Source organism: Corvus cornix, chromosome 4 (genome assembly GCF_000738735.6).
Source record: "Corvus cornix cornix isolate S_Up_H32 chromosome 4, ASM73873v5, whole genome shotgun sequence".
NCBI lineage: Eukaryota > Metazoa > Chordata > Aves > Passeriformes > Corvidae > Corvus > Corvus cornix.
This window is the reverse complement of record NC_046334.1, coordinates 17,031,468-17,175,646: the sequence shown is the minus strand read 5'-3', so window position 1 is coordinate 17,175,646 and position 144,179 is coordinate 17,031,468. Positions and strand designations below refer to the sequence as shown.

At 39.7% G+C, this 144,179-nt stretch overlaps 2 long non-coding RNA genes across 3 annotated transcripts; one reads left to right on the top strand and one right to left on the bottom strand.

Moving 5' to 3' along the window:
• The first annotated feature begins 31,547 nt into the window (after window positions 1-31,547).
• On the top strand, window positions 31,548-129,697 carry LOC109146268. The gene is made up of 2 exons (XR_002048186.1): window positions 31,548-31,765; window positions 129,556-129,697. It is a non-coding gene; the product is annotated as an uncharacterized LOC109146268 (long non-coding RNA).
• On the bottom strand, window positions 95,844-142,922 carry LOC109146267. Of its 2 annotated transcripts, none has more exons than XR_002048184.3 (4): window positions 141,190-142,922; window positions 140,989-141,085; window positions 134,251-134,429; window positions 95,844-102,197 (listed from the first exon to the last, which is right to left on the bottom strand). It is a non-coding gene; the product is annotated as an uncharacterized LOC109146267 (long non-coding RNA). The 2 variants fall into 2 exon arrangements; XR_002048185.3 differs by lacking the exon at window positions 95,844-102,197 and adding an exon at window positions 120,344-123,505.
• Between the last annotated feature and the right edge of the window lie 1,257 nt (window positions 142,923-144,179).

The window sequence follows — 144,179 nt, the reverse complement described above, 5'->3', positions numbered from 1 at the left end:
AAGACATGCAGTGACATGTTTTTCAACTCACTGACTTACAGTAGATTAAAACAGTGAATTGTGTGAATAAGGCTGCTAGTTGATAATTTAAATTTAAATGTAATATATTTAATGTGCAGTTTTCTACTGAAGTTTAGAAATTTTCTGTTTGGTTACCCAAGCAAATTTAACTATGCTACACTACTGCTATCAAAAATGTGGCCAATGTTCATATTTCCAGTGTCAAATGAGGCTCAGTGTAAGCTGCAGTTTTCTTCTCTTGAACGTTTTTTTTTTAAACTTAAAAGCAAATTTGTTTTGCTTTTGGCCTATTTAGAGTTTGTTTTTCACTATTTCAAAGCCCCTCGGAAAAGCACATCCATTTGCATGGGTGTAAATATAATTTTGCATTTTCCAATATCTGTGTATTTGTCCCATATCTGGGATAATATACTCTGTAATTTGTCTGCTAAGCTATGATGAGGACAGTCCTTCAGTCCTTCAGTCCTTCAAGTCCTGGGTGTCCAAAGGGGAGCTGTGAGAGATATGACACCCTCAGTGTTGCTGGAGACTTGTGAGACAAAATGGCCACAAGAAGATACAGGAGTGTTCACTAATGCCATAAAACCTAATCACAAGGAGGAGAAAATTATTAAGCAATTATAATGCCCTATGCAGTTGGGATTGAAGTGTGCAGGATGTCTTGTTACTCTGTCCTTGTCCCTCTCTTCTTCAAGCCGTAGGGAAGGATGAAATGGGATGTCAAAGAACTTAATTTTATAGAGGGGTGCACTCCTGCATACCTCCAGCTCAAGCTCTAAAGAGATTAAAAGAGACAGAAAAACAGGTAAATCAAACCTCTTAAGAGAAACTCTGTGTGTTTGTTGAGTGACCAGCCTATAAAACTTGTTGACATGTGATACCTCAGCAAGAAGAGGCTGAGATTATTACAGAGGATGGCAAACCCCACCCCCCAAAAAAAACCAACCCAAACAAACAAACAAACAAACAAAAAAAACACACACAAAAAAAACCCCCACAACCCAAAAAACCAAACCTCCAAAAAGCCTTGGACAAACCCAAAGCTCAGGATTTGAAACATACTTGAAAGCTTTCTGCCTGAGGGAATGAATCTGTGCCTAATTAATGAGGAAAATTTTCCTAGGTACAAATTATCCTTTAACACTTTTGCTCTGCATTTTCATCTATTGACATCATTTGCATCCTATTCTGGATGCCCTATGGGCATATGGGACAAGTAAACAGTCTAATCTAAAATGGTAGATTACAGTATTATTTTGCTAAAATCCTTTCCTTTGTCAGTTTCCTAAATAATCTGTATGTTTACTGCGCCTTGGTGCATCCAGGATGGCAATTTTCACGCAGAGGTTTCTGTATATTCCTGTCTCATGGAGGCCTGTACAGCCTCAGTGTTCTCAGGGTTATATAAAAATAGCAGCCTCATTCAGAGGTGGGGTATACATTTCAGGAGGTCACTTTTTGAAGACAGACAATGAATGTTGAATGAGGAATAAACAAATACTTGAGCAAAGCTGCACGCTGAGGACTTCACAAAAATACGGACAGTAAAAACCCCTAAGGTATTTATAGACAATTTAGGCAGGAACGCTTTTCTGGTTTGCATTCAAGTTCAACAGCAGCATTCCATAAATAGGCTATACACACAAAAGAAAAGCATAGCTGAAGCCTAAAGATAGAAAGCTGTTCTTTCAGAGTTGCAGATTTATCATTAGCTCAGTTACAGGAAACCTTATTTGGGTGACTTGCAGTGGCAGAGAGGGGACAAAGGCAAACTCCTTGATGTTCAGTGTCTTCAGAGCACTCATATAGGTAACACACTTTAATTCTCTACTTTCTGCCTTGTTTCTTGGATTTTTAAAAGCTAGATGCTGTTAAAGATAAAATTACTTACTTTGCTAGGAAATACCATAAAAACAAGTGCTCCACATTAAGACACAAATCACACAAGTTCAACAGGACACATCCTTCTTTCAGTTCTAGCAGCATTCATGTGGCATACAAGAGTTAATTAAATTAACTTCATCTTTGCAAAGAAGAGAACATGCATTGGCCCAGATACCCATAGCACCTCTGTGGAGTAATGTCAGTGGTCCCATCAAGCCAGGTTGCAATAATAATTGTATTGTGGTGGGTTGACCTTTGCTGGCTGCCAGGTGCCTACCAAGCTGCTCTATCACTCAGCCTCCTCAGTTAGACAGAGGGGACAAAATATGACAAAAATCTTGTGGGTTGAGTTAAAGATAGTGAGATCACTTGGCAATTACTGTCATGGGCACAACAGATTCTGGCAAAATTAGTATCTCCAAGCTCACTGATGGACTCTGCTTTGGCCAGCATTGGGGCCTTCTTGGAAGTAGGTGGAATTTTCTGACATGGGGACAGCTCCTGGTATCTTCTTACAGAAACCACCTCTGCAGCTCCCTTGCTATCAAAATCTTGCCATGTAAACCTAATAAATACATGAAAATCCAGCAGATCCCAGTGGAAAAAAATCTCCAACTTGCATCAGAAATATTCTGGATTTCTTATGCTACCTGGCTAAATGGCTAGTATGTTTAGTGGGGAGGGTAGGGGGACCCCAGGCATCGAGTTGTGCATTTTCCAGAAGATGTCTTGGACACAGGCTGTGTAAGTGTCAGGCAGGCCCTGAACAGCAGCAAATTGAAGTGTCTGATGGGTCTGGTGCTGGAGGTGGTTCTCTGGTATGTGAAAGACTTGGAGTTAAGTCCTTAAGCTTCCACAAGCAGCCCAGTGGGACTTTAGGCAAGCCTTAGTTGTCCCTCTGGAACATAGGATGCATAATGCTTCTCTGCTTGATGCTGGTGCACTGAGAATTGTTGCATTAAATGTCAGGCACGCGACACTAAGGTAAAAGGAAACCTAAATATAGAAGACTGAAAATACTGAAGGTAAGAAAGAGTTTCCCTGTGTTATATCTCCTCATGAATGCAAGACTTAGAGCAAGATTTGATCTAAGATCTATTCTAGAAAATAGTACATAGCAATGAGGCTGATTTGCGTTGCAGAGATGACGCAGCAGATGGTGACATGAGACAAAAAGGTGTTATCATCTCAGTGATTTTTCTTCAGATTCAAACACTTCTAAAAAAGCTTTATCTATGCATATAACAGAGAGTTAGGAAAAAATACAAAAGAATGGAGAATACTGCATAACAAATGCATTTAACCAAATGATACCCAATAGTGAACACAGCCCAGGATAAACATATGCATGTTTTATTAAAGTAGATTGCCAGCTGAAAAGTAGCCTTTGTTAATAAGATATTGTCAAAAGGCCAATAAAATGTCTCCCGCCTGGGAATCCTGAGTGTGAACACTGAAACCAGTGCACCTTCATACATAAATCAGTGCCGAAAAACACTTATTAAATCTGAGACGTGTGGAAAAGTGGGAGTCAAAGTGCCTAAACTTTACTCCCTGATATTCCTCATAGCACCTAGGTCAATTTCTCTCCATCATACTCTATAGAGGTGTAAAACAGCTGCAGTGCATGTCTCTCACAAGAAAGGCTGAGATTTCAAGTCAAATAGCCATGGACTTTGTGGGGAAAGGCACTTTGTTCGTATGAGAATAAATCTTTCAGAGCCCTCCTAATTAAGGCTTCTGACTTTTTTTCCTGGGAAGCTGAAGGCGAAAGCTTGCCTTTCTTTGAATCAGTAGAAGTTTTGCCATGAATTTTAGTGAGACCAGGATTGTGGCTTCCATGTACCTGCGTTATTACTCTTCACTGCTCATTCAGATAACACTGAGCACAAACCTTGGTATCATAAACTTCAGAAATGGAAATCAAATTAAAAAAGCCAACAGATACTGTAATCCAATTATTTAGATCAGCCACTGGCCCTCAGATGGGACACAGTACCTCAGGGGAAAACCAGATGCAACAATCAGCAGCTGCCCCCGAGCTGCCCTTACTTAGGTGGGCTGGAAGAAGGCTGAGCTGCAAACATCCTGACTGTAACCCACAGCTGCCTCCAATCCCAATGCTCCCCCTTCTGCTGCAGTCTTGATCTAATTAAACTGTCATCACACCGTTAAAGTAATGCTTCCTGGGCATTTTGTGGAGCTTGGATGAACTGGAAAAGGGGAAAATGAAGGATTCATTGAGTCCGTGACACAAGGAATCAACACAAGGCGTGTTGGTATCTAATCCCCCTATAAAGTTGAAATAGATTTAGAATGAGATAAGGGAGGGAGGGGAAAAAAAAGGAATGTTTTTCATGATGAGTTAATTGCCTGACCTGTTTTCATAGGGGGTCACGGTCAAGCTTGAAATCATGGTTTTGAATGTTTTTGTGCTTAACAAGGAAGAATTGTATCAGCTCACTGAGAGAGGAGCTGTGAGCTGTGGTCCCAGCAGTGCCACAGGGGCTGTTTACCTTGTGGGGCACCAGGACTGAGAGGTTTTCCCAGGGAGAGATGAGTGTACAGAGGAGCCATGGCAGCGCTTGCTTCCCAGGCTCTCCTCTACCTCTGCCACTACAAAAGATATGCACATGTATCCCTAAGACAGCTTGCTCTCATGACTCCAGAAGGAATCCATAATAAAACTGAGATTTTACATCTTCTCCCCTTGACTGCATTGCTTTCCCCCCCAATATCTGTAATTTCCTCATTTTTTTCTGGCCTTGTGCAAAGAATTTGTGTGCAAACACCTCAGAGTCAGCCAAAACCTAAACGACACAATTTGCTTTTTTCCTACCCCAGTGGCTTCTTTTACATTTTTGGGGTTTTTGTTTGTTTTTTAGTTTGTTTTGTGTGTGTGTGTGGGTGGTGTTTTTTTGGATGTTGTTATTTGGTTTGGGTTTTTTTTAGGATTTCAAGGATTCAAGCTGTTACCAGTGCTTAGTATGTAGGTTCCAGGAGCCAGTTCTCAGCACTAAGTAACTCCACATATTTTATTTTCAATTGTGGTCTCCAGTTCATTCTGGCACATGTATTTGTACTATGTGTTAATACTGTAGGAAGGACCCAGCAGTCGCATGGCAATAAAACAAGGCTTGAAACTGCATTTCCACAAAGCTCTTTTCAGGATCCCGAGGGTTTTCTAATTGTGCAGGTAGCAAATATCTGCCATTACACTCCATGCAACAGTGCTTATTTCTGCTAAAGGCCCAACATCTCCTGAAGGAAGCGGGGAGCCTGATGGTGCTTAATTAGGCCTCTAGCTTGTGTTTCGCATTTAGGAAAACTCCCTGTTGCAAAACTGGCTTTCATCTGCTGCATCTGTGGTACCAGACACAACTGGAACCTCATGTCAGCAAACCATGTGCAGCACAGGAGAAATGTCCAGCTCCTATGAATGATAAGGATAGGGCTCCACTGTGCATGTAATGTGATGTGCCCTGAAAAATACCTTGTGCATATACCATGGATGAAGAGAAATTTCTGAAGGATCATCACACATCTTCAGACCCTGGGTTGAGCTAATGTTGCTCTGATTACTATCATGATATTGGGGTTTTTTGACATCTCAGAGTGTTACTAATAACTGTTCAGTTTCTAGGTGGTAGCTCCATGGAGGTTTTAAACATGTAAAACACCATAGCTGAAGGAGTCAAGGATGCTCACACAAGTGTCTCACCCAATATCACATTTGCAATAACTCAGGCTTGAAAGGGCTGCAAATAAAAGCACCAGGAGAGAAGGAAAATGGAAAAGCAGACCCACCCCCATTCATGGGAACAAAGGTATTTTCTGCCAGATACTTTTTAAGAGCTGAAGCGATCCCGTGCTGATCAAACAGAATCCATCTCTGGGGAATTCTAAATGCACACGTGTATTCGCTTTCAGCCTCAGCGCGATGGTGGCGGCCGAGCCGGCACAATAAGCTACCCGTTGTTAGCCACCACTCAATCATCAGAGCCACCTGAGGTGCCTGTGTGGAGCCTTTTAGTTCTCACTCCTGCGATGTCTTGTTACTTAAAAGAAAGCCACTGAAGGGAATATGACTGCCAGAAGAATACTTCTATTCCAATTACCACAGGAAAAAAAGAAAAACATCATTGTATTAAGAAAACCAGGAATTAAAACCCTAATAATATGAAGAACTAGCTGGAACACATCCAACAAAACATTTCTCTGTCATAAGATAAGGCTTAGCTAAAATCAGAATACATTTTGGAAACGTGTCAATCCTGATAACATTTCTCTCAGAGGCTGGTTAACTCTCTGGTAATTGTTGGAATTGAAATAGCATGGATTTGTTTCTATGCTCTGTTCCTATTGATTTTGAAAGTTGATTCAGCCTGTGTAACTCGTTTATAAGCACGCCTCTTATATGAAATGCTCCTGGGTTATTGTTGTTGGACACAAATACAAACATAGCCTAGCTTCCCTATATGCTCTTCCTTTAATTATTCTGGTCCACTGCTTTGCACCTTGTGTACATATTTAGGCTAAAATAAAACAAATTAGTAACAAATAGATCCCTCTGAAATTATAGAGGAGCAAGTCAGAGCAGAGCCTGTTCCCTGGAAACTAATCCAAAGATACCTTAACGTAATGGTAAATTTTAAACTTTTGTTCTATATTTTTTATGTGTGTGATTTTTAATTGCACCTTTTCTCTTTTTTTTGTCACTCATAGAAAAAGGGGCTATTTTAAAACCTTTTAAAAAATATTCCTTCCTTGCTGCTTCAAATAATTGAAAGTCTAAACTTTTGGCATGAATGTTCTTTACGGTTTTTTGTTTTTTTTAAATTAAAGCCATGAAAATGATGCAGAGGCAAAAAATACTTGGCTCGTTCAATGTCTTTGAACAAGATGTGCTATAGTTTTTCAGTTCACTGTGACATACACATTTTAGGGAGAAGTATGGCCTTTATTTAGCCAAAAGTCTCAAAAAAAAGAAAGAAAGAAAAAAAAGTCATGTTGAAGTCAGACATTTACCTAAATACAGAAGCACTAATGGTTTAGGTATTACTGTAACAGGAGGGGATTTGTGTTGATGTGGCAGATTGCTCTACAGGAAAATCTGATCCTATCTTTAATGTTCCTATTTAGTAAACGCATGAAGTAATATTCTGAATATGTATCTAATGGCTTTTATAACCTTTAACAAGCTAATTAAAAAATAAGCACTGCACGGAATTAGACAATCATAACTAAGCTGGTGAAAGGCAGGTATGCACTAATTGTAGCCAGAAAACTGATGTGCTGTTTTCCAACGCTGAGATTCTCCCTTCTGTTGCACTTTGCACTTGTCTATTTTAGCTTGAGCGGTGCCAGCTATCAGCGCCAATCCCACCTCGAGTGAGGAAACCCAACCTCCAAGCAGAAAAGCTTTCGGTTCCCAGCCCCACTGGGGCTTTGGTACACCACATCCCTGGGCCAATTCACAAGACTAAATAGAAGAGAGAGGAAATGGTCCTTAGCAGCAGAATTAAGCGTGTTCTAGCTGCTCATGAAGCCTTGCACACTGCTTGCTCTTGAGGGAAAATTGGACGATGTCCATGAGAATCACCCCCAAATTTGTCAAAGGGTAATTATTACTAAATCCCATTTATATTAATGCTTATATTAATAATTATATATTATTAATTGCTACATACTAATTGCCTGATAATTAATCGAAATAATAGAGTTGAATTGTTATATATTATTTAAATTAATATTATATAGGATTTAAAGAAGCAAGTATTGAGGAAATATTTTCAAACCCTGGACACCAGCAGCTGATGCTCTGACTGGCTGGCTTCATTGGCAGGACCTGGCTATCCAAAGGCCCTTTTCCTCCTGGGCATTGCTTGTGCATGGCTCAGTGGCACACTAACCCACACTAACCCACTGGTGGGACTGGTGAGAGGCACGTAAGGAATGCCCGTACTGGGGAAGCCTTTCTGCGAGCCTGTGCAAGTGTGGTGTCCACAGTGCTCCCTTTGCTCCCTCTACTGGGCAATGCTTTTGAGCGTCTGGAAATCATCACGGTGTCCAAACTTGGCCTCACTGCCCGGACTAAAAGCACCCATTAAAACACCTTCCTTTAAATTCAAAGGAAAGTTTGCCGAAACGTTTCTGGTAAGGAGAGAGAAACTTGCCTGCTACCAGCAGGCACACAGGCAAAGGAAACTGTTCTCAAGTTCTCAACTAGCAGGACAGGGAGAGCCTTCAGGAACAGCTACTGCTCAGATTCTGTTTCCACAGCTCTGGGGGTAGCTTCGAGTATTTCTGCTATCTTCATTAGCAGAAGTATGCAAAAGGCAGCCTAGTCTTTCTTTGCAGGGGATGTAATAGAGTTTAAGCAGAAAAACTACCTGGAAAACTCAGAAAAAAAGGATGGACAGGGGACATGGAGAAGAGTCCCTCTCTTCCCTGTCAAATCCTTCCCAAGCTGTAGCTGACAACAGGACTCGGAAATTTGCTTTTGAAAAGCACAGCTGTAACCTGCCTGGTAACATTAGGGACAAGGGTGACGTGATAAAGGAGATCTACCTTAAGAGGGAATGCAAGCGTAAGATGGTAGGTAGGGAGCCACTTAAATTCTTCCTAGGTTGTTATGATATAAACAGTGCTACTTAGAATAAAAATAATGCTTTAAATTGTCTCATAATGTGGTGTATAATTAATGTTTTCAGCATCCCTGGTAGGCAGGAAGCTGTTACCAGTACAGGTCTACAGATGAGAAAGCTGAGGCAGGAATATTAAGAAGTTGGTGCTGTGATTTGTGATTTCAGACATCCTCATCTGCTGCAACCTTCCAATAAAACCAGGTGATGGCTCATTGTGTCTCTATTTATGAGGGCTACGGTGTTTTCCAGAGTGCTAAGACCACATAGTAGTGAGTGCCCTTTGTCCAGCAGTTTAGGACATGACATTATTGCAAAGACTCACTGCCCTTTAAAACAAGACAGCTAAGAGGTAGCACTAAACCAGTGCCAACAGTTTTAAGTGGAAATCAAAGTCTTGCAGCCTCCCTGTAACCCATGTCCCTGCTCAAGCCTTGCAGCCCATCTGTTCCATCAACCACACGTTAATGGGAGATGTACTGTGCCTGGGAAAACCAGGACACATTAAGGACAAGTTGACATCTTCAATTCAGAATTTCCTCTCTGATATTTAAGATGTCTTTGGTGCCCTGGTAATCTTGAAGTTAGACAGGGACTATCACAAATACTTTGCTCATTTTCCTATCCAATCAAACCAGAAATATTGCAGTGTTCCACTTTGGGTCTGTAAGCTGTGGTGTGTAAACTGAGTGATTTTTGAGTCAAAAGCTTATCCTCACAAACAGTTTCTGTGGGACAGCAGACCAGAAAACTCACAGTAAAGTGTGTATTCAAGCCTCATTTTCAGAGGAAGGGACACAGAAGAACCATGGGCTCACTGGGGGCAACTGGGACTTCCTTAAGACACAGTTCTGGCCTTCCAGCTGTGCCCCTTCACATCCACCCTGCTCTCTTTATAAAGTCAGAGTCAGTCCCAGATCCTATTTTAATAATTATAGACAGAAGATACACAGAGGCTATTATTATCTCTACTACAACCACAATGGAGACTCTAATGATGCAATCAAAACCACTGCCTGAAGTGAAATGGACACACTGAAGAGAAGAACCAGTGTAGGGGAAGGAGGGTGGGTAGAAACAGGAACAGCAAAAAGAATGCTGTGAGCCTCAACAGCAAAATTAGAGTAGCACTTAGGTGGGAGGTGCTGAGGTGGCTGGTATGTGCATTCTCCTGGAGCCTCCCACCCAGGCACATTCCCCATCCCACTGTGGGACACAGCTACTGCCCCTCCCAGAGCCACCATCAAATTTAGCATCATCACCTCATGGCTGTGTCCAGTCTGTCTGGTGGGGTTTGCAGTCTTGCTGCAGGCATTTTGCAGGACAAGATCTGCTTCAAAAGCAGGACCCAGTCCTAAGCTCTCCCAGAAAGGGGGGAGGAGGCAGGTGCCCACTCTCCCTCATGACTTGAAAATGCTGCTCCTTGAGACCTCAGGGACACAGGGAAGGTTCCTCTAAAAGCCTCTCCCTGGAACTGATCGTGATATAGAACTGCACTCCTTCATCGCTCTTCTCCCATTTAACTGAACTTCTCTAATCTCGCCACACAAGGGAAAAAAAAAGGTAATCTCTTTAATCATTGTGATGGTTGTGGCACAGTGTGATTATAAGGCAGGATATGGATGTCACAGATATTGTAGGAGACCTACATATATCTTGTGAATAAGATGACACCAATAAAATTTATAAGCATGAAAATCCTGTCTCTGAAAGCCTCACTCTCACCTTCCAATAATTCAGTGGAACTCCAGGCTGTGTGTGTAGTAGCGATTATGGAGTAAAGGCTTTGTACCACAGGAGAGGATGAAGAAAGAAGCTGTACAGACAGTTGAAAGTGCCTGGACAATCTCCTTGAGAGATCCAGTTTGTGATTTACTTGATTTACAAGAAAGTGGAGACAGCCCACAGTAGTGATTTACAAGATTTTTAGAAGAGTGATAAAGCTATGGTATTCTGGACTATTGAACACAGCAGCAGTTTTTGTCCCAGACAGAGGATTACAAGCAGGTTTTAATGAGTTGTTTAAACATTTCAGTATTTTATTCTTTCTATGCACATAATTAAATGAGGAAATAAAAGACAAATATGAAATGATCTTTTAAAAAAAGAAACAATATGAAAGGGCAAGTAAATTATAGAGAAAGAAATTATATAGCAAAAAATAATATCTAGAACAAAGCGATTCCCATACAACAGATAAATTATCTGATGTATTTCATCTCTTTGTACTAGCAGACTATCTGTGAGTAGATCATGACTTCTTCAGAGCTAATAACACTTAGAGCTCACTAATGAATTACTGATCAATTTCTAAGCTTCGTAACTTGACCTCTTTTTTCTTTTTCTCTTTTTTTTTTTCTCTGTGCATGGAACGTATTTGCTCTTTCAACTGTAACCCAAGAGAGCCCCAAAACTCACTGCAACACGGTTTCCTGCATCCTGTGAGCATCAGCTGCAATGTCTGTGGGCATGAAGTTGCCAAAGCCTGGTCTAATGCTTCTGCATCTGAGAGCATTCTGGCTTTGGCACCCAAGAAAACAAGTTGTAACTTGGGCTTTTCATACATCCAGGTTGTTTCTAGTGGCTCCCTCCTGTGCCGTGGCTGTGGTGACTGAAGTGTCAGCTCATCCTGAAATCACCTTCATTTAGGTATTTCCAGTGAGACCAATTACCTCCTTCCACAGACCCTCTAGAAAATTAAAAGCTTGAAATATTCTGCCATGTGTCAGATTTGCTTAAGAGGGGTCAAAAAGGTCCAGAAATTTTGGAGAGAAAGAACACAGATGAACTGCATGACCACCTAGCCTTTCTTTCTACAGGAAAGTATAGTCATAAAAAAATTATCAAATTATCAAATTATCATTATCATTAACCACTTGCAAAGGAATACTTAAAAGGAAGCAGCTGAAACGCAGGCATTGCACGAAAATGTTCTGTTCTATCTGGCATGATAATCAAATAATATTTCCCATAACTTCAGTGGAAGTGAGGTGGCAAGGCTGGCTGAATGGGTCCCTTGGTACAGAAAAAGATGCAATTACAGCATGCAGTAACTGGAAGAGATGAAAACCAAATATTTTCCTCACCCCAATATTAACTTGAGTACAAAAAGCTGTGGTGTATTTCTTTTCTCTAGATGTAATGATTTAAGAAACTACTGCAAAACATTGTCAAAAAGACATTTTTTTCCCCCAGCAGATCCACTACAATATTGTAGAACTCTTATTTGGTGCTTTTCTACAAAGCCATGTGGATTTGTTTTCAGTGATTTATCTCTGTTACCTAAGAAGACAATGCTTTAGCTCCCACTATCATAACAGTCTTGAACTGTCTTTTTGCCTAATTGGCCGCTGATCTTATAATCACTCTTGCTGCCAATCGTGCTCTGCTCCATTGATTTCAATGCAGCTTTGCTTGGGTACAGAAGTATGGGTTAATAGCCCCAGCTGCAGGATTAGAGTTTATATGGCTCTCAAATGGAGGCAGTTGAAAAAGACCAATTATTTTTCATAGGAATTTTTTTCATCTTAAAAAAATGCCAGTGAAAACAGCCTTCTTTGTTACCAATGAAAAATGAAACTGAAAACAGAAAAGACTGACCAAAGCAGTAAAAAAGTGCATTTTCCCCTGTCTTGTTTTTCTGCAAGATTTGTTTCCAAAAAACAGGAAAACAAAAATGATGCCTTTCCAGTGAAAGCCCATTTCACACAGAAAGTCTTGTTTTGAGTGAAAAGTTGCCAGTTAGCTTCTCTAAATAAGGCCACAGGACAGCTGTAGGGCACAAAGGATCTGGACCATAGTTACATTCAGCAGTGCAAACAGTAATCCCTTTAGCTCTGCACTTACTAAACCACACTGCAGTGCCACAACTATGGAAAGCCCTTGAGGAAAGCAATAGGTCCTAAAATACCTCTCTCATGTCATGTGGGTCTTTTTTTGGCAGCCTCTCATCAAGACCTGCCCAGGCCCTTTCTTGCTTGGGTTGCAGGTTTGGGAGAGATCATAGTCAATACTTGCTGCAATTTGATTGGAAGACTATCAGGCTCAAAGTAATTCTTGCAGTGACACTCACAAACCTTTGAGATCAAAGGTGCTGACTGAAGTTGGTTTTCACATCGAGATTACAACATTATTTGATTTCATAGCAGTGTAGTCCCCAGAGAAGACATGAGTTGATTATGCAGTAATTCCAGGAGTGCCTCAAATCTCCCAGGGAGAGATGAATTCCATAAAACCAATTTTAAAGAAAGGACAATTGACCCTAGTGGCATTTTTTTTGTTGGTGGTGTGTTGTTTTTTTTTTTTTTAGGGAAACTGCAAGTCCTATTAAGATACTGTGCAAATAATTGAGCCTGACAGCCCGTGGCTTCAACAAGCTCTCTGCTGGGGGTGGAGGGAGATCTAGAAGCCAGCTGAGGGCAAGACTGTGGATCACAGACCCCACAGTCTCATTTGAAAGGTACACTGCTAAAACAGAGGCAGCTTATGACACTCCAGGGAGCACCCTGCAGCATTTTGCTGCTAGTCTACAGATAAGTTCATGCCTCTTCATACAGTGTGGGATAGAGGTGCAAGTTTATGAATGGGGACAGCAAAGAGTGGGACTTGGAGGTGTTCAATAACTACATTACAGCTTAGAAAGCTATGTACAAACAATGTTAGGTCAAGTTAAAGACCAGCAGAAGATACAGTCTAGCAATGATGGCTTTCATGCTAAGAACAGCTGTATGGCAAAAATTACTGATACATACTTCTTACTGTAAGATTTTCCTTACCAGAGGAATGAAAATAACATTTCCCCAACCTATTGTTGTGCCATCCTGTGGGCACAACTTTCTCTACAGAAAAAGGTGGGTAAGACAGAAAGAACATCTAGCCCACACTAGAACTTGTTTGTGAGTCTACAGATCTCCTCTTGGGCAGGCAGTCATGGAACAATTCTTCCCATTAGCAGAGGCATTGCTGTTTAAAAATCTTTATTCTAGATTATATTTCTAAATTGCATTCAGAAATCATGTTTTAAGAGCAAGTATGTAATAAATTTCTGCATTATTTCTGAAATTTCTTCAATCATATATTGTTTTCAGAACATGAAGAAGGATAGACATCTGGCCTGGGGGAGTAAAATGGCACAAACAACTTCTTGAAGTCGAAAAAGGCACGGTAAGTGCCTTTTTAAGGCATCTAAGGAGGAAAAAGTACCAAATGCATTGGTCATTATTATTAAGGATTAAGTGTTGTGTAACTATTCACAGTAATTGATGTTAAAAAAAAGAAAGAATAAATATTAACTCTTTCGTAGATGCTGGGTCTAAAATTAAGCCATCAGCAGAGACTGTGCATGGCAGAAACCCAGGTCAATTGGGCTGTGTGTGCAAAGAAATGGCCAAATTTCCCATTCCAGCTCATAAACAGGAAAGAGATCTGTTTTCTTGAAGGATGGCCACCAAAATGCATTTTTTCCCAAGCAACATATGATATGAGAGACCTAACATCTGAATATGAGAAAAGAAGCTAATTGAATGCTCCTCAGCACATCCACATATCCAGCATCTCAGGCTTTTGTAGAAATAATTGCAAGATGCAAATTTGTAAATCACACAAATTACACATTATACTATCTTTAAATTCCTTTTGAGACAAAAATGCTTTGAAATAAAGGAAGTGAAGCCTCTGAAGGAGTATAAAAAGCATCAGGTGCTTTTGCACTTCAGTGTGCTAAAAACTTATCAAGTCTTCTTTTCAAAGAACAAGATCCCTTTGAGAACCTGGTCAATGAGCTATTAAAACCAAAAGGAGTTTGAGAAGCCCAGTGACCAAGGTGTCATCACACTCAGGTACAGGCAGCCAATATTCAGTTGGACATCTTCATTGTACCATCCAAATCTGCAGAATTAACTATGGACATAAAGGCTGGAAAAGAACTCCTTTTTTTTTTTTTTTTTTTTTTTTTTTTTTTTTTTTTTTTTTGTCCCAAAGACAAAATCCAAAACAGATTTGAACTTTTTCTTTGGTAGCAGTTGCCAAAATGTGTTGCCAGCAGGACAATCATATATGTGAGACCCAAGGCAGGAGAAGATAGCAGACAGACATTTCTTTGGAAAACAAGACAGTAATGAAACAACAGAAGAAGTAGAAAGACATAGAAAGACTTTTCTTACTTTATACTGCTGGGAAGTCTGTCTTTTGCACATAGCTTTGGAAAATTTAACAATTCCCTAATTAGAATATACTTAAACTGGGTAAACCTACAGACATGTGAAATCACCACAAAGGATACTGTCCCCACCATGTCATTAAAGGAAAGACGTGGTCTCCAACAAAAATCTTGGCTAAAGCAGCACTGGCTACACAAAAGTTTGGAGAAAGCACTAAGTAATGAGTCTAGGAGTATAGAGCTGAAACATAGTTGCATTTATAGCAGTCTCACAAACGGCTCTTTTCAGAGCCAAAAGGGATTTTTTTGTCCATTTTATTTGTTTTTAAAAACAATTGAGCCCTCTACTGTTATTACCCAGCATGTGGCATGTGAAAGAATCATTAAATAGAGTATTTAAAAATAAGCATTTTGAACAATACATGTACTTTATTATGCTAAGAGTGGCATTCTGTCATTGTGTTGATTTTAAGCCGGCAATGGGCAGCACCAAAACACTCAGGATATGTCTTCAGAAGCAACTTGACCAAAAAGAATATAGGTTTCTGGTGGTCATTTTGCTTCACAGCCTACTATTACTTACATTTCCTGTGTTCAGTCAGTCTTTAGATGAGCTGCCTGTTTACTCTCTAGACACCAAGGCTTGCCTTCCTCCTCAAAATAATTCAGAACTGTGGACAAATTATTTTCTTGGTTCATTTTTTTTGTAGTGCTGCAGAAATCTATTCGGGTCAACATTAAGAAATTAAGATTTCCTTTCAGAAAAAAAGGATAAAATTTGACCTTGTCTGTCTTACTAAATTGTGCTCTGGTATCCCACTTCTTCCTAACCTTGTTTCTCCCTGGCTGCTCACCTTCATGTGACTTTTCCTCTGAGATGGTATTGTGGACCCAAAGCTCTGGATAGTTCACTACCTCAGAAATTTCTGCAGCCAAGTTTTGAGAAAGGCTGGTTTGGTGACATATATAGTGGAATGAAAATCACATATTACTGATGAGGATCTTTTTTTTTACCTGGTGGCACCAGGAGATGTTTGCAGAGACTGACAGTGTCTGAATACTTATCTTTTACTGCAGGTATCGCCTTGAAAAGTCTTGATTTTTTGTCAGCTTTTATTAAGCATGGCTTGTCTCTCTTACATGAGACTTTGTGACAGGTTTTCTGTCTTCCCAGAATTCTTGTTGTAGGTGTTCTCAAAAACTGGTGGCTCTGATCATCTCTTCCTTTATTCTTACTGGTAACATGGATGAAAACATCTCTCTTTTATTTTGTAAGGCACTAAGGAAAACACTCATATTCTGCTTAATAATTACAGGTGGAAACATCTTAAAATATCCTACAGGGAAGAAATCTCAGTCCCTTGCTACCCACATGTTTTCTTGCTACGCTCCCATATTACTCTTTTCTCCTGTCCAGGGAAGAGCAATGGTCAGGACAAGATGCCCAATCAGCTTGTTTATAACAGTGCCCACTAAGTTAAACTCACCAAAGAAATTTCCCAGAAAAGTGCAAACAAAACGGAGAGATGACCTACACCTGGGATCATGATAGCAATGGTCACAGTCCAATAGTTTACTGTACTAAACATTTTCATATTTGCCCTTCCCTTCAATAAAACTTTAGGAATGAGCATGAGAAGAAGAAACAATAAAAGTTTAGCAGATGTTATCTTAGTTTAGCATCAAAGAAGCTGTATAACTCTGTTGAGCCTCTGTGACCATCTCAGCAAGAAGTTAGTACTCTAAGGGGCATTTTCTCTGAAAGCTTAGGGAAAGGCAGAGTTGTGTTGTGTCTTCAGTAATGCCTTCCTGAACAGCAGCTTTTCCCAGCCCCACAACACCAGAGCACAGTGGATTGAACAAACGTGCCCCTCTTGGCATACTGGACCCCATGCCTTCACTCTGGTTTCCCCAGACATCATGAAGAATGCTTTCTTGGGTGACCTCTTGGCTGCCTGCAAGGTGGCCAGGGTGTGCATGAGCTACAGATGTCCTGTGCTCAACCACCCAGGAGGGTGAGACTTGCTGGAGCTGCACAGACAGTGAGCAAGAGCATTGCTCCAGCAGCTGGTCAGCTTCAGCTGGCACCCTTGTTTCTCTCCATTTTTGGGAGACACTTTCCCTGCTTTACTGGGAAGTACTGGGAAGATGGTAAGCAGCCCACCCTCCAAGTGTTCAAAGAGCTGCCAGAACTGGTCCCCAGTGGTGCCTTAGAGATGTGAGTTGAGCAAGGGTGCAAGACCAAGAAACCCAGCCCTTCTCTCCTGCATTTCCACTTTAGGTTTTGCACAGCTTAAGGATCAGGCATCAATCCCCCTGCATTGCTTTACAGACTGCACTGGAGCTCAGGTACAGACCCAGGATCTAGCCCTGGCTTTTCCATTACTCTATCAGCTGATTCAGAATATTGACTTTAGTAGGTGAAGAACAGATTGATACACATCTGTCTCCTCACAACAAATCAAAAGAGCAAAGTGGTTTTGCACCCTGCAAAAACACAGGCTTCTCCTGCTGAAGCCAATGCACAGAAAACATTGCATCAAATACATTAAGGAGGCTGACAAAAAACATTTTATACAGATGAAAGGTGGGTCTAGCACTCTGTCTTTGATTTTTACTCAAAGCATGAAACTGAAAAAATCACATTTTCCTTTGAGCTTACACCTTAATATTTCCTGCCTTTAAAAAATGAATGGAATTAATAAACATTGCAATATGGGGAATTCAGATTTTGATGCTTTTCTCTGCAAGAAATATAGGTGTGACAAAGCACAAATGATAGGCACAAGTTAAATCTTGGAGAGGTGATAGCAGCCTACATCCTGCTCCTGACAACTGGGGTGTAGGAAGGAACTGCTTCCTTATGCAAGTCGCACTTTTCAGGGACTTTCAGCCCGGACTGTGGTTGCTTGCTGGGAATAGACTTTCCAGCATTTTGCACCACTTCTTAGTGGACATGGACTGATGACCTTCAGGACATGATGCAAAATGCAGTTTCTATTTCCTCAGGCTACTAGAGATCAAGAAAGATAGAGTGATGACTGTTGTTGGATGCGATTAGACATCTCCTGTTTATCTTTCTGGCTACTTTTTTTCTGATTATGAAGAGAGCAGCAAAATTGTTAATTTAAATGTACATCTGGAGCAGCTACAGGGCAGGGGCTTTCCCCAGTGGTGCTTCAATACAGGTAAAGCTATAAAAAATATCAGGACTGTGATATAACACACAAAAATAAAAACCATATGATGTCTGATCATTCAATGCAGACTTTCAACTTTACCTACAGACACCTTTGTTTGCATATTTAAGTTGACATTCCAGAAATTAAATGAGTGAGAAGGCTGATAATTGACTTTAACTCTCTTCCTCTGTGAGCTGCCTAGAGTGGCCTGGTAGCCAAATTGCTTGTAAGCTTGTGTAGTTGTGAGCTCTCCCAGTAGGTTGCAAGACTTTAATTTAATCTCAGTCCTGTCCAGATAACTAATGGGAAGTGATCAACCAGTTAAAGATGTTTAATCATATGGAATACCATGAAGTTATTTACAGCTATGTGGCACTGAGCTTCCTACCCTGGAATTTAACTCTCCAAACACGTTCATTGTCCAGATCACTCGACTGCAGCGGATGGGTAAAACTGCCCAGTGCCCACCAATGATTCTGAAAACAACCTAGTCAAAGCCATCTGCTTTTGATCATTTTGGTTAGGGCTGGGTTACTTAAATCCTCTTTGCTACATTGCCTAGTTTCAGAATTACGAGAGGCAAAATATACGAGTGGTGGCATTTACTCCATAATAAAGAACATTCTGCTCTAACCCTCAAAACAGCTCCAGGGGTGCAAGCAATGGTGCATGCACATATAAATACATTATATGCAACTACTGTGCAAGTCACCCATGGCAGCCTGCCTCTTCCTCTTTCCACTCTCCCCATTTTTGTAGATATTTTAGCTACTGATCATTACCTTGAGACTTGGCTTCTGAAACAGAAACACCTTCCCTCTAATATTGCTGTTCCAGTCCCCATCCAGCGTGAAACAATGCAGATACAGCAGTTCCTTAAAATATTACCCCCTACCTCCAGAAGAGGTGGATAGAAGGTTTCTTTTGTTCAGAGAGGCACTACTAATATTTCCTTGTATCACACAGACAAGCCCTACACCAAATCTGCACAATGGTGGACACAATTTTAAATCATCTCCCTGTTTTTATACGTGCTGTCAGTCAGTTGTTCAGCAGCACAGAGATTTGCACCAGGCTCAGAGATGTTAGGTCTCCCCAGTATAATTGTGGTGACTTGGCAGCCTCTTCTACTTTCTCCAAATCAATTCTTCAGAAAACACATGGATGACTCAATGAGAGCACCAAACCACATCCTGAGACTATTTCACCTGGTAATTAGCAAGCACCTCTGCGAGGAATGATGGAAATACTTGTTTTCAAGAGCAAGGGATAAACCTCCACACTGGTTAGTGAATAAAAAGGAAGTTGACACATAAGATGCTATTAGGAAAAGGTGAAGGTAAGCTCTTTCTTTGGAGGGTTGAGCTAGGAGCAAGCTTGAGATTTGAACAAAAAGTGATGTGGGAAAAGAGAAAGTAATCTACAGAGAAGATTATTTTAGTTTTAGTATTTTAAATTCCTTCCATGCATGAAAAAAGGTGGAGACTTCTTCCCAAGGGGAAAAAGGCTACACCCAGGAACAGTCAATGAGGAACAACAGAAAAATGCCTAAGGAATTACCAGTGTAAATGTATAAAAGTCCAAGTCATAAGGAAAAAACAAACTTTTCCATGTGAGATCCTTATGGATTTTAAAATACAAGATTGCAGAAAACATTTTGTTGCAACTTAGGGAGTCTTATCTTTATCTTCAAATGCCCTCCTTCCCCATCCACAAATTTCACAAAGTACATGCCTGCAGTTTTTGCTAAACCCTTTTAAAATGTACAGCATAGCCTCTTTGAAGTCCCACAGAAAAATTCCAAATGTTGTACAGCAGCTGAATGCAGAGCTTCCATTTAACTCTGCATTGTGGACTCCTCATCCCCCATGGGAAGTTTAATATATGGTTTCAATTCCAAACCAGCATCACTTTAGGGACATCTTCTGCCTTTATTAATGCAGCCCAAGAGATAATACTGCTATTTATTGAAAGCAGCTTTAATAAAAAAATAGAATATTTTCAATAAAAAACTAAACAATTAATTGGACACTTTTGAGAACAGGTATATTGCACCCTCATCGTTGGTCATGGGAACCCCTAGATTTTAAAACTGATAAATAGGGTGTCCTTGTATTCTTTAACCATCCTCCAGGGAAAGCAGTTTGTAAAGTGTAAAATTGCTCAGGCACAAATATTTATCACAGATTCAATAAGATTTTATGTGCCTTGTAACTACAATATTACATGTTTTATGCTCCTTCAATCTTTGCTTTAGACTACATCCAGTCTCTTCAGTATAGACAATTTCACAACCAGTGGAGATCTGTAAACAATATTTTGTTACAGCCCCATGAATACTAGCTGCCATTATTTCCCCTGTAGCTTCAGTGAATCTTTAGTCTTCCTGAACACACATTGTTCATGTTCAAAAAATGCCTGGTACAGAAGGCATAATTATCTTAATTTTATGGGATTTGTCAGGTTTACACAGTTTTCAGTCCATTAAAGGTTAGCCGCCATTATAATTTTAAGTACCTGTCTAATTTGTATCATTCAGTAGGTGCTGCTTTGTAGAACAGAACATCTTGTCCTTCCTTAAAAATATAGCTCAGTGTCACAAAACCAAGGCACACATAAAGATAGGCTCCATCCTGCCCCTTTGATATAAAGGCAGTTAATGGAGGTATTAAATGTTGCAGCTTTTGGTGCACAGCTGATTTACTCCATGCAAATCAGTGCAAATCACTCGTTGTCTGGAAAGCATGGCTTGAGTACTACTGCAGCTGTTGGAGTTAGGATTCACAGAGCCAGGCTCCAGTGCTGGCTGGGGTGCAGGAGTTTTACATTCCCCATGCAGAGGCTGTGGCTATCTGAACAGAGCCGTGTGGCACTAAGCAACCACTACTGGACCGCTCCTCTTTCTCTGCTGGGTCAGCATGAAGAAGGAGCTGGAGATGAGAATTAATTTGATTGCAGAATGAAACCAGTGCAGTCAGGGCAGGGGGGTAGGGGAATGAAGCAAATGCTGAAGCAGCCCTGCTTCTGGCTGTCCAGCACGGGCTAACACCGACACATTCACCCCCCCAACAGGGAAACCGCTCCATCGCTTCCAGCACGGGTGGTAGGGAAATGGTTGTGTGTGTTGCTGCATGATAGAAGGCTGATGCTTGACATTGCCCAATTGCCATTTTCTCCCATGCTTTTCCTTAGAGTTTTATGCCTTTGTCAAGGCTGTATTTCTGCTTTTGAATCCTTCAACCTGCCATCTCTTTCTCTCATCTTACATATCATTTAGCTCATGGACTTTATCACATCTTAATGGTAATTAGTGAAATCAGGCAAGGTCACACAGCTGCACTGCTCCACATGGAGCCTTGGATCAGCCAGCTGAAACCCAGACTGAGGGCTGGAGAGGCTGCTTGTTTTACTCATGCAAACTCAGTCAACATCATCTGTGCTCTGGCAATAGCTGTGTTAGCTTCCGGCTTCTGCTCCCTTCCCCACTCCCATGGCTCCTGTGCTCCTTCAGCAGCAAGTTAGACAGAACTCTCCCCCTCTCTGGTTAGGAACAGAAGTATTTTCAGTTCAAACGACCTTTGTTTTATAACAAGGCTATAGCAAGTAGCATTTGCTTAGGTGGAGGTATCTTAACTGCCTCTGACAGGCTGTGCTGAGCAGATCATAAATAGGCCTGCCACAGCCTGTAGGCAAAGGCACCATCTCTCTCTGACAAAGAGACAGGGCACAAACCAAGCCAAGGCTGAGGCAGGTGAGGTATTACCCTGCTGTTGATGGAAGCAAAGCACGAGCAGGGCCTCGACTGGTGTACACAGCTTGCTACAGAGCTGCAGAGCATCCCTGCTCTGGTAGTGCACACAGCAGCTTCAGGGTCCTGCTCCCAGCCCCATTGCAAGAGATTTTTCCTTAATGTGTGTTTGACTTTCTGAGGAGCAAGTATGGCTTTTGAACAGCGGTCAGCATGTCTGGGTAGCAGGGTGCCCTGACACAGCAATCTGCAACTTACTTAAACATCCTGCAGAGACATTCTGCATTATTATTTAAAAAGATGGCATATTCAGGGTATTTCTAAAATAATTTGGAGACATTAATTCCCTTGCAGAGCATCCATTAACTGCAGGCTATTATAGTAAATAAGTGGCATAATTATCGGACTAATTGTCCAAAAAGCTAAAACAGTCATTTTAATGAATGTTTCTGCTGCTGTCTTAGCCATCACACTCTGTGTGGAAGCCCAGCAGCACCACAGCTCCCTGGAAGAGGAGACCCCCACAGTTCCTTTTGCTTTGGGCTTTTTCCCCAGGCCCACCCTCTCAGCACACCTTTCCCCATGTCTGTTCTATGCGCTTCAACAGCGTTTGTCGACCGTCAGTAACTCAGCAGCAGCATCAGCTGCAGCAAGTGCATCTTTTCCTGTGGCCTTCTGCTTCCCACATGTCGCAGTCTGTTCTCCCTGGCTCTGTCTTCCTCAGCAGAGGGAAGAGGCAGGCATTTCAAGCCAAGGAAAACTCATGGTATGGCTGTCGTGTAATCTGAGATGGGTAGAAAGAACAAGCAATATTTCTCACCCTATTTTTATGGCCATAGTCACCAAGCACTTCAGTTGCTATTTTGGTGTATGTTACTCAAAGAACATGTATTGAATGACTCAGGGGATAATGGTTTTTTATTGTAGAGTGATTCAGCACTACGACAAACAAAGCACTTCCATCTTCTGTGGTATTTGATTATTGGCTTCTTCCACATGTGCCCAACCGGGCCATATTAATTTGCAAAGGAGATGAGAGATGGTAAGACTTTCAAATTTACAGGGAGTTGGACAACTCAGTGAGAGGAGAAAGGAACAGAGGGGAAAAACAAAATGTAGAAGTGTCCTGCTGAAAGGCTTGGCAACCTGCCATAGCCACAGGAAAGTAGGGGAGATGAGGAAGAGGAACAGGCTTTAAATTGGAAGGGTCACAAAGCTGCAGATATCCTGGACTTTTCATAACATGCTGTCACTTGGTAAAGACGACTGGTGCTCCTAAGGTTCTTAGACAAATGTTGTTTGAGGAGAAAGTGAGTGAGAGGTTAGACTGGATAACATCGAGAGGTCCCTTCCACTCAGCACTTCTGAGGTTTAAAAAGCTGGATCACAAAGGACCAAAGACCTTTAGTCATACATAGGTATGTGAGTGAAGGATGAGCACAGAAGTGGCACAGGATGGAGAACAAACAAGAAATCGGTGGGTAGTTTTTCCGAGCAAAAAACTAAAAAGTAAAAACAGAGCAGCCGTGGAAACTTTTTGCAACTTTCCTCTTTCCTCCTGTTTTCAGAGGCAAGTCTAGAGGCAACCTTTTATGTTATCTGTTTAAAGATAGCAAAATACTCTTGAATTGTCAGCAGATGAGCAATTGTGGAGGTACTCAGCTTCCTGTCTGTTTTTAGGTGGCAAGGATTGCTCACCTTCCTCTCCCCTACTAAAATTAGTCATGGAGCTCCTGGTGACTTCACTGAAAAGTAGTCTCAGCTTTCAAACACTTGAAAGTCTCCATCCTTCAGTATCCTGGTAAACTTAAGAAGGTATAAGGAGGCCAAAAAATTGTAGAAAGGAACTTTTTGAATTTAGAAAGTGTGAGGTGTGTTTTAAAGAAAATATAACCCAAATAAAGATTATTTCTTTCCTGTTGGGAAAAAAAAAAATCTTGAAACTCCCTCTGTCCATCCATTGCTTTTTCTTCCTGTCTTAAAAGCAGCATCCCCTACCATCCACACACACACAGAATGAGCACTTTATATGAATATTGACTTAGGATCCGTAGGATAAATCCACATGAAAACAGCAGTCTTCTGTTGGATAGGTTCTGTAGGAAATGATGGTATTTTCCAAACCCTTTAGTGAGACAGGAAGAAAACGCCAAAAGACTGCCCCAGCAGCCTTTGTCTATGCCATCTAGTCCATCTATGCCAGCTACAGACTCCACAGTTGACAGGTCAGGGACATTTTATCTCATTGATGCTTCTAGTGGGGCAAAAGCAAATGGGATTTGAAAAGCAGATGAGATTACTGATCCATCAAATTCAATTTCCTGCAAATCCTAGGAGCTGAGCCTTGATAGCTCCCATGTATGACGCCTTCTTCAGACCTGAAGTAGGCTAGACACAGCCTACACACACTGACTGGCGTGACAGCAAATGGAGATCATATTATGGCAGTGGTTTTGAAGGGAAGGAAAAATGCAGTGCTGATTTCCATTTCTCTTCATCTCTGATGTTCCAGAACATATACATTCACATAGCCAAGTCTTCTAGTGTATCACTGGGCAGAAAACCAAGACTGAGAGGTTTTGCAAAGCCTGTTTTCACCATTATATTCCTCCCTCAACACAGACATGAAGATGGCCAAATTGAAACTGAAGACTTCAGAGGTATTCCCAGGTCTAAAGAGTCAAATATATGTATTAAAACAAAACCCCATCATGAGCATTATTCAGATGGGCCTCCTCAAAGAAAAAAAAAAAACCTTCAAATCATATTAACCATTAAAATAATTTGTTTCTGTTACTCAGAGAGAAGGAATATATTTATACATTTTCTACTGAAAAAAAAAGCTTGCTAAAATGCAGTATAAAACTCTAGGTAACCCTTTGACTGTTGTCGCTGGTGGTATCTACAGCTTGGTATAGAAATCTTCACTCTGTGCTCTCTCAACTAAGGTTTCTTAACATTTCCCAATATAATAACTGGATTTCCTTTAGAACTTGTTCTCCTGTATGGGATTGGGTTCTGTTTATATTTTTGAAAAAAACATATTTTCAATGACAGAAAGTGTTTCAGTGGTGTCTCAGCAGCAACAGAGGCACTGAACTAGTGGGCAAGATCCCTGCCTGCCCTGCTTGTATTTTTAGCAGGTTAGATTTGGTCTGACAGCACATAATGTTGCTGTTCCCAGCTCCTTGGCTGATTGCTTGACCTGGTTTCTAACCCAACTAACCTTCCTGTGTCTCCCTCAAGCTGAACAGCAAGGGCAGTATGCTCTGTGCCATCTATGCACACTGTGTGATCCATTTTGTCAGGCTAATAAATAAATATTTAGTGCAGACATTTAACAAGGGACTGCTCGTATTTTTTCCATATTGACCAGTCTCAAGACTACTTACTCAGAGATGTTACGAATACCACATCCATAATTTTTGTGCCATTTGGGATAAGCTGTCTGCTGTCACTTTTGCTAGAGGCTTGTGATACTGGTAGATTACACTGGTGATTCATCAAGTGGTATTTAGCTGCATTTGCCAGCCATTTTGCATTGAATTTTTCATCAACTTTGTTCTTCAGAGGCAGGGACTTAAATCAATGTTCTTCCTGGACTGGACACCTGAGCATCTTTGCACAAGTACAACTTATAATCCTAAGCAACCTCCTTTCTCTGCATGATGGGAGCACAAGGAACTCCAATATTTTCCCCAAACGTTGGAGTATTTTTAGGCTTGTTTTTGTATTTTTTTCTCCTTCTTCCCTTCCCTCATTTTACTGGAAGCCAGGAAAGGCTGGGGATGGAAACTGAAGCCGAGAGGACAAATAGCAGTGAGTTGGGGTAGATGAGAGGAGCAACTAGCAAGGCAGAGGATTACTGTATCTTTCATAGATAAGGGAAATAGAAGCAGCATCAAAACTGTTAAGCTGCACATTATTCATTTTTATATGCTGCTAGTAGTTACACTGAGCCCTTCTCATCACCTTCCATATTTTTTAATACCTTCTGGTAATGTGTTATCCTGATCACTCCCTTAAACTCTGCAGACCAGAAAAAGCAATATTCAGAATATGAAACCATTGCACAGTTTTCAATAGACATTGATAAAAATAAGGTGTTTACAAAAAAAAAATAAAAAAGACATTGTGATGTTCCTGACATTTCCTCCAAGGCAAGCAGAATTCCTTCAACAGGAGGAGGAATTTCCATTTCACATACTCCCTGAGCCTGCAAGAACTTCACCACAACATTAGATATTGTAAGCTCAGGTCTCTCAGCCTAAACAAAAAAATGGCAATATTGAATAGACCCGTCAAAAAGCATAGCTCTCAGGGAAACATCCAGTGTCTCAGATAATAAATCACAGGAAAAAATATTAAAAATAAATAAGGACAATATTGCACCTTTACTCTTCCACTTCCTTGCTATCCCAAGAAAACCAGGAGGAAGTTATCCCTCATGCAGGTCTGAAAACTAACTTGAGGCAGCAATGGCACCCATAGTTTAATCAGCTATGTACTCCATGGAGCATTGCAGAAGTGGATGCCACAAACTCCAAGGTTTTTCTGAGATGATTCACTGCTGCATTACTGCATTTTTATCCTGTGTATCCAACTGATTTCAGCATAAAACTGGAATACTTCAAGGATGACTCAGATCCACTACTTTAGTTTTAGGGGAGATGGCATGGAGACATCTAGGAACAGCAGAAATTCACATTTAAAACGCCTCCTGTCCTTGGAGCAAAACACTGATTAAAAAACAAAGCTCCTTCTGAAGAGTTCTAATCAGAGAGCAGAGTTTAATGGCTAAAAAACCATACCTTTAGAAAGCAGATTAAATGCAGCCTTTAGAAGGAAGTGTGCCATCTCCTCCAGACACTATGGTGGGGCACAAACACAGCAAGATGACGTCAGGAACCTGACATTTTAAGTGTCGAAATAGGGGTGGTTTTGAAGCTGAAGTTGGCATTAAGAGGCTCTGGAGTTTCAGCATTTTATGATCTCCAAGAAGTTGCTGAAAGGGGATTTGAGAACATGTGTTTCACTTCACTATTGCCCTTCATTACATTGCATTCATTCATTCCACTAGTCATTTTCAGAAGTACCAAGAGAAAGATACTTTCTGTTTTGTGCGTAGAAAATAATTCTTCCCTGAGAACAGCTCAGAAAAACCCATTTTTTACCCCTGCCCTTCTCTAGTGCTCTGTGTACACTAGTTCACAGGGCAGCAGAGCAACTTCTCTTAATTCCTGCCATCTCGTGAACCCGAAGAACTAATGATCTCTCTTATCTTGTATTGTAAGAATTGTTTTGAACAGAATTAAGCCAGAGTAACTGAAGGTCTTATATTTGTTAGAGGGTTTTGCCCTGTGTGGAATGAGCTATTGCAGACTGCCTGAAACAAACATTAATGTATAAACCCTAAAAACACAGGCATCAAACTGCATGAAAGCACAGGCAGCAAGAAACTGCTTTGAAGCTCCAGCAGCTTGAGAGCAGAAAAAAAATGTTTTTGAAGTGACATTCCTGTTCCCTGGTGTGCCTTGCAGAGGAGAGGCATTGAAGAATTCTTGGCATTAGCACCACCCGTGTGGTCTTATTGAGATGAGGAGTTTTATCCTGATTTGGGGAAGGAAGAATTAGAATAGAGCTGCACCCAGCAGGAGTAGGTGCCTTCCAGTCTTGGTGGAAAAGTCAGCATAGATGTTCCAGCAGAAGCATGACCTGCCTGTTTCAATGAACACCATTTTTCCATGTTTGGCAAAAATATATCACCTTGTCAACAGGAGATAAAAAGGGGAAGAGGAGGAAGGAACTACAGCAGGCGTCATGCCATGAGCTGACTCATGTTATCTTCATAAAATGGATTATCTGGATCATGTGGCTGAGTCCTGACATAGCAAACACACAATGAGCTCTGCTGGGAAGCCACACGCCTCTGCAAGAACGTGGTGAGATTAAGCAGGATGGTTATGCCCATGGAATCACTTGGTACTTGTTGCAAAACCAGTTCTCCTGACTATTCCCAGCCAGTTTCTCCCTGAGGAAAAAGCACTTAAGGAACACATTTTATGCATCAGAGCCATAACAAAGTTGCAAAGGATGCAGGATACCCTCCGTAAAAATCCTGGACAGTTTGTCAAAAGCCTGAATTGGGAGCCAGCCTCTATTTCTTGAAGAAGGACAAATCAGCCTTTTGCTCCCACAGTTACCAAAGTAACACAATCAGAACCCTAGAGCTGAAATGAACCCTCATTTGTCAGTGACCTAAGAGACCAGATATTATAAACAACTCAAATCCCACAGATAATTGTTTCTCTAACAGCAAGCAACAAGTGATGAGAAACTGATAATAAATGCACACATTTTCACTTCTACTTGGAAAATAGCTCAGCAGAGGAAGATCAACACCAACTGCCTATGTGAAACATGTGCTCTGAGCATGGCAGAAATCCAGGGGGGTGGAGGATGGCTGGAAAAAGAATAAATGGCACAGAAAGTCCTCTCCATCACAGTATCTCCTTATCAGACCTGCTGGGATAACTCAGGGCTCTGTCTGACTTGCTGTAGGGGCTTCATGGCAGACTTCTCTGAGCTGACAGCTTAGTCTATGCATAGGCTGCACTGAAGGAAATCAATTACAGGGCTGATGATTATTGGCAAGAACAAATATGAGCTAACGTCTTATCTACGTGGGCTGCTGATTCATTACTAGCTCATACACCAAATATTTTGGCCCAGGGAAAAGGTTGATAGAAACATCTTAATAGAACTGAGTGGGATTTTGCTGTATGCAGTGCCCTCCATGCTGGACATGGTCATTCAGAAAGGATAACACATCCCGTAATTAGGATTTAATATACAATGTGTACTCAGCTCTAGGACGTTCAGATCAGACAGAGCAAACACAGGACACTGCACACCTGCTCTTTAAAGTAATTGATGCCTTTTTGCTGTAACTCAGTATACGTGGCTCTGTCCTCTGGTGATTGACCAGCCTGAGACTCTCCCTTCAGAGGTAAACAGCCTGAGGGCTTGGTAAAGGTCTTATGGTCCCAAGATGTGGTCCAACACAAGGCAAAAGATGTTTCAGCCAGCTACCAAGATAACCAGCATAAAATAGAGGTTGCTTTAGGGTACCAAAAATCAAACTTTAGTCTTTAATTATCCATCAGCACCATTCCTTGCCCTCTTTTCCTGTAGCTCTGAAACAAATGCTATTTAACTTCATTAATACTGGAATGATAAACATTTACTGCATTTATACCTACCTCCACTGCAAACAAAGGAAAAAAGCTTTCTTGTCAGATCAGTTGCAGGGTCTGTTGTCCCTGTTGCAACTCATAAATTTTAAAAGGGGCAGTTCTCATCTCAGAAAGCCCCACAGTTAACAAAAAAGAAAAAGAAAAAACTCCAGTACTCTGAAGATGCAATTAAAAATGCAGCAACACAATTGCATGTAGTTAATGCTCCAAAGTGTACACTGCTTGGATTTTGACCTTTTTAAACTCCATTAAGCTATGTAAACACAGTATCAAGGAATGTGCGCAGCTCACAAGCAGTTTGTAGCACGGGTTGGATGCCATACTGCCAGTGAGCTGACACTGATGAAGCCTCTATTGATCTGCACAGAACAGACCCACCGTGGAAATTGTGTTATGGCCCCCCTCCCCCTTTATTGTAATATCACTTTGAATTCATCCTGTGGGTCAGCCACACAACAGTGCAAAACCTCTTTCCAAATAGCTAACTTAGAAACTGAATTAACACATTTCTATTAAGGCTTGGCTTGTTCCCACAGCCAAGAGAAGGACAAAGGAACAAAGGGATGCTTATGTACATCTCCCATGACATCGCAGCTTTTCCATGTTTGAATTATCTGCCTTCTGCTCTACTGTAGCAGCTCTTTATTTTGTTTCTTCACATAAGCATTTATCTGATGCATTAGGAAGAATGAATAGTTTGGCAATCAAAGGACCAGATGCAGAAGAGGTTTTATGAAGCAGCTGAATTATTTCCTACAGATAAATCACCTGGGCCATGACCTTTTCTACCCCTATTCACCCACCTAACTTCTATTGAAAATGCTCACTGTTCCCAAATATTTACCAGATAATTGATGGCAAGGAAATAAACCAACACTTCTCCCAGATTACTGTCCTACTCCTGATGCAACACAACAGTCTCAGAGTGATCAATTTATGTGTGTGGATTTTTAAAAGGGGAGCAAAAAATTCTTTTCAAACTTAGCTATACAAAAACACTATCAGGAAGCCAAAGGTCCCAGGCTACATAGATTTCTTCACTCATCATAGGCTACAATTGGTTTATTCCCAGGTCTTTTTGGTAGTTTTTGAAGTTTCAGCATCCTTCCTGGGACAATAAACAAGTGAGTAATCTAAGCATCAAATATAAAAAATTGGATTTCCGGACTGATAGTTCTGTGGCAAAATTGGACCCACAGGACTAAAAAGTGAATCTTTAATTAAGGAAAAAGCAAAACAAAACAAAACCAAACCAACCCTCTCTGAAAGTCTCCTCACAAACGTAGTGAGGTCAACAAGTTTTTTTAACAAAAAATTTTGAGCAACTTATTTTGCTTTAGGCAACATGCTTTGATGAAGCCTGAGGGGATATGAATCATATTTAGGCTGTAGAAATGCACTTAGTGTGCAATGGATGCACAATTGGACAAACTAAAGCTCCAAGAAGAATACGCTTGCACACAGAGTGAACCCAGCCTTTTTTCAACCCTTACCTGAGAATCCAGAACCAAGAACTGTGGGAGCTGAACTGCTTTCTGTGGCCCTCAGAGCTGGCAGTGTAGGTGAAACATAAATGGTGCTGAATAGACACTTAGATGTCATCAGACCCTATCTGGCTAGGAGGGAATTGGTAAGGACATACACACTTTCATCCAGGTCTATATATGTGATTTTGGCTAATCTCTTCAGGGTAGCAAACACAGTATGCAGCCTTTGCACTCATAACAGACCCGAGAGTCTCCCAGCACAACACATCACCACACCCTCTTTCTCTCTCTGACAGGTAGGAAAACATTGGCAGTATCATTCTAGCAGGGATCTCTATTGGTGCAGTAAGGGAGTGGAAGAAATAAAAGACAAATACACACAGAAAGCAGTGGCCAAAACTAGGTGGCATCAAAACTTGAGCATGTCAGGAATAGCACAACCTGCCTGCAGTGAACACAGCTGGGAGGACATGTGAGTGGAAGGAGAGGGAAGCATTTCCAGTTTGGATGTGCTCCCAGGATTTTGAGTCATGATACATGCAGCCTGCCAAAAGTGGTCCTGCAAAGGCTAAAGAAGAGGAAGGTGAATCATTTTAGACATTTTCTCACATTATTTAGGTTCACATCTGAATTTGGTTCAAGTTCTTGTGCCTGGAAGGTAGAAGCCACACTGCTGCTGCTGTTGCTATAAAAATCACAGAGCCCACCCAAAGTCCATCCAAACCTAGTTCAGTCATGTGGGGGCATTTACACAAGGCTTTGCTTTCCAACACTGCCAAAATACGGCCCAAGCTACACCAGAGAGGCAAGAGCTGAGAAATGCTTTATACAGCCATTTCTCACCTACACCACTCAACTCCATTAAATCATTTCCACCAGTATTACCTTCCCCTGCTAGGGGCTTTGCAGAGCTCTTTGCTGACTACAAAAGCCAATGTAGTCTTAGGTGCATCTTTAACATGTTTCACAGATACCCTAACCAACAGAAGCGCTTCATCCAGCCCATACAAATCTCCCACAGCAAAGAGCTACCAGCTCTTTCTCACCTTCCCACTCAGACTGAGATGCAGCACATTCCTTTACTACTGCAGAGCAGATACCACCTAAATTTTCTAGGCATCCTTCTTCCAGTTGCATAATCCTGTAGAGCTCACACCAGAAGCTGTCCTTGATTTAAGGACTATGTTTCTTCATCCTGCTAAAACCACTGCTTCACCTCTGGTAATGTTCCTGCTTCACCTCCCTAGGAATCTTTTTGGGCAAGATTCTTCACTGATGCAAACCAGCGGAGCCACATTGATTTCAACAGGACTCTGCAGGTTTTGTCAGCTGAAGACATATTTCCTCTGGCTACACATTGCTCAGTGGCTTGCCTCTCTTCTACTGGTAAGTTACAAAGCACTGTTTGCAATTATGCATTTCTATCACAATGTGCAGATAGGAAATTAGTCTTCTAAGGCTTTCCCTTAGTCCCCCCGCACTCCCCGCTCAGTCCTTGAGAAGGCCATTTGAGCATGCAATATTAATCATCTGCTTTGCAATAATCTTGGAAAAATGTAATATATTCTGGCAAATCACAGGGCCTCCAGAGGAACTGCCTGTCTCTGAACAAGCAGCTCTCATCCATTATCAGGCAGCGACGAACGCAGCTCCCCACTTGTTTGCCCCATCAGCATGCAAACAGCGACTCAGTTCAATTGTGAGAAATGGGAGGAAATGATCTGTATTAATAAATGGTGAGAGCATGAGATCGCCCCATTTCAGAAAATAAGATCAAAACCACTGAACTCCCTTCGTTGTCGCATTTGATTCCTTCCCCTTGCTATAAATGCAGCACTGGGAGTAATTAGGCTTCTGAAAGAAGTTTCATAATGAAGTCACATCACTCAAAACAATTGAGACAAGCATTTTGTGCACATTGTCATCTGCCTTCACTAGTGTTTAAAGGTCAAAGAAACATTTCATTAGGAAAAAAATAGAGAAGGTAAAAAAGAGGTAAACTGCTGTGCGCTCCCCGGGTATGTCTGAGAACAGTGAGTGCAAAGAAAAAAGTCTCAAGCAAATGAACATGCAGAATCCCATCTATCCAGATGGCAAGTGCTGTGGAAATGACTTACCATACTCCAATGATGTCTGGAAGCCTTAGTCAGAGAGTAGAGTCTTCATGTGCTATAGGGCAGCAAGGAGAGGGGCTGCTCTGGTCCCAGACTGCTTAAGGTCTGATCACACCTGTGGACAATAAAAAGAGAGGTCAAAGAAATCTTCAGGTGTAGTAACCAGATGAGGATTAGCAAGAAATGAACCCAGCTAGTCCCTAATGTAAGCCACTGTTACTGAAATGAAAAAGCTCCTCAACTAGGAAAAAAGTGACCAAAATGTAAACTTCAATTGTACAAAAAATACTCTTAAAATTCTTCCTAGTTTTCTGCTCCTCCCTCTCATTACATTTCCTGCTAGGAGGAGTGGCAAAAATGCTATCATGTGAAGCTTATTCTCACCAGATTTTGTTTATTTGGTGACTGGTTTTAGCATGGATAAAAGAGCCAGTGGTGGAATCAAGTTTTAGAACAATTCCTTGTCTGCTTTTATCAGCATACTTTAAAGAATGTAATTAGACTTCAGCAATAATACCCTCTTAATTATAGCTACAAGCCCCCTCAGATGGAGAGGAAAGCACATTCATCTTTCCCATTCCTGAAGTGCACTAAGTGATGGGAAAAAAGTGAATTTATGGAGCTCTTACAAATAGTTGTCAGATGCACTCCTACTTACTTTTATTCAGCTGACTTTTTTTCTCTGGATAAATCTGGGAGAAATTTACTCCCAGGAGGAGCAAAGTTACTTTTTCTCTCAGACAGTCAGCCTGGATGTTTGATCAGGTATATCACTTTATCACTTGGTATTAATGAGCCAAGAGGAGGGGGAAACCAGGCTGGTAGGACATGGCTGAGGGAGACTAATTTCAAGGGTGCAGCAGCTGGACAAGCATCAATAAAAACATAGAGGTCTTTATCACTTTCTCTTAGGGAGCAAGGTGCTTTCAAGTCAGGAAACAGAAAATGACCATAACTTGGAAGAAACGTGTTTTGGAGTGGATGTGATTCTGCTCACTAGTGCCAGGTAGTTCCAGAGCAGTTAAAACACTATCACCTGCAGTCATTTAAATTTACCATTGCATTATGCTCAGATACCTTCTTGTGCTGTTTGCAAAGGGCCTGCTGGCTGCGCAGCCTGACCAGTCCAGATGTACCATTTTAAGAGTCACCTCTGACAAGGACGTTGCTATCATCTCAGCCTGCATCTCCAAATGGGAGGGGAGAGGTTGGGAGTAAGTCATAGCTGTGAGGACTCATCTCCATTGTAGAAAACAGTACACTTTTTCCTCAGCAGAGAATAGCAGTTTTTAAAATCAGAACACTTCACAGAAGGATGTCAATTTCAGGGATGTTTTGGGGTTTTTTGACAGGAAAATGTTTAAATGAACCGTTTTTATTTTCTTGTTTGGTTTTGAAAATGCATGAATGTTTCATTTCAATAATGTGAATGTGTTTTGTTTCTACTTTTCCAGTTCTGTTTGTTTCAGCTTGCATGGCTTAATAAAATATGCATGATAATATTGAATTTACACACCTCCTTCATTACATGTACACAGCATATAATTTTGATAATAAATTATATAGTTCAGCTATTATCAAAATGAAATATTTTTATATTACTGAATGAGATGTTTCCATACTACTTGGGGGGACAGAGTAGAACCCATCTAGATGAATAATTTCTGAAAGTTCAGAATTCATTTTTCCCAGCATTTTTGTTTTGTGCTTTCTTTCACTAGCAACCTATGGAAGCCACTTTTTCTGCCAGTGGAAGGTGGACTGTCTCTCTCAGGCCAGTTTGAACCCAATAGAATGTACCACTGCCTGGATTTTTCCCATCCCATCCCACTGATTCCTAGGACTCCCTCAGCAGAGGTTATGGCTTCTCCTCCTCAGTGGGGAAATACAATCTCTGAGATGCCAGCTGAAATTTAGGGTACAGGAGCACAAATACAGCAAAGGGGTTGCACAGGGATCCGTCCTATATGTTGCTGCTCCTCCTGCTGTGTCCCTGCAAATCAGAGCTGCTCTGACTGGGGTACCTATTAAGTGGATTTGTAACATGGGATAACTTCCAGTTCGGGGGCATTAATTATTCAACATTAATAAAATGAAGACACATACATTCATCAGATGACTGTTCAGTACAAAAAGTGATGAAACACAATTTATCTCCCCCCTCGTAAGATGAAATCAGAAAAATATTTAAGATAATAGCATAAAATTTCACAGCTATATCAGCAGAAATGTACACAGAAAGGGAAGAGGCATACAGCTCCTGGTGGTTTGAATAAATTATCTTAAATTTGCTAAGGGCAAATTTAAGGCTCGTAGCCCTTGCTTTGGAAAAGATGCTTACTTTTACTGTTTTCAGTCTTCTTCACTAACTACTGCAAAAATAAAAGACCATTTCTCAGTAATATCCTGGCTTTTTCTTTATGAGTGCATTTTGATTATGCACAATATTCTCTTGTAAAATTACATTTCCTAATCAATAAGAACTACTAAAATAATTTCAAAGTATCATTTAAATCCAGCCCTAATTTGATTTCACCCAGCATCTGCTTAAGCATGCCACTTAGCATGCGATTTCATTCCAAAAATTGGATCTGTCAAAATAGCATTCTGGAGCACTATGTTTATTGTATCTTAGTAATCCTGCGTCACAGGTGCTCCCTTTACAAGTGAAAGGATTCCTTTCCCTCAGCTGCTTCCCTTGATAGCAGTCTGGTCCCAGTGAATAATTTGTTTGTTCCTTTTCACACATCAGCGTGAGTAATGAATTTCCAACAAGTCTCACAGACTGCTTCTAATTGCCTTGTGGATGCAATCACTGGCATGTTCTAGGATGCTGCTTTCCTCCACATAAGATCAGGAATACCCTGTGCTTTCCTCCACAGTCCTACTTTTAACTTACTTGATCTGACTTTCAGAGTTGGAAAGGGAGACTATTGCCATCCACATCTCACGAGGGATGGGACCATCTGGTCCCATGGTTAAAGTATGGCCTTCAGGAAGTTAATGTCATTGCCAGCAAATCTCCACTGAGGTACCAGCCACAAGTTTAACAAATCTGCTGGTGATGTGTGATTCCTGGTGTCTCAGTTGACAGGACAGGACCAGGAACCTCCACAGTCAAAATCAGAAGTGCCTCGGCTGTTTTGCAGTGTGCTCAATCAGTAACACATACACCAGAAGCCAGTGCCTCCACGGCACTCTCCCACTGCTTTGTTCATGCTCTGGAGCTAATGGGAGAAGCAAAACTTATGTCAAGGTCTGAAATAAACCTTTGGTTTTAAATGATTTTGCACCAAGGACAGATAACCTGAGCCAGCATCTCTTTCCTTGGTGTTTCAGGGGAAGCTAATGATTCTGAGCACCTCAATTTTTGGACATCAGACTTGATGCCATCCTCAAAGGGGGTGGAAAAGAGAAAGATCAGAGCACACATCTCCAAACATTAGACCTCTTTGAGGCATTTTGTTTTGTGTTTCAACAACCACTTCTCACTTCCAAAAGACTCAGCTATGTTTTTTGACGAAGTCATTTTTCAGTGTAGCACTGCATTAAAAAAGCAAAAGAAAAATATGAACATCTAGGATGTTCAGAAATCTTTTATCTAATAATAAACCAAGGATTAGTTTTCTTGTCATTCAGCTAAATGTTTTGAATTGCAAAAGTTTCTAGCTGAGTTTGTTTTCATGTAGCTTTAAAAGCACAACCCAGACACTTCTTTAGAATGCACAGGTGAGCAACTGACATTTTCTAACCTGATTGAACTTATTCTGGAAGACATTTTATACTGTAATTAATTATAGCATGGGTCGAAACCAGAGAGACTCTAGAGAACCATCACTCCTCTAAATTCTCCACTATGCAAATGTAGTTTTTTACATTTCACTTTTTTTTTGTTTGTTTGTTTTGATTGCTTGTTTGGTTCGGTTTGGTTACTTTCTTACTGCATTAAGCAACTTGGAAAAATGGCTGAGTGCAAAAAAACTTTTAAAATTCTTTCCAAATCTACAGAAAACCCTGTGCAGCTGAGGTGCACAGTTGTGTATGTAACAGTAATCCCATTAAAGAGGATTAGGAGTTAAAAAGCCCTCTCTTACTCTCCCATGTAGGTGCAGTATCAGCGTGGGTGCTCCTCATTTGTTTATGTGCAAAGTAAAACAGGTTAGCTTTTTTTAGCTTTGCTGCTGTAATACCTCTTCCTGAGGTGTCCTGTTTACAAAATGGATCCTTACATGACCTGGCTTTCAGTGTTGTAATTCTTGACCCTGCTTCCCATCACCTGCTGCATCAGCTTGCTCTGGGCATTCAACAGCACTCACATCCAAAAGCCACCTCCACAACTTTAGGGATGTGTTATTGCTGCCAGTCTTTGACAGAGGGGGTAAAAATCCACTAACCACAAACTCACACTCGTCAGGAATTCTGCACCATCCCAGGGCTATATTCCTTGACTCATCATGGCATAACCCTTCTTCTCTTGGCAACCTGGTTGAGTGCCTAACTGTCCTCTGATCTGTACCTTTTTTTCTTGAAAAGCCTGCAGAGGTTGGATACAATTTTCCCCTGTTTTGGTCAGTCTTTTTTTGATCCCTTTGGTCTCCTGGGCTGCTTCTTAAGCATTTGATTCACAGTCTTCAGTGTCATGGTGAAAATACAATTAATTTTTAATCCCTCAATGCTCTTCTGCCCTGACCAGATATCTTTTTTAAAGTCTACCTTTGCACAGCTGAAAAATATGAGCTTTGGGCAGAATTGGTCAGTCTGACCTACATGCAAAAAGGTGAGCCTAGAAGAATCTGAGTAGCACCTTTCTTCATGGGAAAATTTACTATCAAAAAATCCCCAAAGGCTGTGCAAATAAGCTCATTTCACACATGTTCTCTGAGAGGGAAAAAACTCCTCATAATTGTAAATTTTATCATTTAATTTTTTTTCAAAGCCAAATGTCAGTTTTCATTCTGAAAAGCATTTCTTTCTACATTCTATGATACTCTCTTTTTTTTTAATAATATTGGTGACGCAAACAAAATTTCCACTATTTTGTTATTTTCTTTCTTTTTTGTCCATTTTCCTGAACTCAGACAAGCCTTTTCAGCATTTTCTCTTATGGAGTATTTTCAAATAGTCAGCTTTAGGTCTTAAAAACTAAAAAAAGAAGAATGTCAAAACTCTCAGAATCCTGTCCTCCTCAGAGCACTAGAGCAGCACATCACAGTAGATGATTATTTGGTCTCTCTTGCCTTTAAAAGATATTAGTCTATTAATTATAGGTCAGCTCATCATTTCTCCTTTAGACTTTAGCTCCAGATTAATTTACCTTCCTTTTTTCTTGTTATTTAGGTCATCCCTCTAAAATGGACTGAAGCTACATCTACTTACTTTCCTCTTAATTATGTCTGTGACAGCACTCCATCCACTTTGAGTGTTAGTTGTTTTTCAGAAGAAATCAGGGGCTACCCCATATTTTTCTTGTTGGACATTTATTTCAGGCAGATTTCAGGCTAGCCATTCTTTGCATTGTTGCCTGTACCTTGTAACATTATCATCATTATCCTGGCAGACAGCTGTTTGTTGTCTTTACTCATATCTAGGAGGTTAGGGTAGGTAGGATGGAAAAGTATCACAAGACAGTCATTTTAGGTGTCTCTCCTATAGCAGTCATCCGAATTTTATCAAAATATCTGTCAAAAGGGTATTCATCTTTTCTTTGTCTCCTTTGCCCAGTGTCTTATGTACACTTTAAATCATGAACAGCCTCTGTTTGCATTCACAAGAACCAGATCTCAGTCCTGTACCAAAGCCAGCTGCAAGAGAGATCATATCACACCCATAAGCATAGTGTTACTGTTGATAGCTCCTCACAGATTATAGTGCTCTCAATAAACTGTGGGCAAGAAAAAAATATCCATTCAAGATCTGAAAACTTTTCATTGCACTGGCTGGTTGCATTGCAAGTCTGCAGCTCTCATCTGTCAGATACTGCAAGCTTGTCATACCACGGCAAAGTATTGGTCATGAGCACTTTAAAACATTTGTGCAAACCAGCTGGCTTACATATGGGAAGTTATGCTATTATTCAGCAGCACTGCAATTTTACAGTGCCTGGGAGGACAGCAGTGTGCTTAAACATTCCTGGTTGAACTGGTAGAGTTTCACATCACTTAACTGTTGGTATAATCTTTACATAGCTTCACATAATCTGTTAGAACTAAATTACGCCATGTCTTCCTGCTCATATTATTTTACTTCTAGTAATATGTCATTCCCATTCATTTAGAATCTCTAGAGTCTGCAGCTGAGAGCTCTAATTAGGTGTGTCTACAACTCTGGAAAATAGGTCTTCCATCTTATTTTCATGTTTGGATTCAATTTACTTTGTTGAAACAATTGCTTTGCTCTGGGATCTATCAATGTTTTCTCTTTCAGGGTAAGAGTGGAACTTGGATCAGTCACAAAAAGTAAATGACTGTGAGCATCTTGCATGAAACCTACAGTTTGCTTGGTGATTCTCATGTTTGTCCAATGCACATGAACTCACACAGAGCAATGCCATCATATATCTTTTATGGGCCTATTTTTAGACATGGTTTTGTTCAGGATTTGAAGTATCTTGCACAGAAATTTAAAAGCTCCTGCAGCACACACTCTGTAATTTCAAGGCCACCTAGGATTTCTTTTTTGTCTGTCTTTTTGGCACAATGCACACATATGCTGAGATATCATCCTGCCTGTGATAGTATAAATATCTGGTAACATTAAGAATTCTGCTGGTTTTTTTTCTGTAAAAACAATACAGTGCTTTTTGCAGACACTAGATACATTTCCTTCTCCTTTCCCTGCCCTGTCCTCGTCATAGCTGGACAGGTGAAGACAGAGGTGAGCCTGAGGCAGCTCAGGGTTTAGAGCTCAAAAAACCATCCCCAGGGGTGCCAAACATGGCAGGCTGATGCTTCCCTGCACCCCAAAGTAACTTTAAATGTGGCAACCAGGTTCTTTTTTTTTTTTTTTTTTTTTTTTTTTTTTTTGCTGTACAGTGTCAGGGAGAGCTGTTTGTTATGGATGTTTCCAAATGAAGGATGACTCCTGCCAGGCCTTTGACAGAGGCAAAAAAAGCCTCATTTCCTGGCTAACCAGGAAAGACAGAAGTTCTGAATACATTTATTGTTAAAACATGCTGTTACTTGGGTTTTGAGCTCATTTGTGCATGAGCTGTCATTTAGTTTTGTAACTGTGCAGTGACTACGGAACTGACCTAAGAATGGGTCATCATTGAAGGTGATACAATATGAAAACAAATAGTAATAACACCCACTACTGCTTTGGACTGCATCTTTAGTCTCTGAGTGCCCCAGAATTACACTCTTAGCCAAATGGAGATAATGCTTGCACGTCTATGGAGAGTTCTTGGAAACCTGTGAAAGTCTGTTTCCATTGCAGCTTGCTTGGTCAGGAAGTGTCTGAAAGCCTGGTGTAAGTTGTGAAAATAACCTCCAAATATACTGATTCTCCATCCCTTTCTGAGTCCTAGCACTGCCAGGTGTTGTCACATGCTGGAAAGCAGATGAGATCAGGTCCTTTGTCTTTCTGGCCTTCCCTGTTACAAGAAAAGGACACAGCACTGGAAATATAAATATACTTAATCAGGGTTGTTGGGTGCCCAGAGCGTCATTAGGAACAGCAAAATCTCAACACCCTGAAGTGGTCACACACAGAGGATTCAGCACCTACAACAACCTCCTTCCCAGAGCACCTCCCATGGGAAGCATCCTTCCCTTCCTATTTCCCTACACAGACGTCATCTGCAGCTTGGACACTGAGAACCAGTCATCTGCAAAAAACTGCCTTGGACACTTCAAACTGGGCCCAAAAATGGAAGCATCACTTTTTTTGTCACCTTCAGTTGATACAAAATAGGTGCATGCATTGGGAAACTGGCTGCTAAACTCTGATGTGAGAAGCTGTACTGAGCACCTGTTTTCCTTAAGTAGTACATCTTGACAAATTACATAATCAAGAGCATAGTGATCCAGAATGAATCTCACAAAGATTAAGTCATGTTCTGGTACATCCAGCATGGAAATGGGAAAAAAAGAAAGTCTTTTTAGCACAAAGACTACGGCAAGCTAAAGTCCTGGACACTTGGCAATCTCAGTAATCCACAAGGAGAATTCAGATAATGACAGAGTACATGCCTGAATCCTGCAGTTTGGGGTCTTGAGGCCTCATGTTGGGCATTCCTGGTATTTTCTGCTTTTAAAGAGGATGAGGATTCTCACCTCCTACTGCTTTAATATGAGTTGACTGCAGGCCTGCACTTAGCAGATCCGGAGAGAAAACAGCAGGGCCTTCTGAGATTTCTGGTCCTGCAGCAACCTCTAAATCATCACAGTGCTCCCCAAACTTGCTTAACCAGATTTTTCAATCATTGCAGGAGTCTAAGTGGAGCACTTTATGTGCATTTTATTAAGCAGTGAATAAAAGAAGAATATGGCTCACTCAGTATATACCTCAGAAGGTGTGAATGCTCAGCCTGCCTGCCAGCTAGCTGCTTGTGCATGCAGGAGAGCAGCTTATATTCACTCTGAATGCTTTTGTTAGATAATAAAAAAAAAAACCATTGCCACATGTATGCAAAATGCTGTTCTCAAAGACTCCTCTCTTGGCCAAATCTGAGGTCATTTTTACCAGGCCCCCCACAGGGCTTTTTCAGGGACGCCTGCCTCCCTTGCCAAGCTGGTTCTGCTGGCACCCATCTCTTGCAAACTTCCTATATAACCTCTTACAAACTGAAGATTAGTCTAAACACCAGGAGAAGTGCATTCTTTCCCCCTCTAACACAGCATGTATTTACGTTTGCAGTATGAATTATATTTGCTCTATGTTTGCTCTAGCTCTGCAGAAAAGTTCCAGTTCAGGGGGAAATTACAAAAGTGCTAATAGGAAATGTATCATTCAAACACACTGGTCATCTTCACTCTGGGTGCCAGTAGCATTTAAACTGTGATAAATATAGTTGCACCTTTCCCTATCCATTGGATAAAATTGCTAAGGCAAGTGATCCAGTTGATTTGCAGTGATGAATACATCTTTCAAGCATGTTTCCCTGTCCTGAATCCCAAGGACAGTACAAAACCATACTGCTACTGCTGCATACCTTAATATAGGTATATATATAACAGCTTAATTCCTACCCTCCATGGGCCTAGGACACTGGAATGCAGATATCCATCCACTGTCCTAAACTTGGGCCATGTGCCACGGCTTGCCTTCAGCTGGGCACCACAGTTCTTCTGCTCCAGGGAGCCAGCCAGATTCCATGACAGAGTACTTCACCTCACTGACTTCATGTTAAAGATGACACATAGTCAGGTAAGCACTCACATGCTTTCTTTGTCCAGGTTTTAGATGAGCTGTTTCCATGGAAATAGGTTGTTTCTATTATGAAATAGGTCTGTTTACTGATGCCTGTATTCTGCTGGAAACCCTTGTTTCAACTTCAGTTTTTGCTGGGAATGGCTGCAGTACACATCTTGAGGGGGGTCCTTGTCCTTATATTTTACTTTTCCCCCTAATTTTATATACAAAAACTTTTGGAAGATCAACCACTGATCATCAGAAACGACTTGCAATGCATGTATGGGTTTAATGAAAAATAGCACACAGCATTACAGACACATGCTGCTGATTTTAACAGTAGCACATACGTGCTCAGCAAAACAGGTTAAACATTTTTAATGTTTAAAATTCTTCAATTTATATGTTTATTTTAAGAGTTCTCTTCAGGGAAAATCCTTTTTAAGAAAAAAGTAGCAAGTTAATTGGAAAAAAAGCATTTTCTCAGAAATAATTCAGGAATGTCTTAACATCCTTTCAAAAAGCTAACCACTTCTCTTAAAAAAAAAAAAAGAAAATAAAGAAAAAGGGAAGGATTTGCTTTTTCTTTCTTATTTCCCCCAAGGGGAACAATAGCAATCTTTAGCAAGTTACTGTAAGAGAGGGGGAAGAAATTCCATTGAAAAGTATGGCAAGAAACAAGGTATTTTCAACCACATCTCTTCACTAGTAATGTAACGTGTCACAGGACTGTAGCAGCAGGCCTGTTGCTACACAGAGACAGGACCAGTTACAGAAAGTATATAAAAGAGAAGAAAAAGATACCAAAGAAAAGTGTATTGCTTCTTCCTTACTTTTTTTTGCTATCTGTCTTACAACTTCATGCAACATCTTGATAGTGGTGAAATAATAATAATAATAATAATAATAATAATAATAGTAACAACAACAACAACACATTTTTCTACTCTAATCTGGGGAATCTCTTAGAGGAAACTAGTGAGCTGGGTCTAATGATGCCTTTGGGAAGAAGACTGGTATTGTTGTCGTTTTGCACATGATGAAAATGGTAGATGAAGTGTTTAAATGATGGAATGGGAAAAATCAGTTTCCCTCTTCACTGAGGAGGTTTGGCATCAAGTATGTCAACCAAGGTAGTTTTTTAACACATGAGGGGCTGCATTTGGGGAAGAAATATGATGTCATTGCAGGACAGCCCCCACAGCTCTCTCTGGACCAGTAAAGTTAACAAATTAAGTAAATTCACGATTTTGGCAGCACAGAGGCACAGATATGAAACAGATCCCAAGATAAACACAGTGCTACAACCACAGGTATCCAAAACTGCAGCTCCTTGACAGGGGAGATGGCATGCAGGTTTTGTCACGAAACAAAGGGATTTGGGGATCTAAGTGCTTCTATTCAAATAAATGTATTTGTTCCTCTGGAACAGAGGTGGTGTGATGATACATTGTGGCAAAAAAAGTACATTGCAATTACATTGTGATGCTCCCATCATAGTCATTAAGCACTCAGATTAGATTCACTGTCTCTCTCAATTGCATCAATTAGAGCTCTACATTCAATTTTCTGGGGTAATTTTGTCAGTGTGGCATGTTGAAATGGTGCTTTTACCTTCCATATGCTAATTTGCTTACTTGTATTTGTACTGCCCCCTTTTATTAGCTATAGTCACCCTCATTACTATTGTCCAGACCTTGTCCATGTTATATTCATTTGCCTCCTTCCACTGTGCAATGAGCAAGCCCTTGATATTTGATGCAGCTGAAAAAATCAAGCACAATTCATGATTTCTCTTTAATCTGTACTTCCTGGCCTCGTCTTCTCTTTCACTTTGTGGAGATTTCTTCAGCCACATCTGAGCATCACCAGAATAAAAGTGGAAATGTTTTGTTGAAAGCAGCTTTTGAATACATGCTGTGAATTTATCAGCTCTTCTGTGCCAAACCTCTTGAGGTAAAACTGATCCTGCATGTGCAGGATAAACATTCCCTGTTGGCATGGTAAGTTAGCAAGTCTGCTGAGTTATCCTGGGTTATTATCTTCCCTAGCACTGGAGGTGGAGATCTGAGGTAGACACATGGCACCACATCATTAGCCTTCACAAATTTGCCATTGGTCTGTGAAATATTCTGTTAATAAAACACAAAAAGCAAAAGGCAAAACTCCCCAGAAAATCTACCTGGATAACTGTGTTTGGAGAACAGAGGATGTGAAGTTTTGCATTTTTCTGTGGCAAGCAGACAAGCAGTTTTCTACATTTATAAATCAAAACAGCAATATTTGTAGCATCTGCTTGACTGTTTTAGCCATCATTATAACAAATGACCATTCAATCAATACTAAAGAGCAAGAATTTTCAGCTTGGCTGCAGAACCTCTTTCTACCCCACAGATTAAAATGGTTTGCTTTTCAATGACTCCTTTGTACTAAGGATTTGAGCTTTGCTAGGGAAGCTGTTGTGGGGTGTGGGGCTGCTGCAGAGCAGATGCTGGGAAGCTGAGCCCCAGCTCTGCTTTTAATTACATGGGGACAGACTCTAGAGGTTACACAGCTCCTCCTGTCTTGGGTTGCTGCAGCTTGGCAGCATCCAGCAGCTGCATACAGGACCTGTCCTTGCCACTGCTGAAATGAAGCCACCCATCCAAAGACGTGAGACATCTCTTTATGGAAACTTGAGTCCAGTGCAGGTATGAAAATGGAGCACAGACGCTCCCTGTGCTTAACCCAGCTGGCTACTGGATCCAAAAGGAAAGGGGGACACGTTCTGAGACATGCGGCCTTTTAAAATGCTGCCATTTGCAGAATTTTGTCTGTCCTTGCTGCATTTTCTGTTTGTGCTCTGATGAACTTCAAGCCTGTTGAAGACAGAAAAGAATGTAGCAAACTGGCTTTGTTATAGGTGGCACCGGTTTCCCTGTGGGAAGCTGTCTGCAGATCATTACTTGAAGTTCATGTTATGTACCTGAACTACAACTCGTACTTCCAACCCTTAGTGAAAACGCACTGCCTTCTTTCTAAAATGTGTTTCTATTTAATTCATTCATTAATATTCCCAACCACTTTTAAAGTTAGAATATAAAAGGAAAATATGAAAAGATTCTTCAACACTTCTTTGTTTTTTTTCATTGTGATATTCAGATCTAGTCAACAATAAAAGATTAAAGGTGTGAATGCTGTGAAAGAACAACTTTGTGAAGCTGGCTGACAGGACTTGGAAAGCAAGAGCCCTTTTTTACCTTTCTCTGCTCTCTGATTTATCTTCAGCATTGATGTGTCAAAGTTGTCCAAGTCACCCTTTTTTTTTTTAGGGCAGACTGAGAGAAGGCTGTGTGCATTTTATTCTCTCTCTTAGGGTAAAACCAAAGACCTGCTGTAGTTAAGGACCATTTGCACTTTGTTGCCATGAATTAATGCTATCAGCATGAGATAATCCTGCTCCTGGATGTCAGTGAAGAGAAGTAGGGGAGATCAGCCACTGATCTGGTTCTTTCCATCCATGGGCCTGTCCAACTTGTGAAGTAGATAAACAGGGATATCCTGAACTGGGAGACCTGCTTAGCCTTTGCAGATGCTGGGTCAGGTTCTTGCCAGCCCCCAACATCCCATTTGCCAGTATTCTTTTAGCTTTCCTACATGGTGGCCCAGGACAAAGCAGAGTTTGAGTCTGATGCTTGAGATGACTTACTGTGGGCTTCTCAGCAATCTGAGCAAACCGAAAATGGACCATGTAAAATGTTGCTCTTAGCAGATATTATTTGCAGCTGGTCTGACAAGATGAATCTAAAGTATAAATCAAACTTTGGAGCACAAATCTCGTTAGTTGCCATGTTAGTAAATCAGCTCACCTAAATAATCTTGAGCTTTTGACAATGATGCAGCCTTCTGGATTGAAAATTCAGCTCCTGCTTGTGCAGTGAACTTGATCTGCTGACATTTCAAAGGATTGAGATCCTATTTCTGATGGTTCAGTTTATTCTCAACTATAAACTATTTCGAGCAGCACTGAGCTGAATACAAACAGTTGATGTGCAGGTCTGTCTGCTCTAAGTAGAGTAGGTTAGGGAAACTGCGTAATCTGTACATGTTTTCCAGAAGAAAACAAGAAGCAAACACGGGAATGTGGGGAGACAAATAACACAGCACATATAAAGAATGTTCCAGGGAACCGCTTTTTGTTTGTTTTAACTTTTCCATTTGGAAGGGAAATATGATGTTTTCAATCCATACCTCCAAGCTTATTCCCAGAATGAAAAGCCTGTGTTAGAGAGATGTGATTTCTGCTTTTCAGTGAAGGTCTGGTATTGTTTGACAATAAATTGTGTTCTATACAGCTTCAATTATTAACCCACTAGATCTGACAGCCCTTAATTATCCGAGACATGATCTACTAAAATCTACATCTGGAAATCATGTCAATTTTTGCTTTTGGCTTTGGAAAGTCTGACTTAATGTTAAACACATACTCTTAAATGCAAAGCTTTGGGAGAAATTGGTACAGCTGAATACGCTTCTGCAGATTAAATGTTAAAATAAATTGCACAGGCCTTTTATTTAATAGTTACAATGTTTCACCACATTTCCATGCGCTGTATTCTCTCCATGTATCTATTGGTTGATTTTGCATCTCCCATAGATCTGATGCTTGTTCTTATGGGATCCTGTCAGCACAGCTGTAATGGGGAAATACTCTCCAGGAATCAGAGCCTAGCTGTTTTGTCACTTCTTACTAGGCAGAACTGCAGTTTCTGATAGTTTTGCATCTTTTCCAAAGCTTGTCAAGATGCTTACACTTTGAGTAGCTGGGGGGGGAGGAAAAAAAGGCTTTCTGTTACTGTACTTTATGCATATAGACAGGGATATTGCAAAACTAGTACCCATTTGGTCCTCGGCAAATCTAAGGTACTAGCTGAGCCAACAGTTAATAGATTTTCTCATCAGTACATTTATCTCAAAGGTGGGTGCAAAAGAGGAGGGTGCCAGACTCTTTCCAATGGTGCCCAGTGACAGAGCAAGGAGTAATGGTCATAAACTAAAACACAAGTTCCACCTCAACATGAGGAAGAATTGCTTTACATTGAGGGTAGCAGAGCACTGGAAGAGCTGCCCAGGGAGCTCATGGAGTCTCCCTCTCTGGAGACATTTAAAATCCACCTGGATGTATTCCTGTGTCACTTGCTCTAGGCTACACTCCTCTTGGCAAGGGAATTGGAGTAGATGATCTCCAGAGTTCCCTTCCAAACCTAATGATTCTGTGATTCTGTGATTTGAGGGCTACTGGTAAATAAATAAATAAATAAACTCTCAGAAAAGCAAGATGAGTAGTGTGCATAGCATATGGAATAAAGTTTTCCAGTCCATGTGCATTCTGAGTATTTTTTTCCGTGATAAGATGCTAAAATACTTTCCTGGAATATTCACCAATGGCATGGTTGGCAAAACTGGCAACTGCAGAATGCGCCTTCAGATAGAGGGGTTTTTACCCCATACTTTAACTGGTAAAGAACTCCAATAATTTCAGAAAGTATAACTTTCCTCACCTTAATTAGACTAACATTTTTAACAGCTTCTCAGTTGGTGTTGATGATTATAATAATGATAACCATGATGATGATAATAATAGTAATAATAATAATAACAACAAAAGCAACAATAATGATAATAATTTGTTGCTTTGTTATGAACACACAGCTACTTGCCATGCTGATTAGACCATTTACTGATAAGGAGAAGTTCAAACCCAAGTGGCAATAGTATCTGACAGTGCTGATACTACTGCAGTGTGGAGAACAGCTATCATATAAATGAAAACCATCAAAGCCTAGCTTTGGTGCTCTGTCCAGCCTGTTGAAACCCAATGAGCTTTACTGCTGAAGTCCTTGAAGTACTGTCTAGAAAACAGTGCAGAGGAGGGAAAGGACGAGGCTCTGCATGTGATATAGTTACAACAGACCACTTTTGTCTTGTTCACCACATTCTTACTGAAACTCCTAAAAGCCTGTAAATATTTAAACAGGAGCAGAAGTGTTTAGGACACAAAAACTATTCTTCTCAGGGACCTACTTATGGCAACAAGGTGTTTCTGAAGGTAAATCTATACAGTCTGTTCCTTCATTATGAAGAGGTTGAATGATATTTTGGGAGTGATAGGAACATCAGTACTGAAGGAGTGAACATTCACAGTGTCTTTCTAGCTCCACAACAAATCTGCTATGAAACAATGATTTGTTTCACTCCAGCATTCCTTAAAGTTTGCAGGGAAAGTTCCTCACCTTGCCCCAATTCCTGGGTAACGGTACTGTTTTGGTGGGATGTAGCTCTACACCACCCTGTTTCTGACCATTCTGTAGTCCATCAGAGCAGACATTGCACAGCTTACTGCTCCATGTATCTGCCAAAATGCTTTTTTCCTTCTTTTGGGTTTATACATCTGGTTTTACACATCACATAAACCCACCAAGGTTAGAGAAGTCGCACAGCACAACAGAACCAAGCCACAAGGTTTTGTGCAGCAAATTAAAGCAACTTGTTTGAAAAGTGTCAGTTGCTATCTTTGGTGGCTGAAAAAAAGCAGAGCATGTATGTTATTTGCAATGTTCAAATTCTATTTTGCATTAATTCATGCAGGCAGTTTTGCTAGTAGCAAACAAAAAAGACAGAAGTCAGTCCTAGTGAAAATGTGATTTAACTAAAAGGCAAATGTATCTTTTGAAAAAAATTTAAGGATTGTGTCTATCCTTATTTTCTGTCAGGGCATGCCGGGTACATATTTTCAAATTTGTCCTCAGAGATGCATTTTAAGTGAAATATGTGATATTAATATAAATCCATGTGTTGACAGGAACTAAATTTTAAGGTAAAATCTCACATATTGTAGCGTAAGTGCAAAAAAATGCCGTCAGTGTGTCAGAGACAATATCTGACATAAGATCCAATATGCAAAGCACATTTCTTTTGTAGCACTCTAGCACAAGTTTGATGGTATTCATGTTCCCCCACAAAAAGACAGACCAGGACTCTGTCATATTTCATAGCAGTTAATGCATTTTAGTGAGGCCTCAAGATTAAAAATATTCATATGTCTCCAATTAACAGTGACAGTGTTATGTTCTATTGTTTCATATGCTTGTTTATGAAGGACATGATTTCAAGTAAGATTTGACACTTCCACAGACTTTCTTGCCCTCTTCTGTATCTTGGAAAACTGCTGGTATTGAATCTGTAGCATGGCTTTTGTTTTCATAGCAACAATTTGATATCATCATTGTGGATTTGTGACTTCCCTGCAGTCTCCAGCTGAAAGGAGGGTTGGTTGTTAAAGACCAGTTTTCTGAAACAACAGTAGCCAAACCATTGAGGGAAAAAAACCTGAACTTCATTTGGACACAAAGCCTCTATTCTTCTGAAGCTTTTTGCAATGAGATATAATTATTATTTACTTATTAAAGAAACAAAATAGTTAATTTGTGTCTCATTAATAAAGCGATAGCAAAATCAGCTGATGATTTCACTGGAAAACACCTGTGAACCTTTTTGTAAAGGGTATTTTCATGGTTCCTCCCTTGTTAACATCTTAAAACAGAGGAGGTCTGATTAATTTCTCTCTAGTCCCTAGCTAGCATCAATGAAAATATTGAAAATGTCTTATTTTGTCAAGTCCTGAATCTGGAGTTTTTTTGACTGATCTAATTCCTTTCTGACCTTCCTCACTTGCTAGTTATTTTCTTCCTCCCCTGTTTACATGCAGCAAAATTATTTCTGCTTCCTCCCATCTCCCTGGTGAGCATAGATGTAAGGAAGTCGTTGAGATTCCTGGTTCTGTATGCTTGCCCTGTGTTTCAAAGCCTACAGTGTTCGCTGAGCAAGATTACTGCTTTATAGGACTGCAGAACCTTTTATTTGTCTTCACAGCTTGTATAGACCTGGTTTCATTTTCACTGGTGGTTTTCTAAGGCTGTACCCTGTATTCCCTGACTGACACAAGGTTAGTGTTTCATCTACAAGGTTATTGTCTTCATACCCACTTCTCTACCCATCCCTGCATTTCCCTGATCATCTGTGTTTGTTGTTTACTACTGATAGTAAAAGCTTTTCCTTAATGTGTTTTGCTGTGCTGGACACTTGAAAAGCTGTTTCTGAGGGCTCAGCTCTCCTTTCCTGTGTCTTATTCTTCTTTTCTCTAGCAGCTGGTTTTTACCAGTACAAACTTTTTTGCTTTTCTGCCAGATTTTAATGGTTGAACTGGACACTGGCTTTCCATTTTGGATTCTCCTGCTCTTTGTTTCTGTCAAGCACAGACTGACATGTGAAATCCTCTTGGAGTTATGTAAGTGTTCAGTTCCACCGGTGCCTGATCTGTAAAATATGATTCCGACTCCTTATTGCTCTTAGCTGTGTATCCATATTGAATTAAGTGGTTTCTGCAGACAAAAATGAACAAAATATGGTGACGATTAAATAGAGAAGGCAGAGTGCTGTTTCCTGTCCTCCTGCCAGCTCTTTCCTCCCAGCCAATGGCACTTCATGCTCAAAAGTGCCAGAGGCATTGCGAAGTCCAGCAAAGATCCTGGGGTTAATCACCACAGTGAGTGGACAGGATTTTCCTTGTGTGTATTGATATAGTTCAGCTTGAACCATATGAGATGATCTACAGGGTGCCCTGGCTATTGCACACACACCCTGAGGAAAGCCATGGCATGGCTGGGACTATATACAGCATAGATAAGGAATGCTTATACCATCTAATACCAAATACTGTGGAGAGGGGATTGACAGGAAAACACTTTTTTATTAAGTGCATCTGCAAAGGTAGAAAGAAGGAAAGCTATCCTGTGCTTAGGGTAGGATACTGGGCTCAGCCTTTTCCTTCAAAAGATGGACATACAGTTCATCATTGCTGTAACAGTATAGAGGTTAGGGCTGTCAATATATACACAGCAGAGAGTGGAGAAGGAGAGCTGTCCCTTTGGAAACTTCCCTAATCACTTGGCAAGAGGCTGTTTGTGCTGGAGTAGCTGTGCTGCTGAAAATGTCCATCTAGCAGAAGGGAATTAAAGTCCCAGGGACTGGTAGCAGCAGGAGAGGAAGCAGCAGAGCACTAAGGTGGCAAAGGTGCAAGTATTGTCTTTCCTCACGGAACTAATTCTAAGTTTTATATGAAAGAGTTTCTGGAACAAACCCAGGACACTGTTTCCAAAAACTAATTCTTAACAGCAAAGCTGTAAAGGTTTTCTTCTGCTTTCAGCTTTGCACCTTTCCTCCTGCACTGTTTAGGCAGGCTAAGCATAGCTGCCTAGGAACCCAAATTCTTCCCAGGCTGGATGGCGAAAGCCATCGGAAAACATGACCCACCTTTGCATCTACTGGATTTCATTCTTCATGTTCGCATATAAAGAAAGCAACAGCTTGTGATCAGCTTGGAGGTGAAAGGACTCTTTTTTGCAGATTGTCCCTTTTTTTCCCCCCAGAAAATAAGGCAATATTTCTAATGTCTTTTCCTGTAAAAACAAGAAAAAATCAGCCATAATAACTTGTAACTTGGGAGTACAGCAAATGTCCACATCCAGCTCAGTCCTTATGTGATGGCTCATTTCCACAGCTTTGCCAAGTACCCACTTTTCACTGGAAAGAGTGTTTAAAAGGGTGACTCCAACCTGCAGCTGTAGGTATAAGCAGCCATATACTAACTCTGTGTGAATAATCTGACCTAGCAACTAGAATGCTTTTTAAATTAGATGGACTCAATGTTCTGCTTCTGGGCAGTTCATTTTTGATTTACTCTGAATCCACAAATTGATCTGTGAACAGCCATTGCTTTCACAGAGGGATTTGATTTGTGGAATTATGGGCTAGATTCATCATACTGATGACAGATAGATTTTCATACTTTGGATTTTATTAATGGCGTGTTCTTTGCTTGTTAACATTCAAAGGAGATCAATCACAAGGTACTCAGGTGCTATTGAGTTTCTGTGGAAAAAGGACACCATATGTTGAGGCATGAGTAGAGGTCAGTGTGTATCAGACTCAGAGAAATACAATACCTTACTACCAGGAAATAATTGGAAATGGGTCCAAATTTCAGCCAATTCAAGAACATCACTGTTCTCTTGGAAAAATCTATGTGGACTGAAATGCATTACTCTCAATTCTTCTTTGTTCACAATGCCTTGATTATCTCCCACCCCCATCTAAGAGAAAAATGGTAAAATTTGTGCAAATATACCTTTACCAAGCACTCCCGGTGACCAGTCCTGTGCTCAGGTTACTAACCCTCAATGCTTTTCTCCAGTTATGGACTTACACAAGTGAGCTCTCCAGTCTTAAAAGCCTAGTACCCTACTTATTCTCTGGAAAAATCAGCTGCCACTTCTTTGAACATGCATCATTTAACTCATTGAACCTGTGCCACAGTAATCAGTACTATATGGGGAAATTGTATTACCTTTCAGTAAACTTTCTATACAGCCCATGGTGTGCATTTTCTTTTCTGTATTTCTGGAATTCAATACTGTGGTTTAAAAAGTTACTTTCTTTATTAAAATAGGTGATTGAATGAACTGTATGGAGCTCTGTCCAGCTACAGATGAGCACTAAACACTGAAGCTCTGCAGAAGTGTTTAGTGTAAGAACCCTGAAATAACTACCTAGTATTTTTCAATACTGTTCACTTTGGGTGCACTCCCTATTTTACAAGAAGCCAAAGCTTTCTTCACTGACCCAGCCAGTCCTTTCCTTGGGAGCTTGTGATGAGGTGAAACGTTTACTTTGCTGTTTGCAAACTCTTCAGAGCATGGAGCCAGTTTATTAACTTCAACCTCCAGCCAATTCACAAGAGCACAGAAGTCACAGGACACTGGGAGGTTGCCTTAACAAATGCAGGAGGCTGATTAATACATTGTCCTGGCTTTAATGTTAGCAAGTTTCTTAGCAACAGAACTGCTTCAGATGATCACATCCCTCCTTTGGGAAGACTGGAGTATTTTGTTGTCCAAGGGACACTTAAAATAGATTATGGTTTGTTTTGGGGTTTTTTGTGTGTGGCTGGGGGGGGGGGGGGGTGAGAAACAAGAGAGCAAAAAATAAGTTGTCAAAGACTGATCTAGTTCCTCTGCACTGTGTTCTTTTAACTGTCATTGATTTTCCTTTTGGCCTTTTTGAGAAACAGAGCTATCATTTTTTCCCATCAGACCTTTTGCTCCTATTGAGACTGATGTCTTTTCCTTGGTCATTGATTCCCATTGAGCCAACAGCTTTTGTCACATTACTTGGGAAGTGCATGCATAATTTTGAAGGGAAAGCTGGAAGCAAAGAATAGCCTGGCACACAGAGAAAGTGGAAATACATATTATTATTACATATTAAGACATATTATTGTTTTGTGCTTGATCAGAAGCAAAGGAACAGATTTTATTCCTCACAAGTTTTTCTGTACCTCAAAATTTATACTGAAATAAATGTTGTTGAACATTATATTTGTATACAGAGACTAGAACTACCTTAGCAAGTGCTGTGAAAAAAAAGGTGGAATCTTTGTTTTCAAAGACATTAGGCTGTCAATTTGAAAGCATTAGTTATGGAAAATAGAAGTGCATTGGGCCCTGTTTGAGAGTCACCTTTCCTGGAATCAGGAAAAAGCCTTGAGCTGCTTGAGCAAGGACCCTGAAAAGCTGGCTTGATGGGATTTAGCTGTGCAGACACATGCAGATGAATGTTTGACTTTGTAAGCCTGACCATCAATCAGTTGAATACCCAGGCAAATAGAAATTAAAAATATTATCAAGTTTAGACATATTGTGTTTTGGAAGGTTTCTTTCCCATTTTGGAAAGCGCAAGTCAGGCTTTTCTAGTGGTTAATTCCTGATCGTTTTACAAAGGCTGTGAAACAACATGTAGAACATAAAATACAGTTACAATTATTTTGTAAAGGCATGATTGCAAACAGCAGGACAGTGTTTTCCAAACTCTCCAGTGCAGAGGCAGCTCTGCTCCTTTCCAAAAATCTGGTGTAAGAATTCTATTTTCCTCAGCAGGATAAGACCAGACCCTTGCTGGCTGTTTTTAAAATCTTAGCCTCGGAGTCTCTATTTCCTTTTCTCTACAGGAAAGAAAACATAAAGATGCAACAAGAAGCCAGTCACGCTTTCCACAGAAAACACAATTTTTCATGGATATATGGTAACTGTAAAGAATGCACCTTCCAGGAGTCGGGGTTAAACTTAAGAGTGCTGCAACATTTCAGGCTCAGTGAACTTCCTTGAACTACCATTTATTAGGTGGCACCCATAATTTCTCCAACCTTTTTTTCTGCTAAACAATGCCTTTACTATTCATATTTCTCCTTAGAGAGGTACATTTTCATTAAAGTATGAACCTGATTTAACATATGGTTTCAACAGAAGGTGCTGTATTATTCTTATCTACTACTATGGACACAAAATAAATTTACACTAGCAAAGACTTCCTTTGATTGGAGCCGTGTGACTGCAGCCTCAGGAGTGCATCAGGTGGCAGTGAAAATGCAGATCATCATTATTCAATTTGAGGCCATCTCCCAAGCTCATATCAGCCTCTGAAATCCATGGTTCTGTGGGTGTATTGCAGGATATGGGATGTGCTGCACACGTATCTTACCCCATAGGTTCTCTCATTTGGCTTTTGGCCAAATGATACTGTAAGTGGAAAACACTCAATTAGATGAAGATACATCTCAATGAACTGCCTGCTGCACATCACTACTTGGAAAAATTGTATGCTAAACACTTGTTAAAAAATGCAGCTTCACATATGGCAACTCAAAAGACAGTCTTTTTGCTCTGTAATGAGGAAGGGCTGGGTTCTTTACAGGCACTTGTTTTCTCAAGGATTAGCCACACTGCAAAGGACACATGTAAACAATCTGAGGAGGGGATGAACCCTCTGCAGTTTCCCAGGTTAGCCCTTGCCCTCCCTATTGGTGCAGATCAGGAAAAGTGCTCACCAGGATGTGGCAGACACATTCTTTGCTCCAAGCCCCAAGAGGTGTAAAGGAGGGGGAGAGTCTCATGATGCTCCCAACCCCTTCAAAGTTCCTGAGTACTTGCTGGAATCTGCAGAGGTGGATTACATCACCCACCTCTCTGTAAATAGCAGTGCCTCTGTCAGTGTAGTCTGCAAGCACAGTGGGGTAAACAAATGTTGTATCTTTTTATCAAGTATCCTCTTAGTTCAAATTACGTCAGCTTGTGATTCATACAAAAGCAGACAGAAGAGAGAAATCCAGTAATAGAAATCCATCTCTCCTCCTCTGCTAAGGCACAGTGACCTTTATGAATATCATGCTTTACTACCTTTATTATGTGGGAGAAAGCTGCAGTCTTCTTTCATATCTTATTTTGAAAATTCTTAAAGAAGGGGAAGATTAAGGATAAGCAGCAACCTCTAGAATTTACAGATCACAGGTCAGCTGTCTTCTTCCTCCTCAACAGAGATCTTGAGGACTATTGTTTTCATTTCTTGAATAGATTTGCATTCTTATTTGTTCTCTTCATTTCACGGGATTCATTCTCCCACTGCTATCTTGGACCTTCTGCACAAAGCTTCTTGTTCAGGAGCTCCCTTGCCTGTTTTTGATCTCAATGACCCCTACCTGGAGGGAAGGACAGGGCTGATTCTCCTACAAGTAAGAGGAGGAAGAAGAGTGAGGAAGAGGAATGACACTGAAGTTTTCAAGCAAGACTACCAATAGCTCTTTCAGTGTTTTTGACACTGCTCATTGCTAGCAGTAGTTGAGTCACAGCAGAGCCTGTGCCAGGTCTGCCAGGGCGGCATACTGCTGATTTGTAATATCCAAAAATCTCTTTGTCCTTCATGTCCTTCATCTTTAAATGCTATTCCCCCATCCATGTTTTCTCAGAAAAAAAATAGACTTTGTGGGTATTTGAGTTGTTTCTTCCTTCAGCAGATTGAGTGGTTCGTATGTTTGTTAGGGTAACTGGTAAAGGCCATCAGTTCTCCTCCCTAAAAGGAGGTATTAGAGTGGAGACATTAAACAAGAGAGTTACAGTGGTGGTCTCGCTGAGCTCCTTTAAATGCTTTAGGTGGTTGCTTTCATACTCTTGTGAGCACATTTTAATTCCAGATTCTACCACTAGACCAAAAAAGTCTTGCTTGAAACCTGAAGGAATCTTGGATTTATTCTTAGGACCTGCGACTAAGACACAGGCTCCTTTTATTTTCAGTGTTTGTCGGGTTTGCTTGATAAGGTTTTTTGTAGTGGTGGGGCACGGCTACAGGGATAGATTCTCTGGGAAGCTGCCAACAGCTTTCCCCCAAGTCCAACAGATCTCCTTATCCTGACCCATGAGCCTTTTTAAAATTTTCTCTTCTCCCATCTGTCTGAAGAGGGAGGGTGAAAGAGCAGCTTTGGTGGGCACCTGGCATCCAGCCAGGATCACACCACCACGCAGCTCTAAAAGTGACAAGTCGAGATTAAATTTCTTTGTTCAACTTTACATAGCCTCAGCATCTCAACTCTTGATTTTGTGCCTTGGTCTGACTGCCCAGATACACATGAGTCTTCATGCCAACCCATTTCATCTGGGGACAGAAGAATCCTCAGCAGCAATGGATTAACAATGCCCTTATCTTGTACTGTTACAACTGACAGCAAAGCTTCCCTTTAGCGTTGCCAAACTTCTGCAGACTTGAGCAGAAAATGCAGGCACACTTGGGAATACTTAGGTATAATATTAAGTGTCTGAATTGTAGATTATTCAAATAATTAACTCAACCAGCTACTTGGTGATCTACCTTGAATGATTAAATCTCTGGAGATGCATGCAGAATCAGATTTAAAATGACAGGTATGCCTAATTACAATAATTGCCAGCAGAGCATTTTATTACAGACTTTTGTGGACTATTAAATGACTTGTTTAAGTGATAAACTAGTTAATCAGCAGAAGAAGCCTTTGGTGATGTTGTGTAAATGACACTAGACTGGAAATGTTTTATGGTTTGAAGCCTGTGGCTTTGCATTGGGACTTTCTGAGGCTATTGATGAAATTTACTCTATATAGTGTCAAAAGAAATTGAAAGCAAGAGGGCAGAAAGGGGTTCTCTGTGCATTCGTGGGCCATTGGTTGCAGTGATATTCAGAGTTTCTGATTCGTAGTTTCTCTGAACATCTGCACAAGTAAATTTTTGCTTATAATGTTGTTTTCCAAACAAGATGCATAAAAGAACAAGCCTGCTGTGACCATGTGGCTGCTGAGACTCAAGAGACTTCTTGTGCGGTCAAGTAGAGAAGTTGTGGTCGATTTGGGGCTTAGGACTTTCCAGAATCACTTACAATTGTGGTAGAACCTCTGAGGACGTTCTGCAAAGTGCCTTGCTGAACCATCTTTCCATGATCTGGGTGTCCAGCTCCAATAGATGCTCCTGGAAATCTGAGTCATGTCAGACAACGAAAGCATTTAAATTAATGTGTGCCAGCAGATAAGTAACACAACATAAGTATCAATTCATTACAGAATAAACCAGTATGCTAATGGTAGGAGAAAGAGATGCATTTGCATCAGGAACATAAATACTTTCCATGGCCTTTCTTCCTCTACAGCATGTTGATCCTGCACAGATTTTCTCATTAAACCACATATTAGGAGAGTTGTATGAAAGACCTGAAAGACCTGGGAAGAGATACTAGGGTTTTTATTGTCTAGGACATCTCCCCTTTATCCATACGCAGTTTATTTAGTAGGATTTAATAAGCTCAGTACATTTTAGTTCTCGGATTTAAATAATAGAAATAAATATACCCTGGAATGCAACAGAGGTTTTAAGGGATTTCACACTGTTAACCTTGCAATCCTTGATTATTATAATGTGGATAATAAATTGGCTAATTTTGTCTACAATATGGTTTGTCAACATCCGCAAAAGTAATACCTTTAAAATTAGAATATTCCAATTAATGTACTCTTCATTGCTTTTCATTCTCTTTTTCTTTTTACAGAGCCTTAAAATGTATTTATTTAGGGACATTTTAATTATTTCATCAAGCTCAAAACATCCCCATCTGATTTTCTCCTGTTTGGAAGGAAAAAAAAGGTGTTTCCTACATCAGAGCTACAATGAGAGGTCAAAGAGAATTCTCCTACATAGCAAAATCAATGGCATGCAGAACTAGCTTGAAATGAGATAAATAATCTAGATTTTGAAGGTCAACAGCATGCCTGTGGGAAAGAAGAATGTGTGCAAAAAGTACCGTTCAAGGCATTTCCGTGTATGTATGTTCTGGAAGGTCTGGTCATGGATGTTATCCTCCAGCGAATTCCCAGAACAGGGAGCAGTGATGAGTTGTGACTGCCCAGATGACTCTAATTAATAACTCAGTTGTGACTACAGAAGCAATTCCAATAGGTGGGCAGAGAGTGACAAATGTAGCCTTACAAGAACACGGCCCTTGCAGCCAGACATGAGCTGTGATGTGAGCTGGGAGGAAGCCGGGGGAGGAAAGGGACAGAGAGGAAGTCAGTGAGAGGAATGTCTCCAGCCTGCCTGTGTGAGAGAATATTACTGAGTAAAATCCCCTAAAAAAGCCCTGGTGGTAAGCTTGGCTGTGGGGATTGATTAGCCTTTTTTTAGCTCTGTCAAAGGAATTGCTGTGTTTTAATCCTGCCTGGAAACATCTTAAAATTACTAACGTTAGCATTAGCATATTTGACTTTCATATGTGACTTGATAGGCTTTGAAACTCTGCTGTGTCCTGGTTGCAACATGAAGACTGTGGAAATGAATGAAAAAAGTGAACAGAGAGTGAAAAAAATGTGGTGGTGGTGGTGGTGATGAAATAAAAACGAAAATACAAATTTTCTCTGTTTCTGAATTTTGAGTTCTTTTACTCAGAGTTTGAATTAAGATGCAGGAGATCGGGAATTCTTGTTCGGACTTAGTTGTTTATTATATCTTATCAGTAATACAGCTGCACAGAGTGTGCCTCCAAGGTTACAGGGTGGAAAATGGCCATGAGTTCTAACTTCCAAGGCTTTTTAAAGTCTAAATTAACCAATTATGAAATAACAAATAATATGTTTTTACTTACAACCCAACTACTAATTTTCATGTCCCGCAGTACAGGACTTTTGACCCAATAGCAGAAATACTAGATTTGTGAAGAAGAAGGTGAAAGGAGAAAGGAAGAAGAAGATCCACACCCAAAATCCTCCATATTGTAACCTATTATTACCTATATCCCCTAAACCTAATTTTCTACATATCTACATATCCCACCCAGTGATATAAGTTTTAATTACACAGCAACAACCTCAGTGTTATCACACAATATAGGAAGCTCTTCCCAAGGTTTCGGGTCAAATACTGTGTGCATCTGAGGATCACTGCTTGTCAGCACTGAAAGGCTGAAATTCTCAGAACCCAGGGTTCCAACAAGAAAGCGTTGGTTTGGGCAGATAGAAAACAAACTTTTATTAAACCAAAAATCCAACAGGAAAGAGAGGAGTGTACTCATAACATGTTGGCAAGTTTTAAAGTAAATGAGTTCTCCTAGGGCTTCAGATTGTTGATTTCTTCCCATTTTGAATTATGAACAGCACTCCCAAGTAAAAAGTGGAAAACTCTACTTTAGAAAACATTGAAGTGCTTTGATGTTACAGCCTACAATTTTTTCCTCAAAACATTTTGTCAACTTCAGCCCAAAAATTCATGAAATCACATTTTTGAGCTTATTATCTTCTGAAAAGAATTGCCCAGCTGTATTTTCAGACTTTGGTGATGAAGAATACATCTACATCCTTCAAGTCTCAATGCATGTTTGCTGAATTGATATCTAAAACATTATTAATGCACTGCAGTTACAGCAAGTTTCAGGCATCCACCAGCCTGTTGTGTTCCAGAAAGCACTTCTGGTTATAACAGTTTTTAGGGATAGCAATTCTCAAAGAGACCCATCCTGAATCGGTTTTCCTCTATCTCTGAGTTTCATTACCTCTAGATTTTCCAGTGGAGATGTGGGTCACTGTTACATGAATTTAGTTTACTGAAAACCAGCTTATTTTAAATTGCCTTCTGCAAGGGTGACAAACAGGCCACAGATTTCCCCATGGCTGAAGTACAGAGGACCACTGAGCTAAGCAGAACAAGTCTGTGCTCCACTTTGACCAGCTGGGCTAAGTTGCAACTATATTTAAGCGCAACATGTAGGAACTATTGGGATGGAAACATCACCTGTAGCATAAGAAGAGAAGACCAATATTTGCATTTCCAGCTTTCCTATGCCTGGTGAGTGTGACCATGCAATTGCAAGCTATACACACTGTTGAGGTAGCGGCAGACACACAGCCACTTTGATGGACAAGATTATTGAAGCCTGACCCCTCTCCTGAAGATGGCTGGAGCAGATTTAGATAGAAACACTGCAGAGAATCCCACCTACTGTGTTCCATCATTGAAACAAGAGCACAGTATCTCTATTTTGCACAACTTCCTAGGAATCTGAGAAATGAAGTGGATGCCAACACACTGTACTTCTGAACAGTTGCTTTGCTGTGACTTTTTAAAAAAACCCACCGAAGTGCTCTTTGCTTTGCCTCCACCTTTGTGCTCTAAGATAACATCAGAGCCTGCTAATTTCTTCAAAACCTGTTCATATCCTTTCATTACCCTCAAAAATGTCTTTATTGGCAAATTGTTAGAATGCATGGAATTATATACACTTGATTTCTGCTAATACTCTATACCTGTATTTTATCTGCCAATTACAGCAAATAGAAAATCTAGACAAGCATGAATGCAATAAGATAATGTCTTTTAGCAGTAACTAATTAAACCATAAAACAAAACATGTTCTGTTTAAGGGACAGTGTTCATGGCACTTGAACACATCAAGAAATAAACTGTGTTTGTGGTTGATTAAATGTCAGAGTGAATCTGAAACATCTGATAATTGCAAAAATAATTTCCTGCAAGTATACTAATAGGATGAAAAGATACAGTTTCACATTTTGTGAGGTACAGATAAGAACACCCTGGACTTACGAGAAGAGGGAAGGGTTTGCTCCATAGGTCTGTTGGTCAGCTGTGTAGATGAGGACAAGCATCAGCTAAGCAAGGGGTGTTATATGCACCCATGACAGCATTCTTCTGTTCCTGTACTGTGCCAGTGCTTTCACAGGGCAAAAGCCGTACTGATTTCAGCGTGGATGGCTTTGGTTTTGAGAAATGAGAGATTATATTAAATACTCCTGTCAGTTACTGAAGCAAGGGCATGAAGCACATTGTGGCAAGTGTATGGACAGGTCAAGCTAATAGCTCTCTGCCTCTTAAATTTCTTCTCATGATTATAGTCTGATAAATGAAGCTTTGAGCCTTTGCCTGTCTCAGTCTCAAGTGCTGCTGAGAAGGTTCACAACAGAAAGCTGAATTTTAATCCCAACATAAAAAGGAAAAGTCCTTATTGCATGACATTAGTTTACAAAGGCTTGTAGGATGTGCATTCTTAAGTATAATTATTGTCAAAGATTGTGTGTGGAAAGGAGACGTTTCATTTACTCGTCTTTTGCAGAACTATAAACAGCGCAGTGATTTATTATAAACTTGCTGTCCTTCCTTGAGTCACAGATCTCAAATGTCCGTGTATAAATATTAATGGCAGCAATCTGTTTGGTGTAACGTGTAAGCTGTTTGATTATACAGGCCCATATCTTCTGGGCCCAACCTCATTTGCTCACGCTTGAGATTCTGCACCCTGTTGCTTTGCCGATACGTGTCAGGCTCCTTTTAGAGGGAATGTTGTGCACTCTGGGGCTCACAATTGGCTCTCATCCTTCTCCTGTCATCATGCAACTCTATAAAGTGTCTTGAAATGAGAGAAATCTGGCTAACAACATCTCAATGCCAGATAATTATCAGACGGTAACTACCCACGCTGATTACCACTCAAATTAGAGAGGGAGTTTCAAGACGAATTTGTGTGTTTATGTGGGGGTTGAGCTTGTGGCTCATCTCTGCCCAGACTCTTCAGCAGTAGGAAGTGCAGGTATTATATTTCCTTTAGCAGGAATGCTAACTGAGAATTCCTAGTTAGAGCATGGAAAAAGAAAATGGGCTTCAGTCCAAACTGTTTTAAGAGGAAGGGAAAAAAACCCAACGTATTTCCTAACTTGGCTTTGGTTCATGTTTGACATCGAGCTATTGCTGCTGGAGGCTCTGTACTGAAAGTTGTTGCATTCATGCAATTTGTACTGTCTCCGTTCTGTTGCCTCTTGGCCAAGTGCTGGTTCATTTCTGGGCTTGTAGCAGTTCCGTATACATTACTGGAGGGAAGGTCAGGTCACAGAACCCAGCCCGGTGCTTTTTGCTCACTTGATGGGTAAATGCTCTGACTGCACACTGGAGTAAAGAAATGGGAGATACAGTCAGAGAGTCAGGTAGGAAAAAACCCAGCCAAGTCACCATTTAGACCTTTAAGGATTTCCAGCTGCTCAGTGCTTTACTTTATAGAAGAAACATCAAAGAGCATTGACTATCTCTGTAGTCGAACTCCTCACAAGTATGAATGACTATATTTTTAAGTTACCCTTCTGGTATAGGGCACAAATTTTTAACAGAGACTTCTACTGATGTTTTACCAAGCTGCTGCATCTATCAAGGGCAATCAGAATATTACCGGCAAAGGTGTTAATTCTACACCTCAGATTTTTAACTAGATGAACCTGTATTCAAGCTGGATTCTTCCAATCAAAGCAACAAGGGGATCTGTGGACAGATGCAGAAGATAAGTGCCACCACTGTACATTGGCTCTTTTACAAGGGAGTTATTTCAGTTTCTACTATTACAAGAGCATCCATGCCTCATTCCAAAACACACCTGCAGTAGACGTATCCATTTTCAGACCTCAGTGGTGTGGGTCCCAAGGTCGTTGGAAACTTCACTGTTTTTATATCAGCAAACAAAGGAATTAATCCTCATTGGCTACACAATTCTCTTATTCTATTATTTAAATGATTCCCTCATTTTTAATGTCAATTAGTCCTGTGCTCATTCTCTCTTTTCTTTTGGGTCGGTGGGTTTCCTGTGTTGAGTCGATGAGTTGTGTTCTCCCCCTGCTGGAATTAGCTGATTTCAGCACAGTTGCTGAGTTGTTTTTCCTTGAGGATCCTTTGTATCCGTTATTAGCGTTCCCCCAGCTTTGTTACCTCGACCTAGGTCCGAGATAACACTCAAAACAATAGCACCACCTTTATCTTATCTCAAGCTCCCATCAGGTGGCCTAACTTACAGTCCCAGTTCCAGGAATCCATGGAGGCATATTTGGGTGGGGGGAAAGGAGGGGGAGCAGGCAAGGCAGCTTTGGTGGTCGAAGATGCTCACCACATCTGTCCCATAACTCAGGGTGATGTTTGTTTGACACACTTTGCCACGGTGGGAAGTTACGATCTTAAGCGTGTTTGAGACAGGCAATTGTGATCTCCTTACTCTGGAGAGAGTGGAAAAAAGCACAAAAAACTAGTTTTGTGGTGGATCAAGATGACTGTCTAAATTATCACAATATTAATGATCACTTCAGTTGGAAAGATGAGACTGGGGATACAATAGGCCCAATTTGCCTCAGTGTAGTTGAAACAGGGATGTAGAACATGTTAATGTTCTAGAGATTTCTGGAGCAATGTAAAAGAAATCCAGCTGACACTGTGCAATTAAATACCATGCTGGCAAAACTGAATCAGGACTGTTTTTACTACCTTTACTTGTGGGTATCTGCATGTTAAGATGCTTAAAACCATCACATCTCATTTCAAGATGTATGATGGTCATGATAGAGGTCAGATTTCTCAGCTGACTTTAGATGACATTCCCATCTCTGCTACTTATAAGCTTACAACATTTCCCCTTACACAGCAGTCAAAAACTTGGAGTATGTTTATGAATTTAGGATTTTTAAATTTATTTTTTTAGGAACTTCTTCTGGCATAACTTAGTTTATGGCCCTATTAGCTTGGGTTGCTAAAGTGTTACACAAAACAAGAGTAACATTCAGACAGATTTCTGAGGTACAGAGCCATAAATTTTGACAGCATTTTATTCGATGAAAGTAAATAGTGTCATTTTCCTCTTTATGAACTCCATTTGACATACACTCTGATCTTTAAAAATTTATTGCATTTGAGAATGGAGAAGATGGGCTGCTCAAATTCTCCATGACCAATAATTTATCAAATCTGTCTCCCATTTTTTCTACACATACAAAAGCCTGTTCTGCTAATGTCCTCCAGTGTTTAAAGCTAATGGGCTATATTTGGGGTATTCTATTATCTAAGATACGTGATAAATATTAAGCATTAAAGATGTCTACTTAAAGGGCAACAGGATTTATTATTAATCAAAAGAATAATTCAGCTTTCCCTCTGCTATGTCAATCCTTGTCTATTTAAAAGTGTTGCCAGTGTTGCAGTTCTCTCATCACATTGTTAGTGGAGTTTCAGATGTTTCTGCTCCTGAGGGGTTTTAGAGAGTTTCAGCAGTTCTACCTACAGCTCCCTGGCAAAGAGGCAGATGCTTCCTCTGGTCAGGGCTCAATGCTCCATGTTGATAACACAATAATGCTAACCTAGAACACAGCCCCATCTGCAGTTCCTGCTGTCCCATCTGCTAATTTCCTCTTCTTGACATGACGATATTGTGCAGATTCCTCTGTCCCCATCACAAGCAGAGGCAGCCCTAATTCCATTAATTCACTTCCCCCTGATGGGCAGAACATGAGGCTCATTAGAAAGGTGGGTCTTTCTTGCAAATGATACCAAAAAGCTTTCAGGAGTAAGAATGATGTGGTCCATATAAATGTGACTGCTGGGAAACACTACTGGAGGCAGTGAAAGATTTCCAGCTGGAAAGACTTAGTGCCTGTTGTTTCTGGAAAGCAAATTGAAAATAGGACTGTTCCACACAATGCGCTTCTCCCTAAGCATCCAGGTAGAGGATACAAGACCTGATGAACATTTTGCAGAGGCAACACCTTTGTGAAGAAACACTGCTTTGTGTTGATGGTATTTTGAAAATAAACAGCAGTGTTAGATGAGGAGGAGAGCTATGAAAGTCAGATTTCTAGTTGGTACTTCATTATTTTTTTCTGAAATATAACTGTGCTCTGTGCTCCCAGCTGACTTTTCTCCCTTGGGGGAGAACACCCTCACACTGCAACATGCCCCCGCCCCTGCCACCAGCCAAGCTTAGGCTACAATTCTCAAATTGGAGGAAAACAGATTTGTCTCTTCAACACTGGTCTGTTCACAGATCAGCATTCAAAGAGATATTGTCCTATCATCCACCTTCAACACTCAACTCAGGGAGATGCCTACTTCTTTGACACCTGAAATTCTCACTGGAGTAGGCTTAGATATTCTGATCTAGATGAAGCCACTCATGTCATACAGGGATTTTAATCCTCATTGCTACGCATGGTTTGAAGTCTATTTACATCTGTATTGCTAAACTAAAATAACATGAGGAAGGGTAGAAAGCTAGAGGAAGAAAACAATGAGAGAATCTTAAATATAGCCTCAAGTCTGATGGAAAGACCTCATTGTGGAGATAAAACACTTTTGTTGTCTGGCTGTATATTTTAGGAGGGAATAATGTCTTAATTCTGGGCCTGTAAACATTTGCCTTTGAGATGTTTGGAAGCCTTGGTCTCTGCCACAACATAATTATACTGCACAGAATAATTATTTTACAGTCAATTAAGTACACTAAATGTGCATATTTAGGAAACCTGATTTAAACGTCATCTGCACCATGCTGCATCTCTACCATACCACAGTTCTTCCATCTGAACCAGAGACCAATTACTTTGCTAATTAAGCTCAGGGGTTCAGCCAACTTCTGAAGGAGTGCTTGAAACTTTTGTTTTGTCATGGAAATTATGCCAGCCACCATAACAGGAGTTGGCTCTTGGTTTCTGCTGATTCCATAAAGCCAAGAGGAAATTCTTCTGTAAAGTTCTCTTTTGTTAGCACTACAGCTCAAGCTGGATGCCTCCAAATAGGGACCCTGAACCCTAAAGTTTTCTTATGCAAAGAATTACATTTTTCAATCGTGCAATCTAGTCAATAAACCCCAACATTTTTGTAGCAGACCAAATTCATGGCAGGCACAGGTATTCAGTTTTTGATAATGACTGAATGATAGTTTATGAAAGCTCTTATTAAGAAAAATAACATATTAATTCAGAAGTCATCCAGTGTTATGGGAATTTCTCCAAATGTTATTATAATGTTAGAAGGATGATTAATATTATGGCACACATAAAGATCTTTCATCTTTTCTGGGACACAAGTTCTTTTCAGTCTCTAACTGATGTGCATGTGAAGAGGAGAAAGATGTCAGTGCAGGAAGGAAAGCAGGTTTTACCACTTTCCCTCCAAGCATTTTGACTGCACTACTTACATAGAGAATATCTGATTTGGTATTAGACTAAGAAAGGGATGCAACTGACTTCAAACCAAAGCAGAACAAGAACAAACCAAAAGAGTGAAATAATATTAGTACTATGACTAATACTACTACTAGCAAAAAAAAAAATAAATTAAGCTGGATCCTTTAAATAAATGTCAGACATTACTTGAACCAAGTCCCAAACCATCTTGTCACACAGAGATCTAGTTTTCCGGAACTTCCTCCAAAGATATTTAATTAAAAAAAATATCATCTAATGAAACGCCTTCCCTCCCCCGCTTCACCTTATATGCTTAATATTTACTAGGTTTTTTACCCTTATCACTTACAGTAGGCAAACACAGAAGTGAACAATACAATACAAAAGGTCATCAAACACTCAGGGCTGTTATATTTAGCAAGGCAGATGCTCTCTTAGTAGCACTTTTCTCCAGTTAACGTTGAAAATAGAGCTGTATTATGGGGAAGGAGTAGGAAAAATTGTAATATTCCAAGTCTTCTACCCTGTTCTGCGATCAGTCCCAGTAAATCTCTCTCTGAAAATCTCTGTCACATTAGATGTTTGTGAAAATACAGGTATCACTTTGTCAGGCATGTCAACAACAGATGACAAGGATGATCTTTTTTGCTTTCTCTGGGATGCTCTCAGCTTGCATAACCAAAGATGGGTAACTTTTAGAGTGTCTGGAATGTTCCCTCACTTGTTAGCTCCTCAAACAAAACATCCTTTTCTTCATTCAAGTAACAAATGGATTTAAGACATTTTTGTGAAGCAACCAGGGCTGTCCCTGTTTTTCATCAGGAGCTTAGCAGCGCAGTAGAATGAGTATTCAGTGTGATGAATTGGGTGTGGGGTGAAGGAAAAAGATGAATGAGCACAGACACTGTCAAGGCTTCTCTGGTAGAAAATGTTAACGATGTGCTTGGAGTTTCCTGATAAGTCTGTCAGATGGCCCATTACTGGAAAAAATCTTCCCTTCTGACACCGTGCTGATGTGATTTTGGAGGTAGAAATGGGAAGTAGTGGCACTTAGGAAATACAAATTGCAGGTGGTTTTGCTGTCCGGGGTTCAGATAAAGCATTGAAACAAAAGTTTCTCTGCTTTCACTCTCAGAAATGCAGTCACTGTACCTAGGCATGAACAAGGTGGATGGGATTGTGCAGTGATTCAGACTGATTTGCAGGAGTACAAAATCAACGAGTTGTGTTCCTGCCTGTACAAACAGAGCTTTATCAAGCTACTGTATGAGGGAAATAAGATCAGGAGCCAACTCATTGGACTTGCTGAAAACATTTCATAATTACTTGCAAATTTTTAAATATAAGTTAAATATGAAGAGAAACTTTAAATCCAGTTGCTCAGAGCAAACATCTCCCAAAGCTGAGCAAAAAAATAGGAAAAAGGGGCCAACACCATTTTCTGATTTAGGTGCAAAATTATTTCTACATTATTTTAATTTTAGGCAAAAGATTAGCAATATCTGTCACAGATTGCTGAGGACCCTCCATTAACTCCAGAGGCCAAAGCACTTTTGCTTTGAGTGGATATGCTATTTCTGCTCTGTAACATTAATTCTCTACTCAAAAGCAATAAAATTCCTCTAGTTAACCTTGAAATAAAACCAGATTGATTATTTCTGACATGTGGTATTGAAATCAGCACCCTGCTGTGGAAGAGGTGTTGAAGAAGGGCCTTTATCTTAAATGAAATATTGTTTCCCTTGTGTAAGGAAGAGATTAAAATCCAACAAATGCAAACTCTGGCAATCTGATAATCAAGAAAAAGAGATAGTGGGGGCTTGACCTTTCAGCCAAGCACAACATCTTTTCTAGCAGTTGTATTTGTTGAAATGCTGCCAATTACTAAAGACTAGCCATTGCTTTCATCCAGCTGCCTTCCTGCCATCATTCAGCAGAGGCAGTGTAAATACTGGCTGGAGAGGGAGGAGCTGAAGTGAAGATGGATGATCGCTCTAACCCCCAGTCCACACTAGAGGAGTCTTGTTCCTGGTGCAGAGGAGCCCTTTTGCCTTTGCATGAATGCAGCCCAGCTCCAGTTCTGGGGTGGACCCAGTTTCCAGGCAGGAGTCACTGACATTACAGTATGAAAACAGGCGTTGTCCATTCAGATAAAGGGACACAGCATTCCCATTCCAGCTCAAGAGCAAGTAATAGCAGAAGGAAACCCCAGACACCTGCCTGTGTAAGTGTAGGAGCAGCTCTGGAGGGCTTTCAAAGTTGTTCTGGGTGCATATGAACATCTTTGCAAATGTGACTAAATAATATTCCTTATAAAAGACTTTGTCCTGGGAAAGGAGACAGAATAGTCTACAGGTGAGCTGTTCAAAGGGCATTTTTAAAGCGTAAGGCCTTCATGTCAGTGTACATTTTGTAGAGTCACTGCATCTTTTCCAACTGCTAGGCCACGATCCAAACTGCATTAAAATTATACTTTTTCTCAAGGGTTTTGAAAGAAACTCTGTCAAAGAAAGACTTTGCATGTAAACGTCCCAATTCCAAGTATGAACAGTTGATATTCACCCAGAAGCTCACTGGATAGAACTTTTCAAAGGAAGTGCACTACAGAAAATCAAAACTGAAATAAGACTTGGAGAGTATTTGGCAATTACAGTTTCACACAGACACAAAACATGCAAAAGATTGAGGAGTTTTCAGGATCAAGAAAAGGGAGCTGATAAATGCTAGAAACACAAGTATCTGTGGGTTTTATTCTGCTCCCCAGTAAGTATGATTTTTAACAAGACAATTATACACTGTGGTTTTTTTTCCCTACAGGACACCAGACTCCTCCTCCAAACCACAGGAGGGATAATGTCTGTGGATGGATCAGGCTTGTGGAGTGAAGGAGACTGTTTGTGGGTTTGCCTTCTTCAATTTGATTAAAACCTCGCCAAAAAAATTCTGGCATCTCTGTACTTTTTAAAAATTGCTCCACCAGATGGTTATTATTCAGCTTGTGGGGGAGGCACTGGGGGAGTTGTTTAGGAATCCAGAACTTTTATGTGCACATGTCACCAAATTAATAAGGACTGTTTCTCTCAAAGAAGAGCTTGATTGGTACAATGTGCGGGCTGGAAATAGCAGTGCAGCGCCTGTGTCTGCCGTAGTTACCTTGTTTTGGCCGTGTTCCACCCGGAATGTGGGATGTGCCACACAGGCATCTGGTAAGAGGCGAGCATGTAGGACAGAGAAACTGCACTGAGGATGTAGGACATAAAAACTACACCAGTGATTCAGCTAGCCCAGGACACCTGTAGGTGTTGATTAGGGACTCTTGCAGGGATCCCTGAGATTCCCACACTTCTTGACAATCCCCTGCCACCACTCACCTTGCTACTGCATAAAAGTGAACATGGAGATATTTCCAAATTTGCTTTGACAAGAAGAGAGCTCAAACGCACTTCTGGATTAGAACGTCCAACTCTTCTACTGGAGCTCCATGAGGAACATGAAAGTGGAAGTGTGTTATCCTGAAGATGGGAGATACAGCCAGGAACTAGCTTCTCTAAGTTTAGATTTTCATAACAAGCCTCTCTTCTGAGAAATTCCCCAGCATCAGATTTTGTATTTTTTTTTTTCTTTTATAGCACACTCAAACTTCCATTTTAGCATCTTTCTTACTTAGAATTTTTCTTTTTTAAATTGGAGGAGGAGAGGGAGAAGAAGTTAAAGGTTAGAATTTTCATACTAAGGTTTGAAAAGAATGAACATCTCTGAGCATAGGGAAGACTTTGCAGGTATTCTCTTGCTCTGAGACTGTTGTTTAGGTGGGGTTTCTAGTGAATGAGTTTCTAATGAGCCAGACTAGTTTCTTTTAGAGGTTCAAATATTGTGTGTTCTGTACGTAGCCTCTAATAAAGGAAATGTGCTTAGCTAAAATAGAAAGAAAAATTAATCAAGACATAAAAGCATTCTAATACAAGTGCTCAATGACATCTTGGAATATGCAGACTATAATTTTTAATGGCTGCAGAGTCATGAGTGCAGAGTTGTTTCCTCATATTTCTGTGACAAAGACATGGAATAATTCTGTACCTCTACACACAAAAACAGTGACCAAGGATTCATATCGATATACTCCTATGTGCTTACACCTTTATTCAGTTCCTCAGGTAGTTACACCAGAGCCCTGTTTTAGCTTGGCTCAGTGAACAGGAGCCAGCAGGTGTTGAGTTTCACAGATTTGTTTCCAGCCAGGCTTTGTCCGCCTCGGAGTCACGCACTGTCTTTTTTCTGGGTCCAATTCTGAGCCACTGAAGCCAGGAGTTGTATCTTAACCTTAATAGGGGCTCAGGCACAATCTATAGGATGTTGTATCAGAAAGAGATCTGGGTACTCCAGTAGCACTAACAATTATTATTAAAGACAATTGATTTGGACTATATTCTGTAAAGAAGCTGGTTCCAGTTGTGGGTGCTGAGTGCTTCTGCTATGTGCATCTTCAGTTTAAGTTTGCACGATAAATTTGACTAAATGTGTGTGTATGTGGGGTCTTTCAAAGTGCTCATCACTGTCATTAGTCTGCTGGCCATGATGTCTATTCAGACAGCTGATACAAGCCAATGCTAAATGCTTTTGAAAATCTCAGCCTAACAACCCATTTATTTGAACGAATCCATTTCCTTGGAAAATGGAAAGCTAAACAGGAATTTTAAGGGCATAATGCTACTGTCATCATAAATCTTGCACAGTCACCCAACATCTTTCAACCTAAAGAGTATAAATATGCTCATGCTATACATGAAGTTCTTGGATATCCTGACTAACAAGTGAATGCATCAGTGAATTCTGCTTGGCAGAAATGTGTTGGCATCTCTGACATACATCAGTTGCTGAGTTACTGGACAGTTTCTGCAGCTGAGCCTTTGAGCAAGAACATCAAGACAAATCCCCATTCTTAGCTAGTATCTCATGAGAAGTTTGATGTCCATGCAAAGAAGCTACAACGTCACTTTTTGAACTCTTTTTGATCTGGCAGGTCCTAAATCACTGTTTACCTATTTTTGCAGAATAAAGGCATAAACTGACTCTGCCAGGATAGGTAGGGCAGGTAGTTATGGATTTTAGGGACTGGTGAGCATTCATCCCCATACGTCATAGAGCACACATTTTCCTCTCGAACAGTGGTAGAAAAGTGAGATTTTATATGCATGGAAGGATAGAGAACTGTAATCATTATGCCCTCATAAACTTTTATTCTATAGCAGAAGACAAATGACCAATGTAGACAGGAATGAAACCACACACTAAGAGGAAGAACAACAGTAGCACTGACCCTGTAAAAACATGTGATTCTTCCATATTATATGCCACAGACATTGCCCTATATCTGTTTTACAGTGCATTGCGTAGGCTCCTGAACTCAAGCAGTACCTGGGAAAAAAGGGCTGCCAAAGCAATAGTTATCCACCAGAGGAAAGGGAGAGAAGGTTGCCAGTGGACAGCTGCAGGTGTTTGTCTAAAACTGGAGGAGGAGCAGGAGGAAAAATCAGGAAAGGAGAGAGATTCATAGATGCGACCAACCAGAGTAGAGAGGCAAGCAAAAAGCTACCTAAAATGTGGAAAAGGGAAATACATTTGGTGAGTGGAAAATAGCTGCCAGCTGCAGACTATCAGAGTGAGTTTTAAATATTGCTGAGAGTACATTGCTTAGAAGTTAACTGAATCTTCTGGGCATAAAATTTCATTTAGTGTGTTGCACTAAAGCGCTGCAGCTTTCTGCAAGAATGGCAAAGTTTCTTACACAGGCTTGTATGTTACACCCCTTGTGATACCTGGCAAGTTTGTGCATGAAGGAATCTGACATGTATCTCCCAGGTTATTCCTCCTTCCAGTGAGACAACCACATGTGGATAATCAATGGCTAAACTTTATATTTTCTTGGCTTTTATTTCTTTTGTACTTTCCTTATTAGACCAGGAGCAAATTTAGAAATAGCTAGGAAAGAAAGCTTTTCCTCTGTGAAAGTCTCAACCAAAAGCAATACATTTTGTTTTCATAACCAATTACAACTGAAATTAATGAGGCCTTTGCCATAAACCTGATGCACTTTGATTAAAAACACAATTAGTGAAAGTTTTCATTAAAAAGCTATTTTAAATGGAAAAAAATTTTCTCACACAATTTCTTAACCTAATTGAATAAAAATGAGTTTCTTACTATAAAACAGATTTACCACAGCACTTGTCACCCTGAAGGACTTCAGACTTGGAAGTCAGGCCTTCCTGGGAAAACATTTAGCAGCTTACCAAAGACAGTGGATGGGTTTAGGTCAGAAACATAATCTTTCAAGTGATATAAAAGAAGATATTTAAATATAAGAATATTATTTCAGTTGGAACCTCAGCCTTGGCACAGGCTCATATCTTACTTGAAGGTGGATTCTAATTGTTTAACATGCCACAATTCTTTTTCTGAGTAGTCAGCAAGTAGATGTAAAGACGAGCATTATAAGCCTGTTTTCCTGTCATTCAGAAATGTGCCAAGTCTCGTTAATTTGTCCCTTTAAATGAATATCAGAAGGGTTAAATATCATTTAAATGCCTTTGAGAAAGTCAGAAGGGATAAAAACCCAAAACCTGTTTGGATCTGAATTTTGAATGCATGGTAAAGAACATGGGTATTTTATTAGGGTTTTGGAGATTTTTTTACCTTTTTCTTTTTTTCTGACTGAGAAAATCTGACAAGAATTTTAGCTGGGAAGTTTTCAGAGGCCTGTTAATTTACTGCTCTGTTTATCCCTGCCTTCTGTGTGCAGCTGCAGAGCATTATTGTGTCAAATGTATTAAAATGAGGCGCTGATTTAGTTAGAGAAACTCTGCAGGAACTGATGAAAGCAATCTTTTGAAAAACAGGGGAAATATGCTTCTCCAGAGCTCTTGAAAGGGACGTTTTGACAATGCACCAAACAATTTGGAGACACAAATGGAAACCCACAAAGCTGCTGGTTGGTACTACCTTTGTAGCTGTCCCTCTATAATGTCATAACATCATAACTCCAAACTCTCATCTCATTCAGAATCCATTCGCATGTGTTTAACCTGAGGTCTGAGTTTAGGCCTTGCTGATTTCACTGGGAGTTAAATCCACGCCTAAGGTCACAGCAAATATGAGACAAACAAACACTCTTTTGAGGTGCAGCAGATATGGAAGAGGGTGTATGCAGTGAGTATGCCTATCGGGCTTGACAATATCATCCTTGCACAACAGGAAACATGAACCTTCACGTAGGTACCTTTGATTTTAACAGTGTCACTGGGAACAAGACAATTAAATAACTCTTGAGAACCAAAACAACACAGTGCTAAGGTATTTAGGCAGCTAATGGTGCAATCCATGCTGCCTGGTAGGATTTCTAAGCCTGGTAATGTCCTTAGTTTCAGCTGGTTTTAAAAAATACCCAAACATTGCAGTTCAGTAATTCACATGCCTTCTAGCAGCAATAATATTGTTTCCTTATGAATGCTTCCTTATTAAAAGTGTCCCATTCAAATAAGTATCATATGATTTGTGTAATAACATGTTGCACATCTATTCATTGTGGCTTCATTTGTGTTAAGGGAATGTGAGACACCGTGCAATACTTTCATTATCTTTTCTCGTTGTTATCTTAAAAGACTGCAAAACATTTGAAAAGAAAATAGTCTAGGTGTTCAGTCTTCATAGTGTAGTAGAGCACTGTAGCAGTGCTCTAGCTGAGCACACATGATCATTCCTTGAGGAAAGAGCTGGGAGGGACAGCACTGCAGCGAGCACGTGTCCAGCTTTTGCAGGCAAGCAAAAGCCTGCAACCCTGTGTCCAGTGAGTTTTGGTGTATTAAATATGGCTGGAGTTTTGGTGTTTTAGGAAGAACTCACATGGATCTTACATGTTATCCTGACCACAATAAAAATCTGAACAAATGCCAGAGTGCCCTCTTCTTTCTTCCTTCCTCACCAAATATTATAAACGTGAAGGCTGCCCTAACAAGCTCTCTGCCATCTCTGAAGTTCCAAGGAAGGAGAATTCCCCTTGGCTTCCTGCATCCTGATGCCTCTCTGCAAGCCCTAACCACAACTTCTTACTGCCTGAAGTGTTAAAGCCCCTTACACTCTTGACTTAACTTCATGTAGGCACAAAAGTTTTACTTGTCAATATAAATAACTCAACCCTCTTAAAATCCTGTTAAATTCTTTTCCTCAACAATTTCCTGTGACATTGAATTCCATGGACTGATAATGTGCTAGTTTCAAACACTTTCCCTTCTGTTCATTTCACATTTTCTGCCTGTCAATTTAATCAACTTGTCTCTAGTAATTGTGTTATGGGGCTGGGAATGGCTATGAAGGAGTACCAGATCTCTTTCCCCTAAACTATTCATTATTTTGGGTTTTCGTTCTTATACTCTTCCTTTCTAAACTAAATAGCCTTGGTTATTTTAATTGTTCTCAATATTTAATCTCTCTTCTGCTCCCTTATCCCCTGTCCATACAAAACTTTACCATCTGTGGCACACAGGAGTTTGAACTTGAGACAGACTGCCTCGTGCACAGTATTAAGGGAGGGAAAAAGTATCACCAAATTATAAAATCCTAGTCTATTCCAATATTTCTTTTAGCAATCCTTGCAATTTTTATAATTTTGCCCAATCACTTCCTTGTTCTGAAATCTCAGCAGCATGCCGGCCTGCTGACGACAAGTGCCAGATCTGTTCCTGAAATACTCTAGGTAATTTAGATCCCAGCAGTGTGTGAAAAATAATTAGGCTTTTTCTTGCACTCCATATCACTTCACATTTATCTAATTTAAATTGTAGCTGCTACCCAACTGCATTGCTGATATGTTTATTCAGTCCTGTTTGAGTGTAGCTACCAGCTACCCTAGTTGCTCTTGTTTTGTTAACACTGAATTAAGAGCCTTTCTCTACTCCCCAGAGGCAGAGCTGAAGGAATGATGGGGTTGGTTTCAGATACTAAAAGGTGAGGTGTTAGATAATTATTTGACCCGTAGTTTGCCTTATACGGAACATCTGACATATGTGCAATCCTTCTTTGTCACACAAGTGTTACTATCTGTGTACCTAGGGAAGAATGTGTGAAATTTTATTGTTTGTTTGGGGTTTTTTTTTAACTTTTCTAATTTATATATTATTTTTTGCTAGTGGAACAGTGGCAGGACAATTCTTAGGTCTCCATGACCTGTTTGACCTAATCTTGGAATCATGCCTTCTTTCACACTCACTTATCAAAACTTCTAGTGAGGTTTCTTTAAAACTATAAAAAAGTTGTGTTTGGGTCAGAGGAAAAAGGGGATGATAGTGACTAAGAGCTGATGCACAGACTAGCAGTGTATGCTTCATTTCTGTATTAACTGAGTGAAGCATGGATGTTTTAGCTAAAGTTTATTTCAGATTTTGACTTCATTGGAGCTTTAATCTAAAATATCCACTGATAGGTGCATATGAATTAAAAGTAAATGTTATGGTCAAATGAAGTGAAGTATTGTAAAATTACCTCAGTGTTTTTCACATTGTCTGTTACCATAGCATCTAAACAATTATGGCATAGCAGCACTGGCAGCTGGTGCTAGCTTTGAGAATACTTCTGAGTTCTTTAATAAGAAACTTCTGGATTTTATATTAACAGGCTTTCAAGCCATTCTTATTAGCACCCACCTACCTTTTTTTGCTTGTGTTCAGCAGATTTTTGCACAGACCTGACAGGATTTTGTAGTCAACAAAAAGAGAAGCACCAAAGATGTAGCCAGTTTTCAATCTGGGGCCATTTCACTGCTGCATGGACTGCATGAAATACATGTTCACCGGGCTGTTCAAAGTGCAGCAAGTACCCTAATACAATGCAGTGCTTGGTTTAATTGCCTGAGGTACTTATAATTATCATATTCACTGTTAATGAACTAAAATGCCTTGCTATGTTAGCAGTTTGATCACTGATAGTGAGATTAATTGGCAAAATTTGTTTGTGGTTAGCAGTGTTTTAGGAAGCGTTTGATGCTGACTAGGTTGAATGACGTTACTTTGACATTGCTACTGTCAGAGCATCTCAGGTTTTTAAAGAAATGGTCATTGGAAAGAAATTATGATCTGCTGAGATGGATTGAGATAAACTGTAGGTCCTTCAGAAGCCTTGCAGTTCCTAAGGTTACATGTCTTTCTTCAACTCACCCTCCCTTGAAAGCAAAACAGCCAGGTTTTTGTCTTATTTTATCAGGAAAATCTAAAACATGCAGTTTAGGCATATGAGATACTGTCTGAACCTGCAGAAAGCCTGAGATGGCTGAAAAGGACTGCTGGGCAATGCTTCAGTCAGTCAGATTGTACAGACAGGACAACAGGGCAGAGCTAGACTGCGTGTGGTGCCAGTATTTTGTAGGAGTAAGACTGCCATAATCTGTCATGGGTAACAGCGTGGTGATTGAGCTGCTTGTGCTTGGATGCCCATTCCTTTCACTCTGCCCCAAGAGACCATCAGAAGAGGAAGCTCTTGGCTGGGAAGCTGCTGAAACAGGAATAGTGGAGCCAAGGCTGCAAGAACAGGAACAGATAGCCTGGATGTAGAAATGAGCAGGAAACTTATATTGTCCTATTTTGACTCTAGATGCTGTAAACTAAGAGAAATTCAACAGTCCTGGTCCAGTGATTAAAGCAAGACCATCTGGATAGAGACTGACTCCCAAACACCAGTGCCAGCTCATACATCTTTAGTAAATATTTGTGGATGGATTGCCCAACTCATCCAAGATCTCTATTGGAAACATTCACTCTTCTGGAACTATAGGAACTGCTGAGCTCAAGGAGTTTACTGCTGCATTTTTTGAGTCAGTTTCTTCCTCAGCCCCCTTCTGGTGGAATTTTGAGAGTTGAGAGCTTTTTTTTTAATCAGAAATTATTGAAGAATTGCCTTTTCTTGTGAAATATCTTACACTTGGAGCTTGTAGGAATACCACCATTAAGCATTTTCATGACAATGGGTTGGAAAAAGAAACTTGTAAATCTCACCCTGTGAAGGAACAACAGTTCATTTTTTTTGTGAAGAAGCTGACTGGAAAGAGAATGTTTGATAAGAAAACTGAGTCCTTTTATTAACTACAGGCAGCTAAGGGAATACCATGGATATCTTCAGATGGTACTTCCCACCTGCCTTACACAAAATGTCATCGTCTGCCTCTGCAGGGAAATGTCTCCACCATCTAAAGAAGGAGCCTGGTTGACAAGCTTAGCCAAAATCCCACCTAGGGCAGCTAGAATAACTACTTTAGGATAAGAATGACCATTTAAATTCTGCATAAAAATGTGGTATCGCAGCCTCTTTCTGAGAACCACCCTTAGCAGTGCTTAAAACACAGTCCTTACATGGTGAGTAAGCCCACAGACAAAGATCTATAACGTCTTGATCCACAAAGACTACATTGAACAGGGTGATGGAACTTGAAGGAGATGCTGCATCTCCTGGCTGTGGGATAGAGAAGACTTCCTCCATAAACCACACAACCTAAGCCCAGCTTCACGAGCACCAGACTAGTTTTAGTTATTAGATGTTACCTGTTCACATATCAACACCACACATTATGAAAGCCTCCAAGACTACCCTGAGTATGTACAACATGGAGAGTAATCCTCAGAAATCCAAATAGGTCAACTTCTTTTCATTTTCACACATAACTTCACTTTTCCTGTCTGACAGGAGGGCACAGCTGCCTCATGCACAGGATTTTGCAATATGTTACTTTTGCAATGAGCCATCCTGAAAAAGATATTTTAAATGTCTATTCCATCATGCTCCTGCTTATGCTGTACCTCAGATGATATAAATGACACCTTTATCATCTGGAGTCTTTCCCTGAAGTCCGCCACAAATGCAATAAGTGCTCCCCTGCCAAGAGGCAGCTCCTTCAACAGCCCTCCAGCCCTCAGTGTGGATCTTAACTAAACACTGCAGCAGCACTCTGATGGACAAACACATATAAACAGATCCATAACACATGAACATCACGTGTAAGGACTGCCCACACATCTCCACTCCTACAATACCTTGTTCTCCACTGGATCATTACAAGACCTGGAGCTTACATATCCCATGTGTAATATACTTTAGCAAGCACATCGAACATCCACAAGGAAATTGCATGTGTGAAACCAACCAGTCAATAGACATCAGAATGAGTGAATAATTGATGGAAAACAGACATGCTCAAAGGTCTGAGAAAGAATATTTCTTACAAACCCTTCATTTAATTTTTGCCTATTCAGTTCTTATCTTCAAGGGAAACCTGAGAAATGCTTCAGAATAAGGACCTGGGAACTAAAACTCATAATACTATTGGAAATAAAGAATTGATTAGAGAAATACTACTTTTATAGCACATTTCATAGCACTTCTTATTTCCATGACTGCTAATTCTTGCAAGTACAATTGAAGATCAATCACCCCTGTCCTTTTCTCTCAGGAGATACATATCTTATCATCTGTTTTGTTGCAGGTGTTTCTGAGATACCTGCTGCATTTTCTCTCAAATGATCTAACTGATTAACAAATTCAAAGTGGTTATTCTCAGCCTCCATGTAACTCCAAAGACATCTGGTTTTCTTTCAAGCTTGAAGAAGAGTCTGTATACTTGAAAGCTTGTCTGTTTTGACTATACCAGTAATTAAAAAAACCCACCAGGAAACAAACTTCTCTGAGGTTCAAATCTTGCCTGGTTTAGGAATACTTTTTTAGAGTCAATTGTATAAGATGCAATTTAACATATGCAAGTCACAGGATCACAGAATAGTTAGGTTTGGAAGGAACCTCTGAAGATAATCTAATCCAAACCCCAATCTTTTAAATGCCCAAACATATGCAAAAAGTATTGTGTAAATGTTACACAGTGTTGATCAGTCACACCATTAAAACAGATTTTAACCATCAGAAATTAATCTTCTTTCCTTTGCAAATATTTCTGAACATGAAAACAATTCGTTAAATTGGATAAAGCTGTCTGTGGCCTATGCTTTTAAATAGAGTGAAAACACACATTGTTTTTCCAGTGGTTGCACTTATTTGCTCGATTCTGATCCATCTTACTCTTTCTTCTCTGTGGTTTGTTTAGTGTCTGAAAAAAAAGCCCAAAATGGTCGGCTTGATGTTGTTGTAATGGGTTGGGCAAACTATTTTGATTTTTTGTGTATTTTGTGGCAGATGTGTGCAACATTCATCTGAAGCAGCTGTGGATACAAAGGCAGGTCTATCTGTTAGTTGCTGTTTACATGGGGATATTGGTGATGGCCTTGGTGGTAGCATTGGTTCTGGGCTTTGATATTTGAGGCTTGGCAGACAAATGTCTTGTCTCTGGGGAATAGAGAAAGTGTGGGAATAGCTCCACAGTGGGAATGCCCTGTCTCGTGCCTTTATAAAAATGATTTTCCTGCCTGTGTTTCCCTCTGTAGAGCTATTTGTTTGAATGATTTTTTGGTACTTAAAGAGCAGGCCAGTGTATAATGCTGTCTAATGTCATCAATTTTCTGCATTTCAAACACATTTGGATAAACCTTTCGGGGAATAAATATAACACCAAAGCCCAGCAGTTGCGGCTTAAATCACTTGTACACAACGTGGTCTATTTTTTCTTAATGTATCTGAACTTGCTGTGAGGGAATTGGGCTAAATTTGCAACAGAGAAAGTACACTGCATTACATTTACAGGTTTCACAGCTTTGGGCATAGGAGAATTGGAATTGAAATACTTTTTCCCCTTCCCACCTCCTGCATTGCCTGGTCGTCTGAAAGAAAAAAGAATATCATTAATTCAGACAGTGATGAGTGTTGTTAGTTGGCACATCCAAGTCCAGAATATCAAAAAGATGAGCAATATATAAATTGTCCTGCCCTTAAATATGGTAAAACTTAAAACATCCCTGAACTGTGCACTGTACCAGCTGATGGCTGGGATGAATCAGAGCAACCATATGGCAGGGAAGGAGTTGAGTGATGAAGCAGGAGGCTTAATTTTCTAAGCTTAAGAAGGAATGTCAGATAGTCACTAAAATAAATAAATAAATAAATAAATAAGTAGATAAATTGATACTGGGAACTGTCTGAGTTCAAGAGAACAGTGTTTTGAGTTGGCTACATACACAGGCATATCACACAAACACACCCAGTGTTTTTTAAATGCTGTGCTCATCTGCTCTTTTGAGCAGCCTGTCAAGCACATTGGGTATATAAATATCCTGCTCTGTGAAACAGTCTGTCTGCTGCTTATGATTCCAGCAACGATAACATGCGCTGGTTTGTTGTGGCAGGGTCACCTCAGGTGCAGTGGTAAAGCAAAGGGATTTTGTGGCCCATTTGGGATTTTTGTGCATAGGGAGGAATTGCTGATGTTATTTCATTGAGACACTAGAGTAGAATATTACTGTGCCCCTTAATTTGGACACAGCCTTTGTTGGTTTAAGATGACAGTGTCCCTTTCAGAGTACTTTACTGATGCAGCAGTTTCTGGGCTGCTCTGTGGTCAGCTATCTATTAAAAATGTTAGGTAAGGCCTTTGACATTTTGTTGGCAAATAAGAGACAGACATTTCCAGCATGTGAGGGTAAGCAGGAAGAAGAGATTAGTCTTTTGATGGTTTAGAGCTACCCAATTTGACCTTTAAAGAGTCCTGTCCATTCAATATCTGTTTAAGGAAATAGCACTGGAGTTATCTATAATTTCATGAGGATCTATAGTCCTTCCTGTTAACTATTTCAGTTTATGGAAAAAGCCTAGATGTATCTCTTTGCAATTTCACTTTTATATACCCTGTGCAACGCTGAATCACACTGATGTTGCTGAAAGGGTGGCTTATTTTGCTTATTTCCAGGGAACATGCTTCCAGAGCCTGCAGAGCATCTTCAAAAGCACTCTTCTTCCTGCTAGTCTCACAAGTCATGATGAGGAACAGCACACTTCCCACTTTCTCCCTGAAACTAAGAAGAGCATGTTGTGTGATGTAAAAAGATTTCCAGACATCCATAACTTTGTAATCTCAGATCATTACTTCTTTTCTCAAACCAAAATGAAGATCCTAGGGTTTGTTTTTTTTTCCCCAAGGTTGTTGTATGTGCCAAAAATTCTGTGTTGGATGAAGTATACTCAAAGAAAACTCTAATTTACAATATGCTTTAATTGTCAAAATGTCCCCTGTTAATGTAGGCTCATTTATACTATGGACCTCTTGAGCTGCAGGAAACAATATATTGGAATTAATTTGGGGTCTTTGTGGGGATTTTGAAGAACTCTTGTGATCCAAAGCCTCATCTTTTAATTTCTGCACAGCATGTGCATGGTTTTTGCTACCATAAAGAGGTCAAATAAAGTCAGTAACTGTATGGGGGAGACTTGCTGACAACAGCAGTCACGAAACAACTTCCCCTGTTCTTGGTCCCTTGCCCTCACAGAACAAACCCGTACAAAGAAGAGGCAGACTGGTTTGTTCTTCTCTCAGAGAGCCATTGAACATGAAACGAACTCCTAGTGCCATGCAAAAGTCACAGACAGCACAACTGTTATTAGGGGATAATGGTCTTTTTGTAGTCAGCAATGGGCTCAGTGCTGTTTCTGCTGACTGTGAGCCCCGCAGTGTAAGGCATGGTAAGCCTATAGCACTATCCATAGCCCGCAAACAGAGGAATGAACCTATGACCCTCCCTCCCTGCACTGCCGCAGAAAAGCCACCTTTCTCATGTAAATGCGCCTCTTTTGTTTCCTGGTGTTAGCAGCAGTGATGTCATGTATTCAACCATCTCTTATTTTCCAAAGTGTATAAAGCACTCGTGAATGAAAGACACGCAGCGGTTTGAAAAGAAAATCACAACAGCCGGTCAGAATTAGAGTCCAGCATTATTAAATATTGTGTGTCTTGCTCACTTTACCTTCAAATGCATCCCTTTGGGTAATTGTTAAAGTGTGTGAAGGTAGAAAAATTGTCACCTCCAGAGCATTGGGATCTCTAAAACTTTTTTTTCTTTTTTTGGTGTGTGATTCAATATTAACTAAATTTTCTCAACCAAGATATAATGTACTGCTTGTCAATATCAGTTAAAATCATGTGGCTTCAATAGGAGAGACTCATTGCAAGTGTTTTCTTTTGGCACCCAGCTGTGCTTTTTGATTTATTGAAGCAGGGTTGCTTGCCAGTTATCACTGTAAGTAAGACCATATCCAAAAAAAAAAAAAAAAAAAGACAAGAACCTGGAAAGCAAAACCTGTGGTGTTCAATTAAATAACCTTCCTTTCTTTTAAAGAGAAATTTATCCAGGAAATTCAGGAAATATATAAAAATATTTTGGAAAGCAATTTAGTTTTAAATTGAAGCTGAATGGCTAATTAACCATTGCTTAAAATTCTGCTGTGATAGGTTGACTTTGTTGTCTTGCTCTTCAAGAGGGAATAGGAATCTGAAAGTCGAATGGGATGAAAAAAATGGTAACATTTCTGTAACATTTCTGTAATACAACAGGGGATTTTACAAAGCATTCCCTTGTTCTATATGCCAGGATCCAGCCAGAATTAGCATGTTCTAAAAATAATAAGAAAATCTGTTAATTATTTATGTCTGCTTACTTGGCTATTCATTAGTATGTGTTTGTTGTCACTGCAAAGACAAAACTCAAAAAATCGCTGCTACCAAACCTATTCTGGTATTTTAGTTTGTTATAGCAAAAAATGGACCAAAGTAGGCACAAGCTGTAGGGGAACATCTTTTTCAGCATGCAGAGAAGAGTATGGAAAACAAATAGAGGGCAGCCAAAGATGTAATAAACAGAATTTATGAACCAATACATGTACATCAGTTGTATTTGTTAGGGCTCTGAGCCTTCAAAGATTTATGCCAGGGGACTACTTGGAGTACATAAAGCCTTTTAGTATCACTGCCTATGTTATCTCTGGATGTTGAATTCAGATATTTAGGTGTCAGTTGCAGAAATGAAAGAACTTATCAGTGTACAGATAGATAACAAACAATTTTATTATTTTTTTGTTACAAGAGTGCCTTCTGTCAACTTATACTTCTTAAAGGTAGGTCAGGCTCTCAGCTGGCACAAAGCAGTACAGCTCAACTGAGGTAAATGAGTCGTTCAGTGTATACAGAGTGAGCTTTTACTCCTCAACGAAGGCCTTCAAGGAAATGGAGAATACAGCAATTGAAATACCAATCACCATGGAAAAAAAGGAGGAAACCCAGGACTCTGGAGAGGACTAAGTCAGAAGAGGATAATAATACGTGGAAAGTAAAGACGGATTTGTTTGAATAGGGCACCTACCTCATCACAGCTAACCCTGGTCATGAAATCAGTCCTCATCTGTGTGAGTTCCCAAAAGATTCACATGGGAAAATATACCAGGTAACCTCCTAACACAAGAGAGAATCAAATGCCTGTGAAGTGTGCATGATCCCGCAGAATGCAGAAGATGCAGATGAATACTAAACTTCTATTACCCAACAGAGCTGCATAGACATCAGGCTGTATGCTTTTCAGAAAGGTGCTGGTCTGCATTAAAGGACATTTTACCTTTCCCCGCCACCCCCCCCCCCCCCCCCCCCCCACTTTATGCAGCAAAGCCTAGAAGACACTTTTGACCAAAAAAAAAGAACCTGAAAACAGATGTGACCTTCTCTCCTAATGGTTTGGGTAGTCATCCTGGATAGTCAACGCTGAATGATTTACAGCAGTTGGGGAATGGGTGCAGGTTTTCTAAGTAAGGATGTTCTCTTTTTTACATTAAACAATCACTGCATAATACCATGAAAGTTAAAGAGCTTATGAAGTGCACCAGCTTGCATGATTTCATGTAATGATTCATTCAGGAAGTGGAGCAGTTTGCAGAGTGTAATGTTTAATCTGTTGGTTACGAGAAAGTATTAGATTACAGAAAATATTAATGAATTAATGCCCTTTTAAAAATCTTGCTTAATGTTTACTCTTGAAGCAGTGACACTTTGAATGTCTTACATGATGCTGAGCTTTAGACTTTGAGTTGTGCTGTTCAACTGCCTTTTTTTATCCACTCCAGTGGGCCCACTTGAAGAATAGGGTCTTAATGGAGGTCAAGTGACAGTTTGAGCTCTAGGTCCTACTTAAGTTCATCTAGTTGTTGAAAATAACAATTAAAAAAACTCAAAACAAAGCAAATCCCACCTCATATAACATGGTTTTTCTCTCCAATCTGACTATCCATTTTGCACCATTTCTAATGATTGGTATCCAAAAAATTAATGGTAGAAAATAATTGGAACACATGGTTGCAAATGCTGAATATTCACTTGAAATATTCTGTTCCATTTATCCAGACATGATCACCAATAACAAAAGAAATGGTGTCATCTTAGAATTAACTTTCTGATAAAGATATATTCTGGGGATGACGATGCATTATGATAAGGCATTTGCCACTGGAAGGAATGAATTTAAAAACTTCTTGTGTTTTCTGACCAAGTGGACAATGCCTGCTATTTATTGTGACTGTGCTTTGTTGATGTCGGAAATCCTTTTATTATCATATTTAGTGTAAAATGAAAGGCTGACCGATAGCTGCAGCTCAGAAATTGGAGGGTGGAAACCAGAGTAGATGGAAGAAAGATTGTCAGCAGGACATCTAAAATCCTCAGCTCAAAGGGCTGAATGCTGCAAAGCCTCCTGTCTATAAGGCTAGACCTGCACAGTTAGATCTCAGCAAGGTCTAGTACCAAAACAAGCGAATGGCATCTGCTCTTTGTCATGTAGTTCACTAGAATCTATTTTTCCTCATTTTTGTGTTGTGATTTTAATTCAATTGTATGTAGTTGTTTCAAAACCATGTATATTTTGTTACATATCCCCTGTTATCTAAAGCTATAGTGTAGGGGAAACAAAGGGAAAATAAATGACACCTAACAGCTTCCCGAGAAAACAGTCAGTGTTTTTACAAGAAGGAAAGGGAAGACAGAGACATAAAACAGAAAACAAAGATTTTTATGATGGGCTTTAAAATAAGAATCATAAAAGTGATGATGGGAGCCAAGAAGTCAGAAAAGTTGAACCTGAAAGAGAAAACAATATTTAGGAATGACAACAGAGAAGAAAATATGCCAAGGTCATATGAAAAGGATAAACAGAGAAAGACAAGGAGCCAGGAAGAGTTTGTTTGAGCACAGCAATTTCTATCACAATTCAGGCAGATATGCAAAGAAAAAGGAAGAAATGCAAGAACAAAACAAATAAATACAGTAACTAGAAAAGCACAGATGTGCACAGTTGTTTTATCTCCACTGAAACTACAAAGCAAAAGGAGGGCTTTTGAAGAACAGGGTTTTTTTAAAAAAGAACAACAGAAACCTCCCTGGCAATTCATCTGACTTGCAGAAAGTTTATAAAGAATAGTAAAATCAACTGTGAATGTGTTTCTGACCAGTTTTGATCTCTGGCAAGAATGTATGCCTGCTTTTGCTTGAAAATGTTGTCTGGTTAAATCCTTATGCGGTAATAATTTTCTGTACATGAGCGTAGAAGATTGAAAATCCTGATATACAAATGGAAGCTTGGTATTGTTTATCAGTTGCTCCAGCAAACCAGAAATATTTCATGTTACACTCTGTACAAGCAAGGATGCTACATAAATGTCTATGTACTTGCAGAGTAAAGGAAGTAGGTTCCAAAACTTCATGGATATACTGCCATATATTTGGAGCTTATGATCACATTATAAGGATGTAATTTCCAGTCTACTTCTTATATTATGACACAAAGACCAAGCTTTTCCTTTTTCTTTAAGAGTGCAATTAATGCCAATCCCCCAAATAACTTTGGACAATTACCTTTGAATACTCTCTAATGTAGTGCCTAGCACAATGTTGGTTTTACATCTATTGGAATAACACAAGGAATACATAATAGGCTTTCTAAGTGAAATGATAGCTTCAGTCATCTGGATACTGTTGTAAGGTTTATATTTGCACTGCTGATTTTCCTAGAGTATTCCTATCAAGCATTCAGTGCAAAACTTCAGACTACAAGAATAACCCATGTACACTTGCTTGTCTGTAAGTGTGGCATGTCCAGAAACTTCTAAACTTTTTTTGGTTTGTTTTTCTTTTCCCAAAGGGAAACATTTTGAGTCCTGTAGCAGTCACAGGCATACTAAATAGCCCGTCTCTGCTACTGCACAGCTCATTTCTTTAGCACTTCATATGAAAAGTTTCATCCAAGTCTCTGGGTGCTGTGTCATCCTGAAACATCACTCAGCAGCCACTGCTTCTACCTGAACTATTCCCCAAACTTTTTGCAGCAAAGACTTTATCTTCAGATATTGAGTTCCCATTTAAACAATGCATAATGCTTATTTCTGTTTCAGCAAGATCATTTCGCTTTGGGCAAAAGCCTGGCCATGTGCATGGGCCCTAAATAATTAACTATGTCCAAGGAGTACTGATCTTCCCTCTTTCAGAACTGTTGTTTGCTCCTGAATAGTATAAGGTCCTGTGTAGACAGGGCACTCCTCTAGGAAGTAGAAAACATGTCTGAGAGGGCCCCATCCCAGGCAGGAGTAGAAAGCAGCAGTTGTTAGTTTCCTGGGTAGCGGCATGATGCTTGTGTTTATTGAACAAAGCAATCAGTGGTTGAAAATTTTTCACAATTCCAGAGTTTGCAATATCTGGGCTCTCTGTTGCTCAGCTTAGTGGCAAAGTTTACACTGATGTTTCTCCTGCTGGACAGTTGTCTCTTGAGAATGCTTCTGGAGTGCTGATTACCTGCTTCAGTCTTCAGTTGACCTGATTAATTCACCTACGCCTATTTTAAACAAAGATTATGTTGTAAAGGATGGGTAGGCAATGGCAACCTAGCCTCAGACATGCAATCCATGTGATTCTGCCATCAGCACAGTTGTTTATTCCCCTTTGAACACACATCCCTGGAGGTCAGATGTGGATCACATTTACTGGGCTACGTTGAACAGTATCAAATCTGAATTTCCTGTACCCTTTCTATTTGAATCAGCAATCCTAACAATGAAGTTACCCAGAGCACCCGAGGGGACAGGCAGTAATAAGATACAAAGCCTCATTGAGAAGGAGCTATCAATTAGCAGACACACACATTTACTATTCAAGCTACCTTATAAAGTAATTAAATGTAAGCGGTCCTTCATTCAAAGCTTCAGGGGCAAGTAAATAAACTTAGGGGAAGCCACAGCTATTAAATGAAGATGTGACAGGGGCAGTCAACAGCAGTAAAAGACTTATAGAAAATAAACTCTTTCACAGTAGGCTTGGGGAGGGGGCATTGCAGTGGACTCTGAGTGCAGAAACCTTGCTCTAGACTTTGGGGGCTCTGGCTCATGGCATTGTGCAGTTGAGTTTTGTTCTTAACAAAGGGCTGGGGTTATAAAACCACAGTGTAACCTCTGCAAGCTGACAAGACTTATTCTCTGGGCACAGGGTGAATTTTTCAAGGCATTACGAGTAAATGATTAGTTTACATGTTCCAATGAATTAAACTAGACTGCTTAAAAGACAGGGAAGTTTCATGGTGTGGGCTCGCATAATTAGACCAGCCATGCAAGATAATTTCTCTTTGCTGATGCCAGTGGAAGACAGGGAAATAAACCATGGTGTCTTAACCAAAGTGATTTGGTTTCATCTGAGTCAAAGCTATTCAAGTGCTCTTGTTGAAATGACAGTGGTATTGCATGATATTCCAAAGGGACAAGTTAAAATTTCATTTGTGCCAAGAGTATACACTGCCAAGTCTTGGTGTGTTTGAGCTTTCTCACATTTAACACTGAATTTGCTGGGCTTGTTCATTGTGCATGATAACTAAGGAGCCTCATGTGTTGCTTCACTTATTCTAGAGCACATAAAACAAGTCGGAGCTCTAACAGCTACTGGCTCAAATCAAAATCTTTCAAGCCCTTAATGGGGGAATTATTTTACACTTACCCTTTGCAGTGAAAGCTAGTACAGAAATATAGTTCATGCAATAATCCCTCTTGGGTACACCTGAAGAAACTTGTGGGGTTCAGTCCCATATTGCTCTGCTCACCAACCTCTGCCAATGCTGTTTGATGCTTTGGCTCCCTACATGAGATTTGAATCTTCAAAACTCTTCATGGGATCAATCCCAGCTGATTTTACTCATCTTCATATTAGACACTGTCGCGGGTTGGGTTTGTGTAACCGGGCGGAAACACCAATTTAGTGTAGTGGTTTGGTCCAAAATACTCATTACTGTTTATCTGCTGTGAGATAAGAATTAGGAGAAACGCAAAGCAGGTACCAAACTCGGAAGAATATAAAGAAGTTTATTAACAGACCTAAAAGAAGAAAAAATAAATATACCACACCTTCAGAACTCTCCTCCTCCCCCCACCTTCCTCCCTTCTCCCACTGACAATGTTCAAAGACAACCCTTAAGATGTTCAGTCTGTTTACCACTTCCATAATAAATATGTTCAGTCCATTTAGGAAGAGGAGTCTCTCTTGCCCATGCTATGAAAACATTATCACAATGAGACAGCCGCCCACTTCCAAATAACTTTATTCAGTCCATTTAGGAAGAGGAGTCTCTCTGCTCGCATGTGAGTCCCTCCCCCCAACTTGCAGCTTTTCCCACAACTGCTTTCGAGGGTCCACTCTTGAAGGTTTTTGGGGTACAATTTTAAGGTTGAGCCATTCAGAAACAAAAGTTCTCTTCACCCATCTCTGGGAGCATTTCATCTCTAAGAACAGAGGCCCTTCTCCTTCACTGGGAGCAAAGGGTCCTCCTCAGCTTCATCTTTAGGACTGTCTCTGGGAGCATCTCTAGGAACTGAGGTTTTCTCCTTTCCCATTTGGAGCAAAAGTCCTCATCGCTTCCATCTCTCCCTGTCCAAACTTTCTCATGAAATTACAGCTGTGTCAGCATCTGCCTATCTCAGTGCAGGTGCTTTTGCTTACGAGTTGAACACTCCACCCCCCATATCTTCATGAGATTACAATGGATACTCTGATCTATCATAGCTTCACAACAGAATTTCAGCTTTAAGCATCTCCTCTTTCTCTCTTCCCTCAGGTTTTCAGCTCTTCACAGCACTAAAAGGGTTAATCTCACCTTGGCCTTGCAGCTGGAATGTTGCTTATCACTGTTGGTCACATAACCTCTGCCGGACAGTGGTGCAGCTTCAGCTGAAATCTTGGCCTTGGCCACAGTGGAGAGGGGGAAGAGCCGAGCCGCTCTGGCTGCCCACAGCAGGGCTGGGGGGGGTTCCACAGGTGGAACAGGGCCCATCGGCTCCAGGATGGCCGTGGCCCGGCCTGGCCTGGCCCAAGCAGAGCCTGGGCCAGGCCCGCTGGCCCCCACACGGGGCCTGCAGCCACCTGTGCCAGCGCCGGAAACGAGAGAGAGAGCTCTGCCTCGGAGTTTCCTATTCTTAAGTGTGGATCACAGAGGTGGTCACAACTTTAAGTGGCTGAGAGAATTGTCCATATTCAAACTGGCCAGCTGATATGTTCTGTCAGGTCATAGAGGAAGCTGTAAGAAGAACATCACTTCCGAGACTTAGCTTGCTAACCTATAACAGACACACAACCTGAGATGTCCTCTAGGCTCCCTTTGTTGTCAAGCAAGTTTGCTAGGTGCCTCTCTTCAGAGATTAATTTACGCATTTCCCTAGGACTGACTGTGCATGAATCCATTTTGTTTCAGCCTGGGGAACTTAATTTTGAGCAGGCAGAGACTGGGCTAGAGGAAACACACCCTTGCTCTCCATTTCCCTTGTGCCCTGTATTGGAAGAAGCTGAAGGCATTTCTCATTCTTCCTGAAGTCTTTCCCTTCTTCAGAGTGCAGCTTCTACAAAGAAGACAAATCTTGAGGAGAAGCACCTGTATTCACACTTTGGTTTCACTCCAGCTGCTGGGGAACATTGTAGGATCCTTATGCAGCATACACACATCTGACAATATTGGGTCATGGATTCTATATTCTCTTCAGCACAGTTATATGTACATAATCTTATTGTGTTCTTTATTCTACCTTTTCTCCTGTTTCCAAGACTTTATTCCTGCTGAAAATATTTATTTTTAGGACTTTTCTCTGTGGCATTTTCATATATACTGGAAAGTTGCCATATCTTTATTATTTCAGATTTACAATTAGTCTAGCTTTTGTCTATCTGATTTTTTTTAAATGTGGATTTCTGTTCTTCTACAGTATTTTTCATCTTTATGAAACCTGATTTCAGGCATATTTACACCCTCCTCCATATTCTACAGAAGCAACAACCTTTGCTTTTTTCAAGATGTGTTTTTAGCTCTGTCTCAAGATTGGATGCTACTTTTGTTTGTGATCAGTGCAGGAAGCAAGAAATCTCTCATGCTCTTTACTCTAGTCCAGTATTGGCTGAATTTTTAAGGCTTCTCATGCCCTCTCAGTTTTGCTTTGACAATGTGATTTGTGATCTGGTAATCTAGTCCACTGAGCACTGACCTTTGTTTCCAACATGTTGAGACTGATCTCTCTTCTGCAGACTGATACCACTTTACTTTTTTTCTTCTAAGCTTCAGTCAAGGACATCTAGTAATTTCTGTATGACTCCTCAGATGTCCTTGGGAAACTGAGGTTAAATTATGAGTGTTGAAAACTCTCCCTCTTTATAGTAACATGGCTAGTGTGAAGTCCCTGGACTTTTATAAAAGCTTGAAGTGTTTCTTCCTTTTGTTTCATGTACAAAACTTCTCTCTCAAAGCTGGTATTCTTTCTGGTCATGCAGGAAATTTTGGGGCCCACTTCTGATAAACAAAATTTTTCTTTCTTTCCTAAGATAGGATGTTAATCAAATACAGTCGAACAGCCTTAATAATCCTAAATTTAACAAATCCTCTTTTCTCTCAAACATCAATTTATTTTCATACCCAAGCAACCACTGGATTTCTACAGCTGCACTGGAGCTTCTTCTCACTGCCTTCTTCCTGGTGGTTTTCTTTCTCAAGATTAGGCAGTGTTTTTGTGGCAAGCTTTAGGGTTTCATCACACAATAAAGATGAGTCTTCATCAGAGGAGCAGATTCACTAATATAAAAACCAACCAAAAAGAAATGTAAAGGGTAAGAATGTGGTTCTGTCTCCTAGTTACTCTAAGTAACACTGGTGCTGTTGTTAGTGGATTCAATAAATTTCCTGGCAAAAAGAAAGAGGAAAATATTGTGGGAGGTTTCTGGCCTATCCATGTAACTTATTAGCACACCACAAGGCCTTTGACCTTCACACTTCTACATGAATTTGGGTTAAGAACCTCTAGGTGGTTCAGCTGTCCAGAGCCCCATTGAACACCAGCCCTCAGCACTGAGTGTGTTCAGCAGCCACACAGCATCACAACAAAATCAGGGAACCCATAAAGCTAAAGCAAAGAAAATCCTACTTCACTGTCACTTGGCAGAGGTGATTACCAGAAGTTACTGATATCTTTTGGCTCAACCCTGCTGCTGTCATCAATGTCCATAGGAAAAAAAAAAGAGTGAAGAAGCCCCCAAAGCACACAACGTTAATTTTGACCTTTCAAAACAATGCTATTAAAAAGCTGATGGTGATTACAATCTTAACATTACAGCCATAACTGTGCACATGCCTCCACTTTGAACAGAAATCACAGGCACTACTAAAGCTCAAATTCCCTGTGGTTTTTTATAATTTTTTTTTTAGGATTCAAATAATCGTTTCTTTTTGTCTGAAATCCTCCAGGTCCATGATGCCTTAAAATGCTTAATATATTTGACATGACACATTATTCTATGTCACTCTCTGTTGCACAGGCTGCTTCTTCAACTAGTACGACTAATTGTCACGGGGGGAGAGGCATGAAGAGGAAATTCAGGAAAGGAAATATGCATTTTAATTTCACCATGGTAGTCAGGATGTGAAGCAAGGGTAGGTGCATTGTATGTGTGACAGTCTGCAAAAGTAAAGTCCTCGTACTAGACAGGAAAATGGACAATTTGGGGGTGGTTTTTCCACAGTCTGGGACATCTGGGTTTTAACTATACAGGACCGGAATACCGAAAATTAATACTCTCCCCAATAAAGTCCAGATTTTTTAAAGGTGTTTAGTGAAGACAAGTGGAAATTTTTAAGAGGCAAACTCTCCCTGAGAATACAGATATGCAGAGTGCCTTTGAAAGTGGAGCATCTTTTTTTTCTTTTTCTTTTTTTCTTTTCAATTGAAATCATGCATACATAATAGGGCAAGGCAAGTAGATGGCGTGATGGGGGTGCCTTGTAATGAAGTATAAATAAGGAGTCCAGTGCATCTGGATGGGCTGTGATATCTCTTTCATGAAATCACTGGCAACAGGGTGGCATATAGGGAGTAGGAAGCAGGAAATCATCAGCAGGTTTTGTTCTGAGATTTGCCTCAGAGATACCATGACAATGTTGGCTGCATTCCCACAGGGCACAAATAAAGCAGCAGTTCAGGAAGCCTGACGTTAGTTCACAAAAATCTGATGATACCCACCGAATTTCCCACTACTGTGATAATATAGCTCCAGCCAGCTGCTAAATTTCCTTCTTGTAAATCCTTTCCAAAGTATAAGGGAAAAAGTCCACAGTGAGCAGAGTCCAAACCAGACCAGTCTCTTCCATTCTTCAACATGTAATGTATCCAGCTGGGCTTTGGAGATGAGACTGAAGAAATTATGATTTGTCCAAAGTTTAGTATTCCCTTGTCAGCTACTTATAAAGACCTTTTGTGCCTTTATGCTTCCAAAAGCTTTCAGGGGCAGGTATAGATTGGAGCAAGGGTGGTGCTGCCTCTATTAGAGAGAGCATTTGGATAAGCTCTGCCATATCACCCAGCAGTATACCTCATATCCCTTGCCAGGATTTTGGGGGAACTTTAGGAAGAAATCAGACAGTTATTTGCTGCCTAAGTACTTCTAGCCCCACACTTTGACCATGTGTATTTATAGGCACTATGAACATATGACTATGACCTACAACTGAGTGGGTTAAGCTTGAGATCTGTATGTTATAAAGATGAAAAGGAGCACTCTTACACAGTCTGAATTGAGCTGGATTTATCTTTCTGGTATCTGGACAAGTTAGTAAATTTTTTTCTTCCTTTTTTTCATCCAGTTACATCTGTTTTTTTCCTCACTTTACCGTATACACTTTCATGACTTGACTCAAAGCTTTCAAGAATGATGGTGGCTTAGAAGAAAAGGTTTTAAATAATACAAACTCATGAATTTTGGATATGGAACATTCAGATATTTCTAAATGACACAGTTAGGCTTTTTTTCCAGCTAAAATTTTTGGCCATTTGGAAGGAGAAATGTAGGCACATGGGCTGGGATTGCTGGCATCCCATCAGCCCGTGACATCAGCAGAACTCTGGCTTGACTCCGGTCATGCAGAAATGCTGGTCAAATGGTAATTGCATTATAATCCATAAATCTGACTTTTAGGATTTCCTGTGAAGGTAGTGCTCTCACACAGCAAATCAGATGCTTCACAAAGCACTGGACTCGAAAGGATAAAACACAAGAACATATTTCTAGCCAGAAAACACTGGAATAATATGTGTGTCTGCTCTACCACTTCACCAAACTCTAGGATCACTATCAGTCTGCATTGTAAATGCAGTAATTTTGTTATCTTTGGAAATGCACAGGAATATCCAAGGCAAGTTACTGAAAGAGAGGCACTATGAAATTGTTGTGCTTTTTAGCAGGTCTGAGTGCAGGACTGTTTTTGCAGATGGCAGGATCACTGTTCAGAGTGGGTTGTTACCAACCATATGTCTAAAAAGAGCCCTAAATCCCTTATCAGGCCTTAGACTATTCACTAATTTTGCCCTAAAATTTATATTTTCTCTTTGTGAAGCATACATACTCAATATATGCACATTTGCTGCCTTTTCTTACTGGTATAGCAAATTAATATCAAGCTTTGTAAAAATAATGATTTATGAAATGTAATGAATGCTCCTTCAGCTTTAAAGTAAAATTATTGCAGCAAAACCAATATTTTTTCAAGCTGTCTCTTAAATCTGGGATAAAAACCCCTATTCTCACTTGAAATGGGCATGCAAAATTCCCAGGCAAAATGAGAACAATCAAAAGTCAAGAGAAATGGGCTATTTTTGAATGATGGACCTAAAACCAGAACAAGTGTGCCAGTGTCAGGCTTCATTGTGAAAAACAGAAAATATAATTTGACAAGGGAGTGGCCCATCATATTGCTTTGTTAGTTGTTTTTTTTGTTGGGTTTTTGTTGTTTTTTTTTTTTTAATTTGGAAAGTTAGTGTTCCACTTTTAACTTTCAGAAAGCTATTTCTGAGAGAGCACAGTAATGTCATACAGATCATTTTGCAGGACTGCTCTTATCAAAATGTATAGCCAGAAAGAGCTACTTTATACTGCTGGTTCAAACACTGTTTGCAAAATTCTCTCCATCTGTCAAATGAAAACAACTCTGAATGAAATGGATTAGAATGTAATTAGTTTTTTAAATATGCATATGCATACTTTCTTCCTTACCCCTGTAAATGTGCTGATTATCCATAGGAAATCTCCTTGTTTTGTAAAGTGTTGATTTTTTTATCAACTTAATATCTCATGTTTTCCAGGTGGAACATTTTGAGATGGACTTTGAATTAATTACAGAATGAGAGATGTGCAGAAGATACACTGTAGATTAGATCTGGAGACCAAGACTTGGTTGTGTTTCAAATCAACTTAGATCGTCATGTGACAATAGTGTACTCTGTCTTGACAAACTTAAAAACAGGGTGGACATCACACATACAGCTGGACATTTTGCCCCTGAAATCATTAGCAACTTCCCCAAAAGATCCCCAACTAATCCAATTCAAGTCTTTAATTAATTTAAATATAAACTCTGCATTCTGAATACAGCCACCTGATCCCAAGGTGATAGTACTGAAAATGTGAAGTAACTGAAGAACAGATGGTTAAAATCCAGGCAAAATTTATTACCATAAATCCAGAATAATCCTAAATATCCTTTCTCAGACTTTGCAGAGATGTCCTTATTCCTTTTCAGCATGATTGGTACGATTTTCAGTCTAAGATTTTCCAATACAAATAGAAGAAAATTATTGGATAAAGTTAAAATAGGCTTTAATGACCATGAAAGCACCCTATAACTACACTGTGGAAGAACAATTTGCTATTTCTTCAAAATACATACCAGTCTGTCTATCTGCCAACTCCCTTAACATAGAGTATATATAAATTTGTGTATTAAAAAGAAGTACCTAAGAGCTTGCTTCTGACAGGTGCTGAATGCCTGACAGAAGAAGCTCAGAAACTGTCAGCATCCTACTCAAAATAGATGATTTTCACAGACAGCAGAATAACTGTGAAAGAACATTCCTAACCTCAAATAAATACCAGTTTACCAACTTCACTTTCTGATCTGAATTGAAACAACAACAGCATTGTTTATACATAACAGATGTCCTATAGTTTTAAAATTTTTTTATATTTAATTTTTGTATTTATAAACAAAAATTTGTTAAAGGTTAAGTTAAATTGTTGTTTGTTTGCTTGCTTTTATGTGCATTTTCCCATAACTGAAACTATGGGAACTGAAAAATTCTCATTAAATGCTTATTAATTTGCATCTTGTCTCAGAGTTAGGATTTGACTGAGATGCAATGAGACCATTTCTTTCAATATCAAAGTGGTTCAGAGGAAGTCTCTGGCTAACCAGCTAGGCAAGTGTCTCCAAACTTCTGCTGACTCTTTGTAGTCTGAACTAGAATCAGATATTAAGAGATTAAACAGATATTAAGATATTAAACAGTACTGGTACCAATACAGACCCTTGAGGGACAGCATCCATTACTGATCTCCCTCTGGATGTTGAGGTATTGACTGCTCTCCAGATGCAAACATCTATCCAGCTCCTTATCCATCACAGAGTCCACCCACCAAAACCATATATCCACAATTTAGAGAGGAGGATGACATGCAGGACAGTATTAAAGGCTTTACAGAAGTCCAGAGAGATGGCATCTGTAGCTCTTCCTTTGTCCATTGCTGAGTCACTCCATCACAGAAGACCAGGGGTTTGGTCAGGCAGGACTTGCCCTTGGTGAAGCTGTGCTGGCTGTCTCAAATCACCTCCCCATCCTCCATGTGCCTTAGCACAGCTTCCAGGAGGATCTGTTCCATATAATTGCTTTAAGATTGCCTTTGCAGTCATTTTACATGTTTACCAAGTCAATTCTGAAACTCAAAATAGTTTTATGTGTGCATGTATACTTGTTTTTTGTTTGACTATTTTTGCAAACTGTTGGAAATAAATTTCAGATTACACTGACATATCATACAATTTATGCAGAGGAAAGTATTCCAACATTCTTTCTTTTCTTCAGTTTAGATATGTGTTTATTACAAAACCTTGAACTGTCTGTGTGTGACAAGGTAAAAAAGAAAATTCACACAGCTTAACACATTCTCCACTAGATTTTAGTGCTTAATTTTATGCAGATTAGCATACAAACACAGACAAATACAACAAGACACATCATTGCTGAAGGATACTAACATTTCTGCATACATGAGGAAATTAACTGGCACCACAATAACTTTGTTGGGGAGCTATGCCCAAGTAACTCCCTGCATATTTGATTCTGAAATAAAAGTGACTTTATTCTAGAATGATTATTCCCTCCTGGAAGCAGAGTGATTACTCTAGAATAAAATTGCTTTTATTCTGGAGCTGAATGTCTGCACAGGGGAGTTATTCCAGAATAGTTAAATTATACCAAAATAGCAATAATGGAAGTTATTACAGAACAGCTCTGCTGGTTAATTTCCCCTGTGTAGAGCAGACCAAAGGTTGAGTTACACCAGAATGTATCATACATAATTATGTGAGTGATTGCTGTAGAGTAAGACAGATTTTAAAGGGAATTACTCCCATTTAAGACAACTCCTCATACTCCTCCTCCATCTCCCCCTTCCCCCCTGCCCCAAATAAAATCCCAGTTAATTAAGCCCTGCAGCTAAGAAAGTTTCAATTAAAAAAAATAACCCAGTGAATTCCAGGGCAGGACAGTAAATTATTGTAGCCAATCCCATCCAAATTAGCAGAAACATCCACAGTCGGCACTACTCTGTTTACTGCCTCATACATGTGTCATTCATACTGCGTTGCCCTCCTTTCCACTCACAATGACAGCTATCATCATACTCCAGAAACAAAACCCTCTTGTGTCTGTTCTTACTGAGCCCTGGCTGTTTCAATGGATTTCACTCTGTGTCCTGGGAAGCATCAAACCCCAGAGTACACCATGTGAATCTGCCTTTCTGAAGCAAATCTTGCACTTGGTGCCTCATCCTTAGATAGTGACAAATGGGGGAGGGAGGAAAGAGGGAAATTCTAGCACTTAAAAACAGGTACTTCAAGGTAATATAGTGGAACAAACTAAAGGTCTGTAGATATGATAAATCTCAGCTTTGTAGGGAGGCAACATGATAAGGATAAACTTGTGGGGTTTTGCCAAGCCTCTACCTCCTGTCAAGCTTTTCTTTGCCTTTCATTCCTGGGACTGGATAGTCCCAGGAGTATTTCTGGGTAAAGTTTGGGATTTGGACTTCATTAACACTAAGGCTGTTCCACACAATTAGGGCTGTGCACAGGTTCTCAAAGAAAGAAACATCCACTTGCACTCTGTTCTGTTGTGGTGTACACTGGCTGTAGCTCAGGCCCCTCTGACTCCTCAGAGGTGTTAAATGAGCAGCACTGTTAGGGGCACAGTCCCGCTCTGTGGAGCTCTGGCATGGCTCTGGAAGGCTCTGAAAGATTTATATTATCTACACAGAAAAACAAGTCAGAGTAAAGGTCTATGAGGGGAGAGGTGAAAGGGAGCTTGATGATGTCTGTCGGTATCACAGTGGGAAAAAAATCTTGCTGCAGAAGGCTGGTCCTGGGTCTGAGATCTAGGTGTTTTGACTGGTATGTCTAAGTGTCTTCCCTGCTCATATTCTGACATGGAAGCTCCACTTCCCATGCCAAGTAGTCTAAACCTTGCAGGCTATGTGGCCTTAAGCCCTTATTTTATGTGCTGGCAACCTGCTTTCAGTATATTAACATTTTGTTGACACCAACTCTTTGATGGCTGTCATTAGTTTTAGTAGGATGAAATTTCACTTGTGAGAGATAGACAGTGCATACCCACAAACATGATGCATGTTTTATTTTAGAAGTCACATTCTCATCTGCATCCAGCTGTTTTTCAAGTAATTGGATTAATCCTGAAAGACCCAAGACCCCAGGGCTTTAATGATGTCCCAAATCAGTCGTGTGTTTAAAAAATGAACCTTGGAAAGGTCCTTTGTGGCTTGGAGGCCCCTGATTTTCAGTGGTGAATTGAGTGCCCCTGTGTGCTGCATTCTAAAACTTCAGAATAGCTAAGAAAATAGTAGAAAATCTAGTTATATTTATCAACTACAGTCCTGAAGACCTTGTTTTTCCCTGTAAGGAGGTTATGTGACTTTTTAGCTTCCAGATGCCTGACTTCAACTCTGTAGCCTGTCAGCCTGTGAAAACAAGAGTCCGGTGATTGTGCTCTTAGTCCATATCTATTTGTCTATTTTGCTCTGATAGCTTTTGTACACTTTGATTGATGTCAGTGAAATTTAACTGAGGAAGCCAAAGTCTCACATAGACACAGCAGCACCCAGGATAGGCTGGTCTGTCAGTTTTTGGTGCCATTAAAAAAAAGCAAGCTAAGTTTTACTGGCGGTCTTCAGGAAATTTTTAAAGACTTGAAATTGAATGAATCCAGTGAGACCTTCAAGGACTGAATCACATTATCTGACCCAAAGGGAAGTGGTTCAACTATTCTAAATGGGAGCTGTTGATCCCCTTGAAAGTCCTGCCCATTTAGAAGCCTGATAAATGCACAAATCTGCTCCACAGTTTATGTTGATTTTCACTTCAGGTTTTTGTCCTTTTTGTATTTGTCTCACCAGCTCTGAGTTTAAAACGTTGTGTGTGCACATTCCTTTCCCAATTCCTCCTCCCAGAAAGTCACGCAAATTGCACACAGGTGTTCCCAGAGATGTTCTAAAATAACATTTATCAAAAATAGATGACCTGTGTTGCAACTTTGTCCATTATTTCTCACATAGTTGTTCATCAGGGTGGTGGTAACAGAGGGTATTACTGTAGAAAATGCCCACTGTTAGGCTCTCCCAGTAAACAGAGCTCAGGAAATTTCATGGTACCTTTATGTTCTGAAGAGGAAAAAAAGACTGTATTTCATCATCAGAATATTGCTTCTTCATTTTAAGACTTTGACTCAGTTGTATTTTAAAAAGTTTTATAGTCTTATATTAAGAGATCATAAATTTAGGACGGTAACAACTACTTCAGCTTATTAATTTTCCTTGCTATATATACATACTGCATTTCGGTGGTGAGGCAGAGATACTAGCTAGGAACTCATACCGCTGCAATCATACATTAAGTGATCACCAGATTAAAAGCTGACACACTAACAAATCATAACAGAGTAACAAGCCAGATGAAGGAAGTGACTCTCAGCTCATGACCTCGCTGAGTAGCCTTCCTTTCGCAAGAGAAAGGGGGTTCTTGGAACTCTTGCAGCAGTTTTCCAGCCTCTACTCCTCATCTCCCTTGTGGTATCAGACACTTTTTCTACTGCGTTTTTTTGCTTTAAAATTACAAACTTGTTCATGCTTAAGAAACATTGTTTTATGAAACAATTAATTATTAAATTTTAAAACAATTAAATAATAGATATACTGTCTACATTTAAACTCCTTGTCATGGAAAAGCTCAGGTAAATATTTTCTGTTTCATTTATAGTGTCTCTTCTGAGAAACTCCAAGTCTGTGATGCCTTATTCTTTCTTTGAAAAAATGTCATTCATGCCTTGGTTTTACATGGTCTTCCATCTCTAGTTTTACCTTATACCATTCTCAGTGATTGAGAGTCTGAACAGCCACCTCTGGGGTAACACTGAAGTTTCTTTACCCTTCTACACTTAATGTTGCTGATGCCAAATCAAGATAACTTGAATTACCATCGTACTCCTAAACCTCCCATTGACAAGTGATCCAGCAGTCCTCACAAATTCAAAGACTGAGGTTATTTGGTCTGCTATGACCTTTTACTATGACCTCCAGCACAAACCAGACCATATTGTTCATCCTTTTACTCACTGGACTATGCCTTTGCAAAGACCAAGCAACAGCCAGGAAAGCAAAGCAAGAGACTTCCTGCTAGGCATTCTTCTCCAGATATTACCCTTCTAGCCACAGGTCTGAGGACTTTTGGGTGCTGCCCTTTAATAGCTTCTCAGTTAGCAAAACCAGATTTAAGTAGGACAGCGCTCTTCCCAGGACAGATTTTGACGGATACTTGTGCATTAAACGTCAAACAGAAGAGAAATTTTCTTGCTGGGGTCATTTGATACTGTATGTGTTGCAGAACGCAACTGCTTATCTCGGGTTGCAGAGGTTATTTGCTGCGGGGAAGGCTGAGAATGTCATTAGAGCACCGGTGCCCTGAGATAACCTGCAGCATATCATTAAACCATCTAATGACTCTATGGCCCATTGACCTCCATCACTCATTTGCTAACAATGTTTGTTATTTACAGGCACTAGGGAAATTACTGTTGAGTTATTACTCCACCTTCCCTTGCTGCTGCCATCACAATACCTGGTGATATCCAACAGGAAAATGTAGAAATCCAGTAAATTTGCTTTAAAGATATGGTCTGGTGTGCATGTGAATTAAGTCTGCAGGTGTATTTATTGAGTCCCCCCTGTTGTCACCACCCTTATCCCCCCAAATCTGGTATATCACACTTGTCACTGAAATAATATTTTCACTAAGACATGCCTTGCCATCCAGCTTTGGGTTCCACTGGCTGAAATTTTCCCTTAAAAGCATGTTATGCAACAATCTGGAATGGAGATAAATCCAGCGATAGAAGAAGCTGAATACATAGATAATTGGTACTTGTACTGAAAATGTCACTTAGCCCCCAGATTCTTAAAGTAAAGCAATTGGGACTCATGAATTACTATCCTTTTCTGCAGATGCGAAGTATTTGCTACCCCTCATATTAAAATATTTCTTCCATTAAACAGGGTATTTTCAAAGGCACTTAAGGCTATTAAACAGCTAAACCTTACTGGAACTGAAAGGTACTGGCTTGAATTTTTGTTTGTTTGTGAGATTTAGGAAGATAAGTGAAGATAAGATAGTTGTTTATTTAAACTATTTTGCAGTTAATATGCAATAAAAAAAAAAACTGGTGGTGTTTTCAGAAATTATTAAGCTTTCCTAGTGGTTAAAGGTCTATTCAGCAAGTTAAATTAACCTGCTGTTTTCCCCAAGTATGAGCAATTGAACTTTCCTTTGCAGTAAATGAGGGCTAATGAAGAACATGAAATACAGATGGAATAATATTCCAATCACGTGCTTGCTTGCAACCTCACAGAGAGGGGTATAGCTTTCACTGCCTTCAGTGAATTATGACAGTACAGAACAAGGCATTGTGTACTGCTAGAATTAATTAGCATTACTGGCTCCATTTGAGGGTGACCAGATGTCCACAGCCAAAGCAGGACACCTATCTCTGGTTGCCAGGATTTCAAAAGGACAACAACGTGCAAATCAAGCTAAATTATGTTTGTACTGCAAAAATTACTTTAGTTTTTGGGATTTTGCTTTGCAAAAGGGAGTAATAACATAAACAAGTGGTGGTGTTTGTGCTTGAGAGAGTCTGATTCTGTTACCATATCTACTGCAGTTTTCTTTTTTAAAGCAGAAGTGAGTTTGCAGGGTTCCTCAAAGTCTCGCTCATTATCGCTTCTTCAATTTCACTTCTTCACCATCTGTAAAATAGGGTTAATAAATAATAATATTGTAAGTGTAACTGTGTGAAATAAAAGGAATATGTCTGGGGTACAGATCCAGCAAGAATAAATAATCAGGCCAGCTAAGGACATTCAAGGCATCAACTCAAATCTGTCTATAGAGTACCACAGTTTAAGGATTGTATTGACAAGGCATGGTATTCAGTGACAAAATGGCATTTTACAAAGCTGACTAAAGGCACAACCAAACAGAGGGCCAGTTTTTGCAGTCTAATAATGCAAAACTGATCATAATCCAGAGTAAACCAGCAGCCGGGAAAAGCTTAGCATGATGATAGACAAATGAATTACCGCAGCTTAATGACATCAGCAGAGCTACAGGAACTGATTAGAGCAGCGTCCTTTGCCACCAGCAAATGCTATCTAAAATGCATTAAACTAATGCGTTAATCTAAACCACAATGAACTTGCTATGCTGCAGTAATTCCATTCACTTTTGTGTCACAACCCCTCCAACTTTTCACTACGTTTTATTTAAGCTGATGCAGATTTAGTCACTGACTTCAAAACTCCAGATCCTCAACCCAGGGATACAGTGAAGTCACTCAATTTAATGTTGCCTTCATCAGATTCCATAATGAAGACCACATTCAAATACATCTTGAAGAAATACTGACTCAACACCAGTCCCTTCATTCTCTTTCACTATGGTCAGTCATTTAATAGAAAAGCTCTCTATGGGTGTCTCTCTTTTGTTGATCTTCTCCAAGATGTAACATGATGTGCAAGCACTAAGTTCCTCTGAAATATTTTTGCAGTGAAACTGCCACCATACCCCTCCATAAAGCAAAGCTACTGTTTTTAAACCAGGAAACATTTTGATAATCAATCCCGCCTGCTTCTGAGTACAAACCTGAGAAGAGGATCCGACAGAGTTGTTTTAGGACTTGCAAGTTTATCATGAAGATTTCAAAAGGCATGGAATCATGGTCCCTGCTAAGTAATTTAAAGGGTTAAGTTTTCTTCCTGTATAAAGGGTTCCTTTTAATCTGGGATAGTCTTGCTTCATTTCTCAGCCATAGGAGTTCATTAAGACTCCTCCTGATCTGTTAATAAGCCACCTATTCAGATCTCTTTATGCTTCCAAGTGTGAAACTGCAAACTCATTTTGAATGGAACACTGGCTACTTTCTCTGTTGTCTTTTACATCTGCGGTCAGTGAAATCTTATCAAGAGTGGACATGTAATTAACATGAAGAATAATGGAGTAAATGACTTTCATCCAAGCAGAAGCCCTGTGAAGTAGTGAGATCGTAACAGCACAGACCTTCCCTGCAGGGGACCAGGACAAGAATTTCTTTGTAAACAGGTGCTTGGTGTAGCATCCTAAAAATGTAATGGCAAAGATGTGATAAGGGACCGTCTTCTGGGAAGGAAAGTGAGGCACACTTTTGTTGCAAGTGGATCTGACTCAGCTAGTGAGCAAGACAGGAAGTGGGCTTCTTGGGAAAGAGAGCTCACATGGTACAAAGAAGGAGCTGTGTCAAAGTGAACGATCCTGGGCTCCTTCTATCTTCAGAAAGTGGACACGCACGATGAAGAAACTGCATTAGGGAAATAGCACAACACAGTATAGATGTTATACTATCGGATTTCAGATCAACCACATATAGAATCACTTCTGTGGGCTCTGTGCCTGTTTGTTTTTAACTGCCAGATGTCCTTCGAGGGTCTATTTCTAAATCTGGAGAACCTGCAAGATATGGGAGGTAAGAGAAAGGTGTGCTTAAATTACTAGACCATCAGGGAGCAACAACCCGAGACTTTACTTGTGGGTCAATATTGCAATATCATCTTGTGTCTACCAGGAAAGAATGGGGTGGAGTGGTCATAAAGGATGTGGAAGGGAAAGATGGCACTCTAGCTTTCTCAAATCAAAGCCAGGCATGGGACTGGCTTCCTGGAATGTGAACGCATCAGCCTGGTAAGCTTGTAAGTAGGAAAGGCTTACCCAAAGCTATGTGCCAGAAATTTCTTACTTAATAATTACCTGCAGACTGTGACAAAACTACTTCTTGTCTTTGTCTCAGCTTAACCAAGGAGGCTAACAAGTGTGAGACTGACTGGTCAGGAGCCCAGTAACGGGTCCATATCCAAGCCACAGCAAAGTGAGAACAAATGATCATCTTTTAGCTGGGATTTTGTCTGGTTTGGATGTTAGCTCCTCTGGATCCCATCATTAAATGCACAACAAGCTGCTTTTCAACAGTACACTTAATAATTGGAGAGTGCTGATGCTAACTGTGCTGGATACCAGACTTCTCTTTGGTATCCTTCAGTACTTTACTGTTTCCTTGGTAGTCAACAAAGGTGATAATTGTGTGTAGAGTGGGTTTGCTGAAGGTTTTATTTTTAAAAACTTAGTAGTTATCATCTATTTCTGTCACAGCTTTTATGGTGTTTCAGTGATGGTTTGACAATTTTTGTTTTCAAATTGACAGTTCCGATAATGATGTACTACTCAGGAAATCTGTAAATCTTCTCGTGAATAAATCCTCTGTATATTTTTGTTTAATGTATTTGGCAGCGTTTTAATGGATTTAAAATTACATTTATTGTTCGTGATACTGTGTGACAAGAGATGGATTTCAACCACTCCTTTCCCAGGAAACATAGCCTTATTACTTGATGCAGAAATACTGCTTTTACATATAGGCTACTTATCACAATTTAAATTTGCCCTCTGACAGTGATTCACATAAATCTTGTGTGCTCTGTGGCCAAACTGGGAAGCTCAGCAAGCACTAAGTATTATCAGATTCTCATGTTGCAAAGGAAAATATATGGATTATGATTACATTAAAGCTGCTGTTCCTGTTTCCTGCTATATCACCTTAATATTGCTCAGTCCAAGAGCATCTCCCACTGTGACCCACATGGAGCCTCTCTGTCTGACCATATCTACCCTTCACATGCCTCTGACTGCAGCAGGGGAGGAGGAACATGGGAGGAGAAGGGCAGGACACCCAGCATCTCTCTGCTCTTACCCATGTCAAGGCAAGATTTTTTTGATGAGTCTTAATCATTTTGATTTGTTATTCAGATCTGGTTTTGTGTCTGAAGATGTATCCTAACCTGCTCAAGCAGGCTCACCAAGCAAGCCAACATCACAGGAATATGTCATGGGAAAGGCAACAATACTGCCAACCACAGGATTGCACAGGAGCCCATTCCATCAAATTCTCATCCAGGTCCCTTAAAAATCATTCTCCATCTTTATGTAATACCCTTCCTCATACTGAGAGACTGCAGTGAGAGGCTTTGAAGACAGTAGGGGTCCAGGGATTGCCCACAGGATTTTTGATTAGCTCCCATAAGTTAATCATGAATCATGATTGCTTCAACCCACACTTACCTATTCCTGTCAGAGCTACTCTTAGCAGCAGTTTTGTGCTTTTCTAGCTTCCCACAGAACTGAACTGTCATCAGGGAGACACACCGTCCTTAACAGACCCTCTTATCAAATGAGTGTCCCTAGTTTGAGTACCACAGCAAATGCATTCACTACACAGCTTCTTCGTAAGTCATGTTCCATTGGAATGTTGGCCTGTTGGGTAATTAGCCAGTCAATAGATATTAAATGGGCTTCCATGCTTTTCTCTCTTCTCCCTCCTCCGTGATTGCACATCCAAGGGGTGCTGTCCACATATAACCATGGATGCTACTAATGTGTGGTGGCACATTAAACCTGGGACACAACTTCCTCTCTCCTCTCTACCTGTGGTTGCTCCATCACCCCCACTGGCCTGGGGCCACCAAGGGAAAAATGTTCCCTCCAGATTCCTGTCATTTTTATTCACCACAAAAAAACCCAACCAAACAAAAAAGTACCCCACCAAAACCCCAGAATAAGTGAATGAAACATTTTCATTCCAAAGTGTTCCAGAAAGGGCATGGGAAGTGGCAACATTGCAATTCAGTCAGAAGATTTTATTTTAGTTTTGATGCTTTTCTCTTGTGATTTAGAACTGTTTGTCCTCAGTATTCCTTTATTTAGTGTATGGATGCAAGGGCAAGAACCCAGACAAAATCCATTTTTCTCCCATTCTTTTATTCCTCCTGGTGAAATTTGCAGAACCATTTTTCTGGGTTTTTTTTTCACAAAGAGAAAAATAACAAAAGTGGCAAGAAAATCCCTTCACCCTCTAATTTGAGAAAAACAGGTGTAAGTCTGGTTTTGCTCCAGTGAGGCAAAGTACTGTTACTGCTGAACAGAGTGACTTTTTCTCTAAAATAGAACTCTCTGATGTGGACATTATACCAGCATAACTAAAATAGAATCACATTTGTTTTCTCCTCACTTACAGTAGCTACAACTGCCAACTTTTCTGTGCAAACAAGCCATCCTAGTGTCATACCTGGATCGTGGTTTTGCAGAACCCTTTGAGACAGCTGTCCTTGCCCATTAGTTTCAAAGCATTTCTGTGGTTGCCTGGACAAACATACAGTAGGGTGGCAAATGTAATCTAATCTGGCTATAGTGTCCCATTGCCACCAAAGACAGGAAGTTATACAGCGTGGAAAACCTCTGGCTTGCAAATACTCTACCAGAGACCCTGGTGAATGTGAAGTCACGGGGTTAATTTCAGTTTACTAGAGAAATCTCTGTTTATAATGCCAGAAAAGATGGTGGTAGTATTGGCCTGGATGTTCCCATTTTCATCTGTTCTTTCTCTTTCAGAGTATTATTTGCTCTTTTTTGTAGGTCAGATGATACTAATTTACTAGGGGGCTGTTAATGCGAAAGAAGGTATTACATCATAGAAGCATAGAATCATAGAATCATCATAGAATTATCATAGAATCATAGATTCATAGATTCACAGAATGGCTTAGGTTGGAAGGGCCTTAAAGATCATTTAGTTCCAACCCCACTGCTGTGGGCAGGGACACCTTTCACCAGATCATTTCACTATATCATATTTTCACTAGGTATACATCCTCACTCGGTTTTTTCCAAGGACTGGGGGTCATTATAAACTGCCTAATTTCAGTGTATTTTTGGTCTCTCTTTTTTTGTCTAAAGCTCATTTGTTCTTTTTTTTAAAAAACAACCTCTTAATATTTCAGGATTCACACTACCAATCCCAGTTTCCCAGACAGAAGTTAGCAGAGGATATGTTATGAACTATATCAAAACTCAAATAGAAACACTCACACAAAATTTGCTAGAATACAAGCATCATTAAATCATCCATGAAGATATATTGAAATTTTAAAAGAAATTATAACTTTGATGTTATTAATTGTGACTTTCAAGAGACTAATTAGAATTTGTTCTCTTTGTCACTATGACTGATACTCTCTCGTCTTGGCTGAAAATCTACTCCTGGAAACACTACAAAATATTTTGAAGAAATAATAATAAGAAGTGAAATAAGGGTGAGAAATACCAATTATGCTAAGTTTAGTGATATAGTTTCTTTCTCCCATCAACAGCTGCTCATACAAGTCACGTCTAAGGAGGTCACAATCATGTGATCTGTTCCACTGAACACAAATCTTTGGCTTTCTGCTGCATGATACCCATGAATTCCTTGCCCCTGTACTTAGCATAGTGTTGTGAGCACTTGTTCTCTTCTAGAACAGATTGCGAGGGTTGAAGGGATTCATGTTTCTTGCAAACAGCCACCCATTGTTGGAGGATACTCTCCTTCCTTGTATCCTGGTATGGATGGAAAGAGAAGCTTATTCTTGGCAGGACTCTCCACATGTTCAAATTTTTCCACTTTCCCAAGAAAGCCTTTTGTCTCTGTGTCTAAAAATGAGAATAGTCTCAAAATTGAGATAGGCCAATACGTAATGAGATCAGAAGGAAACTCTTTCCCCTATGCTTGTAAGCTTCAATTCTGTCTCTCACTATTTATTTTTAAGGTGTGTATCCTCATGACCCAAGGCAATCCATAAACTGCACATTACTAAAAGCCTTGAAATGGCTTGAGATAACAGACTTTCCTGTAACAAGGACAGACTGAAAAATGATTTCCAAGAACTTTTATAAGTTCCTGTATTATTATTTAATTATTCCATTTCATCTATAATAGCCCAACCGTGAGACAGGAGTTCAATTGTAACTGTTTGGCACCTTAAAGCAGGCCTTTCTGTCTGTATCGAGAACTTGGTTCTTTTTGCTCAACATCATTTGTTTAAAATGTTAGACATCTTATCCAAACTATTCTTTACTCCTGTTCCCTTTATGATCTGTGGGCAAACCAGCCCACCATACCTCAGTAGGCTGAATTACCTCTGTAATTTTCACAAATCCTTGAACAGGTGTGCAAAGAGTGTCTAGCTGAGGCAGGTCACCAGTTTTCAGATGATAAAATTTAGACGACATGAGTCCTAAAGGAACACAAATTGCATTAAGAATCTTCTGAAGTATTTTTAAACTCTTATTATTAAATGGTGTTTTTTACTTTTGAAGTAAACTTGTCAGTGTTTTATAAAAATCTGGATTTATATGAAGAGAGTTTTCAAACACATGAGGCATTTTTCTAAAACTGGTGGGATCTTTGAAAAAGCTCTTGTTTTCATTCCTAATTCTCCCTTTGCTGCTATTTAAAAGAGTGATGAAAAATGTGCTCACTCTAACTTGGACAGAGATAGTCCAAACTAATTCTATGCTTTCTTTCCAAGTAGTCTGATCCAAAAATCCATTGAGGTCATTGATGTTTAAATTGGTTTTGGCCTCCAATGGAAACATATAAGAGCTCATTTTGTAGCTTCGGGCCTTGTGCTAGTACCAGGCATAAGTGCTATTTATCCTTTCCATGCATAGAAATCCAGCTAAAAGAGGCGGCCAATTATTTTGGTCCAATTTTTCATGGTCTTCATAGAAATGAAAGAAGGGAACAAAATCCACTTATTAAAACTGGCCCATCTCCATTTTATTCAAATGGGTCACAGTTCATTTCATATATTCCTAAAAAAAATATACTTCTGTTGGGAGAATAAGCAGGAATAAAATTTAACATTATCTACAATGACAAACTTGTGGATGGACACCAGTTTTCAATGTACTTTTAGAATATTTTTCTTCTAAAATAATAATAAGTATGTTAAAATTGAACTTTTACTGTTTTATCCTCTTCCTGGACTACAACAGAATATTCAAGATGACTAAACCATTCCTAATTCAGTTCTGCATGATTCAATCAAACACATCCAATTAGAACATTAGGTGACAAAACAAAAAATAAGTTAAAAGATTTAAAAATCACACTTCTTCCTCTGAGATTAGCCGTTTGAGAAAAGGTTTATTAAATAAAAACAATTAGTGACACAGTAAAACATTCCAAATACAATCCCTAAATGTTACCAAGCTGAATGTTCAGACCTTGCTACAGATGAGTAGACATACTGCTCTGGCATGGGTTTCAAAATGTAATTATAGATGTCAATCAGGGAGTCCTTATGTTTGAATACTTAAATTTTTCACTGTCTCTCTCTATCCCTCCTGCTCTCTCTTTCTTTCTTTTTTTTTTTAATCTCCAGTGATCTAATTAAGTATTGGGTTTAAGTTTTTGAACCTATCACTGATCATAATGTTGAAATCCTAACAGCCTCAGCTTGTCATCCAAGCAGACCTCTTGCAACCTCTAACTGGATGCTGAAGAAGAAACTGCTACTTCCTTACACTGCCTTTTCTATAGTTCTTGCATAGCTGAGTGTCTTGAGTAACTTTATTTTTTACCGAAACCCTCCATTTCTCCATTGCAGTGAGAGCTGTGTGCTGTTTCTTCCATAGAATAAATATTCGGAGGTCTAATCCAAAACTTTGTAAAACATTCTTTGAAAACCATGGTCTCGTAAGTGCATTTGCGAATATCTTTAGCTGGTGTGTGTGCTGTCAATACCTTTGAGACGAATTCTTTTCTTTCTTGGACCTGATTTTAAGCTGAATTTGTTTTACAAGGAAAGCTGGCCAAAGAATGAGAACTATATTTTTTGTGGCAGTATGGGAGGTTTCCAGTGCAAGGTGCTGCACCTGAGTCAGGGCAACTCCTGGTATCAGCACAGGCTGGGGGATGGAGAGCAGCCCTGCCCAGAAGGGCTTGGGGCTGCTGGTGGGTGAGAGGTTGAACACAACCCAGCCATGTGCACTCACAGCCCAGAAAGCCAAATATATCCAAAGCAGCAGGGCAAGGGAGGGGATTCTGCCTCTCTGCTCTGGTGAGACCCCACCTGCAGTGCTGCATCAGCTCTGGGGTCTCAGCACAGGAAGGACATGGATCTGTTGGAGTGAGTCCAGAGAAGGCCACCAAGATGATTAGAGGGCTGGAGGACCTCTCCTATGAGGAAAGGCTAAGAAGAATTTGGGTTGCTCAGGATGGAGAAGAGAAGGCTTCTGGTGATCTAATTACCCTTCTAGCACCTGAAGGGAGCCTACAGGAAAGATGGAGAGTGACTACTTACAAGGGCATGCAGTGACAGGACAGGGGAAATGGCTTTAAAGAGAAAGAGAGTAGATTTAGACTAGAGGTTGGGAAGAAATTCTTTCAGATTGCCCAGATAAATTGTGGATGTCCCATTCCTGGAAGTGTTCACAGCCAAATTGGATGAGGCTCTGAGCAACCTGGACTGCTGAAAGATGTCCCTGCCCATGGCAGGGCTGTTGGAACTAGATGATCTTTAAAGTCTCTTTCAACCCAAACCATTCTGTGATTCTATGAAATTTGTCCTTGTTCTTCATTAGAACAAACAGTTAAAGAGAGAGTCCAAATGTGTGTGGGAATGAGGAAATTCACCAGTCTACACTCCAAGAGCCCATACTCTGAATATAGGATGTAAAAGTTTCTATCAAGAGAAGTTAAAGAAGAGGGATATATCTGAAGGTATCACAATAGTTGGAGCAAAACTTTCCCTGAAGTATTTTCTTCTTAGCATTTCCCTTCAAATCATTGAGATTTATATGAGAGAGCTGGGACTGTGACTTTTATAAAGCTTTGAAAAGTGTTTCAAGTATTCTTTTATGAATATTATTGTTTATTTTCAATTTCACTGCATGAATACAATAGACAATGTTTTCTAGCGTTGTCAGCCATTTAGGCAGAATGTTATTTTAGTGCTCTGTTTCTAAATTCAGCTATATGTCAGAGATTGTTCAGACCTTCTTAATGCTGACTGTAATTGCCATGATGAAGTTTTACTTTGAAATAGTATGGCTTCCAAAAGAGGAGCAATGATTCCCTCCTGACACAGGAAACCACAAACAACTTTTGCCATGATACACACCCATTATTGCTGTCTATTTGTGTCAGTGTTCTCTCCCTCCATGACACTGCTATCAGTACATTAAATTTCCCTTCTTCAGATCACAAAAATATGCTCTGGTGAAATGTTACAGCTGGATATTAGTCTAGAATTGTCAGAGATTAAATCTGGTTAGATTTAACTTAACGTGCTTAGAGCCACAACAGCAACCTCAACATAGATATTATATCTGGACAACATTTTTATTACTCTTGGACACAGCTGCAAGGATCTTGGTGAAGGGCTGCAACTAGGTTGGATTGTTCAGGTGCCTTTCAGTCCCCTGCTCATCTGTCAGTGGTGAGATAGCAAACTGATAAACAGGATGTCCACAGCACTAAGGAACTGATTGTTTCATATATGTTCTCATTTCACCTTTGAATTGAAGTGAAACCTTTCAATGCTTTCCATCTAAGGCCATGGTGAAAGAGGCAGGTCTACTTCTCTCTCCTCTGGGATAGAAGATTAGATCCGCTCTCTCGTTTTCCTTCTGGTGGGAGGTATCTGGCTTTGCCTCTCAGTTCTGTCCTTCATGTAAGATATCTATTGACGATGTTTTGCTCTTTTTAATGGGAACAGTTTTTCTAAAAGTTGTGTTGGGTTTGTTTTGGTTTTAATTTTGGGGTTTTTTTACACATACATGTGATTAATCCTAGTTTTGATGTGCCACAGAGGCAGGCAGCCTTCTCTTACCTCAGGAGATAATACACTGCCTACTTTTCTTTTCTTGTGTTCTCTCCACACACAAATACCAACAGAGCTAAGCCATTGTAAACAAGAGTGTAGGAGCAAGTGCCTTGAATAACTGCTGAAGAGGAAAGATTTACTGTTGAATAGATGTGCTGGCTGCCAGCACTGGGACTCATTTTTCAGCTGTTGTTCAGGCTGTTAAATTATCAACAGGTGTTCCTAATAGGGGAAGTGGTATGTTGTTGATGCCGCAGTGCTGATTCATTCTCACCCTGGGTACACCAACACAAAGGGTTCAAAGGGAGGTACTGTGGCAACGAGGTTGTGGCAGGCAACCTGCAATGTCTCTTCTTCCAGACAGCACAGTTGTGCTCTCTGAATTTGCTTGTCCCAGAGGTCCCACTTTTACAGTTCTGTGCATGTATTGGCTTCAAAGTAAGGGACTGGTAGAAGCCCATCACTGATAGGCTGGTTATTTGTCTTGGAGTTAGTCTAAACATTTCAGGGAATCCATGCTTGGAGGCCAACTTCTTGAAGATTAGATGAACAGATTGGCATAACTCTGAGCTTCAGTTAAGAAATCTCATACCACTTAAAGCAGGGAACTGAACCTAAGTTTCCAATTTTATAGGCAAGGGTCTATTTTATTAGTCATTTAAGTTTCTTTCACATATAACATTGAAAGCTCTGTTAAATGTTTCATCACAAGCAATGCCCAGATGTCGATATCATAGAAATATAGAAGGGTTTTGGTTGAAATGGACCCTAAAAATCATCCAGTTCCAATCCCCCTGATGTGGGCAGGAACACCTCCCACTAGACTAGGTTGCTTAATGCCCTTGAACATTGTCAGGGATAAGCCATCCACAGCTTCTCTGGACAACCTGTTCCAGTGTCTCACCTCTCTCACAGCAAAGAATTTCTTCCCTATATCTAAGCTGTATTTCCCTTCTTTCAGTTTGAAATATATTTTGTTAAGCAAGATTATTATTTTCAGGATAGCCTTGGACCATACACATATCAAAGAGAAAGGAACTGTCCAAACCTGCTTGTAACTCACACAAGCCAGTATCCAAATATGCTAATCTCTTCTGTGAACATGTGAAACAGTTGTCTGAATCAAAAAAGGCAACTGGACTGCAAAACAGGCTCCTTCTGATGCTATCTACCTGTGTAATAAATCAACACTACATTATCTAATGGTCTCTTCTTGCTTTAAGAAACAGATTTGTGATTGCAATGCACTTTAGGAAAACCATGGCATCATCCCATTACACTCATGCTTTAGATGACAGATGATTACAGATCGGCTGCCTGCATGTCCAAAATCCAAGATATCAATATGAGAAATCTCATATGTAAGGTATATTTGAATATGTGAATGGTGAGAGGGTTACTGTTCTTTAAAAAATGTTTTTTAAGAAAGGCTGCTGGCAGCAGGGAAGCAGTGGCAGTGTGGGCACTGTCTTGTGGTGTTGAATCTGATGATTGGTCCATTCAGGCCTGTATTTTCCTTCAACAGCAGCTTTTATTTTCTATTTCACAGGGAGATAAGGAAATGATCAGATAGTCAGGCCTATATCCCTTCTAAAACACTATACTGTTGATATGGTATAAAACCCTGGGCATTTTCCATATCCATATCTTACTTTGAATGCTTCTGAGTTACTGATTCTAACAACACTTTGTAGCAAGGAGTTTCACAAGGAAATGTGTAGGATGGGAAGGCTTTTCTCATGATCAGCTTTCAATTTTCCATATTTAGATTTCAATTCTTGTGCATGAAGATTTTCTTCCCTTTACAGCACATTTGGACGCTGTGGGTACCTTTTTCATTGCAGATCCTGCATTTTTATTTTCTAAAATTAATAACATGAATGTTTGACTCTCCTTAAAGAGACATTTCTTTACACCTAGTTAATTCCCAGGGGCATCCATCTTTGGCATATAGTCCTCTGTGAAGAACCACCTCTGAAGTAGCATTTTTAGAGTAGGTTTTCTTAATTATCTTTAAATTTTTGTAAATGTACTTTTCTTGGGTTGGGGGAACAGTCTAGCTTTTTTTTAGGATTAAATAGCAGCTTTAAAGCCTAGTAAAAATACAAATTATTCCTACTGCATATGTTACTTTTTCAACATTGAATTTCCCTTCCCATTCCAGTTCCCAGTTTTTTAGTTTGCTTATATGTCTTGGAAACTTTGATAAGGTCTGATAAAGACAAGAGAGGGTGAATTTTTTTCATGTGATGGTTTATTGCCTTTTTCAAATTTTACAAAAGTTTTGGTTCTTCTTTAAGGTGAGTTTGTACAGTTAACAGTAGTTTGTTCTCTTCACTAAGGAGGAAGACTATATATAGCTTCTTTGGAATTACAGCATTGACTGGGCAAATAATGAATTTTACATGAAATTCAAACAAATACATGAACATATTTATCTGATGAAACTAATTTAAAATTGGATTCTCTTCTAGATGTTATGTTAAGCATCAGTACCTTTTTAGCCAGAAAAAAAATATTACTCATCTTCTTCAAATATTCTTTGTATTCAACTCCATTGAAAGCTCCAGTGCCAAAACAGGGCAAAATTATAATTTTATTTTAATCTAATGTATCATTTACAGTAACTGTATTCGGATCTCAACTCACAGTATCTATTATACATTAATCATCCCTGCATTACCATGGCACAGTTTCAGTAAAAGCAATCAGTTTCTCTGCTGTTGGTGAGGGCATTTCAACAACTCAGCTTACTTATTTTAAATTAAAACCTACTTATTAACTTCCTAGATTTATAGTGCCTAAGTTGAAATAATTACAGTGAGTCTCTGATGTTTGGTTGGTCTCTTCCTTAAATTGTTTTGACATGCTTTTAACCATCCTGTCACTTTCAGGAATTTTAAGTGTTAAAAATGCACTTTCACAGGTCAGATCTCTACTTCAGTGGAAATCCACATGTTTTCAAGGTTGCTGCCTAGCTGATATAGGCCAGATTGTCAGTCTCTGGAAAATTTTAAACAGCCTTCCACTTTCAGTAACATATTTGCTCCATGGGAACTGTTGTTAAGAGATTTCAGGACTGGAAAGGCTTCAGGTGCCCACATGGCCATTGCACAACACTTAGAAAAGTAGAGCTGCTCTGTGGGGCCTCCAAAAACTGACATTGCATGGGCACGGAGCAAGGAGTTATTTAAATTACCTGCAATGTACAGAACACTGCATGGCAGTGGTGTCATAAACAGACACAGCAAGTACAGCAACCAATACTCAGCCAATACTCAGCTGTGTGCAACTTTGCCACATTTTAATGCTTCCAGCCAACACTTTCGACAGCAGTTTGTCTCAGCCTGAAGTTTTTATTACATTTGCCTTATATTTAAGCCACAGCTAAAATGTTTAATTAAATTAGGGAGGAATTAATTCTTTGGCTTTTTTCTTTTTTTCTTTTTTTTTGCTGGAAAGTCTTAGCTGTTCCCAGAAAAGCTGTAGTTTTTGCCTCTGAAGAGAACTTGCAGCATGATCTCTCAAGATCAGAGAAATGTGTTTCAGGCAAATTTTGTGTCCAAGTTTAAAGTGTCTGGCAAAATCTGCCTTGGAGTGAGCTTAATAGAGGTTTCCTTGTGTGCTGCACTGCAATCCCCTGAGGACTCTCCCTGTTCTGGGCACTCACAGGGGCAGTGCTCCAGGAACAGCCAGAGGAGGGGTGGGCACAGGAGTTCTGCATCTGCCCTCCAAGTGGCCCAAAAGAGGCACTTTGACATGCAGGGTTGAACAAAGCTTTCACAGCTACTCTTCCACAGGGCTGCCAGGGAATGTTGTGGCAACTGACACAGAAACCAGAGAGATTTTAATCCATACTTTCCTGATTTGATTGTGGGGAGGGACAATTGGGAGATGCAGAAATAGAGGAATAGGTTGTATCCCTCTCTTCTAATGGCCGCAGTGATGAGCTGCAAGTCTAGACAAAGAATTCCATTTAACATTTCTAATTAAAATCTACCCAGACTATTTCCCTCCCAGTAACTTCAACTGCAGTTTCTTTCTAATCCCTTTTCTCTCCCACCAAAGCTCACTGAGGCCCAGGATAGGCAAAACCTGCTCCTTGCCTAGTAACAGAACAAAAATCCAAAATCCTAAAGGCAGAGATGTCTGCCAGGTACTGGAAGTGTACACCACACACCGGTACACTGCATATGATTTAGATCCTGTCAGCAGCAAAGATACTGCTTTTGGTATGTTCACACCATTACCTATGAGCAAGATGTCAAGAAGTCAGAGATTTCTAAAACCTGTTGGACACATATTTTTGCCTGGCTGCAGTGAATGTATCTGAACTGATAGTATCAAAGGCCCTTGATGATTAGGCAGAGGAACACATAATGGCTATAACTGCTTGAAATTCTTTAAAATAGATGAACTGTAAATAGATGGCATATGCAGAACTCATAATGAGACTTGTGTGGAATAAGGAGTCTGTGTACATGTGTTTGGAATGTTATGGCCACTTTGCTGGTGTCTGCCACGTGGGAGTAGCATATGAATTCAAGTTTTTCTATCACACCACTACATCACATATTTTCTCAGTGAGTTTCTGTGTGTGAGTGCGTATAAGCATCTGTATCTCTCCCCGTGTACCTCCCTCTACAATGAACATCTGAAGAAAAGAAGCATTCCTATTTTCCTAGGTTTTGAGGGAATTGTCCCAACTATCCTGCTTATCAGGAAAGAACGAAGTGATAGCATACAAAACAATGCCTGGATCAGCTTTATTCTATTTAGATTCTGTGCATAAAATCTGTCTATGTCTCCCCTCTCCCCTATGTACCTGGCTATCAGTTAACTGATGACTAGTTAACCGTTTGATTTAGTTTAGTTTAGAAATCATTTTCCCTTAAATCTCACACAATATCTATGAGGCCAACCCCAAGGATTCCTGTATTCTGTCACTACCAATCAAGCTCACTGAATAAATCATAGCTTTATTGCTTCCAAAGCTGACAATAAGATCTATGTTCTCCAAAGAGAAAGGTTAAACACTTTTCCATCTTATTATACTTTTCAAATACAATGAAGCATCATGAAAATCCTAGCAGTCCTCAATGCTGTCATGCTAAATTAACATATCTTTTTAAGGACAAGCAGAAGATATTTGAGAAACACCTAACACAGTACTTTAATTTTGTCCTTAGTTGTAACAGACAGTTGCTACTTCCTGTTTCACTTTTCGAGGATGTTGTGTTTGGTTTGGAGATGCTCTGGAAGTATAATGTTACCAGGTCTGGGAAATAAAAGAAGTCTTTCAGTTTGGGAATTCACCTTTCTGGTTAGAAATACTTCTTTTAAATCTCTTGTATGAAGTAAGTAGAGGATATCAATAGAAATGAAAGTTTCTTTCTGCTATTGGTATGAAAAGGTAGTCATGAACAGTATTAAGAATGTGTACAGAAATAGTTTGTTTAAAGTTAATAATTATGTTATAATTAAATTATAATTTGATACCTTGTTTAAGTTCTAAGAAGTCAACAGGTTGCTTATAATTGTGTGTAACATTTCCCACTGACATTTCCATAAACATCTATTACGCATGCTGCTCATGTTGGTAACATACCCTAAAGTATCTGCTAACCAACTATTAACCCTTCAAAAGCCTTTATGATATTCTTTGCAACATGTAGTAAAAGCAAAGAGATCACAGTTGCCATGTGAAAATATATATGAACTAAAAATTCCAGTGAGCTGTGGGGGTAGGTATTTAATGTAAGTTCTTCCATCCCCTTTGAACATGTCCTTTTGTCTCTGTTTTCAGTACTAAAGAGTCTAAAGGCAACCTGTGTCAGTAACATCCAGTTACTGAGGGCAGTTTCTTAGAACATTACTGTTTCTTCTGTAAAATGAAAGTTATTAACTGATTCATTATTGTAAAAGAGAATTACAGAATGGTTGGGGCTGAAAGGAACCACTGGAGGTCATCTTGGTCCAGCCCCCCTGCCTAAGCAGGTTACCCAGGATTTTTCTAGATAGGAATATCTCCAAAGAGGGCCGCTCCAGAGGGCTTCTCTGGGATACCTGTGCCATTGCTGTTACAATCACAGTGAAAAGAGTTTTCTTGTGTCCAGAGGGTAAAAAACCTCCCTGTTTCAGTTTGTGTCTACTGCCTCTGGTCCTGTCACTGGGTACAACTGAAAAGTGCCTGACTCCATCTTATTTGCACCATTCCTTCAGATATTCTTGCATATTGATATTGATTAGGTCCCCATGAAAATTCCCTTCTCTAGGTGGGATGGCCTCAGGTCTCTTGGACTTTCCTCATGAGAATGCTCCAGTGTGTATTTGTGACCCTTTGCTGGACCGTCTCCAGTAGTTCCGTGTCTCTCTTAGGCTGGGGAGCCCAGAGCTGGATTCAGTACCCAAGTGTGGCTGGTAAGGATCGTATAGTTCAGGGGAAGGAAAATACACTGCTCTGGTTCGGTTTTTTGTTTGTTTGTTTGTTTTGTTGGGGTTTTTTTTTGTTTTGTTTTGTTTGTTTGGTTTTTTGTTTCTTGTTTTTTGTTACAGTGTTTTTAACGGTGATTTCAAAACTTGAAATGGATAAATTTAAAAAGATGCCTATCAGTGGCCTTTGTCAGTAGCATGGCCTTCAGCAATGACGTCTGAATGCCAAGCCTGACTTCATTTTTACAGAGAGTTTATTTATCTCTTTATGCCTTCTATTTTCTTTTATTCTAACTACTGCCATTTGTTACTTCTGTAGAAGCTGACCTACAGCTTTTATCTCTCTTTCTGCCCTCAGCAGTACAGATGCCTGGTGGCATATTGGCTGTTCTTTTCTTTGAAATCTTCCCCTGTAGTACAGCTCCCCTATTATTCTCATTTTGGTCTAACCTGTCCCACACTTGGCTGAGTTTACCACAACAGTCCTGATTTTCTTGCCCACTGAAGTTTGCAGGATGCAATCTGGGGCTCCTGTCTGATCTTCTCAGGGAGCAGCAGTCAGCACTCAGCTAAAACAAGACCCAAGTTTGTTCTAGATTTTGTTTCAGCCTTTTAGAGAATCAGTCCGTGCTATACTAAACATTTCTGCTTCTGGTGTCTTCGCAGACTGAGCCCGTGTCCTCATTATGGTTGGCTGAGCCTGTGAAGGGTGAAAGAGTTTCACCCAGGCAGTAGCACTGATGAATTTTACAAGGAAAAATCACCTGTTCTGCTGTTTCTACTTCCTCTCCTTTCCATTAAAAAGTTTAATCTCTTTTGTCCTTTTTTCTGAAGCTTCTGCTTCAGTTTGTCCTGTCCTCTGAATTGCTTCTCTCATTTAACTATAATTTGTGGACCAGACTCACAGATGCCAAAAATCCACTCCATACCTTTGTTTCTATCTCTGTGCTACTTTGGTAGGGACAGAGTACTGCAAAATAATAAGAACAAGGTTCACAACTCACTAAGCTTCCAATTATTCTTCCATAAGTTTTTATTTTCTTTTTGTTTCTTCTTTTTTTCTTTTTTTTTTTTTTTTACTCTTCCTATTCCATCCTTCTGTTGCTTGTTATTCTAGGGTGTTCCACTTTGTGTTTTGGCTGCATTATATAGAGCCCCATGCTAAGGATCTCTGATACTTGTTTGGAACCTGTGAGTTCTATTGTGATATGTAAATATTTAAACATTAAAATATTTTGCATAGCTCTGAGAAAATATTTTTATATTCAACATGTCCTAATTTCTCCAAAGTAAGAAAAGTACATCTTGTTGCTTTTTTAGATGTACATTCATTAGTGGGTGTAAAGGACCTCAAAGAAGGCAGATGTATAGCCAGTGCATTATTTCTTTTAGGCCCAGGGTAGACAGAACAGTGCAGACTGTGTGGAAAGTGATGGATGATGGAAAAGGAGTGCTGATTCATAGGAAGGGTGGGAAACCATAGCAATTCAGCTAAAGCCAAATGATGTTGGGAAAAACAGTTTTCTAATCGGGTTTGGACATGCTTATTGTAAAGAGGCATTTCTTAGTGGAAAAACAGCCCTCTGCTGTTATACAGGAAGTGGAAAAAAGAAAAAAATGAAAAGAAAGAAGATTTTCATTTTATTTTACCCTGTAATATATTTATCTTTGGTTCATTCATTTCTTGTTTGTTTGTTTGTTTGTTTGGGGTTATTTTAAAGTTTATAACATGATTTTCATTCTTTCTTCTCATATTTATTCCCCTCAGCCCAACAGAGTTAATGGAGATTCTTAGTATTTCCAGTTTCATTTCAATGGGTAGGCTCGGTGGAACAAAGGATTATTCAAAATAATCAGGATGGACAGATTCTGCCCTGGCACTTTTCAAAGGATTCTTTCTCAGCGTTAAAGAAAGAGAAATATTTTGGCTGACTGTCTTCTTTAACTTCTGCCTACTTTGTATTCTTTGATATTTGGGAATTATCCCAAATGCTGTCCAGTTCTCTAAGGGGCTGCCTGAATAGGAAATGTCTCCTACATAAAGCAGTGTGGCTTTATGGGAAGAATTGCTGCTTGGTGTGTTGATGTGCTTTCTGCTGATGTAGTGGGGTTCAGTACTTTATAACTGTCACTTTGAAATTTTTCTGTGGACTACTAATAAAAATGGGGATTAGGGAATACTGCTGATCCCACTCCAAAACCAATATTCCTACAGAGAGAACTAGCATGCAGTTTGTTTGTATCTGCTTGGAATTTAAAGAAGGTGCACTGCAAATAAAATGGCAGTGGATTTACTACTAGAGGTTTTATTCACTTCTGTTTTGCCTCAGCCCTACAGGTAGTGGTACAGGATTTGCAATTGTTCCAAATGTTTCACATACTGATGCTAACTAGACTGACCTCCTTGACATGCAATGAACATGTTTTCCATCACACAAGCCAGAGTGATTTCCATTTCTGCATTTTCATTCTTCCCTCTTCACTTTGAAATTCTCTCCCTTCTATCAGAAGTAAGTATTTGTTCTATAGGGTTAAGATAGTCAAACGCATGTAAATGGATTGGTTTATTTGAGATATTATGAGTCTCTTCCAGTTCTGTACATTTTGTTCAAAAATATTGATAAAATTAGGCTCAGAATTTACTGGCAGTCATTGCTTCTGTGGCCAAAGATGTGGAAGAGTTAAATTGCAAGCATCATTTCTTTATCCAAGATAAAGTGGGTAAGACCTGTAGGTGCACACCAGCCTCAAAAATTAGGACATACCATTGACTTTCCAAATGAATTTACTGCCCAGCATCTCAGACACAAGCAGTTAGACCTGGGTTTTCAAAGGTTTTCAGTGGCATTTCAGATTTGCCCAGTAAACTAGCTTTGGAATTTCTGGAACTACTGTGTGTTTTTTAAAATCTATCTTCCACATAACTTTTACAGAAGCATTGAGTTTATTCTCCTTTTTTTTTTCTCCCATACACAGTAACATACTTGCTGTTATATATTAACATATTTGCTGTTGCTCCCGAGCCAGGGAAGGTTTGTTTTTTGCTGTTTTTAAAAAATATTGTTGCTTTGAGATTTATAATATGACTTTCAATCTGGCTTGCTTGTTGTACTTCCAAGTAAAAAAGAGTTCTTTTTATTCCCTTGAGAGACTGCTTAATTGGGATGTATTAGAAAATGTATTGTGTAATAATAATAGATGTTTACATAATATGAAATACAAGGATTAACCAAACCTATTACAGTCCCAATAGAAATAATATCAAATATCTTCTTGAGGACATATGTCAGGCTAGGGGTTTTTGGATTGGGGTTTTTTTAATAGTGAGGATGCTTTTGTTTTTTGGTGGTTTTTTTGTGGGTTTTTGTGGGTTTTTGGTTTTTTTTCTTTTGTATGAATCATCTCCTTCCTTTCTGCTGTATAAAACATCATCCAGATAGGCAGAACTGTACAGAAATTATTCTTTCAGGTAACTGTTACAACATCAAGTCTGTCTAGGAAATTGCACTGTCATCTGAAATGTCCACCAAGTAATGGGCAGCCATTTTCTCAGAGAAAAAGGTCATAAAGAGACAAACAAATGATAACTAATAACAGTTACTGTGTCAGGCCTCTCTTGGGATTTTTAACATTATGATCAAGGGCTAAAAGGAGCTGTTTGGAAGGAAAGATTTGTGGCCAGAGTCCATAAACCCCACAGGTATGGCTTCCAAGAAGGTGGATTTCAACCACTTCTGAGGCACAAAGCATTTTACACTGTTTTACGTTGTCAATAATGAAGTATTTGCAAGCTAATCAGACACCCTGTGTGCAAAGCTGTCTTCTGATTTAGACAACTCCCTTCATTCTTCCTTGGTCAAATGCACCAAACATGGAAAACAATGGCTTTTCAACACAGAACTTTTGAAACACAGGCATTCCAATATCACCTCTGCTGGCCTTGTCAATGAGCTTTCATTTTAAGGATGGAGATTTCCATGTGCATCCTCCTGAGCTCCATTTGCTCTTCCTAGAAAGTAGGAAACCAACCCGCAGGGTTCTGCTGGTCAACACAGAGAGAAGAGAGGAGCTGGGCAGTGCAGAGGTGTTGGGGAGACAAGGGAAGGAAAGGTGCCCTGAAAGAGGAGGAAGAACAGATGCACTTGTTTCTAATAGTGCTTTCTGGCACCTGATACCTGAACAAACTGATGCCATGGCTGCAGAGGAAGAGTGGAAGCGTGGGCAGCTGGGACAGAGCAGACAGCAGGGTCAGTGGACAACTGTGGTGGAAATCTTGCTGCATTCTGTTCCCACCCTGTCTGATAATGAATGCCAAGCATGTGTGTTAACATTGCTGAGCTAATTATCTCTTGGCACTATGATAGCAACAGTTTCCAACCTCATGCTGAACTGTGTGGGTTTGCCACAGCCATGAAATTGTATCAGACAAAGGGAAATTCAAATTTCCAGGAAAATCAAGTGTGCATACGAAAGTAAATCCCAGCAGGGCTGAGCAAAGCACTGGGCTTCTCTAAAGCTAGCCACGGGTGCAAAACTGTGTACATCACTTTGATTTATTCAGATCAAAATGAACCAACAGAAAGCAGAACAATGTTGGAAGTCATACTTGAAGAATATCCGTGCCTGGAGAAACTTAATAAATTGAATACTCAGTCTGGTTTTCCTCTCCAAAGTACTCGAGTGACGAGACAGGAATTCACGCTTGTGGAAAACTGTGAGATGGGAGAAAGCCCTTGATGTTGAAGTGCAGCCACTGCAAAGTAATATCTGTCAAGTTCTTGGTGAAGAAGACTTCCTTATCTTTTCAGAAAACAGCATTCTTTTGTATTGTCCCTTGGGAAAGCACTAGTTGGACTTGAATTTTGAGAACCACCTGACCTTAACACAGCCATTTCCTGAAAGAGGAAAGAATTCAGGAAGTGAAATTCTGTCTTTCCAGCAGCACATTAGTTCAGCAAGTCTTTGGAAGCATGCAGTAAACATGGAGAACCTTTCGCTTACAAGAGCTTCCCGCTGGGTTTTATGGATTTCAGTCTAAAGCTAACAGCTTTTGAAGATCCTCCTCCCACACTGTTCTTGTTTGGCAGCCTCTACTCTAGTCATATGGAACAAGGGATGGTATTTCAAAATGTTGTGGTTAGCTTGTACAACTCTATTGTCCATCTTCTGCACGAATGTTGCAGCAATGTTACATATGGCTGCTGTCTAAGGGGCTTTTAGGAATTCAGAGTCAAAAAGATTCCGCCTTAGGCTATGAGGTAAAGTCAGAAGAATGAGATCTTGAAACAATTTAACCAAAGAATTTTTGGCAGATCAATACAGTCTTTTCTTGATCTGCAGCTTTGGCAGAGAAGCCAAAAAATAGAAGGATGCAGGAGGATAAATAATAATATAGGAACAATTATAAATGCCGTTATTTATATTAGTAGCTCTGCTTTACTTTAAAAGCTACATTCAGTTCTAGGTACTTAATCATAAGAAGGATAATGCAGAATTAATTGACGTTCAACAAGAATGAATAGGAGTATGGGAAAATGCTAGTAAAAAGGGTGGTTGAATAAATTTCAAGAGTAGGTGTGCGACTGCTGCAATTCAAGGTAATGCTGAAACTTCCATTGATCTTAATTGAACAAAATTAATGACCAAACTAATCAAATGTGACACAATAAAAACAGAAAATTAATAAAGAATATCATAAAGGGGAACCTGCAACTACTCTGCAGAGGAGCAACCAGGAACTCTAGACAGTAGCATGTAAGCTTGAACCCTCTGACAAAATGAATGTTTCTGCATGACATGCACATTGGATTATGCTTCTCACGACCATCAGAAGCTTGAAGGCTCTCAGACTTTCCAGGGCCCAGGAGAAGACTGGCCTCCTTATTAAAAGGCAAAAACCCTGAGCTGCAGTGGTACTTCTAAAGCAGCATCAGATTGTAAAGACTTCGGGCCTCTTCCAAACACTCAGACCTTGAGACATTTGACATATTCTACCTGGCAGATGAGGAGAAACATTATTAATTACATCTCTTTCTTTGCAGCTTCTTACATGTGAGGTGACAGTCCCTCTCAGAGGAACAGGAGTTTGTGCTGGATGTTTTGGATCTGCCAGGAAGCACTTAAGTTTCTGTAGCCTGGCAGAGGAAAACTCTCCTGTCCCATTCTGTAACTCTTTCTTTGCAGGGTTGATTGGTGTTTTTGCTATTTGTGCAGTCACATGGTGCCATTCTCAAAAGCTCTCTGTTAAAGCCAAACAACACAAGCTCCCATTTGTGTTTCCAATTACACATGTGCTTTAAATCACCACTGGCAGTCACAGAGCTGACCCCTGTCTGCACCTTTCAGACACGGGTGAGGCATTGTTTGATGTCAGCTTTGCAGGCTCCTGCTCAGTAATGCGCAGGGGCTCTCACTGCCCATGGCCATGATTGGAGACAAATGTCTATTTCCTATCCAGTGGTCCTAAGACAACCTACAGTAGCAGGTATGTTTTAACCAGACCGTTTTCCAGGGGGTTTGGTGCTTTTTGACTGTTCTATTCCCACTGTTTCTGTCTTTGGTAACTGTTTTGCCCACTTCACAAATGTGGTTTTTAATTGTGAAATTTTTGCATTTAGCAAGTGGGATATGGAGAAGGAGGCAGAAACTCAGTCAAAATTAGGATGGAGTTAAAAATATGGGAAAGATGATGGTTTTGAAAGCATTATCTGGAGGAACCATGAGGAATAAAAAATATGACTCAATCTGTATAACCTTCTGTCCCATGTCAGGTTGGGCAGCTTCCGGAAATCCCTTCCAAACTAACTTTTTAGTTGATGCTGTGTTTCATCATGTCATATAGTTGTTGCATGGGCTTTATGGCAGCATGGATAGTACCCTGACAGGAGGATGAGGATTTCTTCTGCACAGTGTCTTTACATTCCACCCAATTTACCAAAGTCAAATTTTTTTTCAACTTAGCCATACTCATGAATTCTGTGAGTCTTCCCAGAATTACATGAGCAGTATCATATTGCTGATTTGAAGGAGCTCCAGTTTTGTGTTGATTGTCTGTTACCTCATTTTCAGCATTTCTGAAAATAAATTATATCAATAAATTTTGAAGAGCTGAGGCTTGGTATCAGATGTGTTAAGTTATAATCACTCAGCATATTTTGATCATAATGAGAAAATTCAGTGCTCCTCCTGTCACTGCTGCAAGGGATCAATTGTTCTGACAGATGTACACATTTAGAAAGTAGGAGGAATGAAAATGTTAGCAATATTAATTAGTGATGACTGCATTTCACCATAGGTGGATCTAAAACAAGCAGATTCCTGAGTTGCTTATGCTGGACCGCCTTTTGTCTTAAAAATAAAAAGTTCTTTTTTAGCCCCATGAAACACAGGATGATGCATTTGATTTATTATAGCAAGCTCTGAAGTTTGTGACTGCTACTTGTAATCAGAAACATTGTTTTGCTTTGGTTTTCTTTTTTAAACAATATTCTATGTTAGGATCAGGTGATTGATGTGATTCCAGTTTAGTTTAACTTGTCAGATTGTGTAATGTAACCATGGGATAAGTGTAGGAGATACATGACTGGCTTTGGCTGACTCAGAAGCTGATTGTGCCAAGGGAATTTTATAATTGTCTACTAGAAGAAAGTGAATTTTCAAAAACATTACCCACATTTTAGCTAGGCTCTTAAGCAAACACATTTTACCTGTAAGTCAATTATGTGAACACACTCATTTCATTCCACATCTACTATAATTTTTTAGAAGACATCAACAAATATACCAAATCTGTTTTGCTGTTATTTCACGCTAAAAATACCAAGTCTTCTGACAGTGAATTCCAAGGGTTAGGAAAGAATTTTATAGCATTTCCTCTAGTCTGGGGGATGTGAGCAATAAGGCCTCTTGATTTTATCATTTATAGATTTGGCTCAGTCTTTTATGTAACTTCCGAGTTCATCTCTAAATTAAACAGTTGCAGTCTTTTCCCTCACAATGATCTATTGAGCATCTCTCACTTTGTCGATGGTTTTCTTTTTTTTTTTTTTTTAAACTGTGGCAGGATGTGCCCCGTTTCTTTCCCCCGCTGCAGTCTGCTTTATCTGCAGTCAATGGAGTGAAGTGTAGGGTTTTTCTGCCACCATTAGGGTGGGAGGCGTATCTGCAGCTGCTCAGAAGCAAGGCTGAAGGGGGACTTAAAAAGGCAGAAGAATAGGGACTGAAGAAGCATTGTCTTTTGTCTAAATAGATTTCAAAATTTTAGAGCCAAAATAAAAGAGGCTACAGACCTTTGCTCTTGCCCTGCAGTGCAGGATCTGGGCGAAAAGGCATCAGTGCAGATAAAATAGCAGTGGGTACAGTGAGTGAAAACTAAGACACCCACTTAATATGAGTGAAAAAAAATTAGTAAGAAAACTGCTTGCTCCTATCTGGAACCAGAAACGAGGGCAGATTATCAGATGAGATTCCTGATAAAGAAAGCACTTTGCTAGTACTGTTTAGGAAGCACTGAATAGCTAATTTAAGTGTAATATCATATCTAATCCCTGAACACAAGATGAGTTTCCCATCCTTGTAAATTACCTGCCAGAAATGGCCTGCATTGCTCTCAAATCTCTGAGTTCCTGGTTCTAACATATCAGTAAGGCTTGCTGCAAACCCAGTGATTCCTTAGTTTGTCACCCAAAAACTGTGACATAATAAAACCATGAGATGTATTTCCAGGGTCCTGTCTTCACCAAAGACCAGATTGATCAGCATGCCACTTACTCTTCAGAGTAAACCAACGCCTTCACAACTAGCTTTTTTTTTATTATTTTGAGATGATTTAAAAAAACCAACCAGCTTTTTCTTTTATACAGAATATAATGAGGCACAGGTAGAAATGTCACTTCATCGGAATTGATTTTTTTAAGTCTGTTTTATTTTTGTTTCCATTGCAATGAGGAATTTGTTTTGATTTTTTTCCCCTCAGGCTTTAAATGCTACTAGCATTTTCCCAGAAATTGGTATAGGTGGGTTTCAAGATTCTGGGATTTGTGGTTATTAAAGTATGAAGTAGTCAAACATTATCAAATTTAAACTTCAAAGAAGGTATGTTTAAGACTGCAGCCCAAGAGAAGCTGGATGAGATAAGTGTCCACTCAGCCCTGTGTCCTGTTTTTCCCAGTAGCAAGAAGAAATATTCCGTGAAAGAGCATTGAGTTACAGAATTAGATGATAGGGTTGAGTCATATGTCAGGCATATTTCTCCCTCTGCTAGTCCTGAGGAAGACTTGTAGCTCTCCTATAATCTTCCTCCCTGGCAGTAGAAGGATCAGTCAGAGAAACCTATGTCTTACTCAGCCGCTTATCAATTCTTGACAAGTCACCTAACATAGGGCACTTAGGTTGCCCACCTGAAAAATGGCAGCGATGATGTTTGCCTTTGAGAAAACATTCTGGGGTCTGCAGTTAGAGGAAAAAACTATGGATACTTATGGCTGGAGCATTCTCCTTTGTTTCACTGGCTGCCTTTAAGAGTCTTCTTGTCTGTATATTGCCACATATATGTCCTTATCCAGAAGTGCTAAGATTTTATGACAGGAAAATTTTTTGTAAAATGCAACTGTCCCCTTGTAAGAGTTGTATCCTTGCACGAATTTAGCAATAATTTGCCATTTCCTGCAACCACTGTGATGACTATCCTTTTTAGACAATACATAGTGAAACTAGGCCTACATGAAAAAGATTATGGAAAATGTGTTTCAGGACTTATCTTTCTTATCCAGGCAGGAAGCTGATTCCAGTGAGGAACTTCTATAGCACTGTGTTATTCACTGAAGTGAATCAAAATTCTCAGAATCACACCTCTTCCAACAAAAGGCAAAATAGGAGACATGATCAATTCCCTGTTGTGTTTTCATTTGGTTTTATTTGATTTTGTGCATTTGTTTGGTTTTTTTTATTTGGTTTGTTTCGGGTTTTTTTCTTTTTCATTTTTAGCACTGAATTGTAAGGACAGTATGGGAATACAGACAAATCCTTATCTTATCTGGTAGTACTGCACCTGCCAGCTAAACTGCACAGTCCCTTCCAACCCGAACCATTCTTTGAAAGCCAAATTTGGCACCTGAAACAATGCATGTAAAGAGGACACGGATCCTCAGGAGGCCTAGCTGTTTGGGACATCTCCTAGAGTGCATAAAGAAAGTTGTGTAAGTTGACATGTAATGATTTGTCATTGATTGGGAAGGCAACTCTTCCTTTTTTTTTCATGGGATCATAAGGCAAGACCACTTTGAGGTGTGTCGAATTATTGCACTGGGAGTGGTTTAAAACTGCCCTGTGAAAACATTTTCTTGAAAGTGTAATGAATTTGGGTTGTTCTTGTTCTGATGCTGAAGTTCTATGAGATTTTTATAAGGTGGTAGTGAAAGTACAAGTAGTATTAGTGTGGAAGCAAGATGAACAGATAAGAACTGATATTTCCCTAGTGCAATAAATATTCCTATATGTGTGTATATAGTGGTACACAAATGACAATACAGTGTTTTAATTTAGTATGAAGCTGAAAAGGTACCAGAGAGTGTCTCTGAGGAGATATAACCATTTTCAAAAGTGGTGCCTTTAAAATCTGTGTATATTCTCTGCCAAGGACAGGATGATGTGAATAAAGAAGGGATAACAAGCTGTTAGACTAGCTTGTGAAACTGGGTCTTTGACCCCAGTAATAAAGCACACCAATTTTACCTCTTCATCCTGTTCATGTTGCCCTTTGATTTTATTAATAGTTTTAATAGGACTAGTCAGAAACATTTAAGAAAATAATCCTTATGAATGGGGCCCTTCCAAAGAAGATGGTTAACATCTTGTGTTATGGGCTGCTTGTCTTTCACACTGGTCAGGAAAGATCCTTTGTTTTCGTAGCTCTCTCTTATGCCTGTTTCTTCTGTGTCCACAACAGGTCCAGCTGTGCAAACATGGAGAACCTTAGTTGATGATCAGAACCCTGAAGTAGGAGACCTAATGAATTGAAGATTTTAGGAAAACGTTTTCCCCTGGAAAGACATTTTCATTAAACACCTTGTTCTAGCTCTATCCACCAGGTAAGTAGCATAACAGAGAGAGGCGGTTCTTGGCAAGGAAAAAGAAGAAAGATGAAAGCACCTAGCTGCCTCATCATAATTACTTCCCCAGAAAAAAGTAATAGACTACAGTATATAGAGTTTGCTTTCCATTTTCTTTCTTAGAGATACATATATTCTGCTGTAGTAGCTATCCAGTTTTTAGGAATTTTTTCATGAGAGGGAAGCATTGAGTTTGGGACAGAACTTACTTTGTACGAAATTTATCTTAGGACTGTGTTGTTGTAGCTGTATTAAAAGATTGCTTTGAGTACGCATGAGTATCAGGATTAGAAAACTGCCAGCAAAATATTTCTCCTCATGACTAACTTAAAAATTTCAAAATTGGTTTATAACTGGAGGAGAAACTCCACTATGAATGAGGGGTGGAGCCTCAATTCAAGAAAAGAAATTTGAGATATTTTAAAATAAAAATGGATTCCTCTGATTCAGATGAAACCATCCAATTAAAAACTCATTTACTTTACCTCATGTGAACTAGATGGCTCTAGATAGATTCCTGTCCTTTTGAGCTAGCAATGCCAGTAGTCCGTCTCAGTCAATTCTAGGGTCAAACTGCCACAGCTTCAAACGTTGTACAAAACAGTATGGAGTGAAAAAGCAAAGGAAAAAGTAAGAAAATGGGAATGCTTTTTTTTTACATCCTCATGGATTTGTACAACAAATTTTGAGCAACTTGTACAGCAAGTTTTGAGCAACTATTCTAAAATCATCAGGCAATCTCATTAGCATTGCTTTGCCTCTCAAGTAACTACAAAGTCTATCATCAAGCACATATGCAGAGTTTAGGCTGAATGTAGTGAATAACATAACCTTATGTAATTCCTGATTCTGTAAATATTCACTGCATGGAGGGTCTTGTCTACTTTTTGGGTTTAAAGGGAGATAGCCTACCAAACTACCCAGATCATACTCTCCAGACCACATTAAAAGTGTCATTCATAAACCTCAGCCATCTATCCAAAAGAATAATGAATTCCTAGGGGCCAAATTCAAAACTGCAGAAACTCCAGGGTACTAATGGCATTATATCAAGGTGAATTTTTCCCCATTTAGCTAAATATAGCTAACTGAAAAGTTGTGTATGAAGGCAGGTAAAGCTTTGGTTGACTAACAGGGAGAAGGGCATTAGGTTTGCTTTTCCCTTTGAATATCTGAGGTGTTCAGAAAGTGAAAATTACTTCCAGGGAAAATTGCATCACAAAATGCATCCCAAATTTGCATGAAAAACACATGAACACACACATTTAAATTGAAGAAAATTTTCAAAATAATTTCTGTTTATAGTTTACTGCCTTTTCACTCTTCAACAGAAAATAAAAATCCATGGGCAAATTCCAGGAGACTGAATGCTGACTCTCATGGCTTTGTGTTCCTTTTTCCACCTTCTCCTGGAAACTACAATGAAGAAAGACAGAGAATGCATGCACAGACTTTCCAGGAGTCTTTCTACAGATAAGAAAATAGAAACAATCAAGCTTGCAGATAGCAGCCTGCCACTTTCCAATTTTTCTTGGAAAGAAAACTTTTACCAGCATAACTGCAGTTTTCCAGTGAGAACATTTTAGGCTTTTTATATGGGAACTTTTAATTTTGAACTGTGCATGAACAGAAACATCAGAGGGACTGTAATATCTATCCTCAACAACCAGGGAAATTTAAGAAAAAAAACCCAACCCAAGACAAAACATTAAAAAACTTACACAAAAAAAAACCAAAAAAGCCCCCCAAACAAAAGCCCCAAGTACTAAAGAGAATTTTGCTTCCCTAAGTGTTCTTCCCACATACTTGCAGCCACATTCCTGCAGCCACTTTCCACATATGTAAGGCACCATATCTCATTACAAGTTCAAAATTGTTCAAGGAGAAGAATCCAAGGAGGTAATGACAGAGGAAGAGAGGCAGCTGCCTGTTTCCTCCTTTCCTTGTAAATATGAAAACTCTCACAGTATTGCTTAAAGATGGCTGTCTGTATACTTGGCCTAATTCCACCCTCTTAAAGGCCATGTGAATTTCAGAAGATGCAGCTTTTGCAGTGTTACTTTAGCTTTGAAACTGGTGGCAAGGCTTTTTTTCCTTGGTAGCTGCATGTCAAGAAATCTCACAGAATAAAAAATATATAAGAGATTTTAATGGAGGACTTTTTAAAGAAAACAAATGTCTGTTTTGCAGAACCAGTTTCAGAGATGATGAATCTATTCTGTACAAACCACTAAATAATGGAGCAGAAGACCTGCCTTTTGTAAAGAAATTAGAGAGGGAGCCAAAAGGTGAGGTAGCAGGAAGCTCAATATATTGTGTTTCATTTTCTCACTGTGCTGTTTCAAATTTCCATTGCAGTAGGTGTAGCTGAAGTGGAAAACTAAGTTAGAAGAAAAGAAGAGACAATAAATGTCATCCATTTTGAGGAGATGCGTCCTAAACTCTAGGAGAAAAATGGAAATAACTAGAAGCAAGTACTTGAGTATGTTCACAATAGAGGGATGATTTTTTATGTAGAGTGTATGATAAAAATCAGCAATGCTTTAAACCATGAGAAAACAATCATGCTCTGCTCAGTATAACTAGTTTACCTACCATAAATCTGGATAAAATAACACTTGATTGAATAAATATGGAAAATATTGAGATAGGAACTATTCAGAGCAGAAGAATAGACAAAAATTGGAAAAGAACTTTCCAATGGTTGCTGCTTAGGTAAAGAAGCTTGCTTTTTTGAAAACCACACATTTCCTTCTAATTGCAGTGAGCAATGCAGGTGACTTGCTGGGATCATGCTTGCCAGCCTTCTACAGGAGATATTTCTCCTGAACTCCTATTTGAACTCTTAATTTGAAAGGGGTAGAAAAGGGAGAGACAAGTGACCACGGCCACTAACGAAGCACCTTGCATGATTCTCAAACTGACTGTGGGGATGTACACTATTAAATTGAGGTACTTCCGCAGTCAGTGATCCCAGGCAAGAAATTTTAACTATTTGTGCCACCTGAGATGAAGTCACCATGATGCCTTCAAAGGCTTTTTGTAACCTGACTTCTGTTGGCCAGAGTAAACTTTGTAGAACAATAGATGAGCAGAGACAATGTTTGGTTCCCTATTTTTATAGTCTCATATTTGCGGCTTAAGGTGTACATTTATTGTCTTAAAGGGTTCTGTACAACATTAAATAAATAACACTGATATGGATTAAGAGTATTTTTCCCTAATGAAAAAATGTTGAATGAATTATATGGCATCTAGAACACAGAATGGGTGGATTTACCTGTGTTCAAAAGAGTGGTAAGTATAAGGCCCTTAGTATAAGAGTATAATCATCTCAGCCCTTCTTGTAATCAACAGAGAAAGCACTAAAATCAGAGGTTGATTCATTCCCTCTCAACAGAGATGGGACAAATCACCATCTGGAGGGTTAATGTCTTATTCTGTCTGTAAAGAAAGTCTCAAGTTAAGGTTCAGGGAGGTAAATCCTATCCTATCCAGATTATTTTAAATTATATAATAATTCTCTTTTATTTGTCCCTCAAAACATAAATTGAAATTACCTTGCACACTGTGGTCAAAAGTTAACCTCACCTTTTTGGTGAGAGCTCTTTTGTAACTTTCACAGCCTGTGCAGGAGACCTTCCCCAACACATGTACATTCATTGCCTCCACAGGAATTTCATCTGTTAAGCTTTGAGATGACTATAGGTGCCAGTGGTCCCAGTCTGCTGATGATTCAGAGTCTTTTTGGCAACAATCACCCAGCCACAGCTTGTTAGACAGAGCACCCTTGCTCAATCACTTGCATGCCACATGTGTGGTGTGTGCTAGAATCTGCAGCAGCGTTTGCAAGGTGGAAGCTGCTGAGAGCCAAGCTCCTCATCCTTGCTTGCAGGATTGATAATGTCATTCAGTGACACCAGCTGGTGTTCTGGAATGGGATTACAGATTGCAAGTGAATTCCTGCAAGGTGGGAAAAAGTTCCTGTAAGAACTCTCATTCTTTTCCCAGTTTGGTCTAGATCTGGTAAGTGTGATTTCTTTTCATGAGTTCTAGAGGTGCCACCTTTCTCTTGTCTTCAAAGCTGGAATTTTGTATCCCAAAAATTCTGGCAGTCATAGAGCATGTATGTTCTATACATTTATCCCAAATAAAGGAGCTATTCATGAATTTTAGTGAACCTTATCCAGTTACTATGATTGTGTTGGGTAAATACAATCCCGCTGAAGCCGTAACAGAGACAAGGGTAGTTGTGCCTTCTGCAGTGATTATGACTTTTCTGTGGCTGTCATGGAAGCATAGAAGGCAAACCCAGTGAAAGGTCCTTTTCATGAGATAATTTAGGAAGATTACTTTCCTCACAGTGGTCTTGATGAAACATCAGTCAGGGAATTTGAATGTGGCCAAATGCCTTCTTAACACAATTTATTCTTTGGACTGGACTCATTATCAATACTACAGATTAGGTGTCTTGGTATGGTAAGATTCCATCTTACACCTTATCTAAAGTTTTGGTGTTTGAGTTTACTTACAACAATTTATCTGATGTTGCCATACACTATGAATGTGGCTGTGAGACTTGGTAGTTCTTCTCTGGTCTCCAACTTTCTGCTTCAAGCAATAATTAGTATATTTCCAAAATATCTTCTCACCTTCTATGAAAACTACTTCTTGAATATTATATTTACAACATCTTCCTTTCTGTAGGTATCTGAGAAAAAAAAAAGAAAAAAAAGATATTTCCATTTAGTCATCTGGACATGAAATTTCCAGTGAAGTGTCTAACCATCAGAACCATATATGTAAATATTGTACATATACTTGTTACCCTATTCTCTGTGCTCTGAAGTATAACTAGTAATAACTGATAGATCCAGCTGCCCACCTGTTCTTTTTTTCCAATAAAGCTGCAGCACTTCCTCAGTCTTTAACATTAAGAATCTTCATGATTTTAATATGTATGGCTGCATTGTATTGCTCTTTTCTCAGAGGAGTGCTCTGTTACTCAACTTAGATGGTTCCTCACTGTTCCTTGTTTGAAATGCTTCCAAAGGAGATTGAAGACTCAAGGTGGAAATTATTTCCAAGCTGCTCTAAGAAAACTCTTCATATATGATATTATGGTTGGGTTATAATGACAGCACCCTTCAGAACTGCAATTTGATTGCAAATCTGAAATGCACTCAGAGGCATACTGTATACATTAATATCCCAAGCTTACAGTAGCTTGGCCTTAGATTATTTCAAAGTTGCATGAATTACATTTTTTGGGGTTTCTTATTTGACAGAGTGCTTCTTGGCTTTTCTCTTGCTGCTTAATGCCAGGGATGGTATGCTTATGCTTCAAACCCTCAACAGAATTGCAGATACTGCAAAAATCACAGAACTTTCATGGAATTGCGTATGTAGGAACAGAAATTCACCTAGTACTCCATTATTGAGTTTTTACTTTGGTAAGCCTCTTGGAGAAACTCCTGCAGTGGAAAGGTTGTTGCCTACAAAAGAAGACTAAGTGGACCTGATTCAAATCTTGACTCCGATGACAGCTTTCTGTCTTTTCTCACTGACAAGTGAGTGTTTATTAAGTTAAATGGAGGTACAACAATTGCAAACATTAAAAAATTGAAAAAATCAATGAATAATGAAATAGTTTAATTTCTTTCTATATCATTCTTTCTCCTCTGTATATGTGAGTCTGTCTGGGTTAGTCACTTTTTTGGATTACTGGTTTTTCTTTAGAAGCATAGTTGGGATCATTCACCCCAAGATCTTCACGATCCCTTGTTTTAATTGATCCTGACTTGTTTCTATCCTGATCCAATAATGAGACACGAATACCATCTTATGCTTGTATACAGGAAAAAAAACATTTAGATGAAACATACTGGTTTGGTTTTGGAAATGCCTTGTAGTGAATGTGTTCATTGCATTGCAAGTGATCACTTAGCCTCAGCGAAGTAAGAATTTGTCTGAACAAATTTACTAAGTTGATCAGTAACTGTACGGTTCCTCTTCCTATGACTTCATTAATTCTTACAACGGTATTTTCTTTCAGTAATTTTGTAAACGAATATTTTTATTTCTTTTATCCTAATGTGATCTGAGGTAAGCATTATGTCAATGTGATTGTTTGCCCTTAAGGCATCCCATGATTATAAATGTAAGTTTCATAGTGCGGTACCAGGACATAGTTAGAATCTACTGGATCAAAACAGTTTTAACTGGAGTGCTCCAAAATAACAAAATCAGCTTCCTCTCCATGCTGTTTTTACCATCTTTGTCTTCTTGGCACTGCTAATATCCTTTTAGTTGATCAGGTGTTCACCTCTGTTCTGTTTGAGTGAGTAATTAGCAAACTGTGCATTCCTTAAGGCAAATAGGCTTTCTCATCTTTAGCACAGGCTGGTTTGAAGAGAAATGCAGAGAATAGCTTTACTGTTGATAGGGGTAAGCCAGGCAAGTTCCCAGTATGTAGGATGTTACTGGGCTAAGTGCCTCAAAACCCAGGATCCCCCAGCATCTGCTATGCTTTACTGCACCAATTTGTTGGTAGCAGACTCTGTGGAGCAGCACACCTTTAGTGGATCTGGAGTCTTCATCTTAGACTGCCCATCCTGTTATTTTCACAAGAGTTTCTGTTGCTTGGGGGAAATGAGTCAATGTTCCGTTCACTTCTGCTGATAACCTGAGGATTTTAGCAAAGCAGGAGTGGAAAAACCTTTGAGTTGCAAAAAGAAGTAAAAAATAGCAGGGAAACCAATGTTTCTAAGCAATCCATTCCAGGAACATATAAAGCAGTTTGTCTCATGTCCTAGATAGATGTTGTATCTTTAAATAACGAATAAAGAAGTACTTAAGTCCCAGTTTCCAGAGCGAATGGAGAGCTTTCCTTGATAATTCCTTGAATTCCTTGATAAAGATACTTTTGAGGAAATGGCATCTGAAAAGATAGTTCTGAAAACCAATGGCCATTTTCTCTACAGAGAAGAGCAACATGTGGAGGGTCTTCCTAATTTTTTTTCTTATTTATTTCTTTCCCTTCACTGTTTTAAAGAATGTCAAAGAGTAGATCTTAAAATGCCCAGAAGATGGGATCAGTGCTTTACAACCTGCCACATGCACTTGTTAAGAGCTGAGTGGTTTAGAAATCCACTTGCTCAGGACACAGGGTTAAAGAGGTTTCTGCACTATTCTCATTTTTGTGGTAAGAAGAATTAGCAGTTGAGTGACTATAGATATCTTGTCACTTTTCAATGCACTCACAATATGCCCTTTAATACTAATGGGAATCTCCCAGATGCATAAGAGATGGAGGGTCTTCTGTATATGTTCAAACAAGCAATTCCTTGGTCATTCATTACTCTGTTCCACTGCAACAGGAAGTTTCTATTCAGTAAATGCTTACCTCAGTGATAATTTTGAAAGGATGTATTTGATAACTGGGAGGGGTCAGGAGGAGGAAAAAGCAAAAAAGAAGGGAGAAAGAAATATTGGCAAAGGACGAAAGGGACAAATAAAACCAGGATGCAGTTCAGTTTTTTTAGCAAACTATTTCCCATGCCACACTATTCTTACCATTTTCCACTAAACTCAGAAAGTTTACAATAACCTCCTCACAACAGTTTTATCAAAAAGAGAAAGCGTGCTTGCTGCTGTAACGTCTGATGGACAACAGCTTCCCTTAACTTTACTTTTTGTGGAGCAAGAATAAAAGGAGGAGAGGGAGTAAAATGGGAATTTCATTTCACAGCAGTATTTGCTTGCCCAAATCCATACAGCTATAACTTATGCACTCAGTAAAATGCCTCTTAGAATAGAAATGCATCTACAATAATGGTATGAAATTTACTCCTGCTAGAAATGTTCAATTTATGGTCAATATTTTTCCCTAAACCTGGAAAGTGATAGCATAATTTAGATGAATCTGGGGTTTTCCCAGATTCTCAGCAGCAGAAGGATCCCCTTACTTACTTGGGAGACTTTTGGGATTTTGCCTCTACACACTTTAGGCCCACATTTTCTCTTCACCAGGACTTGGTGTGCTCTAGAGCCCAATGACCAGGCTAGGTAGAGACAGCCTTTTCAAGAACAGACCGGTCCAACTCTTCAAGGCCTGATGTGACCAGTCTGTCTTAGCATCTCATGCCATGGCACAGAAGATACATTGTCTGGGGCAGATAATTTCATAGAACTGCCACTCAGTGTTGTCTTTGGTGGCACACACCATTCTGGCCACGTAGGGTTGGGACTCTGTGAGGTCGTCTCTGGTTCCCTGTGACTAGTATTTATTTATGTTTACATATATGCCATTGTTCCTTAGTAGTACTTTATCAGTGCTTTGCATTACAAATGCAAGCTGTGAGATTAAGGAAATCTGTATCTCCTGCCTGTTTAACAGATCCCTTACTTTCACATGGGAAGACTCAGAGGGGGAGTTTGAAAATGTGGCCTTTGAGTAATATTTCTGAACTGCTGGTGGTCATAGAACCACAGAAAATTATTTGTGGAAGGTTTTATTGTTGGATGTCATGGTAGAAATGCCAGGAACCAAGTAATGGTGCCTGATCTGCCCATCCTCTCCCCCAAAACCTCTGTGTATTGTTCAGGAAAAGGACTTTCTGTTTCACCATGTTGTCAGGTGCAACCTTCTCCTCCTAGTCACAACAGTGGAGAGGCAAGAGGGACCAGCTTCATCCTCCTCTGTGCTGACAAACACTAATGGAGGCAAGACTCAGTGCCTAGAAATTAACAATGTCTTGTAAGAAAAAGTGGATAGCAGCTTGGACAGGTGGAATTGGATATTTCTTGTCATACATGAAATCCCTAATTGTGCTTGGTCTTTGCATATTAAGTGCTTTAATTAATTAATTCTGAGTTAAATATTTTTAATTTGAATGTTAAAATTAACCCATCAGCCCAGGTACAAAAATCAAGTTCCATTATCAGTGTTTTCATTTGTTCAAAGTAGTTTATTAAGAGAGTTACACCCTTCCCCGTTCAAAATTCCCCAGTTAAAAATCCCCAACTTATGCTCCCTTTTCAAACTTCAAACCACCTGTACACCATAAGAGTTATCTTTCCTGTGTTTACTGTATACTTTTACAAGTGTTTTAAGATGTTAGATGTATTTTAATTTTTTTTTTAGGTGTTTTTACTTGCACTTTGGTCCAAGGGGTAACTCCAAAAACCCCAGTTCTAACAGCCAGCAGCTATTTTTAGCCCCATAGCCGTTACCCTGTAGGCAAGCTCCGTGGCAACCTGAATTTTAATGAAGGCATCTTAGCACCCTTATCTCAACTGTTACCACCCCTCTGACAACGACGAGCTATTGGTGGATGGAGATGATCTGTCAAAGGGAAAGCACCAATCACTTTAAACCGAAGGGGCGGGCTGTGGGCGGGCTGGGGCGGAACAAAGGCACTATGAAACAGTGAGACCGGTCTTAGAAAGTTCAGACAGAGAATGTGTCCCCATGCCGGCTAGTTGTGGTGGATATCAGTGCTGGGCATTAAAAGCCTTACTCCTATTAAGGAGCCGCCTTTAGTAACTTTTTACTTTCGGATCAGCCAAAAGCCAGCTCAGCACTGCAAGTCCTTTTTCTCTACCTGAGGTCCAGTGCTGTCTCAGCCAGAAGATCTCAAATCCCTGCGCTCCTGGGGCATACCATCTATCGAGCCGTAGGATCCCAAATTCTTGTATTTTTCTAATTTCTGTAATTATTCAATTTTTCTGTTTTCAATAAATTATTTTAATTTTTAATTAAGAGTTGTCTTATTTCTCACATTTCTGTAACTTGGACTTCTGTGTCTCCAAATGCTGAGTATTTGGATGATGGGAAAGAGAGACCTGAGAGACCTCATTGGATGACACCAAACCAGCATACCATGTTCCTCAGGAGGATGTGATGGGCTGTGGATTAAGGCCAGGGAGGAAATGGCAGACCCACCTGAAAACTCAAGAGGGCACAAACCTCCCTTAAGGTGTTGAACGGCTGAGCAGCTGACTGCTGTTGGATGACTTTTTTCTGTCTCCCTGTTGCAGCTGTGCCCTGTTTCATAAGTAATAATAATAATTTAAACAAGAAGAGGCGTATTCATCTGAGGTGAAGGACAGTGTCAACTTTTACCTCTGCCTGATTCATTACAGGGTTCTCTGTGTGGATTTCCTACATTGCTAGGTAGTTGTTTCTCTACTTATTTTCCTTGATTGTTTTGAGCAAATGTAACTGGTTTGTTCCTTGGTATAAAAATCTGGAAGTCTTGCCTCCCAGACAGATATTCAAGCTCATGAAATAAATGGAGACTATGATGTTAAGTAGTTTTACTAGAAATCCAGTGTATAATATGTGTAAACACATAAACTTTCTTGTACAAGATCTGAGCTTACAAGTTTAAAGGGGATTTTTAACTTCATTTTTATCTGCTTGCACATAACTTGAAAGACAAACATTACAAATGAAAAGTTGTATCAAATTAAATTGGATGGTCAAATTAAAGGCAAGAAAGTTTTCTCAAAAAATGAGTTCTGGTCGAGGAGAAAGTAGTAGAGAAAGTAGATAAACACAAAGAACAGAGATCCAAAGCCTCTGAAACAAAAATGAAAGCTGGTGTATATAAATGTTTTATGGAAGAGTCAGAGTGTGTGTTTCCTCAAAGATGATCTGTCCCTTGGAATAGTAGCAGTGTTTGGTAAAATCCTTACGGAGTTGGAACCTGATCAGTTCCCCAATAATCCTGCTGCAGAGGACATCTTTATCTATACTTGTGTGTGGCTCAAGGGACAGTGCTAATGCTTTACCCTTTTGTGATGTTTATGAGCATTTTACTAATATTTTAGTTGCAGTTAATGGATGTTCCACCAGTTTTCCTCACGTGTTAATAAACATTTGCTAAATTTTTAATTTCTGTGGCTGCAAACTGATAAATTGTTACTAATAAAACCCTTCAAAAACATCCCTTTTTATCTTCCACAAGCTTCAAATATATTTTTAGACACCGTAAGGGAAAAGAACTTTGCAAAATTTCTGGTTTTTTCCAGTGGAATATTTTCAAGTTGTTCATCTTTTACAGCTCTCCTTTTAGGGGTAAAGTAATGCCTCTTGCTTATAGGATTGCCATAGGAATGGTTTCATTGGCTTAGATTGATGGTCCATGTAGCTCAGAGATGTTATTTAAGATGGACACTTGAGCCTGGCTGCTACTGGTGTGGGCACAAGTATGTTCACTCTCATAGACAAAGTTTTCTGGAGACATTTCATCTTTCAGACTCACTGCTTTGTATTCTCTTGATCTGCTTCTCTCTGCTGTACCAGATACTCCATTGGTGGCTTCACATCCCCATGTGCTTGCTGATTTTATGTTGTGAACTCTGTAAGTTGAAAGAAAAGTAGGAAGGATCACACTGTCATCCAATTTAGAGAGCTCAAAAATGTTTCTGGAAGTCTCCTCACAGCACCTTAAAGGGATACTTACCAGGAAATCCAGACTTGGGAAGTGGCCCATGATAGATGCCTTGGTAGTCTAGAACACGTGGTAAACTTTCTGCTGATCTAAGAGAATTCACTTCGGGAGTGGAAACTTTTATTTCCTTTGCAAGAACAAATCTGGGAGAAAATGTCCACAATGTTATGTGAAGGGCTGACAAAGAAGGAAAAACAGTGGATCATTTGCTATTTAATCTAAATCATTTTTCACCATATTGCACTGAGATGAGGTGAATAAAGGTCGGTGTACAGTTGGTTTTAATTTTGTTCTTGTCTTGACACAGTCTAGAAGAAAGCTCTGTGAGATGGCAGAAAAAAAAAGCTCTAATACACTGCTGAAAGATACTGCTGTTCTTACTGATCAAATGTGTTTCAAATTAATTCTGTTTTAATATACTGCTGCTTGTATATTTTATACTACTTGAAAATATCTATGCTTTGTCCTTGCCAGACAAACTAGACTTTTTCTCTTCATATTGAATTTGAACATCACAATGTAAAATTGGTAGTGATTACTCACATAGGGGACCAAAACAGAAAGTTTATGGTAGCAATGCTTTTAACCCAAGCTTACCAGCACTGACAAAATCTATGACTGATGCAAAAGTCTGTCTGAGAATGAAATGATATCCAATAATTTCACCGTGTTTATTTGTACCTGTTCAGCTTTCTACTCTTTCTCTCATTTTTGCTACATGTTCCAAACACAGCCAGGCTGAAGATAACCTAAAGGAAGAATCCTGTAACTGAACCATCCTTGCAGTTTACTGTGGGCTTACTTTCTCCATGGCAAAGACCCCTTCCAGACAGTTGTACAGAATCCAACAAACCTGAAGAGATTTGTAAAATATGGCTGTGATTTTAAAAAGTTCTAATGCTTGAAGGGCCTTTTTTCTGCTTTAGCTATATACTACTACTTAAGGAAGGAATAGAGTCCAAAACCACACAGGGTAACCTTTTCCTCCAGGAATTTTAACTGTGGTGCTAACAGTAGCTTTTCAGGAATAACTCAACCTTGAGTATTAATTAGTCAGAGCTTGGAGAAAAATCCACTGATAGTGTTGTCCCACTCTTCTAAAAGTTCTGTCTGAGCTCAAAAATGCAATGTAACAAGTCTGCTAAAAAATCAAAACTTGTCTGCATTCTAAGAATCGGAATCAAGAAATGTTTTTGTAATACTTTCAGCTGAAAGCTCCTGTAACAACCTCAATTGAAAATCTCCCATATAAATAAAGGTATTTAAATGTACACAATGAGTACTAACTGACCGGATAACCTGTGTTTGAAGTGTGTGGGACAAACGTACCTCAAATGTGTGTGCATACACACAAACCTGTGTGCACACACAGTTAATGGGTTTTCTTTTCTTTCCTGGAACAAAGCTCTTTCAGCACATTGAGTTCCTTGTGTCAAAGTGAATTTTCAAGTACTAGTGGTTTAGATTGCACTGGCCATATCAAATACTGTTGTTTGATCCTGTCCATTCTGCAGTCTTTAACATCTAACACCAAAGTCGGCTTTCTTTCTTCCCTTGAGCATCCTCCATATGTGTCCACCCTTGTAATGAACTTTGTTGGCTAAGTTTCAGCACTTCAAATCAAGTTTAATAATAAAAAAAACAGCATCCAAAGAAAGGCAAAAAATCTGGTGAAGGATCTAGAGAATAATCTTTTGAGGAGCAGATAAGGGAACTGGGATTGTTTAGCCTGGAAGAAAGGAGACTCAGGGGAGACCTTATCACTCTCTATGGCTACCTGAAAGGAGGTTGTAGCAAGGGCAGGACTGGTCTCTTCTTCCAGGTTACAAGCAATAGGACAAGAGGAAATGGCCTCAGGTTGTACCAGGGGAGGCTTAGGTTGGATAGTAGGAAACATTTATTCACCAAAAAAGTTATGAAGCATTGGAACAGGCTGCCCAGGGAAGCGGTTGAGTCAACATTCATGGAGACATGTAGGTGTGACACTTAGGTTTAGTGGTGAACATGGTGGTGTTCGGTTGGACTCTGTGGTCTTAAAGGTCTTTTCCTGCCTAAAGGACTCTATGAGGCTATGATTCTTTTGAAGTCACTCACGTTTCCTGTATTGCTTAGCAACCAAATCTGAGCTATAGTCAGTTCAATTCCTCACCTCGAGAAGGGCCAGTATCAAAGAACACAACACACAACACAGTATCTGTGTTGTGCCTGCCTGTCTCTTGTGATGTTGGTGGGTAAAATGGAGGCAAGCAACCTATACCTCAATGACAGAGAGAGAAAATGACAGAAAGATGAAATTTTTTGGACTTCCCAAAGAAGCTGTTGCAACCAGAACCAGGTGAAAGGTGACTAAGGACTCTCTTGGAGTGAAGCCTTAATACAGGTGTGTACAAACGCATAAATTTGTTTGGGAAACAGGAAAACAGGAGGATATCCAAACCTGAGAGACTGTCATGAATAGAAAAATGCAAAAATTATATCAATCTATCTTTGCCTTTATCCCCATGTTCCCTTGTCTTACAGGCATGGCAGAAGAAATATTAATTTTGTTCCTGTAGCGACCAGCAATTATAAACCCTTACTTCTGCTGAGATTCTTGGGCTTGGCCCAGTAGAATTGAGGAGGCTCAAACTGGTAAGTTTGCAACAGAGATTGTTTGGAATCATGTTAATGGAACCATTAATATAACTCAGAAGGTTCAACTTTTATAGGAAAATAGAGCATTTTGGTGGAATACTTTCATGGTCTGCACAGCATTTTTCCTCAGGAACTGCAGTGGGTGGTTTCTAATATTGCTGTTGATGAAGGCATACGCTACACATAACTGAAGGTAACAAGACATGATTTTGCACATTGAGTGTCCCTTACATCCCCCATAGACCTTCAAGTTGTTCTTTGGAAGAACCAAGCTACGTATCATATCTCTTGCTGCTGTTGCTCATGATCCCTACCATGACATACGTACCACTACAGAGGCCAAAAGGTTCAGGTACTCCAAATGTATA